Below are 123,566 nucleotides of genomic sequence, written 5' to 3'. Positions count from 1 at the left end.
ACCGGTGAACATTGAATGGGTAGGCGATGCAAGTACTAGTTTTGGAATCGGAATCAAGATCAGACGACTATGGTCGCAATTGAAACTGTTCGATGAAATTAGTGCGGACAGGCGGAATATCGCCTGGTTGGAAACGGTTGCTATACGCCTTGGCCTCCTGATGTTGAAAAAAGAGAAGAGGATCAAGAAGGGTTCTAATCTCATCGTATGGACAGACAATAACACAACCCTGGCCGTGATTGAGAACAAGAAATCTGGGGATGTTGCAGTCAACAACGAGTGGAAGATTATACAGTCCATACTAATGATCGAACAGATTGATTTAACAGCTAAAAGGGTCAAATCAGAAGATAACACGGCGGATGCGTTGTCAAGGGGTATAAAGGGAACACATCGAGACATTAACCGGTGCTTGTTTGAGATTCCCGAAGATTTGGGAAAAATTTTGTACCACTTTATATAATGACCGGCTTAGAGGTACTCACCTGAATCTCTTGTAGTACTGAAAACTCGTCAATTTTCCCTGATAACCTTTCCAATTGAATCAACAAATTTCGGACCAGATATAACCGTTTTCGCCGTCATTATACTCTTCTTGCTTCTATTTCCCGTGTCCGTCTAGATATTAGTTATGAATGACCCCAAATGGGAATCAAAATTGAGCGCTTTCTTACGAAACGGTAACGTTCACGTAGCCTTACGTACCATAGATAAACACATCTTGTCGAACTGGGCGATGTCGACGCTAATCGGTTACAACTGTGCTGTGAAAAAGTTCTTGGTTTTTAAAAGTCAGACAACTTCCGCTGATTTCACCCTACCGATATCTTCAGACGACGCGGAAGAATTCTGTTTTTGGGCTGGCCGGAGTCGGTATACAAACAACACAAAGAAGATTAACTGGACCTCGGTCAAGAACTACATCTACGGATTGAAGGCGTGGCACGCCTTTCACAAGAAGAGGTTCCCTACAGTTTCCGATACGCGGATAGAATACATTTTGAAGGCTTCTGCGAAGGTTGATGCGACCATGCCCCCAAGGCAGAAGAAACCGGCGATGATGCTGAAGCATATGGTATGGTTATGCAACGCATTGGCCTCCAGGACAAAAAAGGATGTGGCGATTAGGGATTTGGTCATAGTCGCGTTCTGGGGGATGGCTCGAATCGGAGAAATCACTTATCACAATCAGATAGGACCCATCAGGATGGAACACTCCGTTCTCACATCGGATGTACGGCAGATGCAGACTGCTGTCGGCCGCAACATGTACATTACTGTTCGAAACGCGAAGACCGCCGCACCAGGAAGACCTCAAAAATTGGTCCTTCACAGCCTGACGAACATGCTTTGCCCCGTCGAGGCGATACAACGACGACTCATAGAGGCACAGGGCTCGGTCACTTCTCTGTTTGGTTACTACGAAGGGGGGATCCGGCACCACCTCACGAGGTCCGCCACCATACGCAGGATACAGGATGTACTGCGCAAGGGCGGTTTCAATGGGTTATTAGGTCACTCTTTTCGGGTCGGGGGGGCATCGTTACGCAACGCCTTGGGGGTCTCGAAAGATGACATCTGCGATTTGGGGCGTTGGAAATCTTCCTGTTATAAGCTTTATATCCGTGTGTACACCGAGGCCGAGTTGGCCGACACGAAGAGGATCATCGCTCATTTAAATGCTATATGGAGGCCTAGTTGAGGGGGGCCTTAAGGATTGGTACTTTGTTGTGCTTGCTTTTGTGTGCAAAATTATAAATGGAGGTTTAGGGTTTCGCGCCAAGGGCTCAGGCTCGATTTAAAAATTTTACCTGAGTTTTAGGTTTTGCCTTGCTTACCCACCTCATTTATGCTCACAAACAATACAATCTGCCGATACTCTTCTAGCCTGATTGAGTTTACAAACTACAAACTCAATTCCTCCCTAGACTCGGGTGGACTGAGAAAACCGCAAGTTTTCCTATACACCCTAGAGGAAATGGTGTGTTTTAAGTGTACTGAGTACAGTCATGAAGAACCATACACAATTCCTTGACACGAGTACTAGAAGTTTAGTACCGCGCGCAGAATGGATGAGCACTACTGAAAGGGGTAAGCACAGATCCAATGATGTAATGTGTACAATAGGTATAGTACATAATGAGTAATGTATGTAAAGGGTTTAGTATGTGAGAATATATATGTAAAAGGAATGTAATGTAATGATCCAACTAAGTTACTAATGGAATGAGTGATGTAACTAATGAAGACTGTAAGGTTTCTGTAAGTCTTGCATCCTTTATAACTATTGAATCATAGAAGATAAGGGGGTACTATGTATGAGTGACTATAGGTGAAATTTGGCGTAGAATCTGAATATGCAATAATAATGAGGTATTTTTGAAGGGTTATGGGGAATGGGCAATGTAATGATGAATATATGAAAAAGGAAAGCAATAAAATACTACTTATGGTTTGGAATGGAGCACCACAACGGTCCCAGTTATTGAGAGGAGAAACACACCTCTCAATCAACGAAGGGTAGTTACGCTACGCGTAACACGTAGATAATGGTAACGTAACAAAATATTTGTCGTTATCTACGCGTTACGCATAACGGCAGTGCGATTACGTTATTGCAACACGTTGAGCCGGTTATTTTTTATGCTCATTGCGTTATCCGGGCGCGCGGAGCCCTTGAGAACGGGCAAAAAATGAGGCTAAAAAGCCTTAAATGTTCCGTTATCGCGTTATCCGGGGGATAACGCGATAACGGGCCTCATTTTTGAGGCCCGTTACATTACGCACGGGGCCTGAAATGACCCTGTTACTAGTAAAGTAACGGGGGGCCCCGGATAACGGGGGTAGTTACGTTACCAAAATTGCGCGGATAACGCAACGTAACGTAACTACCCTTTGTTGTCTCGATGACTGGAACGGTCCCGGTTATTGAGAGGAGTAAACACACCTCTCAATTACCAGAAGGGTCCTGGTCATCAAGAGATAAGCATTCCTCTTGATGACCGGAATAGTCCTGGTCATCAAGAGGAGTAAAAACTGCTCCTCTTAACAACTGGAACAGACCTGGTCATCAAGAGTGTTCCTCCTCTTGATGGCCGGTCTATTCCGTTAATCAAGGGGATTAAGTGCTCCTCTTGATGACCGGTGTAGGACTCCAGGGATGGATGGGTAATTGAAGTTCCTTTGAGGGGGAAATAAATTGTATGATAGGTTGAAAGGCTATTACAATCTACGGGTGGTTGGAAAGACCTGCCCCTCTAATAGTACTATGCAAATAACCAAGAGTCTTGTAATCAATATTTAAGAAAATGTGGCAGATTCCAAGATAGCTCTTACTTTTATATAGTAATCTCTATCAGACCTAAATATCTAATTCAATGTGTTTTTAGACCGGTTATAACTAAGGATAATGTGGTTTGTTATGGTGAAGTTCCTCTACTGTTGCTGATGTTATAATTTGTGCTACTACTTCTACTTCTACTACTACTACTAATATGCTAATAAGGATAATGGGTTGTTGCTTGGTTGGTTGGTTGTTGGTTGGTTGTTGGTTTGTTGTTGGTTGGTTGGTTGGTTGTTGATTGTGGGTTCTACTACTGCACTAACACTCTACTGACTGACTGACTCTATGCTACTCAAGACTACTACTGCTAAACTACCATATGTGATCAGACCTCTATAGGTTGATGGTGAAAAAGAGAAATTATGGGGGGGAGAAGAGCTCCTTTTATATTGAAGAGTGAGGGAGTTTAGCTCCAGGGGAATGTGTTTGAGTGAATTTAGCTGCAGGGGATCTCAGTTGCACAGCATATGTACACCTGTACTGCACAGCCACACAAACAATGAGGGAATTATGCTGCAGTGACACTATTTGTACACCTTATCTGCCTGCATATATTGCACTGCCTGATGTCATGCTTTGCTATGTACCCAAGCCACCTTCCATATCCTTCAGAATGTGTTGCTATGTAACCAAGCCACCTTCCATGCACTTTGCACCCAACTAGAATACTCCTCCTTTCCAGGATTTGGGGGTCAAAGCCTCTCTCTGGTCCTCCTTCCTTCCTCCTCCCTCGTCCTTGTATCTACTTTGTGTATTCTTCCATCCAATCCGCCCTGGCTACCAAAGGGTGTATGTGTGTAAATGTTGTAACTGTTGTGTAAGATTATCTCCTCCTCTTGTAATGGGTTCCACCTGTATGTAAATGTACTATCATAATACCTTTTCATATTTCCTTTTGGCATTGCAACAGGCACAGAACACCACACCAGAGCAAACAGTTCATCAATCCTCTCCTTGAACAGTTCCCTCTGGTCATTGAGGGAATGTTTCTCCACTCGGTGACCGGAGCAGACTCGGTAATCAAGATGATTACTTTCTCGATGCCAGGGTTTGTTCCGGTCATTGAGTGGTGTATTTACTACTCTCAATAACCGGGACTGTTCTGGTCATCAAGAGGTGTGTTTACCCTCTCAATAACCGGGACCATTCCGGTTATCAAGAGGTGTGTTTACTCCTCTCAATAACCGGGACCGTTCTGATCATCAAGAGGAATGCTTAATCCCCTCAATAACCGGTGATTTGCACTCCACGTGCGTTCTGGCTGGTCATTGGGGGAGTGTGCATGTACTCCGCTCAGGACCAGCCTGTGCCGGCCATCCGCACGGCGAAGTCATGGGGTATGTACTTCTGCCTCTTGAACTCTGTTTTCAAGGGGCTGTGTACCCAATCCATGGCTTTTTAGCAGGTTGAAAATCCCCGGGGGGTGCGCACCGGGGAGGTGCTCCGCTTATTTTTTGTATTTTCTTATCATCCTTTTTTTATGTCATGCTGGGGGGTCCAAATACCCCAAGAAAATGGAGGAGGGGCAAAAAAAATCCCCTCTGCCGGCTGGCAGAAAAAAAAATGGGAATTTCAAGCTTTTCATTTGCAGTGTGCAAAGCGTTTTGAGCTACTGCGCACTGTGGCCGGGATGTTGAGTGGACGCCCCTTGCAGTGAGCAACGAGTTTTTTGCAGTGTGCGAAGTACATCCAAAAATTTATACCTCCGCACTGGGGCACCTAAAGCCACCCAAAATTTTACAGCGGCCATAAAGAACTCTGAATAGCACCTGATGAGCTCCATGGCATTGGAACACCCCAGGAAAGGGGTGTGCTACTGTGGGTCTAATTTGGCGGATTCCCTACTCAGGAAATACGCCAAAGCCTTAGCTAAAGTGCCCTAAAGCCTCCCAAAATTTTACAGTGGGAAAAAAAGCCTCTGAAAGGCAAATGGTGAACTTCTTGGAACTAGGAAAACCCAGGAAAGGGGTGTGCTACTGTGGGTCTAATTTGGCGGATTTCCTACTAAGGAAATCCGCCAAAGCCTTTGCCACAGTGCACCAAAGTTTTGGATCATGAAATAAAATACTCTGTACCCAAATTTTTAGCTATAAGGCAGTAACACACCAGCATAAAATAATTCTGAGGCAGCTGGGGCTTTTGGTCATATCTGCTACTAATTGCCTCTGCCACAGTTAATAGTGCCTCCGCCACAGTTAATAGTGCCTCAGCCACAGTCAATAGTTCCTCCGCCACAGTTATTATTCCCTCTGTCAAAGTTAATAGTGTGTCTGTCACAGTCAATAGTGTGTCTGCCAAAGTTGATAATAGCGGGATTCAAAGTAGACCCGTGTCAGCCTTAGAGTCAACACAGTTGACCTAAAACTGCCTTTTATCTCCATTTTGTACGGCCTAAATGTGTTTATATCTTTTTAACATTAAGACATAACGTTGTTTTGACTTCAGATTCTGATTTCTCATGCAATTTTTACCCTAGTGTTCACTGATCACTTTCCAATATCTCTGCTCCTTCATAGAGTTTGTGGTTTGTGACACGCATGCGCAGCGGCGCCGTGTAGTCGCACCTGAGCGCTCCAAACCACATGTACATGTGTGATTATGTCATCCAACTTTGAAAATTTTCGAAGTCAGGATCCCCCATGCAGCTGGAGGATCCACAGACTTCAGACAACCAGAACCACACCCCCAGATAACCCAGGATCAACCCCACAAGGATACCTCACTCCCAGTACACCTACCGTCACAGGCGCCTAGGATATTGACAGTAAGTATACCTTTCTTTGAACCTTGATTATCTCAGAGTGAAACTCTGTGTCTCTTGACTGTTTCTTTTCCTTCTCTTTTTACCCAACTCCATCAAGATCAAAGGTTCCTCTGTTAAACCTAGACTTAGTCTAAAAATCAGAGCAGATTAGTTTACTATTCTGTGTCCCCCCACCGTCTCCTTGGTGCGCGCGGAGGCTGTAGCCCCTGTTGGTCTGGCACAGCTGTCCTTACCACTTTTCCAGGTGGTTTAAGTTGACTTTGAGGATCCTCTTATAAAGAGTAGATAGACCCCCTCCAGATCATATCTTTCTCTCTCTCTTTCTCTTTCTCTCTCCTTCTGTTTGTAGTTCTTTATCCCAAGAAATACAACCAGTGTCCCCCATTTCTCTTGTGTCCTGTTGTCACTTTAGAGGCACAGGCTCACAACCCGCGCATACCACTTGCAAGGCAAGGCAAGCGGGTGTTCAATTCAAATGTTGAACGTCAACTTGCAGTCTCCCCGCAAAACTGGGTTAGGCAAAGTGACCTGCATGCACGTGCGGGTCTACTCTGAAACCCCCTAATGCTTCCACCACATAACTGTGGCGGAGGCCCTATTAAATGTGGCAGAGGCACTATTAAATGTGGCGGAGGCACTATTGACTGTGGCGGAGGCACTATTAACTGTGGCGGAGGCACTATTAAATGTGGTGGAGGCCCTATTATCTGTTGCGGAAGCAATTAGTAGCAGACATGACCAAAAGCCCCAGCTGCCTCAGAGTTATTTTATTCTGTTTTGTTACTGCCTTGCAGCTAAAAATTTGGTTACAGAGTATTTTATTTCATGATCCAAAACTTTGGTGCACTGTGGCAAAGGCTTTGGCGGATTTCCTTAGTAGGAAATCCACCAAATTAGACCCACAGTAGCACACACCTTTCCTGGGGTCTTCCAATGCCGTGGGGCTCATCAGGTGATATTCAGAGTGCTCTATGGCCACTGTAAAATTTTTGGGGGGCTTTAGGTGCCCCAGTGTGGAGGTATAAATTTTTCTTTATTATCCATCATTTTTTGTGAAATTAAAATTCCAACTCCCATTCTGGAGAGTAGAATTAATTTTCCGACTCCGAAAAATGCGCGCAGGTCAAAATTTGGTCCTGTGGACCGGGGAAGGAAGTCCAGAGGCGGTCCGCGCGACGTAAACATGTTTTGGGAGTTGATTAATTAATTCTTGGGAGTCGATTTTTCAACTCCCATCTGATACGCTCTCCCCAATTCTTAATTCCTCTTCTCTCTGGCAATTCCACCAGAAACTCATCAAGATCACCCTCTGAATAATGGATCTCCTGGTTCACACACTTTAAAATAATCCCCCAAAATACTTTTCATCAGTATTTTTTCTATCTGGCAGGCTGGCAGTGAACTTGGTCAGTATTGAATATTCCAAAATAATATCAGTGACTTTGGTTAACTTTAGGTGAGCTTTGGTTGCTTTCCTAATTGATTTCCTTCCGCTTTCTCTCTCCTCCACGCTGGAGTGATCAGCTTGGCCCTCGTCACAACATAAATTGAATACATATTTTTATTATTTCCATTAGGATATTTGAAAGAAAATACAATAAGCAAATTGAAGACAAAATTAAGGTGTCTTAAGATTATAGTGGCATGCATCCCTTCAACGGGTTAGATTTTTCTGATCAATATTCAGATCAACAAGTGCGTGAAGATGTGGATTGTTAATCTCTATTGACAGACGTGGCTTAGGATAAGGGAAACTAATTGAAAATGTGTGGTCCTGAGTACCCTCTGGGGACATTAATGCATGATTCGCAGGATGAAAGGTATTCAGTTGTTTTGCCTCTGCTGCAAGTGGTGCCCACGGTGGTGGCGGCTGGACAGACAATTCGGTATCCGCTTTGGGAGTCCTCATCTTTCTTCGCACAACAGCTTTCCACTAGTTATAATCATCAAGTCACAAAGAATTGATCAGTGCCAGAATTCTTCGAGTCGGTAAGCATCCCCACCCGATGATACGCACCGTTAGAATTGAGGAAAGCACAGAAATTAGTGTCAGCGGCAGAATCTTTAGTAGAGCGTCATCGCCGGTTACGCTTAATGCCCTGTTGATTACAACCATCTGAAACATATCAGTTTGATATTGCAAAACAGTGGTTGGAAAGATCATATAATTCACCATTGCGATCGATGTGAAAGATTATAACAAACCAGCAGGCTAAACGAGTGACCTAGAGTGCATATGACCATTGCATAACAGTAGAGAATAAGAAGTTCTATCTTGCCTACATTTCCCCGCCGTGAAAGTGATGTTTTCTGAGCTCACATCTTCGAATCATTAAAAAACTTCAATCAGAATTTTGCTTACTGATCTTGAAACTCTTTAGCATTTTGGGTTTTGAACTTTCAACAGGTTTTTCGACGGGTGATGGAAGTTGGGCTCTTGGTGAGCTTCCGTTGTCCAGATTTTGGATCCTCTGAAGCGCGGATCCCGCAACAAGGTACAGCTGATCGTTTCACAAAATGATAATAAGATAGATTCAGGCGCCATATGTGGTGATCAGCTTCTGCGTGTACCACTCATGAGAACTGGGCCCTAATCTGAAAACCTGAAAACCGCGAAACAGCATACCACACAAAGCAGCAAGCTCATGACTCCTTGCAATGTTCCGGTGAAAGTGCGCCAAAGTGCAAATGTGTGTTGATTGACCCGCCAGTGATTGAAGAGTGATGCAAGGTCATGGGGGTTCGCCGCTTTGGGTGATTTGGTCCAGACACGAGCATATTTCTGTAGTTGAGCTCTGAGCTGAGAGTCACTGTCAAGGGAGATGTTCAAGGAAGCTTGCATCATAAACAAGCTGAAAATATACAGTCCGCCCGCCAGTGAACACCAAATCGCCCCGCATATGGCAGACAGTCTCGAGGATAAAACCCGATCTGTGATTAGTAAATCTTTCGGCTGGCGTGACAGACTACAAAAGTCGGGCCATGCATTCATTAGAGCCTTAGGCGTCGAAACGCAGAAACGCCTGGGGACTTTTAAAGAAACTCACGAAGCAGACCAGTAGCCCCATCCAGAAGTCCAGAGTCCGATGTATGATAGAAGAAATGTGACATTAAACCTTCAGATACATTGACAATAGAATAAGGCTGGCCATAAGCATTTGCAAGAGGATATGTTTTCTACTTTGCATATTTTCCTATTCTTATGGTGGTAGAATTGAAATTTTCTGATTATCACTTACCAAACGGAAGACGACTGAAGGTTTAGCTCTCGAGCATATTTCAGATTTTTACAAACAAACAAGAGGTAAACCAGTGCGGCAGCACTAGAGGGAGATTGGAATATGATCGTAAATAGGCTGCTGTTAGGTGCGATAACAAATTTCTTATCTGAAGCGTAGAGAGATTAAATCAGCGCTTGATCTCAGCCAGGTCAGAGTAGTAATCGATACTCCTGACCTTTGGTTCTAACATATCGAATGAGCCAAAGATGTCTAGATCGCCCTTCGCGGCCATTGAGCAGGATCCAAAAGAAACAAAAGAGTACGACCAGGATATTTATGAATGCCAACACTGTCAAAACTATCAGCACCGTGAATGTGCCTCCAGAATGTCGGCCATGGGCGCGAAGGTCCTACAATCAAAAACCCGAACAGGCAAAAAATATCAGCCGGGTCACCGGTGTCATATTCGATGCGCTCATACAAAATCAAGTCGAGCTGTTTCAGTAAACCAACCATGTTTCTTTGTACAAAATCGAATGGATTCTTTCCTTTGGGTACTTTGGCTAGGATTGCAGACCACTTGGTATCGAAATCATCGCGCATATTAAGTTCGGAGGTGTGCGGAAATGTGAGTGGTTGAGGAACAGTTGTTGGTAAAATTAGTCTCGAAACTGCCGCTCTCGTTAGTTGGTTTTTCGATCCAGCGCGAAAAAGACGGCTCAAAAGTGAATGAATGTAGATTAAGCCGTGTGCTACTGTCAGTGGAAAATATTACACTTGTCTATTATGAATCTGTTGTGATGTCTACTTCAAGCTGAAATGTCTTTTAGAGATAGGGGATGAATGTATATGTGCGGATAAAATCCCGGGAGCAAGCTACAGTCTTGGTCGTTTTAGCAGGGCAAAGCAAAGCGGAGTTTTGGAACCGAATCCAGGATGCGTGAAGGGAACGATAAACTCTTTTAGAGCACTTCACTAAAGAACCGTTTTGGGAGGAGCAGGCTCGTGCTTCTTAGAGCTGCGACCCTTTGAATTCCTTGCTACAAAGGAAGCCAACCGACCTGCGGAGAAAGCCCCAATTCTCTGAGCAACCAGTATATTCATTCAAGTCCGCATTCGAGCTCAACATCAAGAGTGAGGACTCGGGAAGTATAGTGATCCTAAAGAAAGCCAGAAACTGCCTCTCTTATCGCAATGTCAGGTTGGCTTTTGAGCCGATTCATGAGCAAGCTGTCTATTCGCTGAGGAACTAGAGAAGAAGATAGCGCTCGGGAGTTCGGCTATAATTTCTATCCGCCTTCGACGCACACAAAAGAAAGACGGGAACAACTGCTCTTGAACATCTCAAGCACATAGTGCCTCGGACTCCGGAGGGACTGCGTGAAGTTCGGTCCGGGGGTCAATTTGACGATGGCTTCCACCCCCTTCCACCCCGCGTCTAACGGGCAAATCCTAAATTGTGCAACCGCCGTGTAGCTCTCAGTTTTTTTATCAAGTCTAAACCAGAATAGATTTATAATTGTTTTTATCCCTTTTGTAGCATATTGTTTTGCTTGTTGATCCTGAAGTACAAACTCATCAAGTCCTCTTTGACTCTTTCATCCATCCCAGGATTACAGTCTTACTTCTCCGCCAGAAGCTATCTTTTAGATAATGGTCCAGTTTTTGTCTTTGCTATTTTGTAGTGAACATTAATAATTCTGCTGCCAGTGAACCTGAGCAACACATAGCTACTTCTAAGTACGACTGTCTTACGGACAGCGCTCCCGATCAGAATTCAGCTCCTCCGAGTCCGGGGCGCAAAGCACTGCATTGATTTTCGATTGAGGTTGCGGCCTCAAATGATCAGATAAGTACAAACGCAGATGTGGAGACTCGTCAATAAGGTGTGTGTTGTTTCTCTGTCAGAAAAACAAAAACCTCTGCTAATCTTTAGGAAGCCAATATCAATGGTTTTGTGGGTACAAATCAAATGCTTCCAATTCGTGTATATGTAACTGGCTGGGGTAAGTTTACTGAGGGAAAAAGGCCTTCATAATTGTAGTAAGGTATTTATGTACAAGGTTTTGTATGAACAACGCAAGATATCCAGACAGAATTTAAGACGATTTATGCAGTCGAATAGATCGTAAACATGAACACCTTATACATGCACAAGATATGACGGACAAGCAATTCACATTCCTGTTTTCGAACTAAAGGCCGAGTTTTTCGTTGATTGCTTTGATGGATGGCATAAGGAAATATTCTCCGCTGAAGTTGGGAAAATGGTATGACAAGACGCCATTAGCATCGATTCTTCAATTCATTCATGGAGTCACATTTCTTTTTTTCTAGAGTGATGATACTTACCCAAGGGGAACGACGAAATGTGCCGGCGCGGTCAAGACGTTGTTGGGGTCGGTTGTACCCTCAATACCCTATTAGATGAGCGAACGCGTAAAAAGATCGGCTCGATTGGTCAGAGTTCCGTTAGCCCAGAGAATTAATCCTATCGGCCTCACCAGTGGGTTGATGTTTTGGGCTACTCGAGGCTTTTCATCAGAGGTTTGTCCGATCAAAAGATCGAACCCGGGGGTCACTTTGGCCGGAGTTTTCGCCGGGAAATCAGTGTTGTTACACCAGAGCTAGACAAAATCATTGAAAAATTGATCGAAGCATAACAAGATGGCCAAAGATTTCATTAGAATACCCTTCCTTCAAAAAAAGGGCGAAATCCGTGAATGAATTAAGTGAATTCCTACTTACTTTCTGCACAAATTGGAATCCGCTTTCAATTTGGCTCTGATAAGAGACAAAGAGTAAACCACGATTCTCTTTGGTCTTCTTCAATTCCTTTTCCTCCTCGGTAAGTTCAGGCCCTGTGAAAGTTCATCACTCAAGTTTCAGCTGTCTTGGACTACGCAAAATTACAGTTGAAGTCCAAGACGAAAAAAGGATGGAAATAGTCGCATTGTGTTACGTTTTCTTGGGGGAAGGGAAAAGTGTAATGAAACAGCTATTCAACAACTAACCGTATGGAATCCCATTTCTGACCATAAGGTGAGGCAGTGAAGTCGCGTTGGGTTCCGCTCCAGCTATGCCATTACGTGGGTTAGTTTTTCTAGCATAACGCAACAAAATCCATTGTCAATGACTAAGTACTGGAATGTATCGGTATCTGTTGGCTGATGAGGATCGATACCTTATGTGAGCAGCGTAGGGGCAGCGTTCTTGTTTTAATTCATCTGAAAAGTCGAAATCTTGAGCTCGATTCAATTCTGGTTTATCTTCCACTGGCGTCAAGGTAAGCGGGGCACCTACAAACAAACAGAATGAAAATCGGCCAATCAGAAATGTTCATTTCCTGTGCTCGTTTGATCAAGGTAGAAAAATGTGGATGTAAATAAATCTGTGCTCACCAGACTTCCATCTGCCGACTATTCTAGCCCCGATGAAATCGCCCGATACATTGGGATTCTGAAGCTTTTTGGCAGCCTCATCGCAAAAGGATTGGAACTCTGGCACGAGTTGCTGGAGCTCTCTGAAAGCCATAAACGAGCCATCTTTGATCCAGGTTTGCTTTGGGTCCAAGTTGCTGTTATTGCCATCTTGAGTAGTATGGCCGAGTAAGATCACTCCCGGTTTGACTATTCCACTCTTCTGATCTTCTGGACGAGCGTTTATGTTCTCGATCGTTGGCTCAGAAATTCCGTCCTGTTAGTGATTGATTTGTCCGTCGTCAGCAATTAATTGCTTGATCAATATCAGATCTCCCCCTTGAAGATATTGAAAACCGCGATGATGGAAAGGACAGGCAAGACACTCAACTAGGTATCCGAAATGCTCATGGCCGGCCTGGTTACCAGGTCTGACATTACCTTGACGAACAAAAGAACTGGCCAAAAACCCGCCGAAATTCCTTCGAAGCTGGTCAAGTCGTTCGTTCAGCAGTTTACAATCCGGCGCGGTGACCAAGACGACGAAATCGATGGGGTTGGCTTCACTCAAGAAATCTCGGGACCAGGTTTTGAGTTTTCTGGTGGCTTGATCGACAGGATCTCCCAAGTTATCGACCGCGTCAACTTTTTGCCCTTTGGAAAAGATTCCATTCCCGCCGGTTGGGATCTCCTCTGCTTGCAGTCCCAGCTTTTTCAACCCAGCGAAGCTGAATCCCAGGTTGATTTGGGTGATCGGCAATAAGCCTTGTCCCCCGTCGGGACTTGTATTTCGTTTATGTTCCTGTATCTTCTGTTGTGTGTCGAGGACGTCTTGTGTTGTGGTAATCAGCGGAAGCAACGAGCTTTTCAAATTCCTCCGAAAACCTTCGATCGCTTGGGGTTCGGACTTTAGGGTTCCAAACCAGAACGCTTCAACCCGCTTCTGTAAGCCGAGAATGAGATCACCTTGGACGTTCTTGAGGTCGACACTGGAAAACAGGTACGGTTGGAAGTCAACAGAGCAAAACAGTCAGCGGACCATGTCAAACTCTTCCTGACCATCTCGCAAACATAACCATGTATAACACGGGAAGCAGGATCATAGAGCAGCAGGAATGATATCAACGAAAGAAAACATATGTAGCTGGGAGACAACATCAAGCAGTCTGGCGCGGTCAACCCGATAGCAGTTCACATCGCTTGCAAGCTGCAGTTTTGACACAACCCAACAGGCAACTAGCAAGAAGAGTTATCATAACTTCATAAGAGAACCGAGAGACAAAGAAAGCAGACCAACTTGGTAGAGGACATGTTGGTTCGTGGGCAATTGGTATGGTCAGAAGTTCCGAATCTAGAGAAAATGTTTGCTCTTTGATTCTTGTCTCGCTCTCTCAGCGGAAAGATCAAGACTCTTATAAGAAGATGAGACCTGCCTGTGCGAGGAAAATCCGCAGCGGTCAGACGAGTAGAGCAGAACAGGCTAAAAACTATCTCCGGTTGCTTTGGTGGTTTCTGTGCACAGCATCCATACATGCACCGCTCTCCTACAGCTTGATGCGTGGCTGACGAGGTGAAGGAATGATTGATCCGTCGCCAGCGTTTAACAGTCTGATCAGACCGTTTTAAGTTCCGAGGGAATTCCCAGTCGGATTTCCTCCCCGCCTCCGGTGCTGCCATCCACCCTGATGCAGTGATCCTCCCCCTTTCTTTGCCATAGGGTTCATCACATGGATACATGCCATCCCTCAAAGATATTTATTTATGTTTACGAAACCCTCTTCACAGCGGGCGTGTAGTGTTGTATCTCCACAGCTTGCTGTGCTTTATCGAACTTTCAAGTAGAAGACACTCCAGTCAAGTTTCAGCCAAGCAAGCAGCTTTCCAAAGCCCGAGTCTGTGTTCTAGACTCGCCAGAGAGATCCAAAGATACCATGGACTGCAAAGACGGCATGGACTGCAAAGATGGCATGGACTGCAAAGATGGCATGGACTGCAAATTAGATATGTAGACTTCGGAGCAGCCATGTCTTGTTCTCCGTGATTTCGGTGGACACCGGCGGGACCGGTACTTGATCTTCGGCCTCAGCTAGCATGGTGGGGATGCAAAACTAGCTGGGATGCGCGTCGCGTGCATCCATATATGTAAGTATGAAAGGTTGGACGATAGTGCCGTAAGAAGCTTTCCATCCCTCCCTCGACCGAGCCGGGCGTAATGATCGCAATAATGATGACCAAGCAGGCTCCTGACCTGCAAGCTATGTAGAACTTCGCCGGAGGTGGCTCAAGACTCGGAGTCGAGGCTAGAATGGCAAGTCCCCAAGTGGTGTGTGCCACTTCGCGTTCGGAGTCAGATCAGGCCAGATCGCGTCATGTGCAGGCGCAGCCGCGCTGTCCAGGATTTCCTCGTTCTTCCAAACCCACAAGTTGTCCAGGGCACAATTTCACAAAACTCCGACGAACCTCCAGCACGGCCGTCCGGCCGGAAATCTCGCCCGCGCCTTCATTCCGAACTCTTGTCGTCGGGACTGACTCTCATTCCGATCACATCTACAAACAGCAATCAGGATGATGTGAGTATTTATATCCTTGGGTCGGAGACTTTCCGACTACGCATGCCGAGATAGAAAACGCTTGGAACTGATTGGACCCGAGTTTTGGTTTGCCTTCTAGCTATCTTCTCGACTATGGAGCGGGAAACGTACGCTCGTTGGCTAACTCGATCAACCGATTAGGCTTCCAATTCAAATGGGTTACCTCGCCTGATGATATCAAATCTGCAACAGTCGAGTTCTTTTTTATATACATACTCGTGTTTCCTCTGCCAAGACTTTCCTTCTTGATCAGTTGGAAATTTTGTGATAAACACCCCCATGCTTGGTACTGATTCCCAGAGACTGGACTCTTTTCTTTCATCTTTCTACCGCGCCTTTTCCAGAAATTGATTTTCCCCGGTGTCGGAGCTTTTGGACCAGCGTTGGAAGCCCTCCGAGCCAAAGGATACGATGAACCATTGATTGAGTATATCAAATCGGGAAAGCCGTATATGGGTATCTGCATCGGCATGCAGGTGATTTCTTTCTATCAGAATATAATTATCTGGTTGTCTTGCTGACGAGATGCTACATTTTCTTTCTCCTTCTCTTGATCATCTAATCAGGCCCTGTTCTTGTCATCAGAAGAAAATCCTGAGGTTCCGGGACTAGGAATCGTCCCTTCACACGTCCAGAAGTTTTCATCGTCAAACAAGGCTGTACCTCACATGGGCTGGAATACTTCTTTAAAAGTCACATCTCCGAATGGATCTACGACCGAAGGCTCTGATTCAGATTCAGCATACTACTTCGTCCACTCATATCGTGCTTCGAATGTTGAAGCCATGGATGGATGGACGGAGACGCTTACCCGCTACGAAGATGAAGTGTTTGTCAGCAGTATCAGACGCGGCAACGTTTTTGCTACCCAATTCCATCCCGAAAAATCCGGGCCCAAGGGCCTCCAACTCCTGCAAGAATGGCTGTCGGAGCCTGATCATATCGCTTGTTACTCTGATGTCCCACTCAAGATCCCAGCTCCACTCGACCCCCAGACTTTGATGACTCGATCTGGACTGACTAAGCGAATCATTGCTTGTTTGGACGTCCGAAGTAACGACACTGGCGACTTGGTGGTAACGAAGGGAGACCAGTATGATGTCAGGGAGGCTAACGGGTCGGAGCTGAACGACGCGAGCACCAAGGGTCAAGTCAGGAATCTCGGCAAGCCTGTGGAGCTTGCCCGTCGGTACTACGACGAAGGGGCCGACGAAATCACGTTCCTCAACATCACCTCGTTTCGATCATGTCCCCTTAACGACCAGCCAATGCTCACGGTACTCGAAAAGGCAGCCGAAACGGTATTTGTGCCCTTCTGCGTGGGTGGTGGGATCAGAGACACAGTTGAGCCCGATGGAACCTCGCGCTCTGCCCTCGAAGTCGCTACGGCCTACTTTCGCGCTGGGGCCGACAAAGTCAGTATTGGTGGGGACGCCGTGATCGCTGTTGAGTCCTATCTCTCCAGCAAACAGCTCCCCAAGAGTGGTATATCCGAAATTTCTAGGGTCTATGGAAGACAAGCTGTGGTGGTCTCTATCGATCCCAAACGGGTTTATGTGTCGAACATCAACGATGCACCGCCTGAACATCAAGCCTGTGTGGTGGATCTTTCTTCTCCAGCCTTGGGGGCAGGCTCTGAATCGCAGAACCTGAGGGCGGATCTGGGGCCCAACGGTGAACGGTTTTGCTGGTACCAATGTACGATCAAGGGGGGCAGAGAAAGTCGGCCAGTGGATGTGGTTCAGATGGCGACCGGAGCTGAAGCGCTTGGGGCGGGTGAAATCCTGTTGAACTCGGTCGACAAGGACGGCTCAAAATCTGGATTCGATTTACGCCTTGTCGAGCTTGTCAGAAGACACGTCTCTATCCCCGTCATCGCCAGCTCTGGTGCCGGCTCCGCAAAAGACTTTGAAGACTTGTTCCTCCAAACTACTGTCGAGGCCGGGCTGGCTGCCGGAATCTTCCACCGGAACGAAGTACCCCTGCCGACTGTCAAATCACATCTCAAGCAGCTAACCCAAATCCCGATCCGAGACTTGCCGCAATAAAACCCTCAGCCTACTTAGCATCAAGTGCACCCAATCCCACAAAACGCAGGGAAAATGTGAAAGAGGTAAAAATTCAGTCTAACTCTGAGGTGAGACTGCCGAGCAAGTTTCAGATGGGGAATTTTGCCACGTTCTCCACCACGTGTCTATGAGCTCTGCTCCACCAATACCTTTATTCCTAATCCAAACCATCAATCACTTCCTGTCCACACTACGCCACCAGTCGCCTCACAGTCCTTATGCTTCTTCTGGGAATGTCAATCCATGCTCAATGTACCATCATTTTATTTGTAGATCATCACAAGTTTTTTTTTGTTATTTCCAGCAGCCATTCACTCTGCTGCCGCTTGCGAAAAAAACAAATAAAAATAAATAAACTTTGATCGCTTGGAATAAAATCCAGTACAGACAAAAATTAACATGAAGAGCAGACGGAAAGACTGGCTGAGGAGAAGTGTCCACCATCATTTAATTGAGGAGGCAACTTCAAATTTCAGACAGACCAAGACAAAAGATGTGGTCTGCATTCAGATCAGAATGAAAAAGAGCAGTTATTGAGATCTCACTGGACAGTGCTGACATTATCACCAACTAACAACAGGTGTCGGAATGCTAGCATGATTTTCCGCTCTCCCTTCTCCCTACATCAATCCATCTCATCAATCTGCGTAAATTCAGTAGCTTTATTTCAGATTGTCACTAGCACTTGATTTTTCAATTGGGTCAGCCTTTATGCACACCAAAGAACTACCACATGCACACCATTTTTGGTGTGCAATGTGCATTGGTGTGCACTCCAAAAAAATGGAGTGCAGACCCATGCACTTCAAAAAATTGGAGTGCACACTCATGCACTTCAAAAAATTGGAGTGCACACTCATGCACTTCAAAAAATTGGAGTGCACACTCATGCACTCCAAAAGATTGGAGTACACACCCATGCACTCCAAAAGATTGGAGTACACACCCATGTACTCCAAGAGACATGTTGTGCACACCCATGCACTACCTGATGAGTAGTGGATTTCTCTTTATTCCCACCAATGGTGGGCTTCTACTAGAAGCCCACCAAGTCTAACATAGAAATTCTATGCTACACTACACTTGGGGGAAAAACTGTGTTAGCCAAGCTGTTCTAACAGCAGCCATTTTGCCTGTAATGTTATGTTGCCGCTACTGCCCCTAGACTACAGAGCTTTTAGCAGAAAAAAAAGACCAAAACCTCCAAATAGCTTTAAAAAAGTATAGTAGGTTTTTTTCAACCTGTGCAAGTTGAACAAGAGCAGAGAAGATGCAATTTCCCTAATTCTACCATAAAATTTAGTGGAATCCTGCAAAACTACACTTCACCAATGCTTTGGTCAGCTTAGCTGGAAGACTGTTGTTCCTAAAATTGAATATTAGTCACACCAGGATATAATTGCTTGAGTTAGTCACTTGTTTTAGCTTGGTGAGCTCTGCCTATTTTTTACATTGCCGGCTTTATTGATTTCACATGGCTTCACCCCACTTTTATCAAGTGATTGGGTGTGCACTCCAATTTTTGGGAGTGCATGAGTGTGCACTCCAATTTTTTGCAGTACATGGTTGAGCACTCCAAATTGTGCATGAGTGTGCACTCCAATTTCTTGGAGTGCATGGGTGTGCACTCCAATTATTTGGAGTGCACACTAATGCACACCAAAAATGGAGTGCATGCAGTATTTCTTTGGTGTGCATAAAGGCTGACCCTTTCAATTTTCTCTGCTTGTTTGGCAGTTCAGTCTCATTCATTTGACCCCTACTCCTAGGGTTTATATAGAGCTTACTAAAATCACTCTGCCAGTGGGACTTTCATCCGGTCTTTTCTCTCACTGCATGTGCTTATGTTCCTTATATATATAAGCAGTTATGCTGCTTTTATTCTGTTTTTTTGTCTCAGTGACTTTTACTCTGTTTTTTTTTGTCTCAGTGACATAGTCATTTTTCTTATTTGTCTGCATAAACTGGAGTACCAGTTAAACCATCAGTTTTGGTATCATTTTCATGACCCGATTTCTCCCAAGAAATATGTCTATCTCGCTCCTTTGTGCCCTTGTTCATCTTTTCCGTTGCTTCACTTTGAAAGTATTTACCAATACAATGTCATTATCCTCTCTCCAAGGTTGTCGAGATCTGGGAGTGCACAAAGATATGTATATGTAAGTGCAAATCACTGGCCATCTTTCAATCGTTTAGTTTAGCTTTGGTGGAGTGGCGGCTGGCCTCTAGTTTATACATTGCTGGCAACGACGCTTTCATTATCCTTCGTATATGCTTTCGGGGGATGCGTAAACTGCCATCAAAGCGTGTTACCAGGTGAAACAGAATGAAATCAGACAACAAGAAACTATACAGACTTGAGCTTCAAGCTCATCGTGGGTGTGACTACTGTTGAAGGGGATGGTGAGAATTAATTGCAGCCAGCAGGGCGGAGGGATAGCCCTTCGCTGGTTGGGCTGTGCCATCTCTGTAGCGAGGGCATCCACTTACATAAATGCATAGCCCCCCGTGATACTCGAACCCATCCGGCACGGACAACAGCTGGCAGGGCGTGGCGATAGGAACTCGCTGGATTTGGATACGCTGTCTTCCTGCCTCCTCCATCTTCCATCATCCGGTCAACTGCTCAAAAACCCAGTCATCCTTCCATCCAGCCACCAGCATCCACGCACAGCCTCGCTCCAGATACCTTGGCCTACCCCAGACCCCTGCTATTACCACTCACACATAGCACTAGTTACTAGAAGTTGACAATGTTCAGTCGCAAGAAAGCCGTCGAAATTCCAGCCGTAGAGGAGCCCAGGGCTCGACCTCCCCCCGTCAACCGCAACTTGCTATCCTCGAGCAGGAACTCCCCTGGCTCTTCCTCGTCAGCTCGATCCATGCCAAACGATAGATACGGCGGAGACAGATTCGGAAATCCGGATGCCAATCGACAAGAGCTCTTCAAAGGCGCTCGTGCCCCCAACAGATCGTTCGTCGACCGTGACATGGATGCCCCTCCTGGATCCTCTGGAAATCAGCTCGACGACGAGGATGAAGAAGTCGAGGCTATCAAACAACAGATCAAGTTCACCAAGCAGGAAAGCTTGAGCAGTACTCGAAACGCATTGAGAATTGCAAGAGAAGCCGAAGAAACCGCCCGTAACACTATGAACCGCCTTGGGGAACAATCTGGTATGTACTCTGACTTCCTCCATTATTCATTGATCTTCCGAATGCTTACGCCTGGATGTTTTCTTAAACGTTAGATCGCTTGGCTAACACGGAGAATCACCTCGATATGGCCAAGGCTCATGCCGTCAGAGCTGACGATCAACAAAAAGAGATCGTTGCCTTGAATCGATCCATCTTCAGACCGACGTTCACCTTCAACAAGAAGGGCAAACGAGACGCACACGAGCAGAAATTATTGGCCAGACATGAGGAGGAGAAGGCGGAACGAGAAGAAGTACGTCGCCAACAGTTTGAATCACGCGAGAGGACGGAAGGGACCTTGAAGGCTTTAGAGAAGGACGCCAGCCAACCGAGAGGCGCGCCAGGCGGCTTGCGGTCGAGATTGGCCGATAAGGCCCGCTACCAATTCGAGAACACCGAGAGTGATGACGAGCTGGAGGACGAGCTGGACGACAATCTCAACGAGATCTCCGGCCTGACCTCGCGCTTGAACTTGATGTCCAAAACTATGGGCTCAGAGATTGACTCCCAAAACCGTAAACTCGAAGGCATGTCGAGCAAAACCGACAGACTCGACAACCGTATTCATGGTCAAACTGAGAGATTAAAACGAATCAAATAGGCCACTCGCTCTTCCCTCCAAAGCTTGGTTAGCCGCATCCACACCTTTGTCTTTCGAGCCCCATTGGTACTTTTCTCTTTCTTTTTTCATCTTTCTCATTTTCTCTCACTCTATATTTCCTCGTCGTTGAATAAACGGATCTGCAAGAGTCTTCTCAACCATCTTACAACTTTTGCTCCAAACCCATCCAACAAATAGATAATCCACAAAAAAATTAGCCCCAATTTTCCTATAGTTTTTGACTTGCTTTTATTTTTGATGTGTGCTTGTACATGTACAACTTGACATAATCATTATTACTCCTATCCTATACTCTTTTAAGCCTTCCAAATTCTGTGATGATAGCCAATTGTAAATGTAATTCCAATTGTTTCAAGACTTTCAATCAATTTTGAATTGACTCTGTAAATAGTGAGGATTGGGGACCGCAAGGGTTTCTCAGCGTCCAACAAGGGATCAAACTTTGGAAAGGTAACATTTTGCACGAAGATGAATTACTCCTATAACAGATAGAACCAGTAGCAAAGAATCTCGCCATTGGGAGAGAGGAAGGGGAACAGCAACTAGTAAAAATGAGAAAACAGACGAGGGATCATCGACAACAGGAATAAAGCTGACAGAATCAGATCTAGATCAAAAGCAATTCACGACTAGGAACACGATTTGATTTATAACCTCGATTAGCAAATGAGCCAAGACCAAGTGGGTCGTTAAAGAAAGACTAGTAGTTCGGACGGATAACACAAAAACTGAGAACGGCATAAACAGCGAGATGTTGCGAGATGTTATGACAAGCGCAGCATGGATGATGATTCAAAAGTTGCTCATCGCGCAGGGATATATAAGTTCTCTGTATCTACTTAGCTTCCTTTTCTGCTTCTCTTTGCTTTTTCAAAATACCTTTCACAAAGTCAGCTTGATTTTTTGCTTCTTGCTTTTTCAAAATACCTTTCACAAAGTCAGCTTGATTTTTTGCTTCTTGCTTTTTCAAAATATCTCTTATGAATTCACTCGGAGGAGGAAGATGTTCATTGTCAAAGTTGTTTTGTTTATTTTGTGTCCTGGAGTCCTGCTGTTTTATTTGGTGAGGGCCACTTACATCGCCTTCGGAGCCTAAAAATCAACAGACAATTCAACAGGTGGTCAGGGAAGACAAGCCATCAAAAAATGAGGTGGTTATTATTTTTTGTGACGCACCACCCGATTCAGAAGGGTGGTCATTGGAACCACTTCTGTCGGTGCCACCTGTTGCATTATCATCCATGGCTGGTCCACCTTTTGTGTGGAAGAGAAGAGTTAACATGGCCGATTGAAGTCAACAAACAATTGAGAGTGATTCAAATTGAAAGAAGATAATGCTTCACTCACGTTCATCTTGGGCATTTACTACACCTGATTCACCAGTAGGTGATTGACTTGGCCCAACTGGAGGTTTGGCATTGCCTGGAATTTGCTCATGCAGTTGATTTTCCAAAGTTTCCTCTCCGTGTACGTTTTCTTCAGTTATCCTCTGTCAGCCTCGAGCGCATGAAGAAGATGCTTCAATGCGCCAAAAGGCTACTTCACTAAACCCCGCGCAGAAGGTAACCACCTTACTGCGCCATAAGGAGCGCCACAAAGAGAGCAAACTAGAACACGAGCGCGAACCAGAACGCGAAACAGAGCGCGAGCAAAGACGCGCCTGAAGGAAGAGAAAATAACCCTTAAAACGGGTTGAGAGACCAGAAAGTCCGCGATGATTCACGGATCCTCAACTCAGGACACTATTCCCTAAAAAGGGATCTGTACCCGTAAATCCCGTACCAACTAGTATCTACGGCTTTCATTGTCTGTGCGCGTAGTACGCAACACTAAGAAGATAAAACCCAAGGGATCTCGCTACGAAGAGATCCCCAGATTATTGATAGATTAGATTTCTAAGAATCAACGATCCATTTCGCCTACCAAGCCCAAGCAATTACGACTACAGGTTGTGATTGGGGCTTTTTTATATCCTTTCTCTCTCTCTTGTAGTCTCTTCATTCCTCTCAACAATTCCTATTCTTTGAATAACTCTTCACTCAACCCTTTTCCCATTTTCTCCTTGCCTGATTGTTCGACCCTTTAGTAGTTGATTCCTTTAGGTATCTCCTATTAGTGTGTTCAGTTTTATTCATCGGCGCGTCACTTTAGAGACGCCCGCTGACATCCTCCGCAATTCAAGCATTAGGGGGGTTCACGTTAGGCTGATTTCAAAATCAGTCAAAAAACCTTGTTAAAAATTGATGGCTGCTCATGCAGGTCTATGCAAGGATTTTCTAGAAAATAAATAGAGTTCTCAGCAAGACCTCCCCTTTGAAGGCCTTGCTGAAGGCAATGCTTATGCAGTTTTTTGTTTAAGTTTATGCAGCAAGCGTGCATGAGATTTGAAACCATCCGTGACGAGCAGCCGAAATCAGGCTAACGTGAACCCCCCTACTATCTCATCGTAGGCTTGACCAATTCTGTCCATATCCTCCACTTGTTTTCTTAGCATCGCTGGTTGTGGATGTACATTGTTCCAAAAGGACCACAAAGTTTAGTTCATGTCACGAAGATTGTCAGTTGGGTTCACAAAACAAGAATATATACCTCGGTATGGGGTTTCAATTCCCTCTAGCTCGTGGGGTGGAACTGGTGGCCGGCAAATCTACTCAGCTCTTCCGGGGTTACTGCACAAATTTTGATTCCGGAACTTACATTTCTGAGTGCGATATCCTATACTGGTGGCGGTGGGCGGTTCATGCGTAACTACAGTATGATCTGGGTTTCACAAATCCGGTCGCAAATGTGTGTCAGTGATGGTCCATTGGAATTGTGTTTTGAAAATACCTAGTAGCAACATTACTCACCCTCGACTAATCTAGGCAGTCCATCTGCGGTAGTGGCTGAAGCTCCTTTTAAGTGCTCAGCTATGTCGAGGTAGGAAGGATCAACGGACTTATTTCTTCTGGGAACACGGAAGCAAACACTGATATGGGTCTGTAGTACTAACCTGAATCTGACGCGCTCGCTGAGACCGTCAAGGAATCAATTGGCAACCCGGAAAATGATAAATCAACCGAATTCCACACGATGATAAATTGATGTTGTAGCAAGGACCTTCACCTACCTAAAGCTTTCGAATCGAGCAATTCCATCCTCTTGGTTAGAACGCGGTGGGGAGAACATGGAGGCGGCGCACCTCCGAGCCCTCTTTTTACAAGGGCCTCGCTGGGCGAAAGCGGGCGGGCTGTGATCATTCCATGATGTAGGAGGTAAAAAGTAATCAAAAGCTGCGTGAAGCCTAACATGACTGTGAGTGAGTTGACTTGGTCAGATGCTAATAAGTTACTATATAATCCTGCTAGGTTATTGGTAGTTTCTTTGAGTTGATAGGTTTTTCTCGTTCGGTGATGGGCTGAACAAGACCCGGCTCAACTCTCCAGCTATTTATCCTGTCAGCTGGCAAATGGAAAAGCGAAAGCACAGTGTCAGTCGGAATCTTCGGTTCATGACTTGGCTCTCACTGTTTCGCGATGTGATCTCAAGCCGACATCTACAGACGGCAAGAGCTACTGAAAACGCCAGCTTGCCTCGACGAATCGACCCCGCTGAGGCTTCACTCCTTCGCTGGACAATCGAGTTGAAAAGTGTATGCCAAGATAGTCATTTCATGAAATTTCCAGACCGACTGGAAAGACCAGCTGTCGCAGTCGATTCGCTGAAGTATCACTGCCGTGCGCAGGTCCATGACTTTCTCACTGTATCAGTATCACGACATGATCTCAATCCGACATCTGCAGACGCCAAGAGCTACTGAAAACGCCAGCTTGCTTCGACGAATCGACCCCGCTGAGGCTTCACTCCTTCGCCGGACAAGCGAGTTGAAAAGAGTATGACAAGAGAATCGTTTCACGAAATTTCTAGACTGACTGGAACGACCAGCTGTCGCAGTCGACTCGCTGAAGCATCACTGCCGTGCGCAGGTCTAACTCCAAGAAAGAGTACGGGTTTTGCACAATACATGGTCCCACATTTGTAATGACGAGTTTGAGGTAACCCCAAAAACATGCTACAAGAGCAGGCGAGGAATAAGCCTTATCCTCAGCAATATACCGATACGTTTTACCGGGTCCGTGGAGCTTGACAGCTTCTCGTGTCCAGACCACTTGGCGCCAAGTTTGTGCAGCAGACGAGCTTTACAATACCAGTGCTGAAAAAACTGTTGAGTCACACCGGCGGAGCGAAACAAACGTGCGGCTAAATGTGCTTGATCGATCTCGCCTTGGAAATTTAAAGCGTCAAGCCAGCTCTAGGCCAGAACCTTAGATTTCGTAACTTATCTAATTCCCTCCCTGCCCGGGCGGAGTGGGAAACACGGCGCATCGCGCCGAACGAAGGGAGAGACTCGTGTTAAACGGCCTTAGAAGCTGAACAAGTCTCACTCATCCATATGTGGATGAATTTGATGATTGTTTGGTTTTCCATGATGGTCAAAGTTTCCTCCATCTATGTACTATTGCCATCGATAAGCATCTATGCCCAGCCCATCTCCTTGATGTGCATTTGTCATCTTAGGCCGTCAAGCATTAAAGATTCCCACGGATGATGTCTCACTTTCTTTGTTCGCAAGCTTACCACTTCGAGAAATTTAGAAATATCATTCCGGCTGGATACGTGTTTGATTTTACAACATTTGTTGAAATAATTTGATCAAAATTGTCCTCGATGAGGTAGTACATGTAAATCCCAGGGAAAGCAAAAGTGTAGTAAAGAGTGTCACAGAAGTTGTTCGTATATGTATAAACCTCGAGGGTACAACGGCCGATAAACTGTACAAGTGATGTAGAAAGACGAAGATAAAAAAAAGAAGTGATGGATAGTTGGCGAAGGAGCACCTATTGTTGGAGAAGGCGTTTTTTTAATCTAGATTTCATGAGTCTCAAGAGGATCACGCTGTCATGGTCGGGACAATCGGTCTCGGATTGCATGAGCAACTTGAGGTTATTGATTTCGATCTGACTGAGTTTCAAGTCTCTTTCGAGCTGCAAGTTTTGCTGGGCCAATCTCTCAGTTTGTTGTTGGCGGTCGTCGGCGGACTCGAATGTGTTAAGATCTAGCTGATCGTCATCCTCCTGGTTGTTCTCGTTGCCTAGTTCTTGTTGATGTTGTTTTTCGAGCGGTTCGGTAGGGATAACGGGGATGCTCTGGCTCGTATCGTGTCCGGTCTGCGCAATCAATCGTTCGAGATCTTCGTCTAGCCTTAATCGTTTCGATCTGTTCCCTTCGAGCGTTTGAGTTAAGGATGAATCCGAGCTGGGCGAATGATGCTGGGTAGAGGCATTTGAGCATTCGGCTTGTTGATGTTGCTGTGGTGGCCGTGAGAGTTGGTCCTGAGGCTGTTGGAGTAGTTGATGCAGTTGTTGACGGTGCTGATGCTCTTGTTGACCAATTGTTTGTCGCTGTTGCTGTTGCTGTTGCTGCTGAACGTCGACCGATAGATCCGGCATCAAGACTTGATGGTAATTTAGTTTTTTGTTATCCTGTTTCCATTTGGGAGCGTGTCTCAACCTCTTCCAGGCCAGTTCGTCTTTGAAGGTGTGGCCCCTACTTTGTTCGGAGTAAATTTTTCTTGCAGTGGCCATCCAATCGTCCGGTGTGCTATCCTTGGGGGGTGACTTCTCAAGTGCGTTATAAATTGCCGAAAACTTCAACGTCGATGTATTGAGAGCAGCCCACCTGAGAAGAAACAATAATCCAAATCAGATTCTAGTTGGTAGTACTGACCATGGAGGAGATATTTGCAGATGCTGATTGACTTACCGAATTCTGATCTGGTCATGGTCGCGATGGTGGAGCTTGCTATGCTGATTGAAGTCGAGTTCGACCGCTCGGAAGAATGACTCACTGGTCTGGTTTGCGAGGAATTCGGGTCGTTGGCTGACAACCAACCACGAGCAGGCGAGCTGTTCCTCCTCCTGTGGCAGCCAGTTCGGAGACCTCTTCTTCTTGCTGGAGTCGCCTGTCTTGATAGGCTGGATCTTCTGCTGTCCGCCATGGTGTGCCAGTTCGGGGGTGATACTTTGGGATGGATAGCCTATCGAGATAGCCCTGCCGTCGCTCTTGGTCTGGTCCAGGTCATGCGAGTGGTGAACTCCCTCGATGTGGTGGGCCATTCCGCTGACAGCTTGCAGTCGACTAACGAAATGGGTAACTCGGTCCGGAGTCGGCCTCTTATGTAAAGGAATCGGGGCCACAAGATAGCGAAAACAGCTCGGGATCTTACTGAAAAGCGCTGCGGACTGCGCAGCCTGCCCCCCAGGGCAAACATGAATATGCTTTACCACAAGACAAGGCAAGACTTTATAGATTCTGTAACATTTTTATATAAATATCTTGCTAGGTGAATCACTTTGAATTGTTTCCAGTGTTAAATATCATAAGTAACTTCAGTCTTCTGCAACTGGCGTGCGCAATTCTTAACCTCCAATTACAGGCTTCTGTTAGCAACCTTAACACTCGTTATATGTCCAAATTGGAACGTCCTTTCCTGCAGCAAAAATAAACAAAGTGGATCAAGAATTTCATCCATGCAGAAGAAATTGAAAGCTGTGTCTGGTCAAATCTGGTCAAATGTGCACTCGATTACACTTCATGAATGGTAATCAGTTCATGCACATGTGTACATTTACACGCTATCAATCATTAAAGGGATTCTCGGCGCTCGTGATAATGAAGTACATACAACATATTTGTTCGTAGAAAACTATGCTTTTTGAGTATGGAATACATAGGATATCCACATGTGTTTGGTTGATAGAGAGAAGATGAAAGGCCGGGGGTGCGAAAGTCACACAAGTACTTGAACAATTCCAAAAGCTACATGGACCAAACTCGAAGATGACAGAGACGGGGTGATATGGAGGATGAGGTATATCATAACGAGGAATACTGTAGTGCGCATTTGTTGCCTGAGTTGATCAGGTTCTCTAGCGCCTAAGTCAAAGCGTAACCGAGAACTTTCAATGCTAAAGCCTTTATGATTAAAGTCTTTTGGTTGGTTTCTAAGCTAGAGAAGACCTCGCATACTGATTTTCCTTTGGCGTCTCTGATAGCACCTAGTCGGTTTCCAGCGAGAGATCCGATCGCCAAGCCTGGTAAGTTGCCAACGATAAACCCTAAGGTCCCGCCAGATGCCGCTCCGAGATATTTCCATTTCGTCGTCTTTGTCTCAGCAGTTCGTTCCATCTCTGGCCTTAATAAATCTTCAACTTTTTTGTATTGAATTATTGGACATGCATCCATCATTCCGATTTGTCAGTCTCGAGTCTCACTTCGGACGTTTTTTTTTTTTAAAAAAAAAACCCGCGGCCACTTACAAACATCAGCAAAAGTAGCTTCCGGATCTGGTCTAGATTGATGACCTTCTGGCTGATGGGTTGAATTGGACGTCGAGCCTTGAGTGTAATTGAACAAAAAGTTTTTGAAGAACTGTAACGGATCGCTGAAGGAGTTACCCGTCGTTTGATTTCGATGATCTGAATTGAAGTTCGATTGTTGCTGAGTCCTCCAGATCTCATCGTACTCCCTTCTTCTGCTCGGATCCGAAAGTACATAATATGCGTCTGCAACCTTTTGGAACTTTTCCTAGGATCAAGCAAATACGATAAAGATTGGCGAAAAACTCTTAGATTATGTTTGACGTGTTAAATGATACATTCCCTGCCAGGGATGCCAGGAGATAACAGCTGACAAAATTCACTCACAGTTGCAAGGCGGCGTTCAGCTTCAGTCAGATTGGGGTTTCGATCCGGATGAGTCAACTTTCAACCCCAAGGGACAAAATAATCAGCTTTAAATATACCATGTATGATGAATTATGGACGCCCAGCCCCTAGATCACATGTGGAACAATAGAAGATCGAAGAAAAAAAAAGGCATAGAAGACCAACGAGGGAAGCCCGCTTGTATGCCGCCCGAATTTGATCCGTCGTCAAGTTGGGATCGAATTGCAGCGACAAGAGTTCCTTCAAGTCGGAGAGTCCATTGTCAGTATTCAGTAATCAATCCAAACAAAGCGAGGAAGCTTTGTATTATCTGCTCATGAATTATTCATCTCTCGGAGAATATTCTCGAATCTAAACACGTACATAGTAGTTGGGTATCGCCATTTCCTTTTTTTGCTTGTCGAATTGAAGTCGTTGGTGGTCAACCGGTGTCTTGTTTCGTGACCCAAGGTCTGTGGGAGGATCCGGGCGGGCCCCCAAGCAGTCCAGGACCCGGGCGGGCTGTGAAGCTGTGCAGTGCTGTCACAAAGCAGCGAGTTTGGCAAATTTCTGGCCAAATGATGTCACATGGTGTCCATTCGACTCCTGTGCCCAATCCCACTGCCCTGACAACAACTTCACCAATCAATCGACTCCAAGAGCAAGTTTTTAAAGACTTAGCAGATTGAATTTCCCTCGACGCAACAGATTTTACGCAATTGTATTGCAAGAATCTTTAGCCCTCGATTGACTCGGTCACCTTGCCCAGGTAACCCCTTGTCAATCTATTGATACCTAGCACCGACATGCCCTGCGCGGACAACATTTGGGAGACGCGGAAATGTTTTGACGGGGCATTAAAATTCTAGCTACCGAACGCGAACATTGGCTACGGTGATCCTCGCAAAAGTGTCAACCGTTCGCGCCTTCGCTGGATCAATGGATCCCGAGGTCGGCCCCAGTCTGGCAGCGCTTTGTTTTGGCGGCTCACTTGGAGAGAGTTTCTGGGCAACCGGGACATTGTTTACCAGAAGGTCCTCCGTTGCTTTGTTTGATGGGTACCCGGAAATGATTGGTCACGGAGATGATAACTCTAGGCGGAACATATATATAGCCTGCATGATCTTGGAAGAGACCATCCGTCATCTCCACAACTGACGCTGTATATAAAGTTAAAAAAATCTCATCCCGAATACCTGAAGTGATACTGATTTAAAATACCACGCTCCAACGTCTCAGCTCGGGCAATTGAACTTCAAATCAGTTACCCAATCCTTGTATCATAAGCTCTTGAAAATCCGAGCCCACGACCGCATCTTAGAAAGTTCTCATTGTCCAATTACGATGGGATTCCGAAGACTTTTAGGATCATTGGTGTGCTTCTCAGAACTAGTTTTCTTTGTTTTATCAGACCGGGTAAGTAGCTCATCAAGCTTGTTGAGTATTGATTGTCACTGCTGGGAAGCACGAGTTAACCAACCTTGTTTTCCTCCCGCATAAATTTAGCCATTGTGCGTGGGCAATAAGGTGGTAGCTTCTCTGGACGCATCTCAAAGGGTCACACCATTGAACGACAAGGGGGAACTACTAAAATCACAAGGGGGGGAATGCTACTGTAATAGAGCCGGAGATGATAATATCTACCTATCATGCGTAGAAAATCTTTGGCCAGCTATCGCCCAGCAACCCCCAGACAAACCTATGATGTGCGCAACAGGAAGAAATGAGGAGGGCAAAGCAGAATGCCCGCAGATTTCAAAGGAGTATCTGAGTTTGCTCAAAGGCTACGATATCGCCACCTTGGAGAAGGGCACCCAACAGGTGTGTTTGAGCTCCCCGAATAATATTTCTTCGACTTGAGCTAGTTTTGACGAGCTCCTTCAGCTTAGAAGTGAGCTGGCCATAATGTGACACTGATTTGATACTCAATCTTTACTCTTACAAACATCTTTAGACTGCCATTTGTGACAAGAATTCAGGCGAGAAACTAGGAGTCATGGAGCAAGGCCTGTTCCAACGAGATGCTGGAATTGAAAACAATTACTACCAAGCAGTCTCAGGCTGCTCTTGCGGGAAGGCTGAGAGCGCCAAAGAGCGTACAATGAAGTGTAAACCATGGCCCAAGTCTCTGTCTGTGAGCTACCACGACAATGATCCCAACGTGATTTGTGTCGACGGGCTTCGCTGTCCTAAAAGCAAATAGTATTCCGGGTGTACATTACTTTTCAATACCATTCGCATTTGTACCAATTCCCCAATCTTTAGATTTTGTCTTACTAAATCCACCAAGCATTCTATTCTCTTCTTACAATCTTCTAACAAGCAGATACTGTAGTACTACACACTTTACTTTAACAACAAAGGACCAAAAACACATTACAATTTTTTTTTGCGCAGATGGCCAATTGAGAATCACAATCACTGTAATGAACTGGAAATTTAGAGCTTCAAAATGAGTTTTTCAATACTTGAGGTTGGTGGTTTGTTACAGAGTGTTGTGAGATTGCCACTCGTAGGTAAACCATTTAGTTCAGAATTTTGCATCATTCTAAAGGGCTTTGACTTCCCAACGCAACTAGTCCTGGGAGTAAAAAATCATACTTGGTGCAATAGTTGGTAATACATACTAGCAATGAGGGCCAATACTACTGCATAGATGAAAGTCCCATCCCCTTTGGTTCAGGGCTGATAGAAATTAATTCCTACTTTGTGGGTTGCATTTGATTGGAGAGCTTGGAAATAAGACTTGAAAATTATAAATAAAAAAAAACTCACATAATTTTTAGACATCTGGAAGGCCTCTTCTGGATGGCTTCTCACTTTTCATTCCTGGGAAAAACAGTCTGGGATTCTCTGGGAGACATTTTGTGCCACCACAAATGGAAGTTTTCAGATCAACATTACCATTTGGTTTTTTTGTTTTTCTTGGGATTGGATGTGGTATTTTTAGCAAGACTCTGAGCTATTCTGCTCTATCAGCTTAATTTAGATTTTGTAAAAAAACAAAATGAAGTATCTAAATCCAGGAAATCACAGGAGAGAAAATCAGCCCCTCCTAGACAGGGGTCTGAGAATACAAGCCAGGGAGTAAATGACATGACTGTGAGTCAAGAAATACCATAATGGAGATGCTATTAATAGATTAAAGATCTTATCTGAATGAAACACAAAAAGAATCATGGAGAAGAGTGAGTGAGAAACAATTATGGGGAACAAGGAATGAGTATGAAAATCCAAGTTTCAAGATCTCACCACTAGAAGAAAAATTCAAGCAACTGCCACCATTTAACATGCAGGAACTCTGAGGCAGCTGGTGGTATTCTTTGAAATTTATCTAAGGTTAACTCAAACAAGCTTCAATGCACAGTTGATGTGCATGTTGCACAGTGACTGTGCAAATAAACATTGTGGTACAATGGGGTAGAGTTACAACAGCAATTATTCTGGACTATATTGAATGTCAACTGGAATTAGTTACACAACTTCTTCTTGTAGTGGACCAGGCAAAGTTTGTGAGCAATGTGAGGCAGGTGATTTTGAGTAACATATTTTTCAAGTCCAGTGATAAACCAAAAGTACTCCACTTGAGACAAATTTTCCCCTTTTATTATCATAGGGAGGCCCAATTACACAACTTGGTATTGGATGTATGGTTTGAATAATGACTGGAATAAGCTTCACATCTATTCACCTCAAATGTTCCTTGGCAATTGGAAGGGATTTTTATCATGAGATCATTTCTTCTCAATTTTATTTTTTATTTTTTAAGAATGGTATCTTTGACCTAAAGAATTTAGATTCATGACAAATGTTTTGCTTATTTGAAGAAGAAAGCCCTTTCTGTTCCAAACCTGACAGTATGTAACAAAAATGGCCACAGAGAAAAATCACAACCCAATTTATGTGAAGATTTATAAAGAAAGAAGGGCAGAAAATGAGAGAATGGATATCAATGTGAAACTACAACTCAGCAAAAAATGATGGAAATTGTGACCAAAGAAAATATTTGAACTCTCAACCTAAGATCAAGTAAAAACAGAGGTTTTGGTCATTCATCGAATTTATCTAGAATAGGAGCCAGAAATAGCATCAAACTTGACTTTTAAGCAAAAATGGTGGATTTGAGAATGAAGAGGGAATCTAAACTGAATGAGTGAAAAACATCTGTTTTTAAACTTGAAATACCAGTGAGGTTTCAATCCTAATAATTGTTAGTTCCCTACAGGGTATGGGATTCTGGAGAAGGAATTCCAGGGCAGCCTAGTTAGGCTTGGCTTCACGATCTGGGATAACATAAAGCGGGTCCCTCTCATTTGCATTTGCTTCTTTAGGGCGGAGTTTACCTTGTTCAGCTTCTCTGGCAGCTTTGATGTCCGCAGACTCATTAGACGGGTTGTAGGGTTCATCTTTGAAGAGCACATTGTTCATCTTATCGCTTGGATTGAGAGAGCTTTTTTTCCGCCTGCACAGGAAGTTCATCAACCTATTGCACATCATTTTGAACTTCTCCACTAATTTGTGCAAAGCAGACAGAAAGAAACCTTTTGGTTTCTGTTCTCCATGCTTTTGATTTGCTTCTCGGAGTTTGTTCCCAGCTTCCGCGTCGATTTCATTTTCTTTGGTAGTTGGAGGGACTTTTCCACTATCTCCTTCAACATGGTTTGTTGCATGTGGTTCAGTGCTAGCTGTGGGATTTCCATCACGAGCACTTTCCTCATGTGGAATTTCTGTGTGCTGGTTGCCTGGAGATATAAATCAAACTTCAGTAAAAAACTATTCCAGTCTTGAAGCAAGAGGATAACTATTATAGGTAATAAGGTAAAAGTAATGTATAAGCATACCATTTTGATTTCCATTCCCCTCTTGTTGTCTTCTTCTTTCGGCCTGTTCTGTTTCCTGTTGTTGTCTTCTTTCGGCTTCTTCTTGCTCTTGCTGTCTCTTTCTCTCAGCTTCTTCTTTTAATTTCCTCTCCTCCTTTTCCCGTCTGATCTCAGCTTCTCTTCTCTCTCTTGCTAACCGGGCTTCTTCTCTCTTCTTATTTTCCTCCTCAGCTTGCTGTCTACTTTTTCTTTCCTGATCCTCTCGTGTTTTTCGTTGCGCATCGCTCTCAGGTTGGTTTCTGTTGCCGGAGTTATTTTGATTATTTTGTGTACTGGAGCCCTGCTGGCTTGTGTTCTGACGACTACTTTCACCTCCTTTTGAGCATAAAAATCCACGAAAAATTTCAACAAGCGGCCAGGTAAAAGAAGTCAACAACAAATCAAGTGGGTATAAATTGACTTACCGCCAGAAGGCTGGGAATTGGATCCACTTCCAGTCCCTGAAGTGGGATCATCCACATTTGGATCCCCTTGTAAGTGGAAGAGAAAAATTAAAATGTAACAAATAATTGAGTTGAATTCATAACAAAAGAAGTTTTACACTTACCTTTACCTTGAGTGTTTCCTGCACTTGGGTTCCCCATGGTTGATTGCTCTGGTCGATCCAAAGGGTTTTCTCTTCGGCGTTGCTCTTCCAACTCTTTTAACTTTTGGGCTTGTTGTCTCTTCAGCTCCTCAGCTTTCTTTTTTTCTTCTTGTTGCTTTTTCAAAATACCTTTTACGAATTCGCTTGAAGGAAGAAGATCTTCGTTGTCGGAGTTGTTTTGATTATTTTGAGCCCTGGAGTCCTGCTGTTCTGTTTTGAGAGGGCCACTTGCACTTCCTTCGGAGCCTACGAATCAACGAAAATTTTCAAAAGGTGTTCAGGGAAGAAGAGTCATCAAAAGATTAAGTAGGTTTCAATTATTGTGACTCACCCCCAGAAGGTTGGTCATTGGAACTACTGCCATCCCCTGTCGGATTATCATCCGTGGTTGGACCCCCTTTTGCGCGGAATTGTAAAATATTTATGAATTGAAGTCAACATACAGTTACGATTGTATCAAATTGAAACAAAATTATCCTCCACTTACGGCCATTTTGAGGATCTTCTACACCTGGTTCACCTGTGGTCGATTGAACTGGTTTTGATGGAGGTTTGAAATTTTGCTCCTGTTGTTGTTTCCTCATTCTTTCCGCTTTCTCTTGTGCTCTCTTCCGGATTGCTTCATCCTTTGCTTTTTGACGAGCTTTCCTTAATTCTTCTTCTGCTTCTTCTGGGATCTCCAGATGAGAAGGTTCCCTTCCAGGATTCTCTTGTTGAAAATCTCTGTCAGATTGACCGTGTGTCTGGCCATCCCCAGAGGCCTGCGGTGGTTCCTGACGAGAGTCACTTGCATCTCCTGTTGGTTCTACAAATCAGAAACCATTTTCAACAATCAGGAAGGGAAAAAACCTAATAAATCCAAGCCAGCAGGTTTTAATGTTTGCCACTCACCTCCGGAAGGTTCGACATTTTCATCCCCCGCTGCATTGGTTTGATCTTCTACAAATTTCAGATCGCGTCACATTCAAAGATTGTCAGCATCTCGGTTGCGAAAACCGTTTTGAACGGATGGGCAGCGAAAATGAGTCATCAAGAGATCAAGTGGGTATAATTTTTTGTGACTCACCCCCAGAAGGTTGGTCTTTGGAACCTTTTCCACCACCTCTGGCATCATTGCCCATGGTTGGAACGCCTTTTGTGCGGAAGACAATCGCCAAGGTTTGGAGTCAAAAAACAATTTGAATGGAGTCAAATCAAAAGAGTATTATTTTCCACTGACGTTCATCATGAGGATTTCCTCCACCTGGCTCACCAGTGGGTGATTGACCAGGTTCAACTGGAGGATTGGAATTGCTTGGAATTTGCTCATGCAGTGTATTTTCTATGGTTTTGTTTTCTTCATTTATCTGCTGCAATGTATTCCTTACTTCATCGAAGGCTTGACCAATTATTTCAGCTTGTAACAATCCACCCTTCAGTGTTACTGGTTATGGATGTGCATTATTTCGGAAGGACGCCGCATCAGAATATTGTCAAAATCTCGGTTGGGTTCACAAAAAAAGGTAGAAGGTATACCTTGGTATGGGGTTTCAATTCCATCTAGGTTGTTGTGGGGTGGCACTGGTAACAAATTCATCAGTTTCAAGGTAACTGGGCCGATTTTGATTGCGGGACTCACCGTTCTGGTCATGAGATGCTGTATTGGTGGGCGGGTCAACTGTAACCACATTATCATCTGGCCTCAAGTTCTGGTGGGGTGGAACTGGTGGCCGGACAAACTCAAGTCGACTCAGCACTTCTCAATCCCGAGGAGACTGCTCCAATTTTGATTGCGGAACTCACGTTGCTGATCATCAAATGCTGGGCCGGTGGGCGGTTCCGGTGTAACCACAGTATGACCTGGCGTTCCCGAATCTGGTGGCCAATGAATGTAGAGGGCAGTCCATTATAAGAATGTGTTTTGAAAATACTCCAGGATTTACTTCCAATAACTTGAAGGAAGGCAACAGCACTCACCCTCTAATTTGGTGAATCCGTCTGCGGTATGAGACGCAGCCCCACTTGTTTGGGAAGCTATGTCGAGGTAAGGAACGAAGAAGGCTCAGCGGACTTATTTCGCCTAGACAAACGGAAGCAAACACGGAGATGGGTCTGTAGTACCAACCTGAATCTAACACGCTCGCTGTGCCTATATCAAGGAATCAATTGAAGAACCACGATCATCATAAATCAAGCGAATTCTAGGCGATGATAATGATGTCACAAGGACCTTCACCTACCCTTCGAGCCCAACACTTCCATCCTCTTCGTTAGAACGCGATGGCGGGCATATGCAGGCGGCGCACCTCCGAGCCCTCTTTTTGCAAGGGCTTCGCCGGGCGAAAGCGGGTGGGCCATGACCATGCCATGATGTAGGAGGTAGAGAGTAATCAAGAGCTGTGTGAAGCCCAACATGACTGAGGGTGAGCTGACTCGGAAATGCTAATAATTTACTGTATAATCCTGATAAGGTATCGGTAGGTTCTCTGAGTTGGTTGGCTTTTATCGTTGGGTGATGGGCTAACTGCCGCCGCAACTCCCCAGCTATTTATCCCGCCTTCAAGCTGACACAACAAGAAGCGCAAGCACGGTGGGCATCTTTGTTTCATGACTCGGCTCTCACCGTTTCGCAAAATGTGTACATCTTTCAATCTCCTCATCTCAATCCGACATCTGTAGACAGCATGAACCACTGAAAACACCAGCTTTCTTCCACGAATCGACCCCGCTGAGGCTGGACTCTATCGCTGGATAATCTAGTTGGAAAGTGTATGCCCAGATAATCGTTTCATAAGAAATCTGTATCGACTGGAAAGACCAGCTGTCGCAGTTGACTCGCTGAAGTATCACTGCCGTGGGCAGATCTAACTTCAAGGAAGAGCACGGGTTGTGTTCACTACATGGTCCCAAATCTGTAACGGCGGGGCTTGAGGTTACACCGAAAACATTGACACCTGCTGCAGGAACAGGCGATCAGGAATAAGCTTTATCTTCAGCACTATTCCCATAAGTTTTACCGGGTCCATGGAGCTTGGCAGCTTTGGAGGAATTTCAACGTGACCAGACCACTTGGCGCCCAGTTTGTGCAGCAGATAAGCTTCACGGTATCAATACTGAATAAGACTGGCGAGTCACACCGGCGCGAAACGAAAGTACGGCTGAATGTGCTTGATCGATCTCGCCTTTAATGGGTTTCAAAGCGTCCAGCCAGCTACAGGCCTGACTCCGACCGCGCAAACTGGCAAAACTCGTTGGAGAACCTTTGAAAGCCGCTGGGTACAACAAGATGCTCCAAGGATACAGTCGGGCTGGCCAGTTTGCAGAGAGGAAACAGGGATTTTTGCTCGCTGCAGGTAGTGCATAAGCAAAAGTCGAAGGGCAAGCCACGACTCGGACTAGCAGAGAGATAATCTGTGCAAGTGTTACAGTACCCGGCCACTGTCACGATTCAATCCAAGCAGTCAAAATTAGCCTTCAATGACAAACATTGCAGGCAATAAAAGATATGTCAATCATTAAAATTGGTAGAAGAAACCCAGACCTGGAAGTCGGAGAAAGACGCCCTTCATGAATCCTATAGGTTTGCGATTGGGGATGCCGGGGCCGAAAGCAAGCTGGCGACCGAACCGTCCCTGTGGCCTGCAAATAAAACCATGGTCACAAGGTTGTGCTCTGCCTGTAGAAGCCCAATGGCTGCAAGCTGGTGCCAGAATTTCACCGCATGCACCTACAGTAGCAAGGCAGTGCCTTGTGCGGTTTGGATGCTGGGAGTGGACACTCCGAGATAGCCCCACTCTTCCCTGAATCTCTCCAGCACAAACAGAAGACCAGCGTCCTCGCACTTCTGTTGGTTGGTATTTCTTTTGCCATGTTCATGGCGGCCAAGGACTCAGGAGGGCGGGGGGTCACCTTGCGCTGAGGGTGGCTAGAGGTGGCTAGGGTATTCTTGATGGGCCCGGGCCGCCCCGGCCCGCTCGGCATATATGTCACGGTACCCGCTTGTCGCAGCCGGCTCACTGCACGCAAACGCAACCAGAACTGCGACTCGATTGAGGACCCGGAAGATGACGACTCGAGCCGCCTCCCACGCAGGCTCATGGTACCCCGCATCCAGTCAGTCCGAGCGCGCTCTACGTATGATGGCCTGGACACAGCTGAAGACGGCTCTGGACCCGTTTGATGCAGAGGAGCGCTTGGCGGGCGAGCTGGAGCGCTGGCTGGGCGAGGCCCATACGCCGGCCGGCGAGGGTGCGGATGCTGACGAGCCGTGGATGTCGGTGTGCATGCCCGCGCCCCTGGAAGACTGCCGCGCCATCATCGCCCCGTACGTTGCAGAGCTGGGTGGGTGTGCCGGTCGCCGAGCCTGATCCCTCCCTCGTCCACAGACACGCTGGGTACGCCTACTCCGGGAGGGCGGCTGCCTGGGCTTACAAGCTCATCGACCCCGCTCAGATGTGCGCTCACCGACGTTCACTGCGACCGGCCCGACCGAAACCCCCCTGAAGACTGATCTCTTTCTTTCCCCTCTCGCTCTCTCCCGGATTTTAGAAAACGGGTCTTTATCCTCGGTCCGGCCCACCACGTCTACCTCAACTGTTGTGCGCTGACGAAATGCACCGACTACGAAACGCCGTTGGGCAATCTGCCGGTCGACACCGCGAGTTCAGTCCGAGCCTCCAGCTCTTCCCCGGGCGACTGAGTTGCTAACCCACAATTACCTCCACACAGTCAACGAAGAGCTGAAAGCGTTGAAGGGCGGGACAGCCCTGTTCAGCGAGATGGACCTTACGACCGATGAGGAGGAGCACAGCATCGAGCTCCATCTGCCCTACATCCGCCACGTCTTCAAAGAGTAAACAGTAATTCTTTCTCCAGTTTAATCCAAAAAAAAAAAAGCCCGACGCTGATTCAGGGGCTGGCTAGCCTCTCCTTGGACGCATCAGCCAAGACATCAAGATCGTTCCGATCCTGGTCGGCTCGCTCCGGGCCGCGGAGGAGCGCGAGTACGGCGCGCTGCTGGCGGCCTACCTGGCCGACCGGCAGAGCCTCTTCGTGGTGTCGAGCGACTTCTGCCACTGGTAAGATGGCCCGCTGTTTTCCTCGCCCGCCCGTGATCGTGCAAGGAGGTTATACTGACGCACGCGGGCCGTGTGTCTGTGTGTGCGCAGGGGCCAGCGCTTCTCGTACACGTACTACCGGGACCCGAGCACGGGCGCGCCGGCCGAGACGCTTGGGGCGCGCTCGGCCGCGCCAGGCCTCCTCCCGATCCACGCGTCGATCGCGCGGCTCGACCGGGCGGCGATGGAGGCCATCGAGCTGCCCGACCCCGCCGCCGCCCACGCGCACTTCGCCGGCCATCTCAAAGAGACCCGCAACACGATCTGCGGCCGCCACCCCATCGGCCTCCTGCTCGCCGCCATGGCCGCCCTCCATGCCTCCTCCCCCGCCATCGCCCAGGAGCTGCAGTTCGTCCGCTACGAGCAGTCTGGCAAGTGCCTCACTGCCAAAGACAGCAGCGTCAGCTACGCCAGCGCTTTCTTGAGACATCCCGCCTGATCTGCTCTCCGTCTTTGTGTATATCTGTCCCACATGTACCTGCGTAGTCATCCTATGTGGTGTTTTGTACTTCACAAGCCCGAGTCGACCCAGGCACGGGTTGACATGCAATTTAGTGCTCACATCTTAGCCTCGTCAAGCTGTCCAGGGGAGGCGAGTGGCTGGGAGAAGACGGGCGCTCAGGACTGCCAGGGGGGTTTCCACTTGGAAGGATGGTTTCATGCAGGAGTCATGGGTCCATGAAAAACAGAGACAGAGACAGACAGCGTTCTGAGTGATATGAGTATTCAACAGAAGTACAGCTCTATGAAGTACAATGTTTTTTTTTTTTTTGAGAGAACTACACAGTCAGCAAGAGGCATTCAGCTGCTGTCAGACCATGAATATATTGATGTTATTCAAGAATAGGTTGTTTTTGTTTTTTTCAGATAGGCCGGGGGTGTTTTCTGTTGGTGAATGTGAGCAGGGGGTGGTGATCTTTGTGCTGATAGCTGTCTGTGATGTTGATGAGGCCGGGGGAGGGAGTGGTGGTGGTGGTGGTGGTGAGCGAGGGGGGGGGAGGGGATCATGAGGGAGAGGGCGGGGCTGGATGAGGCTTCGGCGGATGAGGAGGAGGAGGAGAGGTCGGGGGTGGCTTGGAGGTTGGTCCTGATGGAGCGTTCGACGGTGCGGTCGAGGAGGGCGGCGAGTGCGGGGGGGAGATGGGAGTTGAGAGACTGGAGGACGACGAGCTGGACGTGGGCGGGGAGGGCGGTGAGGAGGGGGCGGAGCTCGGCGGTTGAGTGGTGGTTGAGGGCGGGCGGGCTGCGCAGGTCGAGGACGAGGATGGCGAGGGGGTGGAGGTGGAGGGCGTTGTGCTGGAGGAGCAGGCCGGCGCGGGGGAGGGTGGTGATGCAGATCGGCGGGCGTGGTCCGGGGGCGCGGGCGAGCTGGAGGTCGGCGTCGAGGGAGCGCGGGGCGTGCTGGGCGGGCTGAGCGGAGTGGCTGAGGCGGGCGGCGGCGCGTGCATGGGGGTGGAGTGCGGCGGGGTGGGTGGCGAGGAGGAGGATGGAGGGGTGGTTGAGGTGGGTTGGGTGGCTGCGGAGGACTGTCTGGAGGGCGGCGTGGAGGACGAGGGTGGTGCTGGTTGCGGGGGGGATGCGGATGTGGGTGTGGTGTGCGTGGAGGATGGCGTGGATGGTCTGGCGGCGGAGGTCGTCTGGGCGGAGGCTGCTGGGGTGGGGGTGGTCAGTGTGTGTGTGTGTGTGTGCTGTTTCTGCAGAAATTAGTCGCTCACGGGGTCTGGTCGAGCTTCGCCTGGACGTGGCTGTGCAGGCCGAGGCCTGCCCAGGCGCTCTTCGCCGGCGAGCGTGCGGTGGGGGATGCCATTGCGGATGATTTCAAGGGACGGAATGGCTCAGAGCTCGCCATGGCCTCGTGGAATACCCCGAACCCCGGGGAGAGGGGGCAAGGGGCAGAAACAGCCCCGACCAAGCCGACATATGTAAATTCCTGGAATTCAGGGTTTTGGATACGTGGGGAAATTGGGTTTTTCCCAATTAGACCCGGAATATTAGATACGGTGTACATAAGGAGGATTTTGAACAATAAAGGCCTAAAGGGAACAATGGGGCAAAAAAAAACCTTTTTTGGGTGGGAATTGAACCCAAGACCCAAATATTTGGTTTTGGTTTCTAGGAAATGCCAAAAAGATACTGACCACATCAGGATCATCTTGGGACAAAAATTTGATTTGGATACGTTTCCGCTGAATTACATCAGGAGCATTTTGCAAAAAAATGTCCCCCGGATACGTGCCACATATGTCGGCTTGGTAGGGGCTCTCCGGGGTCCTGTTTGGTTGCTCTGATTAGTAGAAATGGCCACCAGCTACTCACAGAAGTTAATCTGGGGAATAAAAGTGTGATAAATCATGAAAATAATAGGGGAAACTTAGTAGTAAGACAACCACAAGGGCCATCAAAAGTCAGATACCAGTCCCTCATGCACAAAAGCTGCTCAATGCTTCTTGGTGCTAAGACAGATAGATGGCTGCCAAGAAACAATTCTTTGGCCTCCGGAAAAGAACACGCGCTCAGAGGCCGCACTTGGTGCTGGAATAGCAAGGAATTGACGTGCCATTGATGCCACCTTGGGGTAACATTTCTGTTGTGTACACCAATAGTCAAGGATCTTCATGCCTTTGGGTTTGGGATCCTCCATCAGACATCAAGCAATCTCTGCATGAATGCCCTGTAATGAAGCAGTTGTTTGGTATCCCAAAGTGCTAAAGAAGCCTTTCTTCTTTGTTGAAGTACTAGAAGGGGTAGCTTGAGGATTTAGAGCAGTTGAGGAAGCTGGCAGCTTCTCCTCAAAATCAGCAGCAATCACACAGAAAATTCCTTTGATCTGATCACCCGGGCCATAATGCTCCATGATGAATGTCTTGTGAAATGTCCAGAAATCAGAGGCCAGCCAGGCCCATTGAACATCTCTCCTTATAAGCATATGGGGTTCAGGGTGCGGGCTGAGCACTCATGCCCCAACCCAAACCCCAGGTCACAGCCTTATAAGCTGAGACAGAGTATATATAGTTAGCAAACTTGATGCAGTCCCTCTTGCCGAGGTCGTGTGCAGCGCAACCTCCGCAGGAGGGACTTGCCTGCAAGGGGTGAATGTTGGCACAGGAGGAACTTGATTTGTTTTGCCAAATTCCCAAAACTTTCAGTGATCTGCCAGTTCCTCCCTCAACTTAGCACATGCTTTGCCCTTTTCATGAACAAATAAAAGATTTCCATGTTGCAGAGAGGACCACATTTTCAAAAAAAAAATTATTATCCAATTTCTTCAACCTGTAATCGGAGCAGTAAATCATCCAACTTCCTTCTTAGGGGGAGGGTTGAGTAAATCTATAAAGTGCCCTTGGATAGCCTTGAATCCTTTTTTTCCCTTCAAGGTTACACATCATGTTCAGTTTTCTTAGCTAATCTTGTTGAGTTGTCTGTTAGTCTGCTACCATGATGTATCACCACAGTATGGAGGGGTGTTGGATCAACCCATGAGCACTATCAACCAACCACCCAGCTGGCAGCCACAAGCGTCTGTAGCCTAGTTGACAAAGGCAGCACTCTAGTATGTGTCTCAGCAAAGCTGAGGTCGTGAGTTCAGCTCTCACCAGAAATCACAAGGGGGGGAATGCTACTGTAATAGAGCCGGAGATGATAATATCTACCTATCATGCGTAGAAAATCTTTGGCCAGCTATCGCCCAGCAACCCCCAGACAAACCTATGATGTGCGCAACAGGAAGAAATGAGGAGGGCAAAGCAGAATGCCCGCAGATTTCAAAGGAGTATCTGAGTTTGCTCAAAGGCTACGATATCGCCACCTTGGAGAAGGGCACCCAACAGGTGTGTTTGAGCTACCCGAATAATATTTCTTCGACTTGAGCTAGTTTTGACGAGCTCCTTCAGCTTAGAAGTGAGCTGGCCATAATGTGACACTGATTTGATACTCAATCTTTACTCTAACAAACATCTTTAGACTGCCATTTGTGACAAGAATTCAGGCGAGAAACTAGGAGTCATGGAGCAAGGCCTGTTCCAACGAGATGCTGGAATTGAAAACAATTACTACCAAGCAGTCTCAGGCTGCTCTTGCGGGAAGGCTGAGAGCGCCAAAGAGCGTACAATGAAGTGTAAACCATGGCCCAAGTCTCTGTCTGTGAGCTACCACGACAATGATCCCAACGTGATTTGTGTCGACGGGCTTCGCTGTCCTAAAAGCAAATAGTATTCCGGGTGTACATTACTTTTCAATACCATTCGCATTTGTACCAATTCCCCAATCTTTAGATTTTGTCTTACTAAATCCACCAAGCATTCTATTCTCTTCTTACAATCTTCTAACAAGCAGATACTGTAGTACTACACACTTTACTTTAACAACAAAGGACCAAAAACACATTACAATTTTTTTTTGCGCAGATGGCCAATTGAGAATCACAATCACTGTAATGAACTGGAAATTTAGAGCTTCAAAATGAGTTTTTCAATACTTGAGGTTGGTGGTTTGTTACAGAGTGTTGTGAGATTGCCACTCGTAGGTAAACCATTTAGTTCAGAATTTTGCATCATTCTAAAGGGCTTTGACTTCCCAACGCAACTAGTCCTGGGAGTAAAAAATCATACTTGGTGCAATAGTTGGTAATACATACTAGCAATGAGGGCCAATACTACTGCATAGATGAAAGTCCCATCCCCTTTGGTTCAGGGCTGATAGAAATTAATTCCTACTTTGTGGGTTGCATTTGATTGGAGAGCTTGGAAATAAGACTTGAAAATTATAAATAAAAAAAAACTCACATAATTTTTAGACATCTGGAAGGCCTCTTCTGGATGGCTTCTCACTTTTCATTCCTGGGAAAAACAGTCTGGGATTCTCTGGGAGACATTTTGTGCCACCACAAATGGAAGTTTTCAGATCAACATTACCATTTGGTTTTTTTGTTTTTCTTGGGATTGGATGTGGTATTTTTAGCAAGACTCTGAGCTATTCTGCTCTATCAGCTTAATTTAGATTTTGTAAAAAAACAAAATGAAGTATCTAAATCCAGGAAATCACAGGAGAGAAAATCAGCCCCTCCTAGACAGGGGTCTGAGAATACAAGCCAGGGAGTAAATGACATGACTGTGAGTCAAGAAATACCATAATGGAGATGCTATTAATAGATTAAAGATCTTATCTGAATGAAACACAAAAAGAATCATGGAGAAGAGTGAGTGAGAAACAATTATGGGGAACAAGGAATGAGTATGAAAATCCAAGTTTCAAGATCTCACCACTAGAAGAAAAATTCAAGCAACTGCCACCATTTAACATGCAGGAACTCTGAGGCAGCTGGTGGTATTCTTTGAAATTTATCTAAGGTTAACTCAAACAAGCTTCAATGCACAGTTGATGTGCATGTTGCACAGTGACTGTGCAAATAAACATTGTGGTACAATGGGGTAGAGTTACAACAGCAATTATTCTGGACTATATTGAATGTCAACTGGAATTAGTTACACAACTTCTTCTTGTAGTGGACCAGGCAAAGTTTGTGAGCAATGTGAGGCAGGTGATTTTGAGTAACATATTTTTCAAGTCCAGTGATAAACCAAAAGTACTCCACTTGAGACAAATTTTCCCCTTTTATTATCATAGGGAGGCCCAATTACACAACTTGGTATTGGATGTATGGTTTGAATAATGACTGGAATAAGCTTCACATCTATTCACCTCAAATGTTCCTTGGCAATTGGAAGGGATTTTTATCATGAGATCATTTCTTCTCAATTTTATTTTTTATTTTTTAAGAATGGTATCTTTGACCTAAAGAATTTAGATTCATGACAAATGTTTTGCTTATTTGAAGAAGAAAGCCCTTTCTGTTCCAAACCTGACAGTATGTAACAAAAATGGCCACAGAGAAAAATCACAACCCAATTTATGTGAAGATTTATAAAGAAAGAAGGGCAGAAAATGAGAGAATGGATATCAATGTGAAACTACAACTCAGCAAAAAATGATGGAAATTGTGACCAAAGAAAATATTTGAACTCTCAACCTAAGATCAAGTAAAAACAGAGGTTTTGGTCATTCATCGAATTTATCTAGAATAGGAGCCAGAAATAGCATCAAACTTGACTTTTAAGCAAAAATGGTGGATTTGAGAATGAAGAGGGAATCTAAACTGAATGAGTGAAAAACATCTGTTTTTAAACTTGAAATACCAGTGAGGTTTCAATCCTAATAATTGTTAGTTCCCTACAGGGTATGGGATTCTGGAGAAGGAATTCCAGGGCAGCCTAGTTAGGCTTGGCTTCACGATCTGGGATAACATAAAGCGGGTCCCTCTCATTTGCATTTGCTTCTTTAGGGCGGAGTTTACCTTGTTCAGCTTCTCTGGCAGCTTTGATGTCCGCAGACTCATTAGACGGGTTGTAGGGTTCATCTTTACAGAGCACATTGTTCATCTTATCGCTTGGATTGAGAGAGCTTTTTTTCCGCCTGCACAGGAAGTTCATCAACCTATTGCACATCATTTTGAACTTCTCCACTAATTTGTGCAAAGCAGACAGAAAGAAACCTTTTGGTTTCTGTTCTCCATGCTTTTGATTTGCTTCTCGGAGTTTGTTCCCAGCTTCCGCGTCGATTTCATTTTCTTTGGTAGTTGGAGGGACTTTTCCACTATCTCCTTCAACATGGCTTGTTGCATGTGGTTCAGTGCTAGCTGTGGGATTTCCATCACGAGCACTTTCCTCATGTGGAATTTCTGTGTGCTGGTTGCCTGGAGATATAAATCAAACTTCAGTAAAAAACTATTCCAGTCTTGAAGCAAGAGGATAACTATTATAGGTAATAAGGTAAAAGTAATGTATAAGCATACCATTTTGATTTCCATTCCCCTCTTGTTGTCTTCTTCTTTCGGCCTGTTCTGTTTCCTGTTGTTGTCTTCTTTCGGCTTCTTCTTGCTCTTGCTGTCTCTTTCTCTCAGCTTCTTCTTTTAATTTCCTCTCCTCCTTTTCCCGTCTGATCTCAGCTTCTCTTCTCTCTCTTGCTAACCGGGCTTCTTCTCTCTTCTTATTTTCCTCCTCAGCTTGCTGTCTACTTTTTCTTTCCTGATCCTCTCGTGTTTTTCGTTGCGCATCGCTCTCAGGTTGGTTTCTGTTGCCGGAGTTATTTTGATTATTTTGTGTACTGGAGCCCTGCTGGCTTGTGTTCTGACGACTACTTTCACCTCCTTTTGAGCATAAAAATCCACGAAAAATTTCAACAAGCGGCCAGGTAAAAGAAGTCAACAACAAATCAAGTGGGTATAAATTGACTTACCGCCAGAAGGCTGGGAATTGGATCCACTTCCAGTCCCTGAAGTGGGATCATCCACATTTGGATCCCCTTGTAAGTGGAAGAGAAAAATTAAAATGTAACAAATAATTGAGTTGAATTCATAACAAAAGAAGTTTTACACTTACCTTTACCTTGAGTATTTCCTGCACTTGGGTTCCCCATGGTTGATTGCTCTGGTCGATCCAAAGGGTTTTCTCTTCGGCGTTGCTCTTCCAACTCTTTTAACTTTTGGGCTTGTTGTCTCTTCAGCTCCTCAGCTTTCTTTTTTTCTTCTTGTTGCTTTTTCAAAATACCTTTTACGAATTCGCTTGAAGGAAGAAGATCTTCGTTGTCGGAGTTGTTTTGATTATTTTGAGCCCTGGAGTCCTGCTGTTCTGTTTTGAGAGGGCCACTTGCACTTCCTTCGGAGCCTACGAATCAACGAAAATTTTCAAAAGGTGTTCAGGGAAGAAGAGTCATCAAAAGATTAAGTAGGTTTCAATTATTGTGACTCACCCCCAGAAGGTTGGTCATTGGAACTACTGCCATCCCCTGTCGGATTATCATCCGTGGTTGGACCCCCTTTTGCGCGGAATTGTAAAATATTTATGAATTGAAGTCAACATACAGTTACGATTGTATCAAATTGAAACAAAATTATCCTCCACTTACGGCCATTTTGAGGATCTTCTACACCTGATTCACCTGTGGTCGATTGAACTGGTTTTGATGGAGGTTTGAAATTTTGCTCCTGTTGTTGTTTCCTCATTCTTTCCGCTTTCTCTTGTGCTCTCTTCCGGATTGCTTCATCCTTTGGTTTTTGACGAGCTTTCCTTAATTCTTCTTCTGCTTCTTCTGGGATCTCCAGATGAGAAGGTTCCCTTCCAGGATTCTCTTGTTGAAAATCTCTGTCAGATTGACCGTGTGTCTGGCCATCCCCAGAGGCCTGCGGTGGTTCCTGACGAGAGTCACTTGCATCTCCTGTTGGTTCTACAAATCAGAAACCATTTTCAACAATCAGGAAGGGAAAAAACCTAATAAATCCAAGCCAGCAGGTTTTAATGTTTGCCACTCACCTCCGGAAGGTTCGACATTTTCATCCCCCGCTGCATTGGTTTGATCTTCTACAAATTTCAAATCGCGTCACATTCAAAGATTGTCAGCATCTCGGTTGCGAAAACCGTTTTGAACGGATGGGCAGCGAAAATGAGTCATCAAGAGATCAAGTGGGTATAATTTTTTGTGACTCACCCCCAGAAGGTTGGTCTTTGGAACCTTTTCCACCACCTCTGGCATCATTGCCCATGGTTGGAACGCCTTTTGTGCGGAAGACAATCGCCAAGGTTTGGAGTCAAAAAACAATTTGAATGGAGTCAAATCAAAAGAGTATTATTTTCCACTGACGTTCATCATGAGGATTTCCTCCACCTGGCTCACCAGTGGGTGATTGACCAGGTTCAACTGGAGGATTGGAATTGCTTGGAATTTGCTCATGCAGTGTATTTTCTATGGTTTTGTTTTCTTCATTTATCTGCTGCAATGTATTCCTTACTTCATCGAAGGCTTGACCAATTATTTCAGCTTGTAACAATCCACCCTTCAGTGTTACTGGTTATGGATGTGCATTATTTCGGAAGGACGCCGCATCAGAATATTGTCAAAATCTCGGTTGGGTTCACAAAAAAAGGTAGAAGGTATACCTTGGTATGGGGTTTCAATTCCATCTAGGTTGTTGTGGGGTGGCACTGGTAACAAATTCATCAGTTTCAAGGTAACTGGGCCGATTTTGATTGCGGGACTCACCGTTCTGGTCATGAGATGCTGTATTGGTGGGCGGGTCAACTGTAACCACATTATCATCTGGCCTCAAGTTCTGGTGGGGTGGAACTGGTGGCCGGACAAACTCAAGTCGACTCAGCACTTCTCAATCCCGAGGAGACTGCTCCAATTTTGATTGCGGAACTCACGTTGCTGATCATCAAATGCTGGGCCGGTGGGCGGTTCCGGTGTAACCACAGTATGACCTGGCGTTCCCGAATCTGGTGGCCAATGAATGTAGAGGGCAGTCCATTATAAGAATGTGTTTTGAAAATACTCCAGGATTTACTTCCAATAACTTGAAGGAAGGCAACAGCACTCACCCTCTAATTTGGTGAATCCGTCTGCGGTATGAGACGCAGCCCCACTTGTTTGGGAAGCTATGTCGAGGTAAGGAACGAAGAAGGCTCAGCGGACTTATTTCGCCTAGACAAACGGAAGCAAACACGGAGATGGGTCTGTAGTACCAACCTGAATCTAACACGCTCGCTGTGCCTATATCAAGGAATCAATTGAAGAACCACGATCATCATAAATCAAGCGAATTCTAGGCGATGATAATGATGTCACAAGGACCTTCACCTACCCTTCGAGCCCAACACTTCCATCCTCTTCGTTAGAACGCGATGGCGGGCATATGCAGGCGGCGCACCTCCGAGCCCTCTTTTTGCAAGGGCTTCGCCGGGCGAAAGCGGGTGGGCCATGACCATGCCATGATGTAGGAGGTAGAGAGTAATCAAGAGCTGTGTGAAGCCCAACATGACTGAGGGTGAGCTGACTCGGAAATGCTAATAATTTACTGTATAATCCTGATAAGGTATCGGTAGGTTCTCTGAGTTGGTTGGCTTTTATCGTTGGGTGATGGGCTAACTGCCGCCGCAACTCCCCAGCTATTTATCCCGCCTTCAAGCTGACACAACAAGAAGCGCAAGCACGGTGGGCATCTTTGTTTCATGACTCGGCTCTCACCGTTTCGCAAAATGTGTACATCTTTCAATCTCCTCATCTCAATCCGACATCTGTAGACAGCATGAACCACTGAAAACACCAGCTTTCTTCCACGAATCGACCCCGCTGAGGCTGGACTCTATCGCTGGATAATCTAGTTGGAAAGTGTATGCCCAGATAATCGTTTCATAAGAAATCTGTATCGACTGGAAAGACCAGCTGTCGCAGTTGACTCGCTGAAGTATCACTGCCGTGGGCAGATCTAACTTCAAGGAAGAGCACGGGTTGTGTTCACTACATGGTCCCAAATCTGTAACGGCGGGGCTTGAGGTTACACCGAAAACATTGACACCTGCTGCAGGAACAGGCGATCAGGAATAAGCTTTATCTTCAGCACTATTCCCATAAGTTTTACCGGGTCCATGGAGCTTGGCAGCTTTGGAGGAATTTCAACGTGACCAGACCACTTGGCGCCCAGTTTGTGCAGCAGATAAGCTTCACGGTATCAATACTGAATAAGACTGGCGAGTCACACCGGCGCGAAACGAAAGTACGGCTGAATGTGCTTGATCGATCTCGCCTTTAATGGGTTTCAAAGCGTCCAGCCAGCTACAGGCCTGACTCCGACCGCGCAAACTGGCAAAACTCGTTGGAGAACCTTTGAAAGCCGCTGGGTACAACAAGATGCTCCAAGGATACAGTCGGGCTGGCCAGTTTGCAGAGAGGAAACAGGGATTTTTGCTCGCTGCAGGTAGTGCATAAGCAAAAGTCGAAGGGCAAGCCACGACTCGGACTAGCAGAGAGATAATCTGTGCAAGTGTTACAGTACCCGGCCACTGTCACGATTCAATCCAAGCAGTCAAAATTAGCCTTCAATGACAAACATTGCAGGCAATAAAAGATATGTCAATCATTAAAATTGGTAGAAGAAACCCAGACCTGGAAGTCGGAGAAAGACGCCCTTCATGAATCCTATAGGTTTGCGATTGGGGATGCCGGGGCCGAAAGCAAGCTGGCGACCGAACCGTCCCTGTGGCCTGCAAATAAAACCATGGTCACAAGGTTGTGCTCTGCCTGTAGAAGCCCAATGGCTGCAAGCTGGTGCCAGAATTTCACCGCATGCACCTACAGTAGCAAGGCAGTGCCTTGTGCGGTTTGGATGCTGGGAGTGGACACTCCGAGATAGCCCCACTCTTCCCTGAATCTCTCCAGCACAAACAGAAGACCAGCGTCCTCGCACTTCTGTTGGTTGGTATTTCTTTTGCCATGTTCATGGCGGCCAAGGACTCAGGAGGGCGGGGGGTCACCTTGCGCTGAGGGTGGCTAGAGGTGGCTAGGGTATTCTTGATGGGCCCGGGCCGCCCCGGCCCGCTCGGCATATATGTCACGGTACCCGCTTGTCGCAGCCGGCTCACTGCACGCAAACGCAACCAGAACTGCGACTCGATTGAGGACCCGGAAGATGACGACTCGAGCCGCCTCCCACGCAGGCTCATGGTACCCCGCATCCAGTCAGTCCGAGCGCGCTCTACGTATGATGGCCTGGACACAGCTGAAGACGGCTCTGGACCCGTTTGATGCAGAGGAGCGCTTGGCGGGCGAGCTGGAGCGCTGGCTGGGCGAGGCCCATACGCCGGCCGGCGAGGGTGCGGATGCTGACGAGCCGTGGATGTCGGTGTGCATGCCCGCGCCCCTGGAAGACTGCCGCGCCATCATCGCCCCGTACGTTGCAGAGCTGGGTGGGTGTGCCGGTCGCCGAGCCTGATCCCTCCCTCGTCCACAGACACGCTGGGTACGCCTACTCCGGGAGGGCGGCTGCCTGGGCTTACAAGCTCATCGACCCCGCTCAGATGTGCGCTCACCGACGTTCACTGCGACCGGCCCGACCGAAACCCCCCTGAAGACTGATCTCTTTCTTTCCCCTCTCGCTCTCTCCCGGATTTTAGAAAACGGGTCTTTATCCTCGGTCCGGCCCACCACGTCTACCTCAACTGTTGTGCGCTGACGAAATGCACCGACTACGAAACGCCGTTGGGCAATCTGCCGGTCGACACCGCGAGTTCAGTCCGAGCCTCCAGCTCTTCCCCGGGCGACTGAGTTGCTAACCCACAATTACCTCCACACAGTCAACGAAGAGCTGAAAGCGTTGAAGGGCGGGACAGCCCTGTTCAGCGAGATGGACCTTACGACCGATGAGGAGGAGCACAGCATCGAGCTCCATCTGCCCTACATCCGCCACGTCTTCAAAGAGTAAACAGTAATTCTTTCTCCAGTTTAATCCAAAAAAAAAAAAGCCCGACGCTGATTCAGGGGCTGGCTAGCCTCTCCTTGGACGCATCAGCCAAGACATCAAGATCGTTCCGATCCTGGTCGGCTCGCTCCGGGCCGCGGAGGAGCGCGAGTACGGCGCGCTGCTGGCGGCCTACCTGGCCGACCGGCAGAGCCTCTTCGTGGTGTCGAGCGACTTCTGCCACTGGTAAGATGGCCCGCTGTTTTCCTCGCCCGCCCGTGATCGTGCAAGGAGGTTATACTGACGCACGCGGGCCGTGTGTCTGTGTGTGCGCAGGGGCCAGCGCTTCTCGTACACGTACTACCGGGACCCGAGCACGGGCGCGCCGGCCGAGACGCTTGGGGCGCGCTCGGCCGCGCCAGGCCTCCTCCCGATCCACGCGTCGATCGCGCGGCTCGACCGGGCGGCGATGGAGGCCATCGAGCTGCCCGACCCCGCCGCCGCCCACGCGCACTTCGCCGGCCATCTCAAAGAGACCCGCAACACGATCTGCGGCCGCCACCCCATCGGCCTCCTGCTCGCCGCCATGGCCGCCCTCCATGCCTCCTCCCCCGCCATCGCCCAGGAGCTGCAGTTCGTCCGCTACGAGCAGTCTGGCAAGTGCCTCACTGCCAAAGACAGCAGCGTCAGCTACGCCAGCGCTTTCTTGAGACATCCCGCCTGATCTGCTCTCCGTCTTTGTGTATATCTGTCCCACATGTACCTGCGTAGTCATCCTATGTGGTGTTTTGTACTTCACAAGCCCGAGTCGACCCAGGCACGGGTTGACATGCAATTTAGTGCTCACATCTTAGCCTCGTCAAGCTGTCCAGGGGAGGCGAGTGGCTGGGAGAAGACGGGCGCTCAGGACTGCCAGGGGGGGTTTCCACTTGGAAGGATGGTTTCATGCAGGAGTCATGGGTCCATGAAAAACAGAGACAGAGACAGACAGCGTTCTGAGTGATATGAGTATTCAACAGAAGTACAGCTCTATGAAGTACAATGTTTTTTTTTTTTTTGAGAGAACTACACAGTCAGCAAGAGGCATTCAGCTGCTGTCAGACCATGAATATATTGATGTTATTCAAGAATAGGTTGTTTTTGTTTTTTTCAGATAGGCCGGGGGTGTTTTCTGTTGGTGAATGTGAGCAGGGGGTGGTGATCTTTGTGCTGATAGCTGTCTGTGATGTTGATGAGGCCGGGGGAGGGAGTGGTGGTGGTGGTGGTGGTGAGCGAGGGGGGGGGAGGGGATCATGAGGGAGAGGGCGGGGCTGGATGAGGCTTCGGCGGATGAGGAGGAGGAGGAGAGGTCGGGGGTGGCTTGGAGGTTGGTCCTGATGGAGCGTTCGACGGTGCGGTCGAGGAGGGCGGCGAGTGCGGGGGGGAGATGGGAGTTGAGAGACTGGAGGACGACGAGCTGGACGTGGGCGGGGAGGGCGGTGAGGAGGGGGCGGAGCTCGGCGGTTGAGTGGTGGTTGAGGGCGGGCGGGCTGCGCAGGTCGAGGACGAGGATGGCGAGGGGGTGGAGGTGGAGGGCGTTGTGCTGGAGGAGCAGGCCGGCGCGGGGGAGGGTGGTGATGCAGATCGGCGGGCGTGGTCCGGGGGCGCGGGCGAGCTGGAGGTCGGCGTCGAGGGAGCGCGGGGCGTGCTGGGCGGGCTGAGCGGAGTGGCTGAGGCGGGCGGCGGCGCGTGCATGGGGGTGGAGTGCGGCGGGGTGGGTGGCGAGGAGGAGGATGGAGGGGTGGTTGAGGTGGGTTGGGTGGCTGCGGAGGACTGTCTGGAGGGCGGCGTGGAGGACGAGGGTGGTGCTGGTTGCGGGGGGGATGCGGATGTGGGTGTGGTGTGCGTGGAGGATGGCGTGGATGGTCTGGCGGCGGAGGTCGTCTGGGCGGAGGCTGCTGGGGTGGGGGTGGTCAGTGTGTGTGTGTGTGTGTGCTGTTTCTGCAGAAATTAGTCGCTCACGGGGTCTGGTCGAGCTTCGCCTGGACGTGGCTGTGCAGGCCGAGGCCTGCCCAGGCGCTCTTCGCCGGCGAGCGTGCGGTGGGGGATGCCATTGCGGATGATTTCAAGGGACGGAATGGCTCAGAGCTCGCCATGGCCTCGTGGAATACCCCGAACCCCGGGGAGAGGGGGCAAGGGGCAGAAACAGCCCCGACCAAGCCGACATATGTAAATTCCTGGAATTCAGGGTTTTGGATACGTGGGGAAATTGGGTTTTTCCCAATTAGACCCGGAATATTAGATACGGTGTACATAAGGAGGATTTTGAACAATAAAGGCCTAAAGGGAACAATGGGGCAAAAAAAAACCTTTTTTGGGTGGGGATTGAACCCAAGACCCAAATATTTGGTTTTGGTTTCTAGGAAATACCAAAAAGATACTGACCACATCAGGATCATCTTGGGACAAAAATTTGATTTGGATATGTTTCCGCTGAATTACATCAGGAGCATTTTGCAAAAAAATGTCCCCCGGATACGTGCCACATATGTCGGCTTGGTAGGGGCTCTCCGGGGTCCTGTTTGGTTGCTCTGATTAGTAGAAATGGCCACCAGCTACTCACAGAAGTTAATCTGGGGAATAAAAGTGTGATAAATCATGAAAATAATAGGGGAAACTTAGTAGTAAGACAACCACAAGGGCCATCAAAAGTCAGATACCAGTCCCTCATGCACAAAAGCTGCTCAATGCTTCTTGGTGCTAAGACAGATAGATGGCTGCCAAGAAACAATTCTTTGGCCTCCGGAAAAGAACACGCGCTCAGAGGCCGCACTTGGTGCTGGAATAGCAAGGAATTGACGTGCCATTGATGCCACCTTGGGGTAACATTTCTGTTGTGTACACCAATAGTCAAGGATCTTCATGCCTTTGGGTTTGGGATCCTCCATCAGACATCAAGCAATCTCTGCATGAATGCCCTGTAATGAAGCAGTTGTTTGGTATCCCAAAGTGCTAAAGAAGCCTTTCTTCTTTGTTGAAGTACTAGAAGGGGTAGCTTGAGGATTTAGAGCAGTTGAGGAAGCTGGCAGCTTCTCCTCAAAATCAGCAGCAATCACACAGAAAATTCCTTTGATCTGATCACCCGGGCCATAATGCTCCATGATGAATGTCTTGTGAAATGTCCAGAAATCAGAGGCCAGCCAGGCCCATTGAACATCTCTCCTTATAAGCATATGGGGTTCAGGGTGCGGGCTGAGCACTCATGCCCCAACCCAAACCCCAGGTCACAGCCTTATAAGCTGAGACAGAGTATATATAGTTAGCAAACTTGATGCAGTCCCTCTTGCCGAGGTCGTGTGCAGCGCAACCTCCGCAGGAGGGACTTGCCTGCAAGGGGTGAATGTTGGCACAGGAGGAACTTGATTTGTTTTGCCAAATTCCCAAAACTTTCAGTGATCTGCCAGTTCCTCCCTCAACTTAGCACATGCTTTGCCCTTTTCATGAACAAATAAAAGATTTCCATGTTGCAGAGAGGACCACATTTTCAAAAAAAAAATTATTATCCAATTTCTTCAACCTGTAATCGGAGCAGTAAATCATCCAACTTCCTTCTTAGGGGGAGGGTTGAGTAAATCTATAAAGTGCCCTTGGATAGCCTTGAATCCTTTTTTTCCCTTCAAGGTTACACATCATGTTCAGTTTTCTTAGCTAATCTTGTTGAGTTGTCTGTTAGTCTGCTACCATGATGTATCACCACAGTATGGAGGGGTGTTGGATCAACCCATGAGCACTATCAACCAACCACCCAGCTGGCAGCCACAAGCGTCTGTAGCCTAGTTGACAAAGGCAGCACTCTAGTATGTGTCTCAGCAAAGCTGAGGTCGTGAGTTCAGCTCTCACCAGACACATCTTCATTTTACAGTCTCTACAAATCTTGCTTTGTATGTTGACCTCATTCAACTATCAGTGAGTGTGTGAGTTTGGGGTCTCTTGGGTTTCCAGTGCATTCCTCAATCATTTTTGTCTTTGAAGCACCCGGAAAAGTAAGAATGTAGGGCTGAAGGAATGGGGAAATGATAGGAATGAAGCCATGCTTCTTAGGTATCATTTGATCCAACACACCATGCAGGAAACCTTTGAGGTGGGGGGTTAAAACTGATGCAAAAAGAAAGACCTGGCAATGAGGCAGATTTTCTCCTCCTGCCACCCCAGCTTTCACCGCTTAGGTGTAAGTCCCTCCTGTGGAGGGCCCTTTGGGCCCCCCTTGGAGGGACTTTGATAAGTTTGATGTAGTAGACTTAGAGAATGCACTCTGACAATAAGATGTGCATTCTGATGATCAGGTCAGGTGCGCTCTGGTATTGGTCCAAACTTGGTGAGGAAAAAGTGGAACCGGTACCGGACATCCTGAACTAGCCTACACCCGGGGAGTGAACTATTTGGAAGAACTGGAAATTTTAGTCCATTAATCTTAGCAGCTACTTCTATTTACATGCTCAGGCAGGCTTGGTTTAAGATAAGAAATAAAAGGAGATTATCTTTTACCTGGAAGCAGTTCAATTGGCCACTGCCTAGTAGTATGAGGTTGAGAGTTTGAGAGAGGAGAACTAGTCTTAGTTAAAAAGGCTGATCTGTTTGAGTTCCAAACCCAAATCAGCTTTGTTCTCCTTTCAGTGTTTTATCTCTAAGTAATCTATTACATAGCCCAAGTTCTGTGCTTGTTTATGGCCTAGCTTAAGCGCTGCGCAAGTTTGGTTCCACCCAGGTTATCTCTGAGAACAGAGCCATTGGCTTTAGGACCTACTCCATCTTCTTGCTTTTTTTTCTAGCTTGGGGAAACCGGCTACTCACTTTTTCCTTTGCCATTTTGGCTTGGTGTGATGGCTGCCTGGGATCTTCCTTTTAGGGGTTTCTCTGCAAGAATTAGGGTTGACACATTAGTCTCAACTTGTCATTTGGTTGTTTAGACTATGTTGGATTTCTGTCTTTCCACTCATCCCTAAAAACCCTCCACTTTTGCTTCTCCCTCCATTCCACCTACTTTATCCTCCTCTATGGGCTTGCTTTCAGATCAAAGCTATCCAACACTTATGTTGCCCCCTTTCTATGTGTTCTGTCTTTTATTCATGGTCATGCTTCTTTCTTACTGATCTTGTAGACTTTGATCCCTGCTCAGATTAGACTGTTAGCTTTCCTTGTTCACTGCTTATACTCTAGATTGCGCACATCTCTGATGGAGATATCAATGTACCTTTTGAAATGTTACAATGAGTTGGGAAGTTTCAAATTCATTATTATTTTTATTCATCATTATTCTCAAACCACAAGTTGATGCCATGTACATAGTCTATTTAACCATAGCCTAGTCCAAAGCAATCAACCCATTGGTTCTCTCCTTCTTTTTCCACCCTTGAGCCGTTCCAGTGAGAAAATCCTCCTCTCACTGTCCAGAATATCCTTGCCCCTTCTCCGCCCCTTTTTTTGGGCCCTTCGGTCAAAAACTCAACAGATTAAAAGAGTTCACCTTTGGCATTACTCAAGATTCTTTCCAAAAATGACAATCAACAGAGTTTCACTGAGTTTTTGATCTTGCAGTTTGCATGAACTGTGTCTGCATCCATCAAATTGATGCTATCAGCTATTTCAGTCCCGCTTGCCGCGGCTGCGGAAAAAGTTTCACAGATCAGCTTACCAATTTGCACAGCTTCAGTGACTCACAACACTCTCTGCACTTTGTGCTTTGAGTGCTGGTCCACTGGAGCTATAATCTTACAGGGAGTCCTTTGACAAGGATATCCCAAGGAATCCTTGAGGATTCCAACTAGTGCCAGCGGCTGCTGTGTGATGAATAGGCTACTATCATTTTGCTATATATAAGCTTTGAAGATTATCCAAGAGGATATCTCGCCGGTTGCTTGAATAGTAACTTTATCTTAGATTTTTATTGGAAATCACAAAAGACTTTTAATAAGGAATGTTGTTATAATGAGATTGATTTCTAAAATTTTATAAGGATAAGGATTCTGAGGAAATACACTTGCACACAGTGTGGTGCTCCATTGGTGTGACAATGCCAAAAGCACATTGCAGAGGTATTGGGACAGCATAGATACAGCTATCATTCATTATAAGAGGAGGAATTTATATATAATACAAGCAGTGTATGTGTACATGGCAGGCATGGAGTCATTACAGAGGGAGAGAGGACAGATGGATGATGGATGTTATTATCACACATGGAACAGAAGACTAGGATTATGTAGGATGGATGGCGGGACCAGGGATGGAATGGAGGACCATGACTAGGTAGGATGGCAGGGAGGTGGAGGCAACGGTGGGTAGTTACGGTACGGCTATTGGTAACATACTGATATTGTAACGGTTTTTCTCTCATTACCGTTACCGTTAACCGTAACGGAAGTGCGTTACGATATTGCACACCCAGGATGTATGGCATTTAAGATCCGTTACGATATCTGCCCGCACAGAGGGGCAGATATCGGACTGCATATGATCCAGAGGGGGCCATTTGCCCCTCTTTATCTCGTTAACCGGTGGTTAACGCGTTGCGCTACTAGTAACGCAAGTAACACACCAAAAAAATCAGGCCCGTTACAATACGGGCCCGGGGTTACACCTAGTCGTTAATAGTAGTGCTAACGCCTGAGCGCAGCAACGGCAAGCGTTACACTACACAGATAACGGCGGTTATCGTAGCGTATCGTAACTACCCACCGCTGGTGGAGGGATGTTATCAATAGAAGAGGTGGAAGGTATTGGGAGCACATGTCTCAACCAGGAATGGAAGGGAGGATGGTGTGGTGTATCAAGGAAGGCAGTGTTATAAGGTTATATTATATTTATAAGGGTGGTATATTACTTTATAAGGGTCTAGGATTCAGTATGATGGGATATGGATGGGAGAATTAATTAGGTGGGAGGAAGAAGGAAGGGGCAAGGTGGGAGGAGAGGCTTTGACCCCCAATATTCTGGATGTAAGAAGGAACAGCTGGATATGAAGGCATATGGTAGGTTACGGAAGGTTGTTTGGGTCACCTAGCAACACATGATATCATGCAGTGCAGCATATGCAGGCAGATAAGGTGTTCAAGGAGTTTCCCTGCAGAATCAATTACCTCATTGTTTGGCAGGCAGTGCAGCACTTGCATATATTGCTGTGCAACTGATATCCCCTCCTGCAGAATCCATTACCTCATTGTTTGGCAGGCAGTGCAACACATGCATACCTTGCTGTGCAACTGATATCACCTGCAGAAAATAGCCCTCACAAGGAGTTCCCCTGGAGCTAAATCCCCTCACCCTTCAATATATAAGGAGGCCTCTTTCCCCCCCTCATCAGATTTTTTCCCCATCAGCCTAGGAAGGTTTGGTCACAGTCGTTAGTTTATTTACAGTGGTAGTGGTAGTGGCAACGCTGCAACCAATCCAATACATGTATTGGTATTTATCTGTATTGGATTGGTTTTGGTCCCAATACATTGTATCAGTATTGTATTGCTTGGCTGATCCAATCCAATACGGTGTATCAGGTTGCCAATACAATCCAATATAATCCAATACAGTCCAATACATGCGTATTGGGTTTCCAATACAGTCCCGTATTCTGTGTATTGGTGGGATGTACACTGTATTTTTTTTTTCAATACAATACAGTGTATTGTATCTTCTTTTCAAGTATCAAATTTGTATGTATTGAAAAAAAATACAATACACTGTGTCAGCCAATACCCGAATTGTATTGGATTTGATCACCGTTGGTAGTGGTAGTGGTAGTGGTAGTGGTAGTGGTAGTGTCAAGTTTGAGTCAGTAGTAATAGTAGTAGTTGGGAGCTTTAGTGGTAATTAAAGTGCCTTATCAAGAGATTGTTAAGGAAGAGATTATTACCAACTTCATCATCAACAATTATAACAAACAATAGTAGTAGTAGTAGTAGTAGCAGCAGCAACCAGGAGCTCTAGTATTGATTAAAATGCCTTATCAATTGATTGTTTAAGGAAGAGATCATTACCAACCTTCTCATCAACAACCCATCATCAGCAACAATTTTATCTTACATAATCAATCCCACTGTATTATATTATCCCCCCATCATCAGAAGCTGTAACAGATCTGAAAGATTAGTGATTTGAGGTATGTAGGTCTAATAGAGATTACTATACAAAAGTAAGATCTATCTTGGAATCAGCCACATCTTTATAAATATTGATTACAAGACTCTTAGTTATTTACATAGTACCATTAGAGGGGCAGGTCTTTCAAACCACCCATAAGTTGTAATAGCCTTTCAACCTATTAGCAATTTATTTCCCCATCAAAGTATATTTCACCAAATAAACTTTTAGTGTCCCACAAGAGTCCCTACAACGGCATTCTACTTTATGGAGGTTTTGATGGTCCCAACTCAGGGTGTAAACGGGTTGGGTTTGGGTCAAAAAACAGCGCCCAAACCCAACCCAACATTTAGCACGGGTTGGGTTGGTTCAGGGCAGATTTTAAAATATGCTGCCCAAACCCGACCTGATGTCATACTATTTTAGGTTGGGTCTGGGTTGGGTTGGTTTGGGTCTTGGGTTGACCCGACCTCATAGGCGCCAAAAGCCCCCAACTTGACTGTTGGAGACGTCATAGTCGGGTTGCAGGCTGACCCAATTAGGAAATAGGCTGCCCAAACCTGACCCGACAATTTTACAAGTTGGGTCATGTCATTTTCTTCAAGAATGTGCCCAAACCCAACCCAAAACCCAATGGGTCATGGGTTGGCCCAACCCATTTACACCCTGAGTCCCAACTGTTGGGGACTGGAAAATTTCAGAAATGGAGGACTTCCCATCACTTTTGAACAGATCTAAAATTTCAGATTTTGCAGGGAAATCTGAAATCTGGAACTCTGGATCACTTTGGGGGTCTTTGGGGACCTAGATTTCCCTGCAAAATCAGAAATCTGGCCAGTCAGATCTGACTTTCCAGATCAACAGGAAGTCCTCCAATATTGGTCCCCTGGGGGTCCCGGTCCGACCCGGACATCAGTCTGATTTCCAGACGGGGGAAAAACCAACTGGAGTGAAACCAAGAAAAAGGAACTTCTGAATGGCCAATAAGGCACAGAAAGCTCAGCAACAACGGCTCCGTCAAGAAAAAAAGGAACAGTTACTTTACCCGCCAAATACAAAAGCTCTAAAATGTGTCAGAAAACAGAAGGAAACCACAAGTGAAGGAGGCTGGACCAAATGATAATTGATTCAGATAGAGACAAAGAATATCCAATTGATCTTGATTCCAATGTAGACAACCAACCAATTACCATTGACACTGGAAAGATGAAATACACCACAGGTGCACCAAAAGTTTTTGGGATGGTTGTCAAAACCAAATTGATTGGAAAGTGGTTTTCAGAACCAAATTGGTCTGAATCTGGTTTGTGGACAAATTCTGTTGCCAAAAAGGTCCCAATGGCAAAACCATGCCGTGAGAGAAGGAGCATCCAAATGGTTTCCAAAAACCATTTCAAATGATTCTTGAAATATTTTTCAAACCAAATTGGTTTCCAAAATATTTTTGAAACCACCTCAGGTGGTTCCAGAAATATTTTAAATATATCTGAAAATGGTTAGTCTGACTTGTTCTTCAGGACGTCCGGACTCAATCAAAAAAAAAATCTGAAAACCCATCAAACTGGTTTTCAAAATATTTCGTTGCATACGTGGTATAACCAAACTTCAAGAGCTAGAGATTGAAGCAATAAATCAAGCAAACAATATCATGGAATTTGTCCGTGCCTCTTGTAATGATGATGATTTGAGCCTCTGCAATTACTTTGGTCAATTTTTCAGAGGAATCCGGTCCAAAAACCAGACCTTCCTTTCTTTCAATTTGTGCTTAGGCCCGGCAAGTGTGGTAACAAAAAGCCCAGAGAACACAATGATCCAAACTCAAGCAAGTTGCTTCCGGCAAAGATCCCAGAACAGACCAAAAGCAACCGCACCAAAAAGCTTGATCAAGCTGTTGGGAAGAAAAACAACAAGCTCTTGAACTGGCTCAAGAAAGATGTAACTGTGCCTTCTGTGGATGAATCAATTGATCCTCAGCTACTAGACCCATCAATCCTTTCAGTTCCAACTAGCTCTGAAGTTCCTGAAATTGATGATTCTATTTTTAATGACGATCTGGTTTGACTGTGCCTTACACACTTCTGGTCAAACACACAAAAATCATAAACTTCAAAGGGGGATGGATGGAAGGAGTTTGTGAAGGCAGAAAAAGTGGTGATTGACACTGAAAGAAAGAGAAAAATCAGGCCTTTAATCTGGCACTGCAGGCAATAGGAGTACGCAAGGAGAAGACACCTGAAAGGGGAGCGGGACAAAACTCCGGGGAGGGCATTACAACCCCCAAATCACCCACAAGCGCTCTGATTCTGGTCACGCCTCCCAGACCATTGAAAAGCTTGTGATTTTTTGGTATATGTACGGCCCTCAAAGCTCCACATTTCCATAGCATTAGGAAACTGGGGATGGATAAGTATTGGACATTGGAGTGATCTGCCCAATGCAGGCCCAGATAAACTCTTGGATTGATCTGCTCCTTATGGCATAAATAGCAAAATGCATACATCATAAGCCATAAGTGCCACCAATTGCAAATATGTACATATTTCATTAAAAATACAATTTAATACTTCAAGAGCCGTGGGACTTAATTCCCTGATCCGAAAAGAGCAGAATCTGGCGGGTCATCAAAATCTAATTTCCCAAATTTGTAAGTGCCCTTGCAAAAATAGCTGCTGAGCAGGCCATCTATGGCCGAATTTCCCCCCAAAAAAATCCAGCAGATGCCCAAGATGGGCAGCTACAACTGTGCCAAAAGGCATTGAAGATAGTTAATTTATTTATTTTTAACTTTGTGCTGAGTTTATCTTTTATCATTTCCCTGCCAAAAGTTGACTGTCCTCAGGCCGCGGGTCCGACTTTAACAGGTAAGCCTCTCCTTCGGAGAGCGTCCCTTCGGGACGCGGGGTCGGGCCCCCCCGACCCTCCGATCGAGAGGCTTAGTTAAGCTCGGCTTTGGGCCAGCCCAGGATGTGCCAGGGCCCTCCGAAGCGAGGCCTGGCAGCGGTCCTGCACAGGCAAGTCTTATTCTTTCTCCTTCTCTCTCTTATTTTTGTTGATACTAATGCAGCGATCATCCTCTCCACGCTAGATCCGTTCCCTCGCACGCTGCTTGCCTCGAGAGACGAGCTTCGAGACCACTGCCCGATGGCCGACAGCAGCAGCAGCAGCCTCGGGGCCATCCAGGCCGCCTTCAGCCCACGCATCGCCCTCTTCCCCAGCAGCCAGGCCGAGCAGCACATCTGCACGCCCAACAACATCAGCCACTTCCACAGCCTGCTCGACCCCTTCCACATCATCCCCCGAGGTCAGTCAACTGCACAAACCCAAAACACACACAGAATACTGACTGCACAAACACACAGTCACCGTCCGCCACGCAAACTACGCCACAGCCACCCTCGACGCACTCGCACTCTCCTTCACCCAGAACCAGCCCGAGCAGCCATTCACCACCCCGCACACCATCCCCAAACCATCCGACCAGCCCACGAGCCCCGCCAGGCCACCCCCAGCCACCCGCATCCGCATCAAGCACGACCACCACTGGCTCGGGCCAGCCGAGGAGGAGGAGGCCGACTACCCCCAGCCCCCCACGCCCTGGTACAGCGCATTCCTCGCCCGCCTCCTCGCCCACCGCCCCCTCCTCCCACACGACCACGCCTCACACCCCCTCGCAGCCATCCTCATCGCATCCACCAGCCACCCCGACCCGCTCCAGGAATTCGCAGCCCTCCACCAGCGCGCCGCCAGGGACGGCCCCGGCTGGCCATCCCACCACGAATGGCTCGAAACGGGCACCATCCTGCGCTACTACCTGCTCATCCACCCGATCTCCCCAGAAGAACCCGACGGAGGCGTCCCCCGCGCCGCCGGCCTGCTCGACGCCCTCAAGCGCATCTACGGCCTCAACTGCGGCCTGCTCTGCTTCAACTCCGAAAACACCGAGTGGCTGCGCAGGAAACGGATCGTCGACCACCCGCCCGGCGACCCCCAGCCCAGCCCCACCACGCAGCACGACTACTGGGCCCAGAACAACGGCGCCGGCCAGCTCATCTCCCACGAGGACATCCTCGCCCTCAAGCTCCTCCTGCGCGAGTTCACCCTCCAGAGCCTGATTCCCCACATCGAGCGCTGTGTCCAGCAGTGGAACGACAGCGTGGGCACATTTCTCCTTCAAAAAAACAGAACAAAACTCATATCCTGGCTTTTTAGTTGGCCGCTAACAGGAAGGGAATCACCGGCCGGCTGTTCAGCGCCGGCTACAAATACTTCTCCAAGGCGCCCGACTCCTCATCCACCCCCGAGCACCGCTACAACCCCACCACCTGCTCGTCCGTCTCATCCCTCTTGCCCTCAAATACCCCTCGCTCATCATCATCCTCTCTTACTAGGTATCCCCACCAAAGCCAAGAAGCCCAAACCCGCCGTCTGGCCGACTTCTCATTCATGCTAGGCGACTACAAGTTTGCCAGCCAGATGTACGACTATCTGCGCAAGGACGCGTTCAACGACCAAGCCTGGCCGTACTACTCGTCGGCCACCGTTAGCACCCCACCCCCTCTTTCAGTATTTTTTTAACTCAAGCTAACCGCATGTATCTCTAGCAAATGATCGGCCTCTGCACCCTGCTACAGTCCTCCTTCAGCCAACGCTCCAAACTCGACATCGATCTCCAGCGCTTCCTGTTCGACCATACTCAACCCACCGCGTCCATCAGCCATCTCAGGATCGTCATGATCTACTACGAGATGGCCAAGTCCTTCGGGAACCCCAGCCTGATGGCCAGCTCATTGATCCGCGTCGCCACCACTGTCAGTGGGTTCAACTCTCACCACACTAACAACCACCTCAAGTCAGCTGACAATCTTCCTCTGGTCAAAGGGACAGTACGACGACCTGACCTCGGGCCTGATTTACGAACAAGTAGCCCGGATCGTCCCGCCCCGCCAGGCGGCGCTTTACTCCATCCTGGCCGCCCATCGCTACGCGTCAGCCGAGCAGAACTGGCTCTCGAAGGTCTGCCTCCAACAGGCGCCCCAGTTCGTCGGCTGGGCGCGGATCGAAGACTACGTCGACCACAAGATGGCCCTCATGGCTGAGCTCGACGCCGATTGGCCCGCGGCGCTCGTCCGCTACTGGAACGTGCTTCGGCGGAGGATCCTCTCGGGCGCTGGTGATGCGGACGATGATGAGCTCTATCTCGACAAATTCAGAGCGCTGTATCCAGTAAGACTCGTCTCCCTTTTCTAGTGCAAGACCATCTCATCTCACGGTCCTCGATCTGCAGAGGGCTATCGAGGCCAATCCGTCCCTGGAACTTCCAAGGATCGAGGATATCTCCCTGTTCGACGTCGAGCGCTGCAAGATCCGTGTGCCCCACCAGAACCATCTTCGGGCGTATCCAGACATCGATCCGGCCGTGTGGGAAGAGCTCGGTGCCCGCTGCCCGGGCACCCCTGGCGTGACCAACACACCCAACGAGCCCAGCACGGCGGTCGTCAATGGTATGTCCGTCCCCGCGAGAAGAATGATTCCCTCCTGGTTGGGTGGAAAATGATATCGATTCGTCTCCAAGAGCCTTTCTATCTCGACTTGCGAGTCCGAAACCCGCTACAAACTTCGATCCATGTCACCCAGATCCAGATCCAGGTAGCCGACCCCTCCTCTGATCCTTCATCAAACCTCGAAATAGATCCCGTCGACGACCTCGAACTTCTCCCCCTCGAAAGCCGCGAAGTAAGCAACTCCTCTTAAGAGTGAGAGGTCCAGGCAGCTGATGCTGATTTTTTCTTTCTTTCTGAAAACAAGGTTTCAGTGAAGCTGGTATGCAAGCAAGCCGCGATCAGGGTCGAAATAACAGATGTGAAGTTCAGATTTGATTCGTTGGTTGAGTGTTCGCAAGGGATGAAGAAGAAAGGGAAGCGTCTGCAAGCGACGCTGGCCCAGCGGCTGGGACGGGAGTACACGAACGACCAATCGATGGTAGTCCGTGTGCGGAAGGAGGTGCCGATCGTTGAGATCATCGGCGCGGGCAGCCTCCCGATGACGATCTATGACGGCGAGAGCTGTATCTCCAGGATCTCGATCCGCAACACCGGCCTCGTCGGGTTGACGCACTTGCAGGCGGTCGTCAGCCACGCCTGCCTCTTCCGCTTCTGCGCAGACCCGCAGCCGCTCAGCGCCGGTAAGCCTTCCCCGTCCCACTGCTCCGAACGAGACGACGCGCTCTACGCGGCCGCCATTGATCATGCTTTCTGGCCGCGCAGTTCTCTACGAGACGTCGGGCGATGATCCGGGGCCCGATCCGCTCGTGATCGAGGTCCCGAACCACGTGCTCCCCGAACCGCCCGCCCTGTTGGCGCAGGATCTCAAGGAGGGGCAAGCCGTGGACGCGGCGCTCGTGTGTCGCGGGGAGGGCGTAGGCCACCACGCCACGTGCTGGCTGTTCGTCTTCCGCCATGCTGTGGGTCGTTGCCATGCTGTGTGGCATACTCCGTTACTGATGCCTGTTCTTCCAGACTTCGGGAGAGCTCTTGAGCTTCCGCCATGTCCAGTACCTCTCCGTCCTGCCCTCGTTGTCGATCAAGCCGGCCATTCGACCCAGCCTCACGCCGGATGCCTTCTACCTTTTGACCCTCGAGGTGAGAGAGTACTGTTCTTGTGAAGATATCGTTGGTTGACTTGGTGCATGCAGCTCGACTGTCTGGCGCTTCCCGAAGACATCGAGATCTACCAAGTGTCGATGATCAGCACGCACTGGACGAGCAAATGGCTCAATGGTACTCCGGGCTCCCCCGCCCTCCTCCGGCTCCCGAAGGGCGCCTCGTCCGTCACCCTGGCCTTCGAGATCCATCCCCGCACCGACGCCGTCCAGGACGACCCCACCACACACACGATGCTCGAGCAGCTCGCGAAACTGCTCAAGAAGGAGCCCTTGGACGAGGCTCCAATGGCCCGCTCCTCGGTCCGTCCGCTCGTCTCGTTGGCCCATCCGGTACGCTGTTTGTCCCTTTGCATGCAGTCCCGAACTTTAACTGTGTGTGTGTGTGTGCTATAGATCGCCCAGCCATGTGTCAGACTGGACGCGCCGACCCTTCTGGACACGATCCTGACCTCGGACCGCGCGGCGCGGCGGAAAGCTCTGGCGAGCCACTTCACGAGTCTAAGCGGAGCGCAGATCGGCTCGATCTTCCCCTGGACGACGGCGGGGAGTGCGTCGATGGTGGTCTTCTGGCGGGCGACAGGGACGGGCAAGCAGGGCCACCACCAGCTGTCCGGGCTGCGTCTCGGCGCGTCGCTCGACCGGCTCCATGCCACGCTCGCGCGCGGCGCCGGGACGGCCGGCGGGATGTATCGCGAGACCCAGGTGCTTCACAAAACGCTCCTCGCACAGCTCCGCGCCTCCGAGTTCGGCGCCTCCCAGGACCCCGTCGCCGTCCATGTCTCGCTTGCACACCCCGTCGCCGAGTGGGACTTCGCGACTGCCGGGTATGTTCCGTTTCCTTGCTGTGCTGGGGTTTTGCGGGTGCTTATCCGACGGTGTGGTGTGTGTGTGTCTAGGCCGACGACCGTCCCGGTGACGTTCACGCTCAAGAACCAGTCCCCGACGCGCCCCGCCGCGTACGAGCTAGTTCTCGCGGGCGCGGCCGGGGGGCTGGACGCGGAGGGGCGGGCGGGGTGGACGGGCAAGCTGGCCCACCGGGGCCGCCTGGCGCCGCTCAAGACCGCCGTGGTCCTTGCGGGGTGGTGGCTGTGTGGGCCGGGGGTCGTCGACGGCGGGCGCTGGACCTGTCGCGCGTCGTACCTCCCCGCCCTCCCTTCCCCGTCCGACGCCCGTCCGCTGTCTCCCGCGCCCGGCCTGGGGACCGGACGCGGGACGGACCAGGGGGACGTGGAGAAGACCTGGACCTCGTTCGGACGCCCGGTGGTGTGCTCGGTCGCGGCCGCCGGCGCGGGGGTCCTGGCTCCCGATCCTGCTCCCGATCCTGCTCCCGATCCTGCTGCCGATCTTGCTGCCGATCCTGCTGCCGATGCTGCTCCCGATCCTGCTGCCGATCCTGCTGCCGATCCTGCTCCGGATCCTGCTGCCGATCCTGCTGCCGACGATCCCGGCGCGGGGGCGGGGGACACTCCTGGCTCTCCTCCGATCGGCGCCCCGCATCCTCCGGGCGCCCCCCCGCCTCGTCTCGACACCTGACTCTTTCCTTTTTGTGTGGCTGGGTGCTGCGCTGTTTGTATGGTTGTAGCTATATATAGAAAGAGAGAGATGCTGTTGACGGTCATGTAGAGCGGCACCCGGGCCCCCGCGTACCCGCTGACCAAGCCTCGTCGGCAACGGGCGCGGATGTATCCGCTCTTGCTGGCGGGTCTCGGAAAAGAGGGTCGACAGGGGTGCTGCGACAAAGTGAGGACTATGGTTCGTGCTGGTTGGGGCCTGGGATGTAGACGTCCTCTGGCTGATCATCGGCTGCGCTACTGGCCGCGGCGAGGGGGGGCACACGCCTTGGATGGGTGCAACACTTGGGCTCGTGTTGAGCTCGCGGAAGGACGGCTGCAAGGCTTGGGTTGGGAGGCGCCGTTGGCCGGGCTTTGCAAGTCCTCAGTCAGAGAATGTGTGGATTTCTTTCGGCAAAAACAAGCCAATTGGTGCGCATAGAAGGCGCATGGATGGCTGGGAGCAGCTCATGTGGATCGAGGTTTTTCCTGCGCGGAATGGAGGGCAGCCGCTGAGATGGATGGGATTCTCTGTCTGCACGCCCGCCACCGCGGCCCATCCTTGGCTTATTTTTGGCAGCCCCCCCCCCCCCCCCCCCCTAGACAACACATCCTGCCCCCCTCCTCTGATCAGCAGCAATGGGAGCAATGGTGAAACAGATACTGATAGAATACAATACAGTATCTTCAGATATTTGTATATACAAACATATTGTATCTGTCTGTAGATACAATACCATAGTATTGTATCATTCAAGTATTAAAACTTTATTTTCTTGTTTTTGCCACAGTGGACTTCATACATAAAAACTATTGAAAATACATAAAAATGCAGTATATTGTATTGGGCTGTATTGGTGACAAGATACCAAAGTTTGAATACATGTGTACAGTATTGGTCTTTGAATATGATACAAATAAATAGTATTGAGTGGAAAACAGATACAAATACAGGCAGATGTAGATACATGTATTGTCAGCCTCAAGCGCGCGCAGCCAAAGAGTCACCTCCACGCACCAAGAGACTGCTTCCAGAGTGCGCGGAGGAGTTGCCTACACGTGCTAAGAGACTGACTACAAAGAGCGTTGTGGTGATCAATTCTGGAACTCGTGTCAAATTGTCCACGGAGCAATCAGCGCGGAGCACGGGCGGTGCGGAAACGGTGCGGAAACGGAGCGGAGCGGAGCGCACAACTGAAGGCGGCGGCGCGCGGAGCTTGACGGCGGAACTGGACTCAGACTAAGCAGGCCAGCGCGGACTGGATAGTGGAGGTGGTGATTGGGGGAAGCCGTGGCAGCCAGAAGGGCGGCATGTGGGATCCTGACATCATAGGCTAGACAGGGGCGTAGAAGCTAGAGAGAGGAGTTTGACGGTGGTCGAAGGCAAGCGGCGGAGACAACAAGAGTTGGTGTGAGAGCGCAGCTTGGCGGATGATGTGCGTGTGTATAGTGCTTGGCGGATGACAAGTGTGCATGAGTGAACGGAGTTAGCGGATGGCGTTGTGGTGATCAGTTTTGGAACTTGTGTCAAATTGTCCACGGAGCAATCAGTGCGGCGCACAGGCGGTGCGGAAACGGTGCGGAAACGGTGCGGAAACGGTGCGGAGCGGAGCGCACAACTGAAGGTGGCGGCGCCCGGAGCTCGACGGCAGAACTGGACTCAGACCAAGCAGGCCAGTGCGGACTGGATAGCGGAGGTGGTGATTGGGGGAAGCCGTGGCAGCCAGAAGGGCGGCGCGTGGGATCCTGACATCATAGGCTAGACAGGGGCGTGGAAGCTAGAGAGAGGAGTTTGACGGTGGTCAAAGGCAAGCAGCGGAGACGACAGGAGTTGGTGTGAGAGCGCAGCTTGGTGGATGACGTGCGTGTGTATAGCGCTTGGCGGATGACGAGTGTGCGTGTGTGAACAGAGTTAGCGGATGGTGTGCGTGGGAGGCGGGCGGAGGATATATTTTAGTTCTCTTCCTTTTCTCTATAAAACCACAGTGGTGGAGGGAGGATTCTGTATCATATACTCCCCACAGACTCTCTTTTTACGGTTTTTACTTTACTTTGCGGATTGTTGTGCTTCTTTTACTTTGCGTATGTTGCGGACTTGCTTTATGTGTTACGGTTGTGCTTTGCGGAGTTTTGTGCTTGCTTTACGGCTGTTTTCTTGCAATTGTTGCGGAGTTATCTTCTTTATTCAGCGGAGCTTTATTTTACTGTTTACCTTGCGGAGCTAGAGTATTTTTACGTGCTTTACTTTATTTATCCCACTCAGAGCCCTACAACGCGGCGGAGTTTCTCCAGATCACCCGACTTTACCTGGGAATCATCTTGGAGCGGCGGGGTCCTGACATTTCTACGCAGTGACCACTCTTGTTCATCACAGCGTGTGGAGCAAATACCTCCCCACACCAAGAGTATTATTGAGCATATGTGTCCTGAGTACTAGTGACTGTTTCAGCTAGTACTAAGGACCATTAGGGAATTATATTTGCTCATGCATAAGCAAACAGCCTTCCCCAAGCAATGAAATATGCTTGGAAAAGTTTTAAAGACAGGGAACCTCCTGGAAGGATGGATCCCCAGATTGTTATGAGCCAACATGTAGTCTCAAGATCTCTACCAAGCCCAAGCAATTACAACACAGTGTTGTGATTGGGGCTTTCTATCCTTTTCTCCCTTCTCATTTTCCCTGTATCCTTGTTTTCCTTAGCTTTCCTTCTCCTCAAGTATCCAATACCTGCTTATCTTACTCAAGTTCTTTCTCTCAGCTCAAGTTTCTTATTCACCAGTGTGTCACTTCAGAGACGCCCGCTGACATGTATTGTATTTGTTTCACCATTGATGGTAGGGATGAAAAAAGTGTGGGAACAGTTGGTAAATCCTCTGCAAGCAAGTATGCACAAAACATGTATGAATGAGGCCAAAAAATGGATGGATTTTGGTAAGGTTCTGTATTTTACATGGGGGTCATTTATGCTAACAGACAGCTTCCTGGGTCCTGAACCTTCTCCCTCCCCAGATTGCTTGAATGCTTGTGAGGACTGCCTGCATGATCCTTCAAAACCTCCTGCATGACCAAGCCCTTCAGCAAGGCCTTGACTGTAAAGGCTTTTCTGGAAGCTCTAGTTATTTTCATTCACATATATGTATATATATGTGAATAACTAAGTTCTGGGGTGTTGGTCCAGCTGTGGTGGAGCTTGCTTTGTGGATTGTGTTTGCATCCCCTTATATGTATGCTGGGCAATGTGATTGTGAACACCCCTGCTGGTCTGACTTGCTTATGCCAGGCCTGCTGCACACTTCTTGCATTGAGCTGCATGAGCAGCCCTTATTTTTTTTTTAGCAAGGTTTGACAGCTGTTTTTGAAATCAGCCTTATGTGAACCCCCCCTATCTTCACATGGTCAATTGAGATTGGATCAAGGAAGTGCGCTATTTACAAGGCTGTGACTTGAGCTTGGTGAAAATCATTCTGCAAATTGATGGACTTTGAGAGAAGGATCATTCAGCTTCCAGCAGTACAATTCCATTACAGACTTGGAACATGATATACAACAAGAGATTTGACTAGAAAACTGGGAATGTTTGAAAGATTCATAATCAACACAGGTTTGCCAGACACAGTCGCTCTAGCCTCTAGGCAGGGGACGCGGCATTGCATGTATTCTGATAAAACTCAGGCGGGATATCAGAGAAGATGTTTAAAGGCTGTGATAGAAACTGGGGCTTAGCTGAGATGACAGAGACTATGCAGAGAAATATGCGAGAAAAAAGAACGTACCAAAGCGCCAGGAGGAGTAGAAGAGCTAGGGAGTGATAACTGTGGTTTGAATTAGATTTAGCTTGGATTACAGGTAAATTCCAAGCTAGAAAAAGTACATACCTGTAATTTCACCGCAGCAGTGCAACACTGGGCCACAAGCGTGTCGGTATCAGGCGATGAGTTTGCACTTTTAGTGCAGTCAAACATAGTGTGGGCGCTATTGGAGTAAGTCCCGTAACTTACTGTGATAAGAAAATTGAAGTAATTAATTAGCCAATCAATCAAAACAAAGCGGGTCAACACAAGGGTTCAGTAAGTACACTGCAGTTTCAAGTATGTACGGCAATTGGCATATGTAGGCTTACATGCAATCGCCTGCAATGATGGCCGGCGACCTGTACCGCCAATTTTTTTGAGTGTGAGGCACAATATCTGAAGACCATCTCCACAGGCTTTTGCAATTTTCGGACTGGTTGTTCCTCTGGCTTCACTAGCTTGGCCCTGGAGCCCGATCGCCAACAGAACTGAGAGCAAAAATTTAGACAACTCCATGATTGGATGTGCTGTTGCCAATGAGCGGGGCGTCGAGTGGTGATGTTGATGATGCTGATACTTCTGTATGCAGATAGATGTGTTGATGTTTTTGATTTGAAGGAAAATTGAAGGGCTTCGGTAAGTGTTGGTAAATATGTACATACGTGGTTAGATTCTTTTGGTGGTTGTGGAACACTCTTTTTATATCAGATGATGTATAACCTGAGACCATCCGTCGTCCGTTGCCCATGCAACGAAAAAGGGTAACCCCCTCCAGTATCTCGTTTCCGGAGCTCGAGGCTGGTGGAACCTCCCCCCCGTAATACCGTACACTGCAAAAAAAACTTGGTCAACTGCTTGCAGTTGACATGCAGGATACTCAAGCCAAGCTACCATTGTAACTCCACCTGAATGCACAAGTGCCTTTGTTGGCACAGTCACTGTGCAAGGTGCACAGTGACTGTGCATTGACGCTTTGGTTGAGTCAAACCTTGGGTAAGGCTGGTGTAACACCACAAGCTTCCTCAGAGTTACCGCATGTCAACTGCTCACAGTTGACACAGTTTTTTTTGCAGTGGTACGGCTGCGATTGGCACTCTTGTCTCATCGGACTTGCATAGTCATGGATGCCAAGCGCGATTGGCCCAAAAATCGGCTACCGGCGTCGAGCAACGACTTTTGGTGATGGTTGAAAAATTTCGTCGCGTCCGACTATCCATCAGGCCCGGCTCGGATCTCCAACATGCAGCATAGAACTGGGGCCTCCAGCGAATCACTCGACGACAGTTGAGGGCAAGATGTGTGGTTGAACATGAGTCGTTTGTTGAATGACCTCTGCTTGCAAGTTATTGACAGCGCATCAAGTTTATTTGTCACTACATAATATACACCCGGGGAGTCCTTCGACAAGGACATCTCGAGGAATCCTCGTGGATTCCCCGTAGTGCCCCTGCGCGAGGTTGGACCAGCGGCTGCTGGTCCACACATTCACGTGCTCTCCACCAAGTGGATCACGGGGGCTCCTCGTGATGATCATCCAAGGATACCGATTCCGCCCGCCGTGGAATCCACGTGGAGCGCGGTACCGAACTGGTGAAAAAAGGCCTGCACTCAAAAAGGACACAGACAGGAATCAAACAAGGGCTGAGTGCGAGAGCATACCCAGTGCCGGTGATCATTAGAGCAACTCCACCGCGGGCCCTAAATTGGGTCTCTAGTTGGAATTTACCGACTCAACCCGACCCACCGCGGGCGCTATTAGCGTCAAAATTTTACAGGTGTCCCCAAATTTCATGCCCGAGTCCGTACATGTAGGGACTCCTAGAGACTCTCTCCAACAACCCAAAAGACACTGTCACATAACAACAACATTGTGAAACTCCATTGGTCACCTCGATGAACGGAACCAATCTTACAATATGTACTCATCTCAATGAACGGAACCAACCGGCCATCAAGGAGATGTATTGCTTCTCTTGGTGACCGGAAAGAACCGGCCATCAAGGAGAATTATTACTCATCTTGATGACCGGAACGAACCGGCCATCAAGGAGATTTATTGCTCCTATCAATGACCGGAACAAACCAGCCGTTGAGGAGAGTTATTATCCTCTCGATGACTGCTCCGTTCCGGCCATCGAGGGGAGTTATTACTCCTCTCGATGTCCGGAACGAACCGGCCATCGCAGCAGCGACCGACCGGTTGTCAGCTACACACACACCAATCAATCCTCAATGACCGGTTTGTACCGGTCATTGAGGTGAGTCCACTTCATGATTTCTCGATGACCGCCATGGAAGGCCATCAAACGAGGCGGTCATCAAAAAACATGCAAATGTTCTGGATGACCGGTTAGTGACGGCCATCAAGGAGTGTCATTTATGTATCCACCTCGGATGGTCATTGCACAAAGTGCATTTGTTCTGGATGACCGGTTTGTGCCTGTCATGGAATACATGTACATCGGTGGCGTGTCAGTGATTTTTAGAGACTCCCTTTGGAGGCTCGCGGTGTATGCTGCAGCAATATGGGGCGGTAAAACCTGCTGCGCAGTCCCAAAGATTGAATTTTAGCAACCCCAAACTAGGGCCCGCGGTGGAGATGCTCTTAGCAGCTATCACTACAGGCAAACAGGTGACGTTCCCGCACGCAGCGTCACCTGCGCAGTGACTGCGGCCACCAAAATTAGGTGACGCTGCGCGCGGGAGCGACAGCTGTCTGCCTGTAGTGTATACTATTCCAGATTGATGGAAGCTCTCATTTCTAAAGTATTGACCCACCCAAAAAGCCGTTTGCGAGTCGATTTTCCATCAAAGTTTTTTTTTTCAACTTTTTTTTTCTTCCTTTCAATGACATATTTTCTCCAACTTTCAACACTTCAGGACCAGCCTGAGCTAGTCCTGGTTGGAAGTGAAAAAAAAGGCTGTGGTGGTGGAACCAACGTGAATGTGGTCTCCACATGTGTTACAGGAGTGTGCTTTGTGGAACCAATGGGGAAAAGTGACAAACCCGTCGGTTCCACGGGGAAAATGATGTTCTGTGGAACCGACGGGCTTACTGAGCACTTACCAAGCCGATCCTCGTCGGTTCCACGGATAAACAGCTCCTTGTCGGATCCACAAACCTGCTTGCGAGGAAGTACCCCCGGCGTGTACTTGAACTAAATTCGACCATCAACCTCTGCCTGGCAGCTGCGCAAGCTGTGCATCGCAGCATCCTGCACCACAACCCTTTACTTTTCAAATAAGGCTTCGACTTATGCGGTCGTAAAGGTATCAACTGTTCAATTGTAAGCCTTTCAACCATCATCCTGTTGCTGCATGAAATGCAAAATTGCTGACAACTTGCCCTCTCCCAACTTATCCGATCCCTTATTCCTTATCTAGCCCAATGACCAATGCAAACCCCATCCGATCCAGGAGGAGGACCATCCAAACAAACACAGTGATTACCACTGTATCAACCGGAACATCTTGACGCAGACGCAACACCATTGCGAGACAAACCTCACTTCAAGAACCCTCCAACCGCGCCCGACAAGCTGATTCAAGACGGTTGGGCCAGCGCCTCAATATTATCTTAGGCCCGCAGGCCGAACACAATCGAATCCAACCTGATGGAAATACAGAGTTTCAACCTCTCTTCGGAAGCTACGCCAAGCTCAACAACTGTGACAAGTGGGAAGATGATATACCGATTGCAGCCCACGCAGAGTACTTTTGACTTCAACGATACACAGAAAGACGAGAGGAAGTTTCTCAGAAATGGGCCGCGCTGGACAACAAAGTCGTAGCAGCTTACCTACTCAACCAGGAAAAGACAAGGAACTGGACGCATGCATCCTGTGATTTTTTGGTTCACCCTGCTTGGTGCAAATGCCCATCAACACTCATCTCCCAGCGGAAGGTTGATTTAATTGACATTAAAAGTTAGTTGTATTAGTGCTTTGAATCCCTTCACTCATCCGCTTACTTGTGTCTTTTTTTGTAGTCCGTCGGGCAGGTCAACTTGTAAACTTCTGCAAGTTTACTCCTGATGTTGTCCGCCTGATTCACCATGGGTATTTTGCCTGCTCCGCCGAACAACCTTGAACAGCCTTCTCGATTCGCCTCGTGCAATACCATCATCACCTCTGGCAGGCATCGGCTGTATCTAACTCAGCATTCATAAAATCCCTCTTGTCATTTCTGGATAGCCGTTCCCACTCACCTTTGCATCAGCGCGGATCCGATCACAAGCGCCGAGACCTGCGGGTACCTTTCTCCCACTGCATTGATCTTTATGTTTGGATTCTCACTAACTCCTGCAAGCTGTTAGAAGACGGATTACGATTCACCCGAGAAGACAAATGGGCCAATAAGTGTCCATGTTGCTTTGGACCTAGTCAAAATGAAGTCAAACAACATCCAAGCGAGCCAAATTTCATCATTGCAATGGACGGCAACTTCCAGCAGCGGCATTATGCTTATGCTAGCAAGGACAATCCCTGCGACGAGCAATATCCCGATCTTTTTCTTCCCCCCTCAAAGATTGAGAGTGACATAGAACGGTTGTCTGCCACTGGAATTGATTTCAGTACATTTGATCTTTCCTCTTCATGTAATGTACTTTGCTCATATTTTTTGTCTTCCGCATTGTCTTACGATCATCTCAAGCCACCGTGCTCCAATTCGCATACAGCCGCCAACAACACCCAAAACGGATCCACTTGGGATAAATGCGATGACAATGCGATCTTTGCCAGCACATGTCGCCATGATGTTCTGTTAATGCTGACCAACATCTATAAAACAGGCAAAAAGTATGTTTTTTTTTTTTTTTCATGTACGGAAAATAAGCATTCAATAGGAGATTGAAAATTGATTTGTATTGATTCAAGGCTCTACTACCCAATCTCAATTATCCGCAACCTTCTTGACGACTTCCCCAACCAAAAAGTGGACATCCTTTATGATATTGGTTTTCACCTGGAGGCACATGTTGTAAAAGTAAGCTACATCGGATCCACCTTAATATGACTTGATTGCTTGATATTTTGTGCTGACAAGCTTCACGCCAGCAAAATCTTTTAAGTGATTGGATAAGTGACCTCCAATTTGGAACCTCTGTCTTTCATGCGTATGTGCATGAATGGTTGTGCCAGGTTAAGTACAATCCACGGTTCAATGATTGGTGGGGTCTATCAGACGGTGAGGGGCTGGAGAGATTCTGGGCGTTCCAGTCCCCTCTTGTCTAAACTCTTTGGGTATCAAATTGGTTACATTGACTAATATCCTTCCAAGATCAAGCCAAATACTACTCGTCTCAGCTCACTGAAAGTTCTGGTATTTGGTTGCTGAGGAAGCTCAAAAACTGAAATGAAATAATAAAGTGTTCTGCAGAAATTATTCGGCAACTCCACAGCCTACCAAATCCAATTACACCTGGCTCAAACTATACGGATCTATTCTTTGAACAGCAGTGTTTGCTTGAACAGAATTATCATCTGAACTTCAACCACACTCGGGAAAAGGCAAGGCAAGAGTTGGGGCACCTCCTTTGTTTGCAGGAGGAACTTGATGAATCTTGGTAAGTCATGTTGTTTGATTGTGAGTAATCACATCTTGGTTAAATAATTGTTGGCTCTACAGGCAGCAACCCACCCTCACCGTAGAACAGGCTATCTCACGTGCCGATTCATGCCGAGATATTGCAAACCGTATTAGGAATCAACGCAGTGCGATTGGCCCACATGCTCTGATAGACAATCTGACACGTTGAGTTCTCCATCTGTTCCATCATTGCTAAATATTTACACTGCAAGAAAAACTCTAGAAACTGCTTGCAGTTGAGATGCAGCAAGCTTGAATCAAGCCTCAGCTCAAGCTGGAGTCAAGCACCCAAATTTCATGCTGGTGTGCCTTGAGTGTATACCTTGTTCAGCATCCCAATGCTGAACATACTGTAGTAATAATGCAGTAGGCTGAGGCAAATGTTCAACCTTGAAAATGAGCATCCCCCTGAGCACCCTTTTATTTTATAAAATTAAACACTCCATGTGCCATTGAATCCAGCCAGAATAACATAAAAAGGGTGTGTACACATGAAAAGGATATGTACATAAGAAATGAATATGTGAGCATGAAAGGGGAATTTGAGAAGGTGTATTAACACATAAAAGGGATATTTACACATGATGAAAGTGGTATGTATGCATGAAAGGGGTTTGTTTCTATGAAAGGAGTATGTGCAGTAAGGGGTATTTGCACATGAAAGGGATATGTAAACATCAAAGGGGTATGTAAACCTGAATGATGAAAGGGGTATTGAAAGGGATGTAATAAACTCAAAGGGGACATGTAAACATGAAAGTTTCATGAACGCATGATGAAAGGGGTATGTACACATTGTGAAAGTGATACATGCAAATGAAAGGGATACACGTACATGAAAGGGATATGTGCACATAAAGGGGCATGGACACATTATGAAAGGGGTGAATGCATAAAAAGGGATATGTGCACATGAAAGGGGTTTATATGCACATGAAAGGGGTTTATATGCACATGAAAGGGGAGTTTGCACATGTATCAACTCAGTATTTTAGAGCCTGTACTCAGTTTTTTGGAGCTTAGACTCACTCTTGCATAAATTATACACTTTGCATGTAATCAACCAGTGCTTGATTCTTGCATGAGTCACAGCTTGCCTTGAGCTCTTGCATCTCAACTGCAAGCAGTTTCTAGAGTTTTTCTTGCAGTGTTAACAGCTAATGTAACAAAAAAGGGATATATTGTATCAGGACCTCAAAGTGAGCTATTGTGGAAAGTCTGGTACACAAAAATTGATGTGCAAAGGCGATTTCTGGCGTTGGCAGAGGAGAAACAGCCGCTATTACAATCGTGCTGTGCCGGAGAGCACACTACACTAGGTGAGTTTTATCTTTTAATTGCGCAATCTGCTGGCACCCCCACTCTTGATACTGAATATCATCAATCTGGTTCGCTCGTAGGCACCCGTGCAAACCAAAGACTGATAAAATCGGTCCGAGCGCGCGCCGATCAACTACAGACCTCACTTAATGCATACAACACTTGATCTTTGGCATTCAGAACCGCTTGCCCAACACGACATGCACCTCCAACAATTGAGTATGCCAAGCTTCTTCGTCTGTTGCCAGATGACCCCTTTTGGAATGATGGTCTCTTCACCAATGGGAATGAGCCATGGGCTATTGATATAAATACCCAACGGGGTATTCGATATCTAGCTAGCCTCAAACGTGGAAACGAGGAAAAACATCGGATTGGATGGGAGTTCTGTCGGGCCCTCCGCTGGGCAACCTCGCAGCACATAGTTATTTGGGACATCTTGCGTAGCATATCCCGAGTAAGCGATGATGCGATTGACATCCCACAAGACCTACAGGCATTTGTCTCACATGATTGTCTTGGCTCTCTCAGCAATCTAAATGAGAAGATCTCTTCGGTGATAGTCCTCATGCATCAAAGGTTGATTTCAATAGCTAGACTCCAAGTTTATTGGGATAGTCACATAATTGAGGTCTTCGAAAATACTGCCCAACAAACTGGCAATAATTCTCTTCTGAAACTATGGGAGCAGCAAATCAAGAAGATTGTTCTTCTGATGAAGAAAACCCAACTCTCAGGCATCCCTGGTTATGTTTGGGACAAGACAGTTTTCACTGAAGGTACAGATGAAATTGGTGCCAAAAATAGAGCTTCAGCTACCAGAAATACAGGTTCAAGAGCCTCCAGCATCAATCATGCTGAGGAAAGACCTCAAGCCACTGATCCCTCCAACTCTCTTCCACAAAATAATGATTTTCATGCTGATGAAGATGATGAACTGGGAGAAGATGAGTACAATGATAACATTGATCATGTCGTACAATCTATGGAACAGTCCATGCTTGACAATCTTGTGGCTTGATAATCTTGTGCTTGCAGTTTTGGTGTGGTAGTGTGAAAGAATTTTGTCTTTGATTTTTATTAATCTCCATCATCTACCTCATAACATTGGGTGACATCTAGATTTTTCCATTTTTTATGGCAATAGTTTTATTTGCATGGACTGGACTACACTTAATGGTCATTTTTTTGACTAAGAGAAAACACTGAAAAGTCCACAGTGGAGGAATTTCATTCCTTGATTCATTTATAACCATATTGTTGAGTAAAGTATCAGTGATTCAGCCAACTCCCTCGAACATAAAATCACAGTGTTAATAATTGGTTGAGTATTTAATTTTATCAGCTGACTGCCCCAAATGCAGTTCTCAGGGTAAAACATTTCACCTCTGGGAAGGGTCCAGTTGAGGCAAATGTTTAACAGCTCTCAAAAAAGCCACAAGCCTGACTTGATTTCCCCACTAGAGATTTTTGGGTTCACAGTGGTGAAATTTTTAAATACACTGAAAAAACCCACTATTATAGGTTGCCTCACTTGAATTTCTTTCACCTCTGTACCCTTTGGGTTTTTGGAGGTGAAATGTTTAGAAACTCTCACACAATTAACAAGTTTGGCTTGCCTTGCTTGACTTTCTTGGCTTGTCTTGCTTGACTTTCTTGGCTTCCTTTGCTTTACTTTCTTTCACCCCTGGCAATTTTTGGTTCCAGCAATGTGAAAACCAATTCTCAGGGGTAATTTTTATCTTCCTGTTTAATTCTTGATCTCAATTTTACTGATAAATGATTTGGTGTTTTTGGAAGCAGTCTAGGAGCACCGGGCTGGCTTCATTAAGTTGCTGTTAGCAGGAACCACTGCCATATCAGTCATTATAAATTCTCAACAAGCATGGTGAAAGAAAAAACACAGATAGAGATGAAAGTTCAAAGTTAAAAACAAATATGATTACAAACTTTTATTTTTTTAACCTCTTTCTAGTCAATCTGATAAAAATCAAGCAATGTATGTTCTCCTTCCTTCCTATACCTCAGAAACATACTTCAATTCTGATTTTGATCATTTTCTCTCCCCTTTCTGTTGTTTGTTTTGTTTCATTAAATAATTTTGACCTTTTTCAGTTTCTTCAATTTTCTGTAGTGTAGGGCAACTTTTCTGTAGCATAGCATGACCTAAGATCAGTTATCCTAATTTTGGACAAAATTTGGTTAGTGCAACAAAAGCTACGCTGAGTGTTAGTGTAGCGGTGATTATTTACAGCAAAAATCTGTACACAACATTTACCGCTACACTCCCTGTGAGCGTAGTGGAGTTTAAGTCCTTCCTACCCCAAGCAGATTAAAGGTTCCACCAACTAGCCATTGATTCTGGACTAGAGATGGCCTCTCGCACCCGGGTACCCACCGCGGGTGCGGTTACCCGCCTGAAATTTTGCAAATTCTCAACACCCGCACCCGCACCCGGCACCCGCCGGCGTGTGCTCGGCGGGTATAGCGGGTACCTGCTGGTGGGTGCCGGGTGCAGGGGCGGGTACCCGCTCTGATATACTGACTGCCGGTGAGAAATCCCTCCTGATCAGCAATGCATGCACTTGCTGACCGGGGGGGATTCTCACAGTCAGCAAGCTAATTGATGACCAGGAGGGAGTCCTCCCAGCCATTGATCATTATATCGATGACCGGGAGGAAGTCCTCCCAGCCATTGATCATTATATCGATGACCGGGAGGAAGTCCTCCCAGCCATTGATCATATTGATGACCGGGAGGAAGTCCTCCCAGCCATTGATCATATCAATGACCGGGAGGGAGTCCTCCCAGCCATCAATCATATTGATGACCGGGAGGGAGTCCTCCCAGCCATCAATCATATTGATGACCGGGAGGGAGTCCTCCCAGCCATTGATTATATCGATGACCGGGAGGGAGTCCTCCCAGCCATTGATTATATCAATGACCGGGAGGGATTCCTCCCAGCCATCTAGTAGATCGATGACCGGGAGGGAGTCCTCCCAGCCATCTAGTAGATCGATGACCGGGAGGGAGTCCTCCCAGCCATCTAGTAGATTGATGACCGGGAGGGAGTCCTCCCAGCCATCTAGTAGATCAATGACCGGGAGGGAGTCCTCCCAGCCATCTAGTAGATCAATGACCGGGAGGGAGTCCTCCCAGCCATCTAGTAGATCGATGACCGGGAGGTAGTATTCCCAGCCATCTAGTAGATCGATGACCGGGAAGGAATCCTCCCGGTCATCAATATACTTGCTGACCCGGGGATTCATCCTGTAGTCCCGGGGGTGTAGTACCTCCTTGACCGGAGGGATCCCTCTGGTTGAAGATGTGCGCAAGCTTTTTGACCGGAGGGACTCCTCCAGTCAAGGAGGTGTACACACCTCTGGGCGGAGGGATCGCTCCGCTTGAGGTGGTATGTACACCTCCCACCTCTTCAAATGGAGAGATCCCTCTGATCCATCTGGCCCACCAAGATGGGTGGGTACCCGGATGGGTACCTGTTTTTTTCCTGCCCAAAAACTGAACACCCGCACCCGCACCCGGCACCCGCCGGCGGGTGCTGAGCGGGTGTTCCGGGTACCTGCTGGCGGGTGCCGGGTACCCAAGTGCCATCTCTATTCTGGACTAACCCCCTAAGGGGGATTAATCCTTACAAATGAGCGGTGATAAATGTGTTTGACCCAAATTGGACTGCTTAACAAAGAATATTTTCCAAGCATTATTAGCCCAACAGGACAGAGCAATCAACACAAGATTTAGGTAGACCAATGGAAAACAGACCAAGTTATCATAGTAAGACAAGTTAAAAAATACAGCATAAGCCCCACCAGCTTGAAACACAAATGGAGAACAGGGATTAAAATTGCAGAACAGGTGGTGACAAAAAGCTGGGAGAAAGAAAAATAAAACAAGAGATGTCTGATTAGATTCTAGTCAGAGTCAGAACGTTCATTTGATGAATTAGAATTGTCTTTGTCGCTGGACAATTTTATTGAGTAGCAGTGTTTCTTGACAACACCTTTCCTTTGAGGGCTGGACGGCTCAGAGGGAGTTCTGGACCCTGATCTTGAGGAGCAATGTGAGCTAGACTTGTCGGAGCGCACGCGTTTGGTCGCTCTGGAAGACAATTGTGAAGACGTAGCAGTTGTGATTTGGACTATGTTGATGAATTTGTCATTCAAGTCAAGATGGAGCTGCCTGATATCGCCTGGCCCCAGGTAGCAACTTGGGTTGGTGATATTCTTGATTGGTGTTCTCATCCGGGGATTCAGCTCTAGCCTAAACCTTTGTTTGGCTAGTCTCTCCTCGCAGTTCGTCCAAGGCCATGTGGTGAAAACGTTTTTGGTTTTTTTAGCTGGGAGGAAGGCAAACCAGTCAGCAGAAACAAATATAAAGTAGCAGTCAATCAGCCTAGTCCACTGACCAGCAAGTCGTGCCATACGTGTGGTCACCTTCAGTGAATGCTTGGAGTTCGGGGGGTCTGGATCAAGTGCTGAGGAAACATAATCAGATGTATGGCCTACAACCCACGCATGCAACCGATTCCCAAAAGTATTTGGCCCATCTAGATCCTCAGCAATTTGAACAAACGGGGTGGCCCCGTGGGTGGTTGTTGTCAGTTGATAAGAGTGGCGGCCAAGATATTTTGATACTGTAAACAGAATCATCTTGCAATTGTATGTTTTTGAAACACGATTTGCCTGATTGCAAGTTGATCAGGCGAAACATCCAAATCACAATTTGAAACATTAAAAAACGTACCTGAATCGCCCAGGCATCCAAGAAATCTTGAACACAACCTGATGCTTGAGCCAGCAAAACAGTGGCCCGCAATCCTGGAGGACCCACCCTAGAAGAGGCAAGGGATGCAGCGGCCACCCCACTATTGTTGTCTGCCTTGGAGTTGTTGTCAAGCGCTAGCTCAGATGGGGTGAGTACATTGGATTGATCACCAGCTTTGGATGGTCTATCCTCCTTGGCGTCTGCAGGTAGCTTTTGTCCGGCTGCCTCATAAAGCTCTGATACCCAAGCCATTCCATCTTTCTGAGCAATCCCCCGCTTGCCTCCTGAGTAGTACATGTAAGCAATCAGTGTATGGATTGTTACAATTGTAGAAAGGGAATACTTACGACCACGAAAGACATCACGAGCGGGCTGTGTCTTCCGGAAGCAAATCCAATCGGATGGCTTTTGAATGGGTAAAGATTTGCCTCTGTACATGAAACACTTTGTCTCAGCTGTCAAGAGAAAATGTGACTGATGCAAGGCAGGTACTTACAAGAATTTGTCAATCATTTCAACAGAAACCTCGCGCTCAATTGCCTTGATAGCCAGCAGCTTACGTTGCTCCATGTGAAACTCAACAAAGAAACACCAATCCGCATTGGACATTGCACCTTTCGATCTTTCCTGAGCCTCAGCCACCAGATTGCCAATCAAGTCCTTCAGGAGTTTGGAGTAGGATCTTGGTGCTGGGAGGACTTTGCGACCGTCTTCACCCTGGCTTTGATTACACTTCTTGTTCTTTCTGGGGAGTGGATCGGATACACCTTTGAGCGGCGGGGCTGATCTCAGACCTTGCTGAAGGGATGGGGCAGGATTATTACGAGATCGCTCATCTACATGAAGGGATGGGGTAGGATTGTTGCGAGATGGATCATCAGCATTGGGGGGAAGATTCAGGGAACAAGACTCATTTGCTGCCCCCTCGAGTTTGGTAATAACACCTGATCGGATTGAGGCGGGAAGAGGATGGTGACAACCATCAGCAGCAGGAGCATTCTCATCAAGCGTAGGTTTGGGAGCATTCTTCCTGGGAGCAGTTGCAGCTGTTCGAGTTGTTGAACCAGAGGTAGCTGCTCGTTTCTTGCGCTGTTTCTTAGGTTGTGGCTTGGCGGATGGCTGAGGTGGCAGGTTGCAAGGCCGATCACCCACCGGGTCAAGACTACTGCAAGTTGGCTCGGGAGGGGGATAGATAACACCACGGCTTGCTTTGTGATGGTGATCTGTGATTGGGCCGGGTGCACTGTGAGGATAGCGAGTGCCATTGCCCAAGTAGCTTCCCTGGTGATAAAAATGACCTACAGCGCGTTTGTACATATATGATAAATCTGAGCATATCAAAATATTCAAAAAACACAAGAACATACTGGTCATGTGATGGCCAAAGTGCTGAGGAGGGTTTTGTGAAAAAGCAGTGGTTCTTTTGATATCACGGTAAAAACCGGGCTGAAGACCTGAATTACTGGCAAGAGCAAGCCGAAGGACACTGTTTGTTTTGGGTTTCCGGTGAGACGTGGGGTGTTTTCTTGATTGCTATACATGGTTTGTAATTATAGAACTGGGTACAAATGGTGATGATTGTACATCCTCAGCTATGAACTGCAATAGCCTACATGTTGTCCCATCCACATATGCAAGATTGGGTCCGCCATGCAAACCGTGAACAGCTTTGGTACGCTGAGAAAGATTAAAAGTACTCACAAGGACAAAGAAATTGGGAACGTGTATTGATAGCTGGCAGGATAGATGTTGGTTGAGGATGAGGTTGATCAGTTCGAGTTGGCAGGCGAAGTTGGTGAGAACGGGTGGTTAGTGGCCGAGTTGTTCATCGAGGGTGATCAACAATGATGGAGAGCTCGCGGACATAGGTTTCACTCTGCTGCGCGCAGCAAAGGCCGCGTGGGTCCACACAACTACACCACAAGTGAAGTTTTAGAGTTTGAATCCAGTAAAAATACTGGAGGGCAAGAAAAACCGAAAAGCGATTGGAATGCTTCCGGTGTAGTCGAAGGACCGGAATCATTCCGATTGCAATTCGGGTTAAACCCAAACCTGAAAAGATGGGTCCGCGCCGGAATGAAGTCGGAATTCATTCGACTTCATTCCAGGAAACAGACCGGAATCTCATTCCGGTTTCTTTCCTGGATTTTCCCCAGAATAGTTTTGTATACGACCGGGCAAGCCCCACAAATGCAGCCTTATATCCACTAATCACACACCTGACTGCATGGTGTGTCTAGCATACACCACCTGCAAATGGGTGTGGTTTTCTCCGCAGCCACACCCAGTGGTTTTCCAACTGAACTCGCGCGGCCCCCGGGAACCATCATTCGGGGTAAACATAACTCGCCCGGGCCGGTCATCTGGCTGGCCACATGACGACCAGCCAAGTTGTACAGCTTGATGAACGGCGAGCCGCGGGTCATCAGGACGCACCGATGACCGGACAGCTGGGCGGTCATCAAGGTATACATGCCTCGATGACTGGTCAGACGGCTGGTCGTCAAGGCAGACAGCTCGATGACTGGAGCCGGCCGGTCATCAAGACGGTAGACACTCGATGACCGGCCATCTAATCGGTCATTAAGGCACAGATACAACTCGATCACCGGCCAGCTGGCTGGTCATCGAGGTGTCCTTGATGTCAAGGTACATGTACCTTGATGACCAGCCATCTGAGCAGTCATCGAGGTATACACCTCAATGACCGGCCAACTGGCTGGCCATCAACATATGTACCTCGATGACCAGCCAGCCGGCTGGTCTTCGAGGTATGAATGTACCTTGATGAACCGACCCGAGCTGGCCGGTCATCAAGGTGTATGCCTTAATGGCCGGTTGGCTCCGGTCATCAATGATCAAGGCCTTGATGACCGGCCGGCTCCGGTCATCAATGATCCAGCCTTGATGACAGGGATGATCAAGGTGTATGCCTTGACGACCGGCCTGCTCCGGTCATCAAGGTGCCTGTATACCTCGACGACCAGCCAGCTGACCGGTCATCGAGGTACAATTTTGATGGCCAGCCAGTTGGCCGGTCATTGAGGTGTATACCTTGATGACTGGTCAGACGGCTGGCCATCGAGGTATACATGTACCTCGATGACCGGAGCCAGCCGGTCATCAAGGACACTTCAATGACCAGCCAGCTGGCCGGTCTGAGGTGATCGAGGTGTATCCTTGATGACCGGTCATTGATCAGTGTCTGCCTTCTTGATGACCGGCCGGCTCCGGTCATCGAGCTGTCTGCCTTGATGACCAGCCGTCTGACCAGTCATTGAGGCATGTATAGCTCGATGACCGGCCAGCTGTCCGGTCATCGGTGTGTCCTGATGACCCGCGGCTGTCCGGTCATCGGTGTGTCCTGATGACCCGCGGCTCGCCGGTCATCAAGGGCCCGGGTGAGTTATGTGTATCATCACCCCGAATGATGGTTTCCGGGGGCCGCACGAGTTTTCCGGGGGCCGCGCGAGTTCCGAGGGAAAACCACTGGCTGTGGCTGCGGAGAAAACCACACCCATTTGCAGGTGGTGATAGTGGTCAAGCAGCTCCTGTGGCGTGGATCAGCCAGATGGTGCTGGTTCGATTCCCCTTTTGTTTGACCAGTTGCCCACTCTCATTTTCGAGCCTTCAGCAGACCGCGCCAACTCGTCACCATTCCGAATAGCCATCGAAAGCAATTCGGAATGGGGTTGGCAATCCGAAATAAATTCGGAATCCCATCCAGTAAACCGCTGGTTTCCTTTCTGGAGAATCGCCGACCGTCAATGGACGGTCCGCCCTTGCAGGCGGGCCAACCAAAAGCATTTCGGTGGGCGATCGAAATAATTTCGATGCGCTTCACCCATGGTGTAGACATGTACATATTTATGTAAATCAGAAATGGATTGCGAAAATTTGCGAGATCATAGATGTACCGAACTGCGCCAAGCGCCTATCCTGTAGGCGCGGGAACACTCCCCCGGGGCCTATTGTATAGCCAATTTCCGGTCTACTGGGGTGACGCGTTCTGTGGTATCGTAATTCGTACAGGAGCTTGAAACTCAGTGGTGGGGAAGTGCCTCTCCTTGTTTCACCAAACCTCGATCCGGTCTGCAGAGACGACTCGCCGCTCTGGGCCGACTCGACTCTGCGTCAGTGTACAAAAGATGTACACCAGTCCATACAGCTCGCTCCGGAGGCCTGAGACAGCCAATAGGTCCTGAAAATCACACAATTTTCTATCGACGATTGTCTGTGCCTTGCAAACTCTGGTGTCTAAACATGTCGCAATCTTTGGAACGAGGGCGAGCTGAACCCGGTATGGATTCGGCAGGCAATGTGTATTAATCTATCATCTGACACACGGTATTCCTTATCAAAGTACAAATCAGATGACCCAGTGCCGTTTCTCCCCGAACGCATGAATGTTTGATAGCACAACATCCCCCGACAGGATTCCCCTTGACTATTTATATTCCCAAGTCCTAAAGGCTCATTCGTGTATTACACTCGCTTATCATCAAGGACTACTTGAGCCAACTGTGCTGCATAACACTTCTCAGCGAAGCAAGTTTTGATCATTTCACCCGGCATGCAAAGTAAACTTCTTCCAATTCTCGTCTTGCTGTTCTGCCATCTGAACTGGTCATTGGGAAGCCCCGTCCCGGATTCAACAGCTGTTGCCAGTGAAGTCGATAATCTCCGCACAGATCTTTCTGCGACCAAAGCTGCCGATCCGGCCAGGAATGGGTTCGACAAAGAAGAAGAGAAGACGCCACTCATCAGCAAAACCAAGCCTCTTTCAGACGGAAGTCATGCAAGCGGATCAAAGTCGATGCTCACAGAGGAAGAACAACCGCTTCTTGAAAACTCGCAATCCGAACACAGTTCCTCAAAGCCTCCAGAACACACGCAAGACCAATTGGAGCTAGCCAAAGACGCAAAGGACGGAAAGAAACTGAGTCTTCTCGCTAAATTGAAACAGTGCTTGGTGAACTGGTATTACGGAGACTCGTTTGTTGCCCGATTCTCGCGCGGCCTCCGCGCTTACTTCAGTCTCGAAAAACTCAGAAACAAAGACGAGGACGCGAAGAAAGCAGAGGAGGTCGCAAAGGGCGCACAAGCGACCTCCAAGGCCAAGGAAGACGCCAAGCCCGAACACATCCTGGCGCCGGTGTCTGAGCAGAAGGAGCCGCCCCAGCCAGCAACCACGTCTGAAAGTCCACCGGTCCACGAAGCATCCACCGATACCGCAAAACCCAGCGCGAACTCGGACGCATCCACCGTTAATGGCGTCGCTGGCAAGTAACCGCATCAAGAACCTTTCGGGAAGCCAAAGCCACTTCCTTCTCAACCTCCACCCCCGAACGGGACGATACGTTTCCTCGCAGATTTCCTTTCCCTCATTTTCGAATCATTCGCAGTGCAAATTTACAAAATGATGTCCACACCCCCTTTTGCGCAAATTTGCACCTCCGACAGCCACTCCTACTATTTCTCTGCAATGATCTAAATGATTTGTATGGTGCCTCAGAGGAAGGTTTTTTTTCTCAATTGCATCGTTCTTATGTTATAATTTACCAGTCTGTGTCACTTGCTTGATTACTGTGGAAGACAGATACAATCCCTGAACCAACCTCCCAGAAAAAAGCACTCTTTCTTTTGCCTTGTTAATTTGTGTAAAAGATATATATGTTCTTGATGGTCATCCATTAGAAAGACAACTAGTCCCTACTTTATTAAATTATGCCTGTCCACCAGGAAAAGTAAGCTTATCACTAGACAGTGACAAGCTTTTTTCTTTTGATTTTTCACACTTCTGTTTACCACACTCAGGATGTAAAAGGGTCAGGTTTGACTTGGAAAAACATGCCCAAACTCAACCCAAGGTAAATGCCAGGTTGGGTTGGGTCAGGACAAACCTTCAAATAAGCTGCCCAAACCCAAACTCAAGGGATGATGTGGGTTGGGTCTTGGGTTGACCCAAGCTTTCAAAAGATCTGGAGCATTCATGTATATAAAAACGGACTTACTTCGCGCACTGCGGAAAACTCTTTGCGCACTGTGGGGGTTGTCGTCTCGACGTCCAGCCCCCAGTGCGCGCTTCTGCCACGGCTCTTTGCGCACTGCATTTTCCCCCCAAAGATTGGCTTGCATTTCTTCAGATTTTTTTGATGAATCAATAGAATGGCTTTTTATGATCCCCCAAGAAAATAATCAAGTCATTCAGGGGTCTCCTTGAGCCTAGAGAAAATTGACATGAAAAAATCATATTTTAACGCGACAAGCATTTAAAAAGCCACTTCCTGCGACCCAGTAGCCACAAAAACTTCACAGTACAATAGTGCATGTGCAATTTTACAGCCTAATAATTTTCAGAATTTTCACCAGCTTTCCTGTAGCTCAAATAGGTATTGCGTTTATTATTTTGCGTATATGTATAGCTTTTTTGTTACACACACCAAAGGCACAAAATTTTGAGAGCACAGAGAAATATGCTTCAAATTAATTCCCTGAAATTCCCAGCAATGGTGTTTCATTATAAAATGAGATTATAAGGGGTGCGTGGCGGGCTTAGTAGGAAAATGGCTGCTACATGTATAGAGTTTTTGTTACACCCTGAAACAGTCTGAAATTTTCAGGAATGTTTCAATTTTGCATATTCTCCGCGCCATAAAGCTCTTAGCAATATTGTGTCATTAAAACATGAGATAAGTTAGCAGTCATTTTGCTACTAAGCCCGCCGCACTACATTTCATGTTATCATGACACACTATTGCCAAGAAATTTATGGCGCGGAGAATATTCACAATGAAAACATTTCTGAAATTTTGGGGCTGTTTGAGTGTGTAAAAATGCTACACAGTTAGCAGTAATCTTCCTACTAAGCCTGCCGCGCACCCCTTATATCTCATTTTATAATGACACACCATTGCTAGGAATTTCAGGGAATTAATTTGAAGCATATTTCTCTGTTCTCTCAAAATTCTGTGCCTTTGGTGTGTGTAACAAAAAAGTTATACATATACACAAAATAATAAACGCAATACCTATTTGAGCTACAGGAAAGCTGGTGAAAATTCTGAAAATTATCAGGCTGTGAAATTGCACATGCACTATTGTACTGTGAATTTTTTGTGGCTACTGGGTTGCAGGAAGTGGCTTTTTAAATGCTTGTTGCGTTAAAATATGATTTTTTCATGTCAATTTTCTCTAGGCTCAAGGAGACCCCTAAATGACCTGATTATTTTCTTGGGGGATCATAAAAAGCCATTGTATTGATTCATCACAAAATATCTCAAGAAATGCAAGCCAATTTTTTTGGGGAAAATGCAGTGCGCAAAGAGCCGTGGCCGAAGCGCGCACTGGGGGCTGGACGTCGAGACGACAACCCCCACAGTGCGCGAAAAGTCCGTATAAAAAAGTGTGTATCAAGATAAATGGAAACAATATAAACTAACTCAAGCTGGAAACAGTGACAGATACATTATCCAATTCATCATCATCACCCATTATCATCCCCTCTTCAGCCCAGATCCAATTTTGTGCACGTACAAGTTCTTCAAGACTGGTAGGTTACATTTGTGTTTGATTACTGCCAAGCACTTTGCCACCTGTGGAGAATGCCAAATCCAATGCAATGGAATTCATCAGAGTCATAGAATTAATCTTTCAAGTATTGCAAGTGTTGGGAATCAATTGGTGTGGGCACTCCACCAGGAGAGGAGTGAAAAGTTGAATTCAATCAGTGGTTCCTCAAAAGATAGAGATCAAGTGTGGTTGTTGTAGAGACCAATTGGGAAACCTTCTTCCTTTTTAGGTATTGCTTGAATTGCTGATCATAGTAGCAGCCTATTTTGTGACAGTCAAGTTGTTTTCTTCTGGATTGGGGCTTGAGAAACTGTTTGAGAGTGATTTGTTTTTGTTGCAAATCACTTCATCAAACCAGGTGGAGAGTTTTTTCCTGATTCTGTTGATGCTGAGTGCAGCATGATTGTTGCAAAGTTCTTCAGAGAGAATAAATGTGGAGGAAATTGAAACAAGGATCAAAAACTTGGTTGATTGCTGCAAATTCTTCCATTGGAATCCAGTACTTGTTGAATTTATCCTGCATTGGCTGAACCATTTTGAGTATGTGAAGCAAGATTTTTTTTTGGCAACTGATTGTTGACCTTCTTCATAGTTTTGTAGGCAATGTGTGCAGTAGGCTATTGTGTCATTCCAAGCTTTAAAGTAGCTTAATTCAATAAGTTGAAGAATTGAATGCAATTTTAGCTAATAAATCTATGGGAACTCATTGCTCAATGAAGAAAAGAAGAAAATACTTACAGTTGCGCAAGGCATCCTACCGTACAAGAAATACCCCCGGGGGACCCCGGTCCGGAATTCCAGGGTCTAAGTTTCTAATTTTTCCCAGTATTTTTTGGCCAAGATCCACAGCAATGACCGGTCATCAAGAGGTTTTATCCTCTTTGATGGCCGGCTGACCAGTCATAAAGAGGTTTTACCCTCTTCAATGACCGGCTAACCGGTCATCAAGAGGTTGTATCCTCTTTGATGGCCGGCTGACCGGTCATCAAGAGGGTTTATCCTCTTCAATGGCTGGCTGACCGGTCATCAAGAGGGTTTATCCTCTTCAATGGCCAGCTGACCGGTCATCAACAGGAGGCCATTGAGAGGGGTTGTATCCCTGTTGATGACCGGTCAGCCGCCCATCAAAGAGGATAAACCCTCTTGATGACCGATCAGCCGGCCATCAAAGAGGATAAAACCCAATGACCGGTCAGCCAGTCATCAAGAGGTTGTATACTCGCCTCTGCAATGACCGGCTGACTGGTGATCAAGAGGTTGTAGGCTCTTTGATGACCGGGATCAGAGGTCCTCCGATGGTGTAATCTATGGGATTACAGGTGTAACATATACATACATATGGCTTCAGCATATGTAAGCCCATAAATATGGCTTTACAGTATGTATTTGGGCCAGTGTCCGTAATGTGAGGCTCCCCCCCCAAAAAAAAGGCTGGTCAGAAACCTTAGCCCTCATAGAACTGGAATCTAAAGCCTCCAAAGAGCTCAAAAATTTCATTTACATGACATAGTGCTCATATGTGGAGTTGTAGATCTGGCCCGCGTTTGAAATGTCTTGTTGCGGGCAAGGCTTTATGGTAGGATGCCTTGCGCAACTGTACCCAAGTGAAAAACAGACAATAATTTCTTAATAGTGGAAATCTTCACCCACTTGGCTGAGGTAGGACAATGAGAGTAGTTTGCATCTTGAATTGCAAACTGATTGAAAACTTCCTTATACAGAAGGGCCAACTTAATAATGAGAAAAGTTGAGTTCCAAAAGGTGAAAACATGCACCAATGGGAGTGCTTGCTACCAATGGGAGTTCTTGCTGGTCCATTCCAATGAGATCAATTGACTCCTTGGAGGAATTTTTGGGCAAATGGGTGCTCTTGGCTTAAAAAATGCTGTCCCAAATCTTGTTGATAACTTCTGGGAAGATATTAAAGCTATCTTTCACAACCACATTGATAATGTGTGCAAGGCATCAGACATGGAAATACTTTTCATTCATTTTAATTTTTGCTTTGTTTTGGTGTGGTGAAATCACAGCTCTCTTGGGCAGATCAGGTCATGCCTGACAAATCCCCAACTGCAGGTAAAGCCAATCAAGTTTATTCTTGGTCCCACAGCAACAGGGCCATTTTAGATTGCAGGGGAGCGAATGAGGAACGATCAGTTCCCCCCTGTCCACAGAGGCGGCATGAGCCGAACTTAACTAAGCCCCCGTCCACGCTGCGGCGCGGGCAGCTTTTAGCCGGGGAGAGATGTGTAGCACTGTGATCTCTCCCGCGTGGAGGGGGCTTATGAACTATCGGCGCATGTTGGCCTGAGAGCATTCACCACTTTTGGTGGTGAAGGATGTTTTTCCGCCATGACCATCACAGTTTCAGCCGAGTTCATTGTTCCTCCTGGCCAGAGGTACTTGAGCATAATCTTGTGAATCCTGTCAACTCAGAATTCATCCACTCCCTCTCCATCATCCCCGAGTGAGCTTTCAAAACTTTGTATTTGGGTATTTTCCTTTGGCCGCTTACTGGCAGAAACCTTTTCTCTTTTTTTCATATTCTTTGTCTTTTTTTTGACATTTTGGACTTCCCATCATAACACTCTGTCATAACAGGTCATCACAAAACTCACCCCGCCTTCGCCTTCCTCTCCTACCCGGCATCGCACTCCCACGACATACCAGAAATGCACCGATGCGAACCTCTCAAGAAACGGAAAAACATCCGCACCGGACGAAGCAAGCTGACATCAATATGCAAGCTAATCTCGCAGATGGGTTATACACCCAAGTTGTTCGTTGAGGCCTTCCTTAAGAGCAATGACATCTTGATTTCTGCTCAGCGACGGTATTGGTCAACCAAAACTGGATGGCCATCTACTTTGCGGCTACTGGGAACCATCCGCAATTACATCAGTCGCAAACAAACGGGAAAAGATCAATGGGAGGAATTTATCCTGGAGGAGGTGCTGTATTCTTATTTTTCTGCTTTGTTTTTCTTCAAATTATTGGCTAACTTCTCTTGAATTTTTGATCTTGTCAAAATCCAGGCCAGCAGGATAGTCAACTTTCAAAAGCCGCCAAAGGGCGCTTACCCAGAGGGCGCTTACCACAACACAAAAAATATCTCAGCTTCCCTTTTCACTGACGAGTGTAAGAAAGATCGCGGCGAGGCACTAGTCACCGAAGACATGCCATTCCTCTTCAATATGATTCATGCCAAACTCAAAAAACAACCTCTCACTGCGAAAAGCCCAGCCGATGACGACCGAGAAGATTCCGACGATGAAACTGACCCTGTCCCCAAAACCGACCTCCAAGGCGATGGCATGGATCCGAACGACGAGTTTGATGTCAACTCACCTGTTGACCATAACGAGCGAGCCTACATGGTAAGTTTCTTTTCTTGATTCAATCCAAGACTATGATCTTCAATTTGAAATGCTGATTCTATTTGATTCTTATTTTATTCAAGGTTGCAAGAACGATATGCTCGATGGTCGCGTTTGTAGCTAATCGAAGAAATAATGGCGACCAGCTGGCTAATTCTTTAACATTTCTTGCATGCGGGGTCTCGGATCGGGTCAACATCTTCCTGAATTACATTGGCCTGTCTTCCTCGCGCCGAACAGCTAATCATGCCTTGAACTATCTCAGCCGCCAAGCCAAATCTCAAGTCTCGATCAAGCTAGCAAAGTCACCGGCCCCAAATCTGGCGCCATTCCTATGCATCGATAACCTTGACTTTGAAGAACGTGTCCACATGAAATCCGTAGGACATACAACTTGGATTTTCCATGGCACATGGGGATACATTCATCACCCAAGCCCAGAACTCATCGCCTCGGTCCCCGCTCCGGATCTCACCATAGAAAGCTATCGCGAGGCGATGTCAAAGGTGTCTGAATTCGATGTCCACTCTCGGATGCTCCTACCAACTCCAAAAGAAGAAGTACAGTGGGAGTTGGTCTTGAAGATTCAGATTACTGAAGCCCTTCTTGATTACCTTGGATCTCCATCCGATTCACTTGTCTCGATAAACACAAAACCTCCAATCGTCGACCAGTTATCAAACAAGTCACCTGACATCACAATGTTAAAGCTTATGGTAGCTTCCGATAACTCGGCTCAAGGAGCTGGCGAGGTCGTTGAATCTATCACCAAACAGTCTACAATATTGTTGACTGATTTCTCTTCTTGAGTCCAAATTATCGACGGCGACCTTGCTACATGTACGAATTTCACAACTTTACGAACTCAACGCATACCAAGCAGGCACCCGGAAGAAAGCCTTGTTAATGTACAGACAATCTTGGGGGGCGCACATACCATGTGGAATATTGCTCAAGCGATCTACTCCAAACACTTTGGAGATATCTCTGACTCGCGTGACTCGGGTGCTTGGCGATTTCTGAATAGTCTAGGTATTCCTTCGCACAAGATGCTTGAAAAGAAGGACTTCACCCTCATGATCAAGAATATCGAGAAGATTCACAAAGCAACCTTGGTGTATTGTATCATGTGAGCATCAATTTCTTTCCCTCTTATCTGCAACAAATCAACATGCTAAAGCGACTATTTTTCTGCTTCAGGGTGGTCATGGGAACTGATAGTGCTAGTCTAAACCAAAATATTCCTTCAATTTCGAGTTCCAGAATTAAAGAGGTTGTCGACGAAACATACTTGCGATTCTTCTCTCCGGACGCTAAACTTGACGCAACTCATCAAACTTCTCCAAAGCTTTCGAATTTGATCTTACGGCTAGCGGATTTTTCAACCATTGTTGAGGGGAACGCGGCAATGAAAGCGGGCGACATCGGTTGTGTTATGAATGTTTGGAAAAGATGGGCCGTTATTGCCCAGGGAATAAAAAAACTGACTCAGTACTCAATCCAACTACCTCGAATGATCATACTGCTCAATGAAGTTTTACCCCCCGGACTCGCACGGATCATCAAGCACTCAATGTTTGTAGCGCCCAGTGGTCGCCAGAAGCATTTCGTCGCAAAGGACCAATACCTCCAATCAGAAAATTACTGGTTGAAATCGTTTTTCAACAGCACAGGCCAAGGCACTAACATTGATCGACTCAAGGATTCTTATTCGCTGAATGTCCCTCTGGTAAGTAGACTCATTCCAGTCACCTTTGATGAAAATAAACACCTCTTTGACTTGTTTCTTAGCTTCAGGGATTAGTAACTAACTTAACAGCCGACTGCGGAAAGAAACTAGTCCATCAATCACACAAAAATCGAATCAACTTAAAATCCATAAATAATCGTTTGCGAATGTGTCGAGAAAATGACATATGCTACATCGCATCAAAGCTCGGTGAACATGTCCCCAAGAAGGTCGAGGACTTTTATGCTTTAGGAATACAAAAGCTGAAAATTTCTTCGATGCAAAGGGGGAAACCACTGAATAATTTACGACCGCCAGCAATCAAGATATGGAATGCTACAATTGATAATCAACTGGATAGAGGAAAAGAAAATTCAGATGTCAGCTCGGATGGAGATGATGAACCCAACATAACCAACAACGAGCTTGAGAGCAGTGAAGAAGAGAGCGAAAGTAATGGCGACACTGACAATGAAAATGAAAGCGGTGATTGATCACCCATTTGGATCAAGGTAAGTCGTGTTTCTTGGTCTCTTGGAAGCGTAGAATTCCTTGAGCTCTTCCAACACAGCTTTATCGGCCTCCCATTTCCTTTTTGCTGCTTCACGATCTCTAACTGCTTGTTCTTCCTTTTGTAGTTTATTTTTGGCACAAATCCTCTTATTTTCGGCTATTTGGCTTGCGCTAGGCCTTGATTTTGTGACTCGGTTTTTTGCTGCGGCGGGCGGCGCTAGAACTGAGTTTGACGCTGCTGATGGTTTTTGCGAGACTGAAGATGTGACTGGTAGTATCGCAGCATCATCTGGTCCTGAGATTTTTTTCAGCCCCGCTTTTTTCAGATTTTGTATTCGTTCCATCTCATCGCCGATAAAAGTTTCGTAATCTTCCTGGTCTTTCAAGTAGCTTTGATAGTCTGTTCCTTCTTTGAAGTTTTTGATGCAGTTATCTAACATGTTTAACTCCCCGTCTAATTGTTCGCTACCGATAAGATCCACAATGTCTGACTTAGAATTAACTTTATCAAAGTTCCTTGCGATGGCATCTGCCTCGGTAGGCCCAAAAATTTGTCCCGGAAAAAATGACCGCGACTTCCCGTACAAGTCAGCAAAGAACTTGTTGAATTGATCGACAAGTGTGGAGGTGAGATTCTGCATAAGGGGACTGAGTTCTTTGGGGGTTTTTCCGCGAGATCGTGTGCTTTTTTTGTTTGACTCGTCGCCAGGAATCTGTCCAGATAGGTTGTTCTCGTCCAGTATCCTCTCGAAATTACTGATATTCATCTCTTTCATTTTCGCCATCAATAGTTTTGCCTCCTCGGGGGCACAGTTTGAGCACCTACATGTCGGGAATCCCTCTTCTTCTTCGCGCGCTTCTTCGCGAATATAGTTCAAGTCATTGTGATCCATTGGTATATAGCCATACCTGCAAACAAATTCATCAGCACAAGTAAGTGAAGCTGCACAAACAATTAACTGACAGGTTGTCAACCGAAATAGCTATTCGGAGGCAGACTGGAGTGATTGCGAAGGAATCCATCCGGACGTCATCCGATTCCCTATCAGCCCTCGCAATGGCCTCAGGACTATTCAAGCCAAATTTGCGCTTCCGTTCCATGAAAAGAACGGCCAATCCTGGCTTTCCATCACGTCCACAGCGCCCAATCATCTGGCAAATGCACGAAGGATCGCCGCGGCCCATGTGGATCACTCGTCGAACCCTTTTCCAATTCTGGCCCAGCCCCAACGCCATGGTACAGGAGATACACGGAAAGTTTCCAGCTTCGTATCCGTTAATAGTGTCTTCTTTATCCATGTCACCCGTGCACGCATGGTACCTTCGAATCAGCTGACTGTCGGGATTATATTCTTCGCCGCTAGTTCCTCGAGCTTTATTGACCACTTTCATAACTTGGAAGGTCGCATTCCTTGTACCTGAGTATATCAGAGTAGGTACAATTTTAGAAGATTTGATATCTTCTTTTCTTCCAAACATTGGCAGCAGATCGTTGGCAGACTTAAGCGAGGACTTCATTGGGAATCGAAGGATTCGGATCTCAGGGCGGGTAAGTTCCGCTCGGACGAAATTAACGGTCTCCTCAGGGATTTTTAGACTCTTGAGGATCTCTCTGACAGCTTTTGGGCGGCATGTCGCAGAAAGGAAGAGGATTGGAGTACCCTCGGTGGTCATCAACTGACGGCCCAGATCGCCATACGATGGCCGGAAGACTGCTCGATCCTGATGCCGTTTGTGCGCGGAAGATTTCTTCGCTTTTTTGTTGGAAACAAGACCCCAACTGTAGATCATATGGGCCTCATCAACAACGATCAAGGCCAGTCGATCTTGGAACTTGGTGTTGTGATAAACATCAGTAAACATCTGATTGTTTAAGAACACCTCAGGACTTAAATATACAAAGTTGTATTTGCCTTTTTCAATGTCATCGGCCACTGTCTGGTTGAAGGTAAGTTTCTTCAAGTTGACAGCAGTATAACCCTGAGCAATCTTCTCTTTGACTTGATTATCGCCGAGAGCATCGAGCGGGTTCAAGACGAGGATAACGGCTTTTTTTGTTTTTGCAAACAAGTTATAGTACATTTCGGAGATACGCGACTTGCCGCAACCCGTCCCAGCCATAACGAACGTGTGGCGTCCATGGACGAGACTCTTGACTGCATCGACTTGAACCTGCTTTGGAGGCTCGTTCGAGGGGTAGCGGGGTAGACAATCATCAACAATCGCTTGCTGTAAGTCGTCCTCTTCCATGCGCCTCCAGTGCTTTGAAAGTCGGGCTTTCGTGGATTTATCTTTTGTTGGTGGCATGTTGAGATGCTCGAGTTGCTCTCAAAATTCGAGGTCAACAGGATCGATACCGAGGGTATCGGCGAGGTGTGTTGTGCCGTGGTCGCCGTGTTTTAATTTCTCTGTTGTTCTTTTTTTTCCTCTCTCTTTCCTCCTTGTTACTCTCTGTTATGTTCCCTTCTGTCCTCTTTACCATTGGTAATGTCCTCAGGATATATTGCAATTAATGATCGGAGTTTTATGATATGGACGAAGATAAAACGGTAAAGGGCCGACCCGACTTGAAGGAGTCGTTGATTTCAAAAAAAGATAGAAAAAATACAAAAACAGATGCAGAGAAACTGAGCGGACAGAAAGATAGCCAAGATCCCAGTGCTCAGCTGGGATAAAGTAGGAAAAGAAGTACATATCGTGGGGAGTTGTGAAATGGAAGCGGAGAACCTGCACACCTATTTCCAAGATAGCCTCACGCGAACATATATCTTTTGGTCATAAGCCCCGCTTGCACCTACACGACCTGCGGTGCTCGCGGGCTTTGTTAAGCTCGGGCATGAGCGGGCAAGACCTGGGCGTACCTTGCGCGAGGCCAGACGCCAAGTCATGCGCATCTGCGATGCCCGGCCTCGCGGGTCATATAAATATGACCCCCAGCGCGGATGGGATGGTTCCCTCAGCGCGCTTCCTCCCATAATCGCCCAGAGCCAGCTCATCTAGAGCCGCTCGCCTTTTCTCACAATTCGAAATCCTTTTTCATCTACAACAGTTCCAAACAAGGTTACTGTTTCGTTTGTGTTTGGCTCTATACTATCACCTTATTTCGTTCTATCAGCGCCTTTTTTCCCTCTATCGTCTTCCTTTAGCTTTGCGATTCTCGAAGACACAGGTAAGATTCCTATTCTCCATTCTAGTAGCTCGCGTGAACCAAGCTTTCCAAGGCTCCAATCCGCATCGTTCCCGTGATCCGTGTGAATCAAGCTAGCAAAGCTCCAATCCACCCTCCTATCCCGCATGAATTCGGTGACCTATAAATTCGAACCTCTTTGATGATGACTGCTATCCTATAACGCGTGAACCAAGCATCTGTCGCTCCAAACCGCAAATCTAAGTTCACAGCAATGACCACATAAGTCCGCATCGATATTGATTGCAACATCATACGCGCGCATATTTCTGTGTGGCATGATCCACCTATTATCAGCACACTGCAATCAGCGAGGAACAAGCCGAATAGTGCTCAAACCCGCTCTATTTCTATTCATCTGGCTTTTCGTTTGATTTAGCTTGATTGATCTAGTCATCCACCTACTACTCAGATCGGTTTTGACTGAGTTCGTAAATATCGCAACAATACTTGAATTATGACTGATTAGCACGTCTTGATTTATCTGCTCACAGCAAAACTTTACTCGCGTGACACTTCTATAACATCCTGCGTCTTTTCCAAGCGCATCTTGAGGTCATAGATCACTCGCGAATTTTAACATTGAACCACGTAATCGGGGATAAGCTAGTAAGCTGTTGACTGTTGATTCGTCATTAGAGATCTCTATCGCGTAGCTGATTATTTTGAATTTTATGTCTTTTACCTGTGGTTTAAGTACCGTATAGCTGCAATAGTCCAACCGTTTCTGGATCTTTCAAAACTTCGACGGAATTCATCGCCTTTGTGAGCTTCGCATAGATTAAACCACTTTTTCTAATGGATCTAACTTCGTTGTTCGGAGCACATGTAGGTCTCTAAGAGACTAAATCACCTCGTTTTCGCCAGAAACCGGCTATTTTTATTCTTTTAAGGATCTACTTCTTTATCGTTGTCAAAGCGTGTAAATGTCGATCCTGACCGTTATCCCCATTCTCCAGATTACGGGTGTGAGGGCTACCGCAAAAGCGATTACCAAAAACCCCAACGCAAACCTGGGGTCTGACGAGGCCGCCGTTGCAGATTCATTGACGCCTGGCGGGTTATTGGCACCCGGAGGCACAGCGCTCGCTGTCGGAGATGCGCCGCTCTCGCAGGAAGAGCCGGACGACTTGGCAGGCCAGGGTTTGCCGGATATCAACGAGGCTCGTGGTGACATAGATTTGGATTCTATAATCCATGTTCCGCGTTAGTCTATGTCGGATTTATACTTTTTTGGAGCGCCTCCTTGCTGATTGAATCCTTCGATTCAATGTATCAGATCTTTCAAGAGACACCGTTAATCGCGTTTTGTTAGAGACGAATGTTCCTCCCCCCGCCATCACGGTATCGGAAGATATAGACGCGGAGCGGGCCCACATTTGGGCGAAAATTCTCGAGTCTCAATCGGCCGGTGACTCTATCTTGACGAAGCATTTGATGAGTGCGTGGACTTCGCTCGATGAGCCGAAAACTAAGCCCCAGATCGCCCGAGCGGTATCAGCCACGCCAGTTTTGCTCACGGTGGAAGCTCGCATGGTCTCGAAGTCAGTGAAAGCTGAGAAAGAGCATGGGCTCGTTTACGCCGTGGGGGCGGTCTCGTCGCACCAAGACGTTGGGTTCACCCCGTATTTTAAAGAGAATATCAAAGGTTTAAAGGCTCCAATCCCGTTGACGATTTTTTATAATGGTAAGTAATTGGTTATCGTAACATCGCGATCAAATCTGGTTCTGACGTCCTGCGATTGGATTCCTTTAGAATGGAAAAAGCGCGCCATTAGAGCGCACATAACTTTAAGACAAGCTCGGCCCGGCGACAACGAAAATGCTTATAAGGGGCTTGCCTACCCATCCGAATGGTCTCAGACTCATTCAGAATGGACCAAAAATCACAAAAATTATTATTTGACCTTACGGGATGTTTACGATAAAGGCCTCTTCGCAGCGAAACTTTTGCAGCACAAGGAAAATTGCGATGCGATCGCAAGTAGCGGCCACGGTTTTATGACGGCTTTCCGGTACGACATGGCGGTCAGGGAGACGGCCTTCGCCCATCGCATCGCTTCTGAAGATGGATCCGCAATCCAAGACATCTCTGTGCACCAGACTCTCCTGATGCAGTCGTGCTACACGACGGCCATGTCTTTCGGCGAAGTGACGTGGATGGAGAATAAGTACGCACCAGGCCAGGAGTTCTCCCACATCGACGAAACCTTCCACCAAATTAGACCCGTGATAGCCGCGTAAGCGCTTCCTTGCGTCGAAAGGTCCTTGATGACCCCCGTTGCCCCCAAAATACCTGCCGCCGTCGCCAAACGAGCTCCTGGATGGGGCGTAGGAAGGCTGCCCTCTAGGACCGGGATAACCGGTAGGGATGGCCGGGTACTGCGGCGAGGAGTAGAAAAACTCGGGATTGTGCTGATAGTGTTGGGTTGCTCCATACATGGCATTGTGACGACGACCGCGGTTGTCGAGGGGGGCGAAAGGAAAATTAACGCGTGCGGCCGCGCTAGCAGTTAAACCCACCTCAGGATCGACAGACGTCAACCTAAAGCACCAGCTCACCAAGGGGGTTCGTCGATGCAAGGGAAAAAGTAGGTAGCCTATCGATTCACCCCGCACTCCTGTCCTATTCCTTCCTATCTTTGTGTAGCCCTCTCCCTCTAGCCTTTTGCGCTACTCTGCGCTTGTGCCGAGGCTCCTCCGGTTTTTATAGAGTACGCCTCTAGTATAGAAGTTTTGCTGGTTTCCTTCGGCGCGGCCCACTGTCTTGTCCTATTCCTATTCCGTGATCACAGACACTTGTTTCGTTCTCCTTGTTTTTCTTTTTGATACTAGTTGTTGTCGAGACATTTCGCCTGATTTGCTATTGTCTTCAATTGAATTGTTTAGTGTTTGGCCGTCAGAAGTAAAGTGCGAGATGAATATCCCCCTCTGGGAGGAGGCGCTTCAGAACGCCGGTTTGCTTCCGGAGCTGAGCGCCATCGTAGAAGGCTTCAAATTTGGTTTCGACCAATGAATTCCACATCACCAAGTTGGGGACTTGAGGTGGTTCACCCCAGACAACCATAGCTCGGCCGTTGCGGCGGAGGAAAAGATACAGAAGTCAATCTCAGAGGAAATGGCCGCCGGACGGATGATTGGCCCGTTCTCGCACGATTACCTGGCGACCTTCCTCCCCTTTTTTCAAACTAGTCCACTAGGCTCGGTAGTGAACGCGGACGGGAAGATGAGGCCTATCAACGACCTTTCTTTCCCGCGGAATGACCCTACAACGCCTTTTGTCAATTCTTTCGTTGACAAGTCGGAATTCAAGACCACCTGGGATGATTTCCAAACGGTTGCGCAAATTTTTAGGGCCAACCCAGGTCCTTTCAAGCTGGCGCTCTTCGACTGGGAGAAAGCCTATAGATAATGCGCGACAAAGGGGAGTGCAAACTATAGCAGCAAGAAGCTGTGAGTGTGATGACACTGAGAGACGACACGGGCGAGGTGGAAGCACGCCTAGGACCGAGTGAGGATGAAGTTTGAGTGAGTTTGATGATGAAAACAATGAAGTGAAAATGAATGAGGACTACGACGATATACTGACCTATAGCAGCAAGAAGCTGTGAGTGTGATGACACTGAGAGACGACACAGGCGAGGTGGAAGCACACCTGAGAGAGAAGGAAAGCAAATGAGACAAGAACATGGGAACGAGATGAATGATACGAGAGCATACCTAGGACCAAGTGAGGATGAAGTTTGAGTGAGTTTGATGATGAAAACAATGAAGTGAAAATGAATGAAAACTACTACAAGCTAGGTAGACATAAACAATACAAAGACACTTAGGGTTGCCGAGTATCATCATCTAATCTCAAACCTAAACGATCCAAGTCCGCAGCACGGCGCATGAGAGTCTGCCCGGCTCCATATGCCTCAATACCCCCCCTCTCTCATTGCCGCTGGATCTTGAGATCGGAAATGATATGTTGATGTTTTTGCCGTCCGAGTGCCTTGGTGCACATGTCCGCCTTTTGATGATTAGTTGGGATGTAATTGATGTGAATCAGTCCCGTGTCATGAACTTCGCGGAGCCAGTGATATATGATGTCGATGTGTTTGGACCGTTGTTGAAAAATTGGGTTAGTCGCGAGAGCAATGGCGCTCTGATTGTCCACAAAAACCTCAAATTTTGTGGTGAATCGGACCGATAGACTTTGGAACAAGTACTTGAGCCAAACGGATTCTTGAACGCCTTCAAATAGAGCGCGGTATTCCGCTTCTGTGGTTGATGTAGATACAGTTTGCTGCTTCTTCGATCGCCAAGAGAGAAGATTACCGGTGTGGTAGACGGAAAAGTGAAAAATCAAAAGTTTTTTCGCATACATATATTTACTCACAATACGCCTCAAGATACCATCAAACAGACCTCAGAAATGGATTCTACGGCCAATTTTACCCCTAGTCACCACTGAAAGCATCACCTGAACCCCGCTGGATTGGAACCTACACTTCTTTGGACACTGGACACCCATCACACGTTCAACATACCCAGTCACCAGCCTGTCACCAGCCTCAATTCAAGGATCACAGCATTATGCTTATACAAATCACAGGATACAAACATACATCTCCCCATCAGACTGCAGTCATTACATATTATCAAGTACTCTTCTATTTCCATATTATGATGTCATCACACACTGACTCTGCAGCCTCAGACTTCATTTATGCACCCCCTGCATCCACCTGTCAACTCATGCAGTCTACTGTCACTTTACGCAGCCTTCATGTGGCCCTACTGCATTCTTATGACATCATTTATGTACCCCTGACACATTATGACATCATTTGTATCTACTCCCACCAGCTAAAATCCCTCACACTGTTGTCTAGATTAGTCAAAACCCTAACCCACAAGCCCTCTGGGGCTCCACTTTTGTCTATATAAGGAGCTCCCTCCTCCCCAGTTGTCAGCTCCTCAGTTCATTACTCACCAATCACAGTCACCCCAACATTTACAGTTCAGCCTTATATATATACTTAAACAACCTACATAACAACCCTTATATTAACAATAACAAAAATTTATTCAGTGTCATCAACAAGCTCATCTTGAACCAACCAACCCTATCACTTCATTAAAACTTGCCAAGCTTACCTTGGTGGGTCTTGTTATCTGATAGTATAGAAGGGCAGAGTTTGCACCTCCATCATCCCCTTCTCCATTCAGCAAAAGGTTCTCAGGAACACTTTTGAGTCTTACAAGGGAGTCCCCAACGTGATAGGATAATCTTGTTTGATCGACAACGGATAATCAATTTCAACCATATAACCAGAAATACATCGTCTACGGATCTCAACTTCGAGCGGAAAAAGGAATCAAATTCATCAACAAATCTATCAAACTCAACGGCATATTCAGTTATTCTGTTGAACGACTAGTCGACTTTTAGGAACATCCAAAGGACCGATTGCGAACCTCTGAAAAGAAAACTTAACCATCCGAACTGAAAAGAGTATCTCAAAGGAAGCAGCCAGTTATAAAACCTCAAGAAGGGCAAGAGTAAGACCTGAAGAATTTGGATAACTAGGATCCTGTTAGAAGAGAACTCCGGAATCGTTTGAAGAAAACAGCTGTTTATAAAACCTTAAGAAGGGCAAGTGTAAGACCTGAAGAATTTGGATAGGCAGAGACTGTTTGAAGAACAATCTCAGAACGGTAAAGTTATTTATATCAATTATTAAAAGAAAACCCCCAATTTGCCCTGGTAAAGAGACCAGAGACCAGATATTATTGTTTCTTTTTCAGAGCACAGTAACAGGTAGCAGCGGATATTCATATTACAAAACCAGGAATCAACACGAACCGGCATGAGTTTACCGTTCAGTCTACCAGATATGGAGAGCGGATTTGCTCCCTCCACCCCGTTTAGAAACAGAACATTGACAGGAACTTCGGGACTGAATTGGAATTCGGAATCTACAAATCCACCTCCACCACCTAGGAAAGACAAGGGAAAGGGACCAGAGAATCAATTCAGAGAGCAGACTGAAGAGGACTTATCAGACACTGATGAAACTCCACAACCCGAAAATATACCCCCAAGACAAACAACTCCACGACAACGACCTTCTGGGTATGGAATCCACAATACAGAAAATCAGCAAGAATATATGTTTCAGCCTCAATTTCAACAACAACAAATACCGATGCAAAATCCGCAACCTATGTATTATTACCCCCAACCAATACCCCAATCAAAGCCAGTCATCATCAAAGAACCTGGGCTTTTCTACGAGGGTAGCCAGTTTATGAAGTTCCTGCAACAATTCGAGCGAGCGGCATATGGTCACGGAGCGTCGGATCGCGAGAAAGCAATCCAGATACCACGATTCATACGAACAGAAGAGTTAAAGTGCCAGCTTGAGGAAATTGATGGGTACAATGATTATGATTGGAAGAAGCTTCGAGCGGCAATGGTCAAAGCCTGGGGTGACCTCGATAATACGATCATGTATACTGTGGACGACCTTATCAAAGTAGCTAAGCAGCAAGCTAAAGAAGGAATTTCAAGCTATCGGGATTATAAAGCGTACCTTGCAAAATTCACCCCGATCCTCAAGTATCTAGTAAAGAACGAACATATCAACAAAGACGATGACGCCGGTTTACTATTCTTAAGTGCCTTCTCGACAGAAAGCCAACGAAGCATTAAACGCACACTCATCAATAAAAATCAGCTTCCGAAGGCCAAGGATGGAAGTAACAAGGCACCAAAATGGGAAGACTTAACAAAGGCCGCGGAAACAGAGGTACAAGTTGACGAAGGTTACACAAATTTCTCCAGTTTCTCCGAATCCACGCGCATCATGCAGAAGGATTTGGATCTTAAGAAAGGCGACGGAAAGCGACGAGAGCAGATGCTAAAGGAAAGCCCAAGCAATAAGGAGGTAGAACAGAAAATACAAGAAGTACAGCAGGAGCTTGCCACGCTTAAACAACAGATCAAGAATGGAGCACCCACCGGCTATAATCGGCAAGGGCCATCAGAAAAACAAGAATTCAACCGCGGAAATGCTCGGCCGTCAACCCCGCTATATGAAGCCCAGAACTGCTTTTATTGCAAGAGAGAAGGACACCCTACCTATCAATGCCCAGAAGCAGCAAAAGACATGAAACAAGGCTTGGTGAAGCGAATTGGTAAAGAATGGTATTTACCTGACGGCCAGCAAATACCGTGGGTACCTTCGAGACCAATACGATCAGTGGTTGCAGGAGCATCAGCCGAACCTCGAATGCAAGAAGCCATCAAGAAATTGGCGGACTCACAGCAAACTGAAAATGGGAACACGGCCTTCATGAAAGCCTCAGTACAAACCATCCATTGGAGCCCTCCTACCCTAGGCGCGGAAAACTTCATGAGATCTCATCCTGTCACTAGGTCAGAAGCTCAAAAAGGCCGACGCGAAGTTAGGATCCAGGAACCAGAAAAAGATGCCATGGATATTGATCGTGAAGAAGAAGTGGACAGATCACCAAAAGAAACTCCGAAAAAGGCGCCTGAGAAAGTCTGGAGCCGGGAACGAGTACCGACAATCCTGAAAAGAGACTCACCAGAGGAAGCCCTACTACAGGACTTGGACAATGTCAAGATTCCCACAACGTTTGCACAACTCACTACGATATCGCCTTCATACACAGAACAGATCATAGCAAAATTACAGGGACGTCTGTCAGGCAAGAATACCTCCACCACCTACATCGCAACTGAAGCGGCCAAAGTAGCTGCACCAATGACCACCTTACCAGAGGAAGAAGGAACTTCAGATCCATGCTACTACAGTTGTGCCCTGGGATACGTAACCGCGCAAGTTGGGGGAGAAAAAGTCGACTTTATGGTGGATTCCGGTTCTATGGTCAACGTCATACCCCGATCAGTAGCGGAGGACTTGGAGCTAGAATCTGTGATAGTGAACATACCCATGCAAGGTGTTGGTGGAGCCAGATGCGACATTACCGGCGTAGTCGAGAACTGCCCAATACAGATCGGCCGATTTTCCGGACCCGCTCACCTCTTTATATCACCAAAGGCTCAAGATTGTATTTTAGGGCGACCTTTTCTATTTGATTACGATTGCACTTTAGAATACCACGAAACAGGGGAGACTCTCACGTTTCAAGGAAACAAGGGTCGGCGAATTTCGGTACCATTGGCTCGAACCGGACAAGGACGAGGATGGGATAATCGAAAGGATCTCAGTACCAATAGTATGAAATCAGTCCCAGCATCAGAACCTAGCGATAACGAAGAACATCGAATGTTTAAGAAGAAGCCGAATCAGCATTTTTTATAACTACCGGCATCCAGCTAGGGAGTAATTTGCTTCAGCTAGTCAAGCAGGTTATATCTCGGACGCCGGGTTCTCTTGACTGGCCTAAATCATTTCTCCTAAAAAACTTTCAACAAACATCAAAACAGACAAAAATATTTTTTTCTAAAATCCTATCACTCATAGAGAATATTCTTATCATTTTCTTTACGCTATTGAAAATCTGTAACATTAGAAAAGACTCACTACCAGTTCCAGAAACAGTGCCTTCGGAAAAACCCGGCATTTTTGGATTAACTCCTTCAGTCAACACCACTAGAATACCGAAACCGGACAGCAACTCACAACAGCTTCTTGGATCCTTACTTACTAAAGGTTTGGGATCAAGGTTTCAAGATGGATTGTGCCAGAGTTGGAGGGACGGAAGCTTGTGGTGCATGACAAAGTATAAACCTGTAGCAAAGAAAATCAGACCAATCAATCAACCAATTCCACAAGCACTGAATCCACCTCTTCAAAGACCACCGCTATCACGAGATCCCTACCAAACACCTCTTACGCCTCATCCACCAGACTTTAAGCCTACCGCTAGGATTACGGAAGAACGCTTGAAGGTAGTAAACTTTGGACCCGACGGATGGCTGTGGGAGGAGGAATTAAAATTGTTCAAGCATTTAATCGTGATTCGAGAAAAAGCTGTGGCCTTCACGCCGGAGGAAAGAGGACTCTTGAAACATTCATATGGTTTACCATATGTCATACCGGTAATTGATCATGTACCATGGCAGAAGAAACCGATTCCAATCCCAGCAGCAATCAAAGACGAATACGTGGAGCAAGTACGGGAACGGGTACGGAATAAACTCTACGAGCAATCAACGTCAAGTTACTCTAGTCCGGTTTTTTGCGTACTCAAACATGACGGGAAGTTAAGGATAGTTCACGACTTACAAGAAATGAATAAAGTCACCATCAAAGACGCAGGGCTACCACCAGCAACAGAAGAGTTTGTGGAATCCTTTGCCGGACGAGCCTGTTATGGATTAGGTGATATTATGGGTGGATATGACGAAAGGGAATTGGCCCCGGAATCAAGACCTCTCACCACCTTTGATACTCCGTTAGGAAGATTTCAACTCACCAGACTTCCGCAGGGCGCAACCAATTCAGTAGCAGTCTATCAAGCACAAATGATGTGGATTCTCCAGGATGAGATACCCGACCACGTAGGCGTATTTATTGACGATGGCGGTATCAAAGGGCCAAGTTCCACATACAATGATGAAGTTTTAGAAGAGAATCCCGGAATTCGACGTTTTATCTGGGAATACGCTCAAACGCTGGAAAGAATCTTATTCCAAATTGAAGAGGCGGGACTCACTATCTCAGGAAAGAAATTTGCATGCTGCGTACCTGCTTTGGATATTGTGGGTCATGTGGTCTGCAAAGAAGGACAAAGGGTTTCAGATCAGAAGAAGAATAAGATAACGACATGGCCAACTCCCAATAACGTCACGGAACTCCGAGGCTTCATGGGAATCGTAACTTATGTCAGGATTTTCGTCAGGAATCTGTCTGAAATAGCTGCTCCACTCCGAAGGCTGACACGAAAGGACGTAGAATGGCTCTGGGACAAAAGCTGTGACGATGCCTTCAATCAGCTAAAAGAGATAATTGGAGAAGATATCACCCTGAAGAACCTTGATTATTCGAAAGACGCAGGGCTTATTGTTTTAGCAGTGGACTCCAGTTTCATTGCGGCCGGTGCAGTACTCTCACAACAGGAGCTTGAAACCGGATTAAATCGACCAGTATTGTACGAATCAATTGTGTTTTCGCCAGTCGAATCGAAATATTCACAGCCTAAACTGGAACTCTGTGGGGTGGCACGAATCCTGAAAAAACTACAAACGCTCTTATGGGGTCAACATTTCAAACTCCAAGTGGACGCGCAGTCCCTAATTCAAATGATCAACTCACCTTCACTTCCAAATGCCCCCATGACAAGATGGGTAGCATTCATCCAACTTTTTTCGTTTGAAATGGTGCATAAGCCAGGGAAAACGTTCACGATGCCAGACGCCTTGTCCAGACGTCCAATAAGCGACGAAGAGGAAGAATTCTACAATGATACGGAAGACTTTGACGAGGAAGAACCCCTAATCAAAGCCTGCTCATGGTATAACATAATTTCAGCCTCAACGGAACTATTGGAGTGGGAGACTTCTGGTTTCTGGACAGACCTCAAATATTATCTACAAACACTGCAGAGACCTTGTTCTATGGATCTGGAGGACTTTCAGAAACTTAAACGAAAATCGGTTAACTATTTTATCCAGAATGGACGACTCATGAGAAGACATTCACCCATGCCACAACTAGTGATCTCCAAGATATCCTACCAGAGCAAGTTATTACGAATGGTTCACGAAGATCTAGGACACCGGGGACTTGAGGAAACATACCAGCGATTAGTCTGCCGATTTTGGTGGCCAAGTTTGAAGAAAAAAGTCAAATTATGGGTACATAGCTGCGAACCTTGTCAAAAGAGGGACCCATTAGTTCCACGAGAAATACGGCACCCCACAGGAGAGAGTAGCTTATTCGGACGAGTAGCTTTGGACGTCTGTCATATCAAAGCTGGACGGTACAAGTACTTGCTAGTAGCACGGGATGATTTGTCTGGATGGGTTGAAGCAGCTCCTCTGGTGAAACTGACAGCCGCAACTATTGGAAAATTTCTCCTTGAAGAATGGGTCTATCGATATGGCGTAATCAAAGCGGTGACGGCAGACAATGGACCGGAATTCAAGAATGAATTCATCAAAGCAGTCGAAAAGATTGGAGCAGTATTTAGGCCTCCTACACCTTATTATCCTGAAGCCAATGGTATGATTGAAAGAGGACACCGACCCATTAAAGACACCCTAATCAAGATGTGTGGCGAATCTGGTGGGAAATGGAGGGAATATCTGCCTTTAGTACTCTTTGCTGACAGAATTTCGACAAAACGCACAACGGGATATTCACCTTACGAGCTGGTGTTCGGCCAGAAAGCGGTTCTCCCGGTTGACTTGGAAATGGACACTTATCTGGGGATTGATTGGACTGAAGTCAGCACCACGGAACAACTCTTGGAGGCAAGGACTATGCAACTGGAACGTCGAGAAGAAATTCTAGGGATAGCTCACGAAAAGTTGATGAAGGTCAGAAATTCATCTGTTCGATACTGGGATCGACGAATGGCAGCAAGACTTCGGAAGCCGTTAGATTCAGGAGAACTAGTTTTGGTCTACAACAAAAGCCTGGAGGATCAGTGGGGAAAGTTGTTTGCAAATCGATGGAACGGACCTTTTCGGATCAAGCAACAACTACCCAAGGGTTCCTATATCTTGGAAGAATTGGATGGGACTGAACTCAAGAGGGCTTATGCAGCTTCACATATCAAACGGTTTTACCCTCGAGGACGTGAACTAGCAGACATTCAGGAGGATGAGGATCCATCTCAGCCGGAGCCTGCAGACGACGAAATGGAGGAAGTATCTGGCAACAGTTTGGATGGTGGATCATCAGATGGCTCTGACTGAGCTGGATCACACCTACCAGGGTTGTTGTTTAAGTTGGGGGAGGAAAAAAGACCTGCTCCTGACAAAGTCACTCTTTAAATAATTTCAATTGTCAGTTCAGTGGATATCAGGACCATCTTTTCAAACCAAAGCAAAAACTCAACATAAAACAACAAAAAAAAAAAAAAAAAAAAAAAAAAAAACCTCACACAGCTTCTATACTGTTCCTTCTTCTCCATTTCTCTTAGCTTTTTTCTCTCTCTTTCTCTCTCAGTGGTATGCTTACAGGGAAGGTTGGGGACAACCTGTTTAAGTTGGGGGAGGGGGGTCTGGGATGGATTAATTTCAAAAATGAAAAGAACAAAAGACAACAATAAAATAAAAATAACTAATCATCTTTATCCTTAGGGTTCTGGGGGTTTTACAATTTTTTTTTTTTTTTTTTTTTGAGTTTTTTAGGATTATCTATTGATTTTTTTTGAGAAGGATACGTTTTACCCCGGGTACTCTGGACAAAAGATTAGTAACAACAGAAAACTAGGAAAGAAACAAGCCAGAGGATCAGTATTGTGGGTGTAAGCAGGTGTAAAAAGAGGAGGAAACTCACGAAGGAACTAGTCATCGTAGCCAGCTTGACGCATGGTAGATCGAAACTCTTCGGATACGACCTGGAAGATGTGAACTTGCTGGATTCGACCGTTGACGACCTCGTTGGGAATCTGCTGGCAGTAGGGTACGAAGGCTCGAGCAAAAGTGTGATAGAGCCTAGTATAGGCCTCGGAGTCGATTGCGAAACGAGCACGATGCTCGATAGCTAAGGGACGATGGGGCTCCAGGAGAGCTTGGACTTGGAGGTCGCTTAAGAAGGGGTAATCCTCGATCGGGGGTTGACCAATGATGGAGGGGGTGGAAGCACGAGAAATGCTACTCATGCTGACGTCGTCCGCCAGATCAGTCTCGGTGACACCATTGGCATCGGCCTCACCATCGGCATCACCATCGGCATCATCAACGCCGTCGGCATCGGCACCACCTTCAGGATCAACGGCATCAACCTCGATGGGTTGATGACCGTTGGGCTCGTTACCAGTAGGCGCGGGCTGGTTAAGCCAGTCGGCAGGTGATAGAGTAAGGAGAAGGACGTACACCACCCGACCACTCAATAAGGAGGTCCATCCCATCATCGGCGCAATCGGTCTCGGCAGTAGCTTCCCCGGATTGAGATGAGCCTGACGCACCCGAACCCTGGGAACGATCCCCATACTCGGCCAAGGAATGAGACCCGTACTCGGACGAATCTGCGATCGAGTTTCGACAGCTGATAGCCGGCGAAGTGAGGTTGCTGGGACAAGGAGCAGCCGGTACCAGCCACTCGTCGCCTATGACAACTCGGTTGGATACTAAGAACTGTGTGGCGAAGATCGGTGGTCAGGAACTCGCATGAAAAAAAAGGGAAGAGAAAGATTGACTCACTGGATTGTCGGCTTCGTCGGAAGCGGGTCGATAAACGGGCGAGTTGGGATGCGATCTCTCACCCGGGAGGCGAGGTTGGTATACTGGAGACGCCTGGCCGGGACTGGCTGCATCCGCACCCTGAAAGCGGGGGTGGAGGCCCACCAACCCGGGGGGAACCCGCGACGGGGTCCGGAGTTCGGACGGGGAATCCGGACAATCACTGGATGCGATAATCTGAAGTAACCGAAGAATGGAGTCAGTATCGGATCGGATAGCTTACAGCGGTCCGGATATACAACTCACCGAAGCCACTTGGGCCATCGCCGATCCGGCAACGACAAAAGGCCGATGATCCGGAGAAGCCGGGCCATCAGCTGAGCGATTGACTCGGGTTCGAGGTCGATTGGGGCGGTTGAACGCTTCCAAACGCTGGCGGGACCATTGGAACCATGAAGGACGAATCACCCCGCCTCTGTACATAGGCCCGTCCATGATAAGGATAGGGTTGTGTACAGAGGAACCTGGCTAGTAGCAGAACAACCAACACGGGTCAGCAGTGCGACAGGACGGCAAGCTACTGGTATGAGGAACAAAATGGACGCACTCGAGTTGAAGCGCTAGCAGAGGCCCCGCGGGCTCGTAACGGGTAAGGGGACGGGGAAAAGTAGGTACAATAGTAAGGTCTGTTGGACATGGTAGCAGACGAAAGTAATAAGCCTAGAAAAGTAGTACTGGGGAGGAGTGAGGTGGATGATGAGGTGGGAGGAGGCGAGGGGAACCTTTTTTATACTCACCTCGGATTCTGTGAGGACTCATAGGGACTTAAGGACCCGTAGTCCTTTTGCCCCATGCGCGGGCTCTGAACAGAGGCCACAGACCATTGGTAACTAGAGGTTGGATCGTTCGACTCGACCGAATAGGAACCCCAGATAGAGTCAAGCCGGACGGCGTGTGGGGCCATCTCTCCCTCCGGAACGATACGTACTCGAACCCACGGCCAGGTCTTGAGAAGCCGGCTGTTGTAGGAAGCGGAAAGAATGCGGCAATTAGTCTTACCGTCTTAGGGCCGGCCGCTATGAGATCGCCGGCTGGAAACCAACCTTGCCGGCGAAGGCAGCCCAATCAGAAACCCCGAAGACCTGTCAGATTCGGTGGTGCGAGTGGGGCTGGTAATAAATCTGACGGCTGCATCAGCCAACGTAACGGCCACTCAGCTGTCGAGGAAGAACACGAACGCACTTACTTCGAAAATGAACCCTGCTCACTAGCAGGGTTCAGTCTAGCTGCAGGCTTGGATGGTGCTAGACCTCGACGGCGGCGGTTGACCATTGGCGGCGGTGATGTATCCGAGGGAATCGGAAGGTCGGCGAAGTTGTGTATGGGTCTTGAACCCCAAACCCATACGCCTTGAACTCCTGAATAAGCCATACCCCCGAAGGGGGTACGACCGACACACATACACACTCGAGACCCGAATGCGGGGTCGGGATAGCTATTGGACGGGTACGACCAACACTAAGTACCCGGGCCCAAAGCCCGATCAGTCAACCATCAAGAACGGGTACGAGTCCCCGATCACTACTCGACACTCGAGGCCCGCGGCCTCGACAGCGTGCACCCTGAGGCGCTGGAGCAGCAGCTGCGGCCGCCACCATAGCACAAGCAGCACCATTGCGCAACTGCGCAACTGCGGACTGCGGACTGCGCGCAGCACTTCGACTCCCAGACACCTTAAAAATTTCCCTTCAAGAAAAGTCAGAAAAACGACAAAAGTTGAATTTTTGACCAAAATTCACCCCACCCAGCCTCTCTGACACAGTACCCAGAAGACATCCAACGGCCAAATTCCCAAGGATTCTTCATGTCACCCAGTAAAAAACTCAAGCCTCAAGCTTCCAAAATTCAAGATACGGCGCTTTTCCGGTGGAATTGTCTGGGGACAGACAATAAGTTGGGGGAGGATGTGGTAGACGGAAAAGTGAAAAATCAAAAGTTTTTTCGCATACATATATTTACTCACAATACGCCTCAAGATACCATCAAACAGACCTCAGAAATGGATTCTACGGCCAATTTTACCCCTAGTCACCACTGAAAGCATCACCTGAACCCCGCTGGATTGGAACCTACACTTCTTTGGACACTGGACACCCATCACACGTTCAACATACCCAGTCACCAGCCTGTCACCAGCCTCAATTCAAGGATCACAGCATTATGCTTATACAAATCACAGGATACAAACATACATCTCCCCATCAGACTGCAGTCATTACATATTATCAAGTACTCTTCTATTTCCATATTATGATGTCATCACACACTGACTCTGCAGCCTCAGACTTCATTTATGCACCCCCTGCATCCACCTGTCAACTCATGCAGTCTACTGTCACTTTACGCAGCCTTCATGTGGCCCTACTGCATTCTTATGACATCATTTATGTACCCCTGACACATTATGACATCATTTGTATCTACTCCCACCAGCTAAAATCCCTCACACTGTTGTCTAGATTAGTCAAAACCCTAACCCACAAGCCCTCTGGGGCTCCACTTTTGTCTATATAAGGAGCTCCCTCCTCCCCAGTTGTCAGCTCCTCAGTTCATTACTCACCAATCACAGTCACCCCAACATTTACAGTTCAGCCTTATATATATACTTAAACAACCTACATAACAACCCTTATATTAACAATAACAAAAATTTATTCAGTGTCATCAACAAGCTCATCTTGAACCAACCAACCCTATCACTTCATTAAAACTTGCCAAGCTTACCTTGGTGGGTCTTGTTATCTGATAGTATAGAAGGGCAGAGTTTGCACCTCCATCATCCCCTTCTCCATTCAGCAAAAGGTTCTCAGGAACACTTTTGAGTCTTACACCGGCAAAGAGTGTGACGTAACCGGAGTACGACCTACGGTCGTCAGTGCAGTTGGCGAAGTCAGCATCTGTGTAGACTGAGATGTTGTCCAAGTTGCTTGAGCCTTTCAGTTGGATTCTTTGTTTTTTGGTTCCCGCCAGATATCGGAGGAGATGCTGGACAGCTTTCCAGTGAGCCATCCCTGGCTTTTTGAGATGTTGCGATAATTGCAAGACTGTAAAGGAGATATCTGGACGAGTCGAGACGGAGAGATAGTTGAGGAGACCCAGTGCTTCACGATAGTTGACGTTGAGTTGACGAAAAGCGTTGTGGTCTTCGTCCGAGGATTTCAGTAGCCGTGAGTTCGCGACCATCGGCGTTGATGTAGTTCTACAATCCGACATCTTGTAGTTATCAAGGATAGATTGTGTATATGCTTCTTGACTTAAGAGAAGTGAAGTTGGTGAAGTCCGGGTCAGTTTGATACCGAGTATGTGCTTTGCTTCCCCGAGGTCTTCCATCTTAAACTTTTCAGAAATAAGAGTCTTGAAGCAATTGACATCGTGGCTAATGATAATCATGTCATCGACATAAACGTGAACGAAGCATTCCCAATCCGGAACTTGAGAAGTAAACAGACACGGATCTGCCGGAGATGGAGAGAAGCTGATAGAGCTGAAGAAGTCCCTGAGCTCGGCGTACCAAACCCGCGGAGCTTGCTTGAGACCGTAGATGGCTTTATGAAGCTTCAAGCAATATCCTTTGGGTACGTCGAGTCCAGGTGGTGGCCGAAGATAAACAGACTCCTTGAGATTTCCGTTGAGAAAAGCGTTTTTGGCATCCATTTGATGGATGTGGTAGCCGCGTGACAAGCCGACAATCAGCGCAGCCCTCAGACTTGTTGACCGTCCGGTAGGGGCATAAGTGAAACCCACCCCGTCCTTCTGCTGAGAACCCTGCGCGCACAGTCAAGCTTTAAATTTCACGACGATCCCCTCTGAGTTCTTCGTTTTGCGGAAGACCCAGACTGTACCCAGAAGCGACTCGTCGCCTGGAATGACTTCGATGCTCCACACCTTGAGGTCCTTCATGGCCGCTATTTCGGAGTCTACCGCTTGAGTCCAGCACGAAGCGTCCGATGAAAGCATAGCCTCACGATAAGTGCGAGGAATTTCCGAGGCGGTCAAGGCTCTGGCTAAATTAGCCCTTCTTTTGGTGTGTAGAATGTGGGAAGTGTCGATGTCGGAGCTGATGTTCTTCGGGGCGATGTTGGACGTAAGAAGAATGTCATAGCCGGGTTTCGGCTGCTTGGAAGAGTCATTTTGTCGTGAAGATTCGGTGTTTGCTTCTTGATTTTGAACCGGAGGATCAGCCGCAGCCAGCCAATCAGTTGGGTCCGAGTCCACAAAGAAGGATTCGACATCGATTAGCGGTGCATCCAGGTCAAGTTCATCTTCAGCAGATCGCCATTTGAGAACGTCGAGAAGAGAGTCAGGAGAGGGAGACGGAGGAGAAGGTGAAGATTCATCGAATTCGTCGAATTCAACAGGCGTGAGTGGGTCGAAGTGGTAGGAGGGATCAGCTGGAGAGAAAATGGAGACTCCTGGGAATTCTGTCACGACAAATGTGACGTCGTGACAGCACTCCACTTTTCCTCCTGGTAGGAGAACGCGCCAGTTATGCGTTCCCAGCTGGTACCCGACCAGAATGCCCTTCTTGGCAGTGTCGCCAAATTTTCCGTCACGAAGTTGTTTCGGAATGTTGACATACGCTAGACAGCCGAATGGTTTGAGATGTGAGGTGTTGAAAGATGAACCAAACCATTTGTTATACGGAGTGTCCCACCAAAGTTTGCGCATTGGCGTGATGTTTTCCAAGAAGACAGCCGTTGAAACTGCCTCGGCCCAGTACTCAGATGGGAGCTTGGCCTGTTTTAGAAGACATCTTGCTTTCTCTGATGTTGACCGGTTTCCTCTCTCAGCGACGGAGTTTTGCTGAGGAGTGTAAGGAGCCATGACTTGAACGGTGATCCCTTTGCTTTTGAGGAAGCCGAGAAATTCAGTTGAATTGAACTCGCCTCCGCCATCAAAGATTACAGTCTTAATGTTTGATGAATGATGATTGGTGACTTCATGATAGTATTGCATGAAGAATGAAAAGGTTTCAGATTTTTTTGATAACAAATAGACGTGGCGATAACGAGTAAAATAATCTGTGATTTTGAAGTAGTATTCTTTACCACCGAAGGATCTAGGATTGATTCTCCCGCTGAGGTCCATGTAGACGTACTCAAGCGGTCGAGTGGCTTCGGGGAGGGAACCAGGAAACAGAAGTCAATGAGATTTCGACAGTGAACAAGCTTCACAGTTAATCTTTGAATCCTTGATACCCGGGAACATCTTCTTTAGAGCCTTGATGTGAGGGTGTCCTGCTGACCTGTGAATGGTGTTAATGTCAGTCGATGTTGCCGTTTTGGCGAGAGCAGTGGGTGACTGACCTTGACTTCCAGGAGCAAGCTTGATGTTGCAGACGCCACCAATTACTGCCGTTGAAAGAATGATTGAGTTGTTGCGGACCAAGTCAAACGTGCTAGCTCCAGTTCGAACAACGTTGCAGCCGCGTTCAAACAATCTTCCGAAGCTGATGAGAGTTCCAGATAAGCCAGGAACGTGGAGAGCTTTCAACTTGAGGTCGGTTCCGTCGTTCGCGAGTAATCGAACAAAACCTTCACCTACGGACTCAAGGTGATTTCCGTCGGCAAGTGCAATTTGGGTTGAACGTTCGCGGTAGTCGGTGAAACGTGACTTGTCGCTAAACATATGATGACTAGCTCCACTGTCGAGAAAACAGACGTCGTTGGTCTGAACCGCAGAGAGAGCCTTGCGAATGCAGAGAAGTCCACTGCTCGTGGTGCTGATTGAAGAGGTATCAGCTGCGTCTTCGTCGTTGCTGATTGGTTGTTTAGAGGTTGCCGCTTTGGCGGTCGGCTTCTTCTTCTTCTTGAGAGCCTTGCAATCGGCTGCCGAGTGCTTAGTCGCCGGGTTGTGAGTCCCGGGGGCACAGAATGGAGGTGTGGTGGTGGCCGACATTGCAGATTCTTGCTTGATGATTGGGGCGGCCGCAATCGGGGTAGTGTGATGGGAGACTGACAACGAACCAGTGCGTTCGTTTTCGAGAGCGGTCTTGATCATTTCAATGCTGATTGGTCGCTGGTTGAATAGACTCGCCTTGAGGTGTTTGTAGTCGTCCGCAGGGAGTTTGTTCAGAATAATTTTGCAGAGCAGAGACTCCTTGAGATCGGCTTTTTCTGGTTTGCCGATGATGAGACCGACTGAAGCCACTCGGCTCAGACCGGCGTTGAGATCGTCGATGAATGTGGTAACATTGCCCCTGTAAGGAAAGGTGCAGAAGTCGAGATAGACGACTGACTGGTTCTGGGCCGAGTGAGACTCGTAGTAACCCACGAGAAGAGCCCAGATGAGATTTGGCTTTTTCCGATTTGACTCAGTGACAAATCGTTGGTGATTGACCTGTCCGATAGATTGATATAAGATACCGGCAACCTGTTCTTCTTTGTCGAGGTGATCAGCTCAAAGTGCCGCGTCCTCGGGAATAGCACAGCCATCGAGATATTTCGCCAACTTGTGCTGCATGCAGTAGCCGAGGATCTTGATCTTCCAGGCGTCCCAGTTGGTGTCGTTGAGGACCGGAAATGACTTGTTGTCAGACATATTGAGCGTGACGGTTTACGAGAGCTAAACGGAGCGCGGGCTCATAACCTAATGCGCGACAAAGGGGAGTGCAAACTATAGCAGCAAGAAGCTGTGAGTGTGATGACACTGAGAGACGACACGGGCGAGGTGGAAGCACACCTATAGCAGCAAGAAGCTGTGAGTGTGATGACACTGAGAGACGACACGGGCGAGGTGGAAGCACACCTAGGACCGAGTGAGGATGAAGTTTGAGTGAGTTTGATGATGAAAACAATGAAGTGAAAATGAATGAGGACTACGACGATATACTGACCTATATGAGGACTACGACGATATACTGAACTATAGCAGCAAGAAGCTGTGAGTGTGATGACACTGAGAGACGACACGGGCGAGGTGGAAGCACACCTGAGAGAGAAGGAAAGCAAATGAGACAAGAACATGGGAACGAGATGAATGATACGAGAGCATACCTAGGACCGAGTGAGGATGAAGTTTGAGTGAGTTTGATGATGAAAACAATGAAGTGAAAATGAATGAAAACTACTACAAGCTAGGTAGACATAAACACTACAAAGACACTTAGGGTTGCCGAGTATCATCATCTAATCTCAAACCTAAACGATCCAAGTCCGCAGCACGGCGCATGAGAGTCTGCCCGGCTCCATATGCCTCAATAATAGACAGGTCCCAACGCTCCCGGCGCAATGGCCGTACTTGATGGTAAAAGATTTAAAGGGCGATTTGTTTCTGGATACGCGCATCACCTTCGGGGGCGTCGCCGGCTGCGGTTCTTTTGGCCGGCCAGCCGATGCCTGGAAACGCCTCATGCAGAACGAATTCAACGTTGTGACCATCTTCAGGTGGGTGGACGATAATCTGTTCATCAAACGGCCGGAGTCCGCTTGCGCGATCTCAGACGTCGTGGATCGTTCTCTAGCTCTGGGGGTCCTCACCAACAAGGAGAAGTGCTCCGACTTCGCAGACGTACAAAAGTACATTGGTTTTGTTTGGAACGGGAAAGACGCGACCGTCATGCTTCCCGAGAAGAAGCGACTAGAGCGCATTGAGCAAATAGACGCCTTCCTGCTCGCCGGGGCGTCATTCAAATTCGGCTCCGTGGAAATTTTGGCCGGCCGCCTCAACCACGCCTCATACGTGCTGCCTCAATTACGATGCTATCTCCGAGGTTTGTATGCGTGGATGGCACGCTGGAAGAATTTCTGGTCAGTGCAAGAGCTTCCCAAGGACGTAAGGATTGACCTAGAGTTCTGGCGGACCACACTCCTGAGCTACGACTGCACTCGCCTCATCGCTACCCCGGATGAACGGGAGATCGCTTGGGTAGGGGACGCCTCGACCAGCTTTGGTATCGGCGTCCTCATCGGGGACAGGTGGTCTCAGCTACGCCTCAAAGAGGGGTGGCGAGGCTGCGACAAACCTTTCCGCAACATCGCGTGGCTCGAAACGGTGGCCATCAGGGTCGGTATCCTCATGCTGCGTGAACTTCCTTGGGTCCAGAAAGGTTCAAACTTTGTGGTCTGGACGGATAATATAACCACCGGCAGCGTCCTTTTGGCGCGGAAATCACGGGACGAGCATGTCAACGAAGAGTGGAAGGTTATCCAGGCGTTGCTGGTTGACGTCCAGCTGGACGTGACTCCCAAGAGAGTGGTCTCGAAGGACAACGTCGCCGACGCCTTTTCCAGGGGGATCCGTGGGGCCCATCTGCCCGCAAACAGAGTCTGGTTCTGCATTCCCAGTGATCTGTCGGCATTTATGTTTCACGCCTGAAATACAGATTGTCGGGGCTCCTCTGGTGAAATTTCTATAATTGCTTGTTGGAAACATTTTTTGCCCTGGCGGGGCCGCGTGTCTCCTTCTTTCCCTGCGCTAGTTCGCAGCACTGCTTGGGCAGCGGGGGGCGAGCAGCTGGAGACGCTCGCAGGGGCCGAGAGGGACTCGCCTGTGATCTTTTCTTTCACTGCCTGTTTTTCATCGAGGATTGGGGTTTCGCGCGTGGCTCAGGCTCCCTAAAAAACCTGAGTCGTGGGTTTACACCCGAATCCCCAATACCTCTGTGTTCTTCGGCATAGAGATGAGGTGCAGGCGCACCCTCTTCTCCTGGTCAAGGTCAGGAAGAGGCATCAGCCCTTCCTACCTTTACACCCGCACTTGCTGCGGCTCAACGGCCGGCGCCAACGAGCCGCAGTAAGTACCAGGCAAAGAGCGGCAGCCGCAGTGGATTCCCTTAGGGCCTGTACAATGGGCTTCAATTTTGAAAATGGCTAATTTTCTTGTCCTCTAAATAAAAAAAATAGGGGGTTCAATTGTTGAAATTCTTCACATTTGGGCTCAAGAATGCCATTCTGTGATTTTCAGTTTTAGTACTGATAGATTTTGAAGGAAATAAATTTGGAAAATTTAAGTTTTCATGCCCAAAGGTACAGGCCACTACATAGACCAGGAATCCTCTTTTGAAAAAAAAAGAATTCATAAAGAGAAAAAAGGGGAAAGGTAGCTTGACTTATTTTAGATCTGGTTTTGGTCTTTGAGGCTGATAAAAACAGAGAAAAGACTACTAAGAGTGTGGACTATGGCACCTATCATATTACTTTTCTTATATATGTTTTGTTTGATTTTTGGGCTTCATTGAGAATAGTTTCCAAGTTTGAATAAAAAATTATCTTGTAGAACATCTCTGGGAGGACACTTGCTTCAGTTTTTGTTGGAAAAAACAATTTGTTTTTGTTTGCATGGTATTGAATGATCTTCCAGGTCTTCCCCAGGATACATGTTGGAGTTTTTGCAGACCCCCAGGCCACCTTGAAGTTCAACAAATCATGGAATTCCAAGCCAAAATCATGCTTGAGAATATTATGTGATCCACTTACAAGATCTTGCCAGAAAGTTTTAAGAAAAACCAGAAAGTCTTCAATGTAACCTTTTGTCAATTTTCCATTTTCAAGTTGGTTAAAAAGAGAAAGAGAGAGTATATGGAGGAAAGTAACACATTTGGTTGTTGCCGTTATCAATTCAATTCTTGCTGTAACTTGTATTTGCAGTTGTGTTCTTCTGCTGGAAGTCTTCAGGTTGTCCATCAGTTTTAATTTCATGTATTCTACAATGTCATTTGAGAAAACCGGGTAACCTTCAAGATCAAGTTTTTCATCTGACAGTTTCAAGATGGTATTCAAAATGAGTAAATTTCTTGTTCCAGCTGATAAAGTTTCCGAGTCTGGATAACGAAACAACCCTCTCGACTCGTTCATAAACCGGTTAAAAAAGGTTGTTACACAATATTTTGGGATCCAGAAATATCCATTACTGTGTTGAGGGAGTTCTTGTTTGAATGCTTTTAATTCAATATCGCGTTTCAAGCTTCTCATGGCTCTGAAAAAGGTTTCCGCATTAAATATGTTGGCCGAGTTCCGGTAATCTCGATTACCCATGTTCGAATTTTGTCTAACAAAACTCCAGTCTTGAACATCAAACAGTACAAGTTTTCTTTCAGTTTCTTTGAGTCGGCCAATGTTCTTACTTCGGTCATTGTGCTCCGATGCGAAGTTTTCAAATACTTGCTTTTCTTTTTGTCGCAATTGGACCGCGTTTGCTGTAAAATCTTCCGGTCTACTATCATGGT

At 47.3% G+C, this 123,566-nt stretch overlaps 22 protein-coding genes across 22 annotated transcripts in view; 10 read left to right on the top strand and 12 right to left on the bottom strand.

The window, feature by feature from the left end:
- Nucleotides 1-7,741: 7,741 nt before the first annotated feature.
- PtA15_3A128 (uncharacterized protein) lies at nt 7,742-9,931 on the bottom strand (the record flags this gene model as incomplete). The annotated part of the gene is made up of 10 exons (XM_053167065.1): nt 7,742-7,779; nt 7,842-8,040; nt 8,125-8,206; nt 8,281-8,386; nt 8,470-8,608; nt 8,734-9,073; nt 9,155-9,223; nt 9,347-9,494; nt 9,564-9,738; nt 9,842-9,931. The coding sequence occupies 10 exons, from the start codon at nt 9,929-9,931 to the stop codon at nt 7,742-7,744; spliced, it is 1,386 nt and encodes a 461-aa protein (XP_053018319.1).
- A 1,592-nt stretch (nt 9,932-11,523) lies between these two features.
- On the bottom strand, nt 11,524-14,058 carry PtA15_3A127 (uncharacterized protein; the record flags this gene model as incomplete). Its single annotated transcript, XM_053167064.1, has 9 exons — nt 11,524-11,581; nt 11,681-11,748; nt 11,833-11,955; nt 12,077-12,189; nt 12,343-12,431; nt 12,513-12,627; nt 12,730-13,024; nt 13,139-13,736; nt 14,045-14,058. The coding sequence occupies 9 exons, from the start codon at nt 14,056-14,058 to the stop codon at nt 11,524-11,526; spliced, it is 1,473 nt and encodes a 490-aa protein (XP_053018318.1).
- Nucleotides 14,059-15,116: 1,058 nt separating this feature from the next.
- PtA15_3A126 (uncharacterized protein) lies at nt 15,117-17,386 on the top strand (the record flags this gene model as incomplete). Its single annotated transcript, XM_053167063.1, has 4 exons — nt 15,117-15,337; nt 15,418-15,529; nt 15,683-15,814; nt 15,905-17,386. The coding sequence occupies 4 exons, from the start codon at nt 15,117-15,119 to the stop codon at nt 17,384-17,386; spliced, it is 1,947 nt and encodes a 648-aa protein (XP_053018317.1).
- Nucleotides 17,387-20,160: 2,774 nt separating this feature from the next.
- Nucleotides 20,161-21,206, top strand: PtA15_3A125 (uncharacterized protein; the record flags this gene model as incomplete). The annotated part of the gene is made up of 2 exons (XM_053167062.1): nt 20,161-20,584; nt 20,659-21,206. 2 exons carry the CDS (start codon nt 20,161-20,163, stop codon nt 21,204-21,206), a joined length of 972 nt encoding a protein of 323 aa, XP_053018316.1.
- Nucleotides 21,207-24,717: 3,511 nt separating this feature from the next.
- PtA15_3A124 (uncharacterized protein) lies at nt 24,718-25,026 on the top strand (the record flags this gene model as incomplete). The annotated part of the gene is made up of 1 exon (XM_053167061.1): nt 24,718-25,026. One exon carries the CDS (start codon nt 24,718-24,720, stop codon nt 25,024-25,026), a length of 309 nt encoding a protein of 102 aa, XP_053018315.1.
- A 1,078-nt stretch (nt 25,027-26,104) lies between these two features.
- Nucleotides 26,105-26,851, bottom strand: PtA15_3A123 (uncharacterized protein; the record flags this gene model as incomplete). The annotated part of the gene is made up of 2 exons (XM_053167060.1): nt 26,105-26,522; nt 26,778-26,851. 2 exons carry the CDS (start codon nt 26,849-26,851, stop codon nt 26,105-26,107), a joined length of 492 nt encoding a protein of 163 aa, XP_053018314.1.
- Nucleotides 26,852-28,202: 1,351 nt separating this feature from the next.
- Nucleotides 28,203-29,377, bottom strand: PtA15_3A122 (uncharacterized protein; the record flags this gene model as incomplete). The annotated part of the gene is made up of 5 exons (XM_053167059.1): nt 28,203-28,477; nt 28,586-28,853; nt 28,973-29,029; nt 29,159-29,233; nt 29,357-29,377. 5 exons carry the CDS (start codon nt 29,375-29,377, stop codon nt 28,203-28,205), a joined length of 696 nt encoding a protein of 231 aa, XP_053018313.1.
- A 939-nt stretch (nt 29,378-30,316) lies between these two features.
- Nucleotides 30,317-31,175, top strand: PtA15_3A121 (uncharacterized protein; the record flags this gene model as incomplete). Its single annotated transcript, XM_053167058.1, has 3 exons — nt 30,317-30,388; nt 30,479-30,793; nt 30,927-31,175. 3 exons carry the CDS (start codon nt 30,317-30,319, stop codon nt 31,173-31,175), a joined length of 636 nt encoding a protein of 211 aa, XP_053018312.1.
- A 2,057-nt stretch (nt 31,176-33,232) lies between these two features.
- On the bottom strand, nt 33,233-36,832 carry PtA15_3A120 (uncharacterized protein; the record flags this gene model as incomplete). Its single annotated transcript, XM_053167057.1, has 15 exons — nt 33,233-33,714; nt 33,814-34,167; nt 34,257-34,322; nt 34,400-34,684; nt 34,770-34,835; nt 34,926-35,243; nt 35,330-35,377; nt 35,505-35,570; nt 35,658-35,861; nt 35,954-35,998; nt 36,057-36,140; nt 36,221-36,292; nt 36,395-36,451; nt 36,543-36,566; nt 36,658-36,832. 15 exons carry the CDS (start codon nt 36,830-36,832, stop codon nt 33,233-33,235), a joined length of 2,346 nt encoding a protein of 781 aa, XP_053018311.1.
- A 1,568-nt stretch (nt 36,833-38,400) lies between these two features.
- On the top strand, nt 38,401-39,973 carry PtA15_3A119 (uncharacterized protein; the record flags this gene model as incomplete). The annotated part of the gene is made up of 7 exons (XM_053167055.1): nt 38,401-38,530; nt 38,603-38,741; nt 38,803-38,871; nt 38,966-39,078; nt 39,146-39,269; nt 39,361-39,495; nt 39,586-39,973. The coding sequence occupies 7 exons, from the start codon at nt 38,401-38,403 to the stop codon at nt 39,971-39,973; spliced, it is 1,098 nt and encodes a 365-aa protein (XP_053018310.1).
- A 398-nt stretch (nt 39,974-40,371) lies between these two features.
- PtA15_3A118 (uncharacterized protein) lies at nt 40,372-41,341 on the bottom strand (the record flags this gene model as incomplete). The annotated part of the gene is made up of 2 exons (XM_053167054.1): nt 40,372-41,185; nt 41,250-41,341. 2 exons carry the CDS (start codon nt 41,339-41,341, stop codon nt 40,372-40,374), a joined length of 906 nt encoding a protein of 301 aa, XP_053018309.1.
- A 1,900-nt stretch (nt 41,342-43,241) lies between these two features.
- On the top strand, nt 43,242-43,743 carry PtA15_3A117 (uncharacterized protein; the record flags this gene model as incomplete). Its single annotated transcript, XM_053167053.1, has 2 exons — nt 43,242-43,361; nt 43,495-43,743. The coding sequence occupies 2 exons, from the start codon at nt 43,242-43,244 to the stop codon at nt 43,741-43,743; spliced, it is 369 nt and encodes a 122-aa protein (XP_053018308.1).
- A 2,057-nt stretch (nt 43,744-45,800) lies between these two features.
- PtA15_3A116 (uncharacterized protein) lies at nt 45,801-49,343 on the bottom strand (the record flags this gene model as incomplete). Its single annotated transcript, XM_053167052.1, has 18 exons — nt 45,801-46,002; nt 46,072-46,282; nt 46,382-46,735; nt 46,825-46,890; nt 46,968-47,252; nt 47,338-47,403; nt 47,494-47,632; nt 47,743-47,811; nt 47,898-47,945; nt 48,073-48,138; nt 48,226-48,282; nt 48,374-48,429; nt 48,522-48,545; nt 48,625-48,708; nt 48,789-48,860; nt 48,963-49,019; nt 49,111-49,134; nt 49,226-49,343. The coding sequence occupies 18 exons, from the start codon at nt 49,341-49,343 to the stop codon at nt 45,801-45,803; spliced, it is 1,998 nt and encodes a 665-aa protein (XP_053018307.1).
- A 1,625-nt stretch (nt 49,344-50,968) lies between these two features.
- On the top strand, nt 50,969-52,541 carry PtA15_3A115 (uncharacterized protein; the record flags this gene model as incomplete). The annotated part of the gene is made up of 6 exons (XM_053167051.1): nt 50,969-51,309; nt 51,371-51,439; nt 51,534-51,646; nt 51,714-51,837; nt 51,929-52,063; nt 52,154-52,541. 6 exons carry the CDS (start codon nt 50,969-50,971, stop codon nt 52,539-52,541), a joined length of 1,170 nt encoding a protein of 389 aa, XP_053018306.1.
- Nucleotides 52,542-52,940: 399 nt separating this feature from the next.
- Nucleotides 52,941-53,910, bottom strand: PtA15_3A114 (uncharacterized protein; the record flags this gene model as incomplete). Its single annotated transcript, XM_053167050.1, has 2 exons — nt 52,941-53,751; nt 53,819-53,910. 2 exons carry the CDS (start codon nt 53,908-53,910, stop codon nt 52,941-52,943), a joined length of 903 nt encoding a protein of 300 aa, XP_053018305.1.
- A 9,160-nt stretch (nt 53,911-63,070) lies between these two features.
- PtA15_3A113 (uncharacterized protein) lies at nt 63,071-68,123 on the top strand (the record flags this gene model as incomplete). The annotated part of the gene is made up of 15 exons (XM_053167049.1): nt 63,071-63,230; nt 63,289-64,082; nt 64,139-64,257; nt 64,318-64,468; nt 64,531-64,737; nt 64,808-65,152; nt 65,214-65,430; nt 65,502-65,662; nt 65,735-66,110; nt 66,193-66,389; nt 66,445-66,567; nt 66,621-66,920; nt 66,984-67,414; nt 67,487-67,556; nt 67,812-68,123. 15 exons carry the CDS (start codon nt 63,071-63,073, stop codon nt 68,121-68,123), a joined length of 3,963 nt encoding a protein of 1,320 aa, XP_053018304.1.
- A 3,646-nt stretch (nt 68,124-71,769) lies between these two features.
- Nucleotides 71,770-72,448, bottom strand: PtA15_3A112 (uncharacterized protein; the record flags this gene model as incomplete). The annotated part of the gene is made up of 4 exons (XM_053167048.1): nt 71,770-71,841; nt 71,915-71,953; nt 72,017-72,138; nt 72,262-72,448. The coding sequence occupies 4 exons, from the start codon at nt 72,446-72,448 to the stop codon at nt 71,770-71,772; spliced, it is 420 nt and encodes a 139-aa protein (XP_053018303.1).
- A 2,872-nt stretch (nt 72,449-75,320) lies between these two features.
- PtA15_3A111 (uncharacterized protein) lies at nt 75,321-75,653 on the top strand (the record flags this gene model as incomplete). The annotated part of the gene is made up of 2 exons (XM_053167047.1): nt 75,321-75,386; nt 75,495-75,653. 2 exons carry the CDS (start codon nt 75,321-75,323, stop codon nt 75,651-75,653), a joined length of 225 nt encoding a protein of 74 aa, XP_053018302.1.
- Nucleotides 75,654-82,928: 7,275 nt separating this feature from the next.
- PtA15_3A110 (uncharacterized protein) lies at nt 82,929-84,944 on the bottom strand (the record flags this gene model as incomplete). The annotated part of the gene is made up of 4 exons (XM_053167046.1): nt 82,929-82,961; nt 83,607-83,911; nt 83,975-84,032; nt 84,327-84,944. 4 exons carry the CDS (start codon nt 84,942-84,944, stop codon nt 82,929-82,931), a joined length of 1,014 nt encoding a protein of 337 aa, XP_053018301.1.
- Nucleotides 84,945-88,200: 3,256 nt separating this feature from the next.
- On the top strand, nt 88,201-88,917 carry PtA15_3A109 (uncharacterized protein; the record flags this gene model as incomplete). The annotated part of the gene is made up of 1 exon (XM_053167044.1): nt 88,201-88,917. The coding sequence occupies one exon, from the start codon at nt 88,201-88,203 to the stop codon at nt 88,915-88,917; it is 717 nt and encodes a 238-aa protein (XP_053018300.1).
- Nucleotides 88,918-112,503: 23,586 nt separating this feature from the next.
- Nucleotides 112,504-114,305, bottom strand: PtA15_3A108 (uncharacterized protein; the record flags this gene model as incomplete). The annotated part of the gene is made up of 6 exons (XM_053167043.1): nt 112,504-112,989; nt 113,036-113,296; nt 113,363-113,578; nt 113,648-113,869; nt 113,949-114,027; nt 114,139-114,305. The coding sequence occupies 6 exons, from the start codon at nt 114,303-114,305 to the stop codon at nt 112,504-112,506; spliced, it is 1,431 nt and encodes a 476-aa protein (XP_053018299.1).
- Nucleotides 114,306-122,377: 8,072 nt separating this feature from the next.
- Nucleotides 122,378-123,566, bottom strand: part of PtA15_3A107 (uncharacterized protein) — a gene marked incomplete at both ends in the record, with an annotated part of 1,475 nt that continues 286 nt past the window's right edge. Inside the window, 2 exons of the mRNA XM_053167042.1 lie at nt 122,378-122,397; nt 123,252-123,566. The exon at nt 123,252-123,566 is cut by the window's right edge and continues 286 nt beyond it. Of these exons, the coding sequence (XP_053018298.1) occupies nt 122,378-122,397; nt 123,252-123,566 (335 nt within the window). The remainder of the gene's footprint in view (nt 122,398-123,251) is intronic.

Source organism: Puccinia triticina, chromosome 3A (assembly GCF_026914185.1).
Source record: "Puccinia triticina chromosome 3A, complete sequence".
Classification (NCBI taxonomy): domain Eukaryota; kingdom Fungi; phylum Basidiomycota; class Pucciniomycetes; order Pucciniales; family Pucciniaceae; genus Puccinia; species Puccinia triticina.
Note: the sequence above shows the minus strand (reverse complement) of the source record. Positions and strands in the feature narration are given on the sequence as shown.